The following is a 144179-nucleotide window of genomic DNA, read 5'->3' as shown; positions in this document are numbered from 1 at the left end:
AATACATAACTCCAAGTGTTATCTTAATCAAGTTGACACAGGGCTGTTTGCAGCAGAGGTAGCGCCAGAATTCCATAACAGACCAAATTTCAATCATCTGAGTTTTTAATATTTGCAGAGTGAAGCTTCTAATCTTGGTTGGAGTCCAAGCTGGGGAGGTGTTGAGGGTATCTGAAGCTGTGATATTACTCCAGAGAAAATTGTCACAGTAAGATGCTCTCGTGTGTGTGTGTGTGTGTGTGTGTGTGTGTATGAGAGAGACAGAGACAGAGACACAGAGAGAGAAAGACAGAGAGGAGGAGAGTGTAGTAGTTCATTTGATATTAAAAATCACTAACCAAGAAAAATACACATATACGATTTTTGATTCAGAAAAGGAAAGACACCACCACTAAAACTGATGACTCCAAGAGAATGAAACTATTCCAGGAGCAGAGTCACCTTCCAGAACCTTCAACAACCAACACGTGCCCAACTGAGGGCTGTGTCCAGATTCCTCAGGTGCCACCACCAACCCCATCCAGCAGTTCCTTAATCAAGGTACCAACTTCCTATTTCCAATATCTCCCCTCCCTAAAACATAATGACAGTGATCACTACAACCATGAAGGAGATTCTCACTAATCCCCTACTATATACAATTCTTTCTTTAATTAAATCACATATTTTTTATCAATTGTATATTTTGAGATGAGATTGTACCCAAAATGTGAACTCTAACTCATTATGCATTCTCCTTTGCATAAGGATAATCTATGAGCCAATGAATACCTAATCATCCCTATTCTCTATTGGGTATAATTAGTCATTTGTTCATTTAACTTTATTTTCATATTTCCCTTAAAACCTAGTGAAAGACACAGCTTAGGGCAGAATAGGGTGGAGAAATACAGAGCCAAACAAAGCACTATCGCCAATTCTTTCTCTTTTTCTTTCTTTTTCTTTTTTTTTTTCTGATATTTGGCCTGAGCTAACATCTGTACCAATCTTCCTCCATTTTGTGTGTGGGTCTCCAACACAGCATGGCCACTGATGAGTGGTGTAGGTCTGCACCCAGGAACTGAACTCTGACTCCTGAAGCAGAGTGTGCCGATCTTAACCAATAGGCCATGGGGTCGTCCCCTCTCTTTCATTTTTCGTTTCATAAATAATATCATCTTAGAAAATTTAGGAAATGTAGATACATAGACAAAAATAATTAAATTTTAACTCTGATATCTCTCCTCTATCAAATGCTACAGTTTGGTAAATAGTCTTTCTGAGTTTACCTTTTGTTACGTATAAACAGGTGCCATTTTGACCCAGGTTGGATCACATTACACAGATTTTTGTGTAACCCAATTTTTTCTTCTTCACTTGCTGTGTTTCAAACTGTTATTTCAATCAACCAATACAGATTTAAATTATTAGTTTAATGTACAAGATTAATTGCATGGTTACTTAATAAATTAAAAAATTAATGTTGTATTATTTAACTTTAGGTTATTTCCAATATTCCCTACACGCACAATGAACTTAATAAGAACATGTGTCCATCAGGTCTTCTTTCCTTTCTCTGAAAGTAATTGCATAATTTCTTCTTTAAGTCCTGTACACTTCAAGTCAGAGTGCTGCTGTTGTTACTATGAATAGATTTCTTGTTATTGACTACCCTGTGCTGGGAATGAGCTTCCTGAACCTAAGGTGAATTGGCCACATTGATGAGAAGTCAATTAAAGTTAAGCCTCATGACCCACAGGTTGTGGATGGTATAATTTTCCAGGTTAGAACTTCTATTATGTTTATAGAGCCTCTCCTGTATCTGAAGTTTTTCAAAATAATCTTAAGCCAGAGAGACATATTTTGGGGTGGCTGATTCTGCTACTCTTCACGAGCCTCTATCAAGGACATTTCCAGATAAAGGAAGGACATGGGCTTTATTTAGTGATTGCATTGCTAACCTATTTTCAACACAGCACTTGCTTTTTGGAAAGGGGCTTTATGATTTTGGTCTTTAAATTGCCACATCTACCGGGATTAGTTCTGGATGAAATCAATTGTTTCTCACTGGAACCATTCTCCCCTCTCAGTGATATTAAGAATAACTTACTTTCTTCCCCTTTTATATCTTACTTTGTTCACTAGAATGAATTTATGGGATAAATTAAGATTACTTTTTCTTCTTCATCTCTATTAGGAATCACTACACAACAGCATCGCTATGCCACTGCTCCTACACTCTCCATAGCTCTTCCTAGGAGAAATACTATTTTTCTTTGGTTAATTCTTTTGAAATAAAACTATTCTTCCTTCCAAACTTATGAAAAATGAAGAAAAGAAATAATGTTGTTTTCAAATCTTCTCTACTTCTTCGATTAGCTAAATTATACCATATAAGCCATAGTTGTTTAGTTTTTTTCCAAGTTCACCCAATTATGGTGTTTGTTGAGGCTCAAAAACCAGCCTGAGAAGGTCCTTTGCTAGAGAGTAACTCTGTATTTCCTTTCTAAATTGTGCCTGGTTTGGGTGTATACTTCTAAGAAGAAACCAAGATTGAAGGCTGTACCTAAAGAAGCTTCCAGAGAAGAAGGTTTCCAGAGGGGCCCCAAAGAAGTGATGGTACTGAAAGCAACAGAACCATTTGCATATGCCTTTCTTGAAGGGGAGAAAAAGATGTTCCATGCCACAGTAGCTACTGAGAGCCAGTTCTTCCAAGTGAAGGTTTTTGATGTCAGTCTGAAGCAGAAGTTCATCCCAAAGAAAGTCATTGCCATATCAGATTATGTTGGCCGCAATGGGTTCCTGGAGGTGTACAATGCCTCATCTGTGTCTGATGTTAATGCTGACCGAAAGATGGAGGTCTCAAAAAGACTGATTGCAAATGCAAATGCAACTCCTAAAATCAATCATCTGTGCTCACAAGCTCCAGGAACATTTGTGAATGGGGTGTATGAGGTGCATAAGGTAAGCCCACGCCCTTGTTTTGTAATATTTCTTCTGTAGCCCCAGAATTTAAATGTCTTAACTTGCCATTTGGAGTTTGGTTAATTTCCTAAACACAGAGACTCAAGGTCTCCCTAACCAGGGATAGTTAAGTAGAGTCTATCCCTTTCAGGATATGGGAGTGATAATCTCTGGACATTCCTCCTCCCAAGGTAACAGCATGCAAGTTCTTTAGAAAGAGATTCCCCAGAAACCTTGGCATTTTATCAGCTGTGATGACCTATTGACAGCCACCCTGGTCCAGGACAGTGCAGAGTTTATATCAATATACATATTCTTTTGATTTGGTTTTTTTGAGTTCTGCCTCATCTGTTTCAGTGAAAGCTTAAATTAATTGTATATAAAGAATTGCCCTCTCAAGCTTGGATTCCAGTTGTGACAGCCAGACTAAGAAATCAAGACTACTCTTCCATAGAATCCAGCTGTTTCCAACACATAGCTAAATTTTTCTCACCTCTTTGCATTCATTCATCAAAAATTTGTTGAGCAATTGACTTTGGCATTAACTAATAAGAAAGATGGATGTTGAAAAGAATAACCACGTAATTTAATACTTTATTTCATAAATACAGACAATAAATTCAGAATTTTGGTGAATTCTTATAATTACAGTAGATATTTCCGTCTAAGACAACATAGAAAAACTAAGCTTAGTTGAAGCAATTTTTTATATGAAGCATTGTTTCATACTCCATTATATATGTCTCCTAGGGTGGTTCTTTACTTTTACCACTGCTGTTTTCTGCACACTCTGTTTAAGTGACTGGGCACACATTTGCATTTGTAGAATTAATGAATAAAGTAAGTGAGATAGAAACTAGAATAATGGGATTAGATATTCTAGGTTCAAGATTTGGGCAGATTGGAAAAGAATGAATAAATAGAGAAGATAGAAAAAAGAATTACATATTGATATAGCTTTCTACTTAATGAAGACTTGCAACAATCTTTCTCAGACTCATTATGAAGTGTGAGTGGCCTTCCTTCTCTGTTCTCAGGTAGGTGCCAAAGAAACCTGTGAAGATTATCAGGTCTGACTGTATTCAAGTTCCTTAAGAACTGTCAGCTGTTCTGAGATGGAAGCAGGAAAAATTAGGAAGTAATCCATCTTTTTAGAAGAACCTGGGAAATAAAGACCTAAAAAAAGGAAAAGTAGAAACAGGATTCAAAAGCAGGAATTTTCTGAACAAGATATGTTAAGCTATTTGGTACCTGTAATTCTGGACCTACAGCTCATATTAGCCTGTCAGAGACAAAAGATTCCACCAACACCCTGTATTTCTGACAGATGCGGAAACCTTATCCACTTCTTAAAAGATAGATGCTAATTTTATTTTGCAGAAAATAGTGTGGAATGATTTCATATATTATGAAATACAAGATGATACAGGGAAGATGGAAGTCATGGTATATGGACGACTGACCAAAATCAACTGCGAGGAAAGAGATAAACTTCAACTCATCTGCTTTGAATTGGCATCAGGTCAGACTGGGAGCCAGCTGAGATCTGTAATTCACAGTTTCATCAAGGTGAGAACTTCAGGGGAACATCATTCCTCTAAAGCAGGATGAAAAAACTAGACTGACCCTATTATACAGAGAATCCATCAGGCGAAAAAGAAACAACCATTGCCCTTTAGTGAGTGTAAACTTTCTTTCCATTATTCTTTCTATAAATGAGGATATTTTTAATCATATTGAAGAGAGAAACTTCAGAGAAGCATTCAAAACATATGATAGCTAGGCTAAATATTATAGAACTGGTTGGATTTATCAAAGCAAGGAGATCATTTAGTAAATTTGGGCCTCATTAGGCAGATTTGTTTCAAATGGTGGCCCTGTGATTTGCTAGTTGACTAATGAACTTAAACACTAGGAACCTTAGGTTCATCATCTATTAAATGAGGGACATATCTTCTATCTCAGAAGATGGTTAGCAGAGTTCATACCACATTAAATGATCAAGGATGCCCCTGAGCATCTTGGAGCACAAATTCAGCTGCTGTTAGTGAAATACTTGCTGTTAGTGTTGGTTGCTGTTGGTCGACAACAAACAGTGGTTATTGGTTCTACAATACAAAGTTCATACTCCTTGTCACACTCACACACACACACACACACACACATACACACATCCATGTGGGATTCTTGGAATACTAACGAAGGCTACTACTTGAATGCAAACAGATCAAATACAGCGGCTGACACATCCAGGCACTCAGAAATGCACACGCTCTTGAATTTCTCCAGCTCTCAGGACCATCAGTCAAACATTCCAACCCTTCCCTCACAGCATTGCACCAGAAATACCTTTTGCACCCTCCTCCAACCTTTCTTCTCAGTGAGAACTCTCCCCTCAATTCTTGGCATGAGTACCTGCTCCTTCCTCTCTCTTGTTGTTCTCCATACCTCCTGCCTGTCTACATGTACTCAAGCTGGGTGTGAATGAATATCTCATTTCAGGGTCCCAATCAAGTGGAAGGGGTGGTGACTCAATAAACAGGACATCATGAAAGGAAATAGGTGAGAGTGAAAGAAGAGCCTTTTAGAAAGGAAGAGAGAAAAGGATGCAGCCCATCCCAAGGAGACACAGTGTGAGCAAAGGGAGAAATGTATCAACAGCCAAATCTCAACTGTTTTCTTTATCTTTTTCTTCTTCAAGGTCATCAAGGCCAGGTAAAGCAAGAAACAACCACTCAATCCTGATACATATATGAAAAGCTCAAAAGAATTCTTCTAAAAATCTGGATGCCATTAATAGTGACGTGAATGGAGATAAGATTTAAGTATTAAATATATATATATATAGTTGAAATACAGCATTTTATACACCAGGTATTAATTCTTAGAAAACAGGTATTACAGGCATTTCTCATTTTCTTTTTTATGTTTTTCTGTGCCATCTCAATGCCATATTTTACATCTGTAACTTTTATAATTTGGAAATAATTATAAACATCATGTTTTTCTCTAAAGGAGTGTTTCCCCAGGAGTCTAATTCATTCGTGAATTGTTTAAAAGCAAATAGTCTGTGACCTGCACATCAAGGTGGGACACACAGGCCCTAAGGAATGTTTGGATTTATACTTTGGGTGTGATCTTTACAGAGTAAGACTTTGGTCAAAAATGGACAGGTTGAAACAAGCTATGTTCTGTTCAAAAGGAACCCAGTGACGTGGCAGACAGTGGCTGAAATCCAGTCTGGGCTTCAATTGCCAAATTCTGTGTCCTAGGGAGAGGTTGCTTTAGTCCAGAAGGATGAATATCTTTTCAGAATTGGTCTCTTAGAGGGGGCATAATTAGGTAATTTGTCTGCCAAATGAGGCAGCTTCTGGTGATTTGCATGATGACATTAGTCAATTTGGAAGCAATTCTAGCCCTGTCTGATGTGAAATAACAGGTTCCACTCACTCAAGTACCAAGAGCTCAGTAGCTCTCCAACCACATTTCCTGGTTCTCGCATTTCTCATATGTGGATTCCGTCAGGAAGTTGCCCCAGGCAAAGACCTGCATTAGGCAAACACTGAAGAACAATTAATTCACTTTAGCGTACAATGGCAGAAAGTAGATATCTATAACTGAAATTTACCATATATTTAATAATCACATATTTGACACCTGGTGCTTTGCATTTGTCTTGTGTCACTTTATCTTCATGCCAAGTCTGGAGGGTTGATGGTGTTCTTTTTATTCTCCTAATGAGAAAAATAAGGAGCAGAGAGGCAAAAATACTTTCCTAATGATGTAGAACCGCTCCATCGTAACAAGACTTTCCTTCATGCGTCTTGTCCACTCTTCCTCCAGTTCCAAGCTCCTGGCAGCCACAGATATAGTTTCTCAATTTACACTTTGCCTTTTCCAGAGTTTCATAAAATGAAATAAAAAATGTATATAGAATTTTGAATCTGGCGTCTTTGACTTAGTGTAGTGCATTTAAGATTCACCTAGGTAGTCAAGTGTATCAGTTTATTCCTTTCTAATGCTGTGTAAAATTTAATTGTGTGGATCCACCAAAGTTTGTTTATCCCTTCCCCAGATGAGGAACAATTGGGCTGTTTGCAGTTTTGGAGAATTGCATTAAAACTGCTATAAATATTTGCATGCAGATTTTTGTGTGGTCACACGTTCCGTCTTCAGTGGGTTGAAAACTTTTAGTGAGATTGACGGTTCATATAGTATGTGTATGTTTAAATGTATAAGAAATTGCTAAATTGTTTTCTAAAGTGATTGTAACATTTTTCATTCCCGCCAGCAAGGTGTGAGAGTTTCAGTTGCTGTGCATCCTCCTCAGAGTTTAGCATTGTAGGTGTGTGTTAAAAGCAAAACCAAAAACAAACAAAACTGCCAAACTCTTTTGCAAAGTAGTTACCATTTGACATTTCTGCCAGCATTTTATCATAGTTCTACATTCTATTCTTCCTCATCAGCACGTGGTATGGTCAATCTTTTTAAATTTTAGCCATTCTAATTAGTATGTAGTGGTATCTCATTGTAGTCTTAATTTGCGTTTCCTCAGAGATGAATTATGTTCTGTCTTTTTATGTGCTTATTTGCCGCCCATGTATCTCTTTCTGCCTATTTTTGAAATTCAGTTGTTTGTTCTCATATTATTGAGTTTTGAGAGTTCTTTGTAAATGCTGGGTACTAGATCTTTAGCAGCTATGTGACTAGCAAGTGTTAAGTCCCAATCTATAGCTTGCCTTTTCATGCTTTCAGGGAATCTTTTGAAGAGAAATTTTCATTTTGACGAAGTTTAAATTATCAAAAAATTTATCCTGTGTAGATTGTGCTTTATGTGTCATATCTAAGAAATCTTTGCCTAAACCAACATCATAGAGATTTTCTCTTGTGTTTTCTTCTAGAAGTTTTATAGTTTTAGGTTTTAGATTTAAGTCAATGATCCATTCTGAGATATTTTTTGTACAGAGAGTGAGGTATGGATCAAGTTCATTATTTTATTAATATGAATATCCAATTGTTCCAATACTATTTGTTAAAAAATTATCCTTTCTTTATTGAATTGTTTGTACTTTTGCAGAAAATCAATAAATTGCATAAATGTTCCCTATTCTTGGACTCTCTGTTGTCTTCCATTGGCTCTTTTTGATGCAAATAATCAATAATTAATGTATAAATAAAAATTGAGGTGAATTTATTATATGAGCCTATCTGAGGACCATATAGCCTGGGAGAATTCTTTCACCAAGGGAAGAAGCACTCTGATGACGTGAGGTGTACAGTGTGGTTGTATACCATCTTGGAACAAAGATCATACATCGGATATGACAGGAATATCTCTTTTTGCTACAGTCACAAGGTGTTTTGGTAGCACAGCAAGTCAATGGCCACAAGATGAGCACAGAGGTGACAAGATGTACACAGTAGGTCAGTTTGACCCTTAGTTTCTGCAAAGGAATGCTTATCTTGAAGCTGATATGGGAGGACGCATACACCCCCATCTTTAAAGACACCATTCTTTGCTTTAAAAATGTTTAAAGCAGATGTACAAAGCATGATTGACAGGCCACGTCAGGCCTTTCTGGAAAAGCAAGATCAGGCCAAATTAGTTTTAAACCAAATGGCTTTCTCATATATCTCAATACATATACTTTTCTTATTGCTTTTCATTTATTCATAAGTCTATATGCTTTCCCTTTCTCTAATATCACAAAATTGTCTTATTATTTATATCCCTTTTAAAAATATTTCATATTATTACCTTAGAGTTTTGAATATATATGTTTAATTAATCAAAATCTACCTTCAAATACTATCATGCTGCTGGACATGTTGTGTAAGGATTTCCCAACAGTATAATCCTAATTTCTCTTTCTCACATTTTGTGCTATTATTGTTAAATATTTTACTTTTATTTATTCTATAAACATAAAAGAAAAAAAAATTGCTAATATTTTTGCTTCAGACTAGGGATTGACAAACTATGGCCCATGGTGCTAGTCTAGCCCATTGCCTGTTTTTGTATAGCCCACAAGCTAAGAATGGTTTTTACGTCTTTTTAATATTTGGGGAAAAAAATCAAAAGACGAATATTGTGTGACACATAAAAAAATATATAAAATTCAAATTTCAGCACTCATAACACAGTTTTATTGGAATGCAAACATGTTCATTCATTTATGGATTGTCTATGGCTGCTTTTGTACTCAGTGCAAAGGTCAGCATCTGTAACATGTGGCCCACACAGCTTAAAATATATACTATTTTGTCCTTTAGAGAACAGTTTTGCCTACCCCTCTTTTTGAAGATCAGTTGTCTTGTAGAGCACTTAAAAATAAGAAAAAATAAATGTTATATTACCTTCATTTTACTGTACTTCTTTTCTTTGTATAGATTGAAATTTCTGTATGGTATTATATTCCTTTGCCTAAAACACTTCCTTTAACATTTATTTTAATTCAGTTCCACTATGAATAAATTATTTGAGTTTTGTTGGCTTGAAAATATCTATTTCTCTTCCATATTTGAATAATTTTACTGGGTTTGGAATTCAGGATTGAAAATTGTCTTTTTTCTCTCAGAACTTTAAAGATGTTAATCCATAGTCTTCTGGCTTAAGTAGGTTCTGACAAGAAGTCTGCTGTAATTCCTATGTCTGTATATGTGTCTTTTTTTCTCTCTGGTTGCCTTCAAGATTCTCACTTTATCTTTTACCTTGTAGAATTTTGAATATGATATACTTAAGTGTTTATCAGCTATTACTATTATTTCATTATTATTATTTATTCTGCTTGGTGTTCTCTGAGATTCTTGGATCTGTGGTAATTCAGAGTCTATTAGCTTTTAGAAATTCATTGCCTTCATCTCTTTTCAAATATTCCCAATGTCTCATTCTCTCCCTGTTCTCTTTCTGGGATTTCAATTACAGTTATTTTAAACTGCTTGATACTGTCCCATGTCTCTTAGATATGCTAATATGTTTTATTTTTTCTCTTTGGGTTTCCATTTGAGTAATTTTTATTAATCTATCTGTAATATCTGTAGTTCATTCATTCTTTTGTGTGCTGTGTCAAGTCTATCAATGATCTGGTTAAAGGCATTCTTCATCTCCATAACCATGGTTTTCATTTCTAGCATTTCCATTTCATTCTTTCTCTTAGTTTCCTTTTTCTACTGAAATTGTCCATCTGAGGATGCATGTTGCCATCTATTTTAAGTACTCTACCTGAGAGTTCCAACACCTATATCATATCTGACTTTGGTTCTTTTGATTGATTTGTCTCTTGACAGATTTTTTTCTTCTTTTTTATGTGCCTTGTAATTTTTATTGCAAGCCATCTGTGACAGTAGAGATTGAGGTAAACAGTATTTATGCCTGGAAATGAACATGGATTGTTTTTTGCTATGCCTTTACTCTGGTGGTTGAATTCATTTGGTCAGGAGTAGAGCTGGATTTGACATTTGTTGTTTCTACATGCTTAAAATTCCTCTAGTGCTGTACCATCAGCTTTGTATCCCTTTCACATCTGAATCTACCAAATGTTTTTTACATGCTCTTGACCATCTGCCAGCAGTTAAATGTTGAGACTTGCTATTTGGTGTTTGTTTAGCCTGGTGGTAAGAAGCAGGTTGCTGGAAGAGTAATTGTCTCTTGTCCTGGTTCAGCCTCTGTCACTGGCTTGCACTGTGTCCCTGAGTCTTAGGGGTGAGACTTTGACCCCTGATCCTGTGCCTCCCCCCAGTATAAGAGAACCATTTATATTCTACACCCAGAACCATTTTCTTCCCTTTCTCTACAAGTAGAATAACTTTTACTTCCCTCTGCTTCACTTCAATGAGTCTTCATCTGCACCTAAAGATAGCAGAATTTCTTCTCTTCCCCCAGAAATGTTTGTCTTCTGTAGGGAAGGATTCAAGAAGGGCTTCATGTCTTTCCCACTAGCTAATCTTTCCCTCCCCCAGGCCTGTCCCTAATCTTTCTCATGATAATCCAACGATATCCACTGAGAAGTCCCTACAAATAGTTGCAAATTCTCCTTGCAGCTGAGGCTTCGTGGTTCTATATTTTCATGCTAGCCCTAGAACAACCCTGAGAAATTCAGTACAAAATTTAGCTGAATTCTTCTATCTTGTTGGGTACCTAGTGTCTATCATCTGCCCCCAAATGAACAAGTGCTTGCCCCTTTTCTCTCTTTGGAGGTCTCCCTCCTTAGAATTTTTGATTGGATGCTCACTCTGCAGCCTCAGCTCTCTGACAGGTTCAGAAAAAGTTGTGATTTTGCAGATCATCTGGCTTTCTTTTGTTGTTGCAAGCATGGGAGCAAGACTCTTTCTGGCTTTCTACATTCTAAGTGGAAGCAGAGTGTTATTCACTGTTTAACTGTTTCAGATTGTTAGTGAGGTTGACAACCTTTTCATGTTACAAGCTTTTCATATTTTTTCTCCTGTGAATTTGGTTATTTATATCCTTAGGGTCTATTGACTTGGGTAACTACATGTAATACATATTTTCCATTAATCATTTTATTCATTCAACAGAGTTTGCACAACTATAATATCTTTGAGCATCTGCATGAGGCAGAGCCCTATCCTTACATCAAGCAAAAACTAACTGCAATGAATGAGGAGAAATAAACCTTTATTGTGATAATATCTTGAAACTTTGGGATTGTTTACCCAGCAATCATCCCATCTTGGCTAATTTGGGGGCTGAGAGTACAGAGCTGCTGTACTGCTGTTCTCAGGTAGTTCACAATTTGGTTGAAAAGACTGTATCAGATATTCTTCAAATAAATGTTGTTAGACCAGTTGATCTCAATCGATCTTTTTAATTTCAATTTATTTTGTCTTAATAACCTGGATGGATAAAAAAGATATATAGCCTGAGATGCAGCTAATCAGTTACTCCTCCTCTGCTCACAGCGACTCTGTCCTTATAAAGTGCGCCATTCTTTTCTTCTCATAAAATTATCTCTTTCTCTCGTGGCACACTTTCTACTCTTGGATCATCCTCCTGAAGATAATATCTGGCCTGAGATACACACTCCTACTTAACAAGGGCACACAGTCTCCACCCCCATTCTTATAAACGGAGACAGCAGTCAGTGCAAACAATGCTGAGACATGGGAGGAGGACCAAGTAGTGGCAGTAGGATGGGACAGGAGTAGGTGTTTGCACCTGTTAGGTGCAAAGTTGGCTGGATTGACTCTGTGAAATGTGTCCTCAAGATGTACATGGTCTGTGTCTATTGTTTATACATCTATATGTCAGGATAATTTCCCTGACTTTGGCCAAATTGTCTTCATTAGACTTACAGCATTACTAATGAACTCTTTGTGGGACTGTGTGGATACCAGAGTGTGTGTCTCTGTCTTGTGAAGCCCATGTCCTCTTAATTGTGTATATAGGATGTGTATTTCCTAAAAGTGATGTTACTAAGATTTGTGAGATGCAAGTGTACTACATATCAGGGTCTTCCACATCATATCCTGTTCAATAGCACCTTTCCAGCTTTCTGAAAGCAAACATGAAATATCATCCCCTTGCAGACCTGACTTTCCTCCACGTAGTTCTCACCTTAATGAAACTGTGCACTCCAGATTGCAGCTGTAGTTTTCCTCTAGTTTTTGATAGCTCAAAGAATGTAAGTTGAAGTTTATCCCCTTCCTCACATTTCATGTTGTTCTGTTTTCCAAGCACCAATACTTCCATTACCCTTATATTGTCATTAGGTCAAATAATTGATGATTCCTCGGTTTCATTTTCTGCAAAATGAAATCAACATCTAACCTTGATGATTTGATTAAGGAATGCCACAATCCATCAGACATCAGAAGTGCCAGTAACAACCTCCAGACAGAAATATAAGAAAAAAAATTCCAGCTTTGAAACTGGCAGGTATATATCTAATAGATGTAGCAAATTCAGGTAGAGGAGAGAGTTATATTTTACTTAAAAGATATTTCCTTCTGTGTCCATCTTTCCAGTACAAATCTCCCTTCTTTCCAGGGGCCAGGATAACCCTGAGAGCCAGTAACTGGTAGATGGAGAAGATGGGGCTTCTCCAGGGCAAGTAGCCAGAAAAGGCCGGCAGAAGAAGATCATGGAGTTAGCAGTGTTGGGGTTCAGAGTGGACCACATCAAGAGGTGCCACATGGCATATTGATTATTTTGAATGAAAGATGCTCAAGCCAGTACAAAAAGGACACTTTGAGCCTCCTGTCTCTGCTCCCCTCTGAAAGCAGGAAACAAATCTCCCATGTGAAAGGTATCCTCCCCACATCAGGACTAGCAGCCTGTATAAATAAATGTTGTTACATTTTCACTAATTTACTACCCCAAATCCAAACTCTGCTTAGATTCTTTTCTAATTAAGCATCCAAACCCAAATTTCTTTCTCCTGTCAAATCCTCACAAGCTTTTTGTTTCTTTGTGTAAAAAAGATGTAAAGGTGCCTGTATTTTGGTTACTCTCCAAACATCATTTTTTTAATGCTATCCCTTGTCTACAAAATTAAATTGGTTTTTCTCCTGTTAGTCTTTCTTGTGTTAAATTTTATTATTAGTCCAGCCCCAGGAACTCGAGTGGTATGGGGGGAATTTCCTCCTCCCTGACAGAGCAGAGTCACTTAAAGCAACCAATCAGGAGAGACATGAGTAAATTATGCAAAACCTAGTAAAGAGTTAGGAATGGGTGTGAGGGGGGAGTGGGAGAATAAGTCACCTCAAAATTAGCCATTTAGACATCTGGAGATTCCTACTGGGCCACTATCTGTTTCTGCTTAGGCTGAAGACAACAGAAGAAAGACAAGAGTTTGAGTAAGGAAGGTACTACTGAGGGAAGCTCACTTCGCCTCTTCACAATGCTAAACCTCAGTAAGCCTGCCAGAGATACTGGAATCAAAGGAAAAGATTTGGGGAGTTAGAAAGAGATTTGAGATGTAAAATTATCTAGATAGGAAGAGAATTCAGGGGGAAGATTTCAAGTCCTGTGTTCAGATGAGACAGTATAACATGTTTTGGAGGCAGACTCCCTGATCTGAATCTTTACTTTTCTTGTCTATGTGAAGAGCCCATCAGATCTCTGAAGCATTGCTAACTAAGCCAAACAGGTGAATCTGATTCTGTCTTCTTCTATTGATTCCACTAGGGAACAAGATGTCCTTGTTCCTCCATCTAATACTGTCTTGAATACTCATTTTACCCTGGTATAAAAGTAAGGGAGCTCAATGGCTTGCACAGAGCTCCCCAAATTCCCAGAGATGGTCCTGTGCATAATAAAATTACAGGTTAAATTAAATGTGAGTAAAGGGAGTGCCCTAGGTCAGAGATCCTGTAAAGGGAGAATTAAAAAGGAGAATCAATTCTATGTTTATGAGTTTACCCTTAGAAATAACAAACTATGCACTAAGGTTCATGCAAAATAATTATATATTGTTATTTGTAGTCATAAAAATTTTAAATATCCAAAAATAGGAATTTGGTTAAATAAAATATGGTATAGTCAGATAATGTAATACTATACTATAAAATTAAAACTACTTTAGAGGAATAATATGATAAACTATTATAATTGACTCAAAAAAGGGAAAGCTTCCAAACAGAATATATGATGTGTTTCTTATTGGATAAATAAACAATTAAATCATACACACAAGCTGACTGGAGAGATATTTACGAATATCAAACATGGCTTTCTCTAGGGGATAGGATTATAGGTAATTCTTTTCTCTGTGCTTTTCCAAAGTAACAGAGATAAGAGATTTGGGGGGGTGTCTGTTTTAGAAGTAAATGTTACTTTTAGAAAGCAACTTGCTGTCCAGATTCAAAGGAGAATACAGAAAAAACAGAGGCATATAAGGCTAAGTGTAAGAATTTTGGAGTGGGATCTCTAATGGGACCTGGAGCGCAGGAAAGTGTCTATCCACAAGGAGGTCTTAGATGGACAACGCCAACAGTCTCTATTTGAACCAATTCAGGAAAACGTCAGCTTCACTTAGGTCCACTCCAAGATTTCTTTTCTTTGGTACCATGTATCCATAGATGGATAATGCACATTTGCACTACTGATCACTAGAAGGCACCACTTATACCTGAATCTGGTCTCCCTGACAACTCCAGAAGGTTCTAGAACAAGCCCAGAGAAAGTGGCTGTTCTAGACAAAGAGAAGGCAGGACATATAATCAGTTTTCATAGCTCATACATCTATAAAATGGTATGATATCTGCCTCAAAGGAAATGAAATTGCATGCGTGTGGTGAATCCCGTGGTGAGTCTCCAGATGTTTCCTGCTTCTCTGCTTTAGGAACAAAGTAATCATTCTTCAGAGGCTGGGACCCTCTCCAAGCGTTACTTTTGTCCGAGGAGGGCTGCCTCATCTTGTCAACACAGGTGTATAAAGGTCTTTCCCCTTGACCCAAATCATGACAACACTGAAAGCCATTCCCAGCTCCTGAGCTCCTTGTGGGATCGGCTGAGGTCTTTGCCGCAACTACACTGGAGTTCAAATTCTCCCTGTTCTCCTACTTCACTCCACCATAGGTATTAATCTTGAGAGCAGTCTAAAATATACTTCCTGAAAACAACTCTCTAACCCAAGGTTTCTTCTTATAGAATCCAACCTGCAACAATGTGTTAAAGTGACCAGAGCCTGCCAGAGATTGGGAGCTATCAATAGGTGTTTAATCTGATGAATCTGAAGCAATTTCTCTTTTTGTTACCTAGACATACTTTTCATATTATAGCCCCACTTTCTTTACTTGCACTCTATGAAATAAAGAACAGAGAGCTCCAATGTGGAAAATGGCAAGAATAGTGACTAGAGGATTCTCTTACGAATACCAAGTCACTGTACTTGCCCCATTGTACTTTAACATGAGGAGAGACTTCTGGTGCAATGTGTTGCTCCACGACATTATTTCTGGGAGCTGCAGAGGTGCCAGGACTCATTTCAGTTTGACTTCTCTTTTTCATTCGCTTTGTTCTTTTATTTCCCTTTGTATTTCTTATCAATTTCTTAAAAATAAATAGATACACGTTAACCCAGAAGAGATGAACATAGGCAACTGAGAACATTTAACTATCATTTTCTCTCAGGAATGAAATGGAATGATCTTGAGTCAAAATTTCTTTTGGAGCTTTACTTACACACACACACACACACACACACACACACACACACACAGGTGCACTAGCCTATCATGGCAGCAAAGTAAATACCTTCAGAGATATAGGTACAGATATACAATGATACATGAAGACATTCTGCTTCTGACAATTGTGGGCTTGCTTATTAGGAACAAACCCTTACATTAAAAACAAGTACAAAATGTGGGAAAAGTTTGTTTATAAGAATAGTCTTCAAATGCAGCAGGAAGACAACAGGAAAGGAGAAAAGCCAATGAACTTAGCTCCTAAAGAGAAGAGAAGTGATAAAAAAAAATGTAGGCAATGTAAGCAAACCAATATATGGCAAAATTATGGAATTAGTGGACACGATTTTAAAATAACTATGATTGTCATGCCAAAGAAAGTAAAGGAAATCATGCCCGAAATAGTGAGAAAAATGAATCACTTCAACATAGAATTGCCATCTGTAAAAGAAGAACCAACCATATGTTATAGAAATGAAAATGCAATATCTCATATTAACAATGCATTGCATGAATTGAAGAGAAGAGTGAATATAGCAGATGACGGGATTATTTAATTAGAATATAGGTCAATAGAAATTATATAAACAGAATCATAAAGAAAAAAGAACAGAATAGAAAAATAGAAGAGAGCATAAGAAATATGTAGGACATGTCCAACATGTCTTGTTTGTGATTGGAATTCCCCAAAGAGAAGAGAGGGAGAATGGTGCAGAAACAATATTTGAGGAGGTAATGATTGAGAGTTTGCCACACTGACAAAAGGCATCAACACACAGATTTCAGAAGCTCAGTAAACCACAAGTAGAAAATTTACAAAGAAAACAACTCAGTATATCACACTGACTCAAACGGCTTTAAAACAACAGTCAAATTGCTGTAAAACAGTAACAAGGAGAAAATCTTAAAAGCAGTGAGGGAAAAAGACACATTACATTAAAAGGAAACACAATAAAACCAATAGCTGACTTTTCAAAAGAAATTATGAAAATCAAAGATATTATAAGGACATATTTAAAGCAAGAAAGAAATGCTATACAGAATCAAGACGTGTATAAAATAATGAGGAACATTAAAGAAAGGCAAATAAGGGTAAATATAAAAGAATATTGACAGTTTAATATCACAATAATGATGATGGCAATGATGACAATGATGTTTTATGTAGTTTATAACATATCAAAGTAAAATATATAATAATAATAATAGCACAAAGGCTGGAGGGCAGTGGACCAGTTAACTTTTGCAGGATAATAAATCACTCAAAAACTTAGTGGCTTAAAGCAACAAAAATTTATTATTTCTTATAATTCTGTGAATTGAGAAGTTCTTCTGATCCTTGCTGGCTCAGGTGAAGCTGGGTGATCTGATGGCTTCATAAACACGTCTGGGACTTTGGCTGGGATGCCTGGGAAGACTGTGATGACTGGGGCCTCACTCCTTGTGGTGCCTCTTGCTCTAAAGGCTAAGCAAGGTTGGTTCACATGAGGGCAGAAGGGTTCCCAGCAACAAGAGAAGGCAAACTGCAATGTATAAGCACTTTTCAAGCCTCTTCTTTCACCATGTTTACTAGTGTCCCATTGGCTAAAGCAAGTCACATGCTTATGCCCAGATTCAGGGGGCTAAGAAATCTACCTTCTGATAAAAAGCTGCACCATCACAATGCAAGGGTGTGATAGCCATTTTTACAGCATATCACAACATTAATTCACAAAAAGATACCATTGAGAGTGTGAAAAGCAAGCAGCAGAGTGAGAGAATACAAAAATTTCCATTTATTGACTGGGATAGCAGTATATGCTGGTGGGTCCAGTTTTAGATATCTTATGTAAAATATAAAACAAAGTGCTGATATCCAGAATATAAATAACTCCCATAAATACATTTTTAAAAGGACAGCAAACCACCAGAGAAGTGAGCAAAAAGTTGAATGGTCACTTTATAAAATAAGCTACCCAAATGGCCCATAACATATAAACACATGAACAGTGTTTATTCTCAAAATTCATCAGAAAAATGCATATTAAAATGATATTGAGGCAGCTGGCCCCGTGGCCGAGTGGTTGAGTCTGTGCGTTCCGCTGCAGGCGGCCCAGTGTTTCGTTGGTTCGAATCCTGGGCACGGACATGGCACTGCTCATCAAACCACGCTGAGGCAGCGTCCCACATGCTACAACTAGAAGGACCCATAACGAAGAATATACAACTATGTTCTGGGGGGCTTTGGGGAGAAAAAGGAAAAAATAAAATCTTTAAAAAAAATAAATAAATAAAATGATATTGAAATACTCTCACAATTGCAAATATTTATTAAAAATGAATCAGATTTTTTAAAAAACTGTGTATTAAATAGAATTCTCAAATTGGTACACTACTTTGGAAAATAGTTTGTAACTATTTACTAAAATTAAATATATATTTATCTTACCATCCAGTAATTCCATTCATAGGTGTACAGCTATGAGAAAGATTCACACACATAATAATATATATAGATAATGTATATCTATGTATATGTCTATATATATGCATATATAGTATACGGATATGAGTATATATAGTATATGTATATGCATATGTATGGTATATATATAGTATACTATATATAGTATATGTATATAAAAAGACATACATATAATGTACAGAATATTTATAATGGATATAAATGTTCACAGTGGCACTATTCATAATGGCCCCAAATAGCAATCAACAGTTATGTATGATTGATATATACATATGAGCTAAATATTTATATTGCTTATAATATAAGCTAAAAAATAAAATATTATACAGCTATTAAAATGAATAAGCTATTGCTACAAATTACAACATGGATAGAATTTTACCAACATCATTTGAAAAAAAGAAGACAGACATGAAATAGTTTGTATTGTATAATTCCTTTTATATTTAAAAATAGGCAAAACTAGGGGCCAGCCCTATGGCATAGTGGTTAAGTTCAAATGCTTTGACAGCCTGGGTTCATGGGTTTGGATCCCAGGAGCACACCTACACCACTCGTCAACACCACTGTGGTGGTGACCCAAATATAGAGGAAGATTGGCCACAGATGTTAGCTCAGGGCTAAACTTCCTCAGCAAAAACAAAACAAAACCAGGCAAAACTAACCTGTGATGTTAGAATTCAGGATAACGGCTCTCAGCAAGCATGAGTCTTGGAGGGGACACAAGAGGGACTTCAGAGATGCTAATAAAATTCGATTTATTGGGGCTGGCCCGGTGGCTGAGTGGTTAAGTTTGTGTGCTCCACTTCAATGGCCAGGGGTTCGCTGGTTTGGATCCTGGGCACGGACCTACACACTGCTGATCAAACCATGCTGTGGCAGTGTCCCACATAGAAGAACAAGAATGACTTACAATTAGGATACACAACTATGCACTGGGTCTTTGCAGACGGAAAAAAAAAAGAGGAAGATTGACAAGAGATGTTAGCTCAGGGCCAATCTTCTTCAACAAAAACAGCATACCTAAAAAAAGAAAAACAAACAAAAAAATTCCATTTATTGATCAGGATGGTGGTATATTATCTTCCATTTACTTTTTGATAATTTATCTATCTGTGTTACTAAGATTTGTGTACTTTCTGTACTAGTGATATACTACAGTAAAAAGTAATATATACCTATAGGTAAAGATACATTTATCTGGATAATGTGTGTATATATATTTATATATGTATATTTCACCCTCCTAACCTTAATCATTCGAATGAAACCAAAATATCTTCCCCGACGATGCCCACTCATTAACCTTTCACTTGCAGTTTATCACCGACTCAATACATCTCAAATCTCTCTAAATTCAATATATAACCTTTTATTTCCATTTGACAAACTAATCAAAACTACTATTACCTCTCCCTGACCTATGGCAATAGTTGTTCTCCCCAAAATCAAACTAGCCCTAAAATTTGTTTTTCCGCAGAAATCCACAGAGAGCACATCAAAATGCAAATCTGATACCATGCCCCTGCTTAAAACCTTTTGATCACTTCTGATTTCCCTTGAAACAAAGACAGAATTCTAATCATGTTCTACAGGCTTTGCATTGTCTTTCTCAAAGGGCATCTCATACCACCCTCTGGCGATTCTTTGTAGTCCAGCCAGGCTGGGTTTCTTTCAAATCCTTAAGTAAGTCAACACCTTCCACCACAAGGCTTTTTTCACATGGAGTTTCCTCTAACTGAAGACAACTTTCACTCCTATTCAATTCTCAGAGTTTAGCTCAAGGGTCGCTTCTGGAGAGAAGCTTCATCTGACCAGCTCCAACTCCAACTCCTGGCTTTTTTTTTTTTTTTTAAGATTTTTTTTCCTTTTTCTCCACAAAGCCCCCCGGTACATAGTTGTGTATTCTTCGTTGTGGGTTCTTCTAGTTGTGGCATGTGGGACGCTGCCTCAGCGTGGTCTGATGAGCAGTGCCATGTCCGCGCCTAGGACTCGAACCAACGAAACACTGGGCCGCCTGCAGCGGAGCGCACGAACTTAACCACTCGGCCACAGGGCCAGCCCCTCCAGCTCCTGGCTTTTGTTAGGTTCCCGTGACCCTCACTCTTGAAAGACGATCTTCCTTTCTGTCAGAGCACTTAGCTCAGTTCACTACGTTGATTAATTTGCTTTTAAGAAAAATATCTACCTCCTGAATTAGAACATAAGCCCTATAAAATTTGGACTTGTTGTTAACTACCTATTTTATCATGAAAACCTGCAAGAGTTCCTGTTACCAATTAGGAACTCAATGGACATTTACTGAATGGATAAATTGATGGATGGGTGGATGGCATGCCAGCTCCTCACCAATGCCACCATAAAGCAGCTGTATAATCTGGCTTGAGTCCCCCAGGCTAATGGCAAAGTTATATTTCATCACAAAAAGCTAACTTCCAGTCCTCATTTTAGAAGGACCGTGTATCAAGATTAAATTATTTGAGGCACTCGCAGGCAGAAGAGTGGGTGAGAAATTATCGGGTGATATTTCTAATAGAAATGAGAAGTTCTGGGCTAAAGTAACATGGCAATCATTTTGAGTTTACTAGAATGAAGAATGATTTAATGATTAAAGCTGTTTAAGAGTAGAATGAACTATCTTACGAGGTAATGGGTTCTCCGTCACTATCTTTCAAAGAACACAAACAAAATGATTTACTCAATCAGGGATATTAGAGAGATTTCTACTTTAGGAAGAAGTAAAACTAACCTTCCAATGGTCAGTTAGTTCCATGAAACAGGTGTTTCAGTGAGGTATGTGGATAAAGTCTTCCCTCTGATGACAGTGTAGAGAGGAAACAGACTCAAGGGAGGCCAAGGGAATCACATATCATTCTACCATGTCATATCAGGCATTTTTCATCTTACGCTTAGCAGTACCAAGGAAATACTCGTGGAAGAGCAGACCTGCCCACCAATAGCTCTCATTTTCCTTAATATGCACATGCAGATTTTTAAGTCATTATTTCATTTATCATTTTCAGTCTTCTATTTTAATGTTACAGGACTTTTATACACATTGGGCACCTTCTCTCTCAGCTTCATTTTTCAAGTTTTAAGTGTGCTCATACTTTTTCTCTCTCTTTCTGTAAAAGCCTATCCCATCTACTGATTATTGACTCTGTCTAAATTCAAGATTTCTCCAGATCTCTACCATACAGGAGGTGAGGTTGTGAGAACCTCAGAAAAGCACTCTGTGTGCAGTCAAGCACTTGTTATGCAGAAGAACTTTCAGCGTGCAATTTTCAACAAAGAAAGAAAGAGAAAACCTACAGGAAACAAAGCAAGAACTAGCTTCCTACCATAATAGTTTAGGGCAGCATGAAGCATAGATAAATTTGTCCATCCAAAGTAAGCCTAAGAATGACCTAGGATGGAATTTTAGAGCTACTATAAAGGAACTTGACTGACTTGTACAGGGCTGAGTTACTTCTTGCAATTACATGTAATTACTGCCACCTTGAGGCCAACTCTAAGAGCTTTCTAACTTCAGAGATGAGAAAAATAAAATGCAAGACACAATCAGTCCCTTCTCTAAAGCACCTTAGATACTACATAACGGTTTATATCTGGACAGCATTATGTGCTTATGTCATCATTAACATTGTCTCATTTAGCTCATGGAAATCATGTGGGATAAACCATGTTATTCTTATCATAAACACAGACACACACACGATAATATACAAAAGCTGCCATAATTTTTGGTCTAATTTAGAGTTGAACTCAGACTTTTAAAATTGTTGCATTTATCATTGACTAGAGAAAAAAGGAGAGACCACGATAGTGTGTATCTATTCCACTAACTTTTTGCTGTGTTGCGTCAATAATTCCTTTTTTTTCTTTATCTTCTAACTCTCATAAGGTGATATGATAAACACTTTAAGAATACAGGAACACTTATTTGGGTGCATAGAAGCTTCTTCTCTTAGGCCAAAGATTCTTTACCAAACCTAAAACTAAAAGGAAACGGAATTCTTGATTCAAACACCACCTCTCGTCACTTTTAAATTATTTCACTCTTTTCAATATGTCAACATCCAAAACCAAAACAAAAATAGTAAAAAATCAAAGTTCCAGTCCATTTTCTTCTTAGTACTTAGAAGATATAGGTAAATTATAGATTTCAGTAATTTATGGTAAGAATCCCCAAAATTAGATATTTAGGATGGTTTGGAAGTTCACTATTTGCAATGGTAGAGAATCTCATCTCCAATTTTAGTATAAAGTAATATCAGACAAAGTCTTGAGAGCAAAAAGAGGAAGCCCTGGAATGAAGCAGAGTAAAGACATTCTTGTTCTCACAAGGATCATCAGAGAAGGCTTTCTGGAGAATGGTCTATCTTAGATGAAACGATCCAATAGAGGATGGAAATAGCAGAGATAGAGGCATAGAAGTGGGAAAGTATGTCTTGTCCATTACAGAGAAAGTCAGAGAACAGTAGCTTGGATGAACCAGAAATTTCACTTGTTCATACACTTTTCCTGTGCTGTGCTATGAAGATGAGATTAATGGCGCCAGTTCCAGGCATGAACATAGGACAGAGCTGATCTACATCACCTCTGATGTTTTGGCAGCGATTCACTCCCTTCTCCTGCCCCAACAGTGAGTCTCATCTTTATCACACTCAGAGTGGAGAGACCATCCATAGAGCTACAGATGCCTTTTCCACCACCAGAATTGTTTGGATTTTATGGTATTATTTGGGGACAAAACAAAAAGTAAAAGAAGAGAAAGCTGACACACAGACTGCAAATGCCAGAGAGAACTAGGTGGGAGAAGCATTCAAGTTTGAGAAGAAAGAATGCCGCTATATAATTTAACTGAATTCTTCCTTGGTGCTAGTGCCCCAACTTCTCCTCATCCCAACATGTCTATAGAAACCAATTTCCCTATAACCCTATTATATAGCAACGTAATCACCTTCTATAGATGAATAAGAAGAACAGTCTCTGTGAAATACAGAATAATGTAGAAAAGATACTGGGAGAGGGGAAGGAATTTGGTACAATATCCAGGAAGTAACAAGCACTGACTCTTCTGTTTTCAGCTAGAAATAACAGACCAGAGGTCGAAGACTACATCTGATATTCAGTTTCATAGAGGTGGGAGTTGGACAAAATTATTTTTCCAAAGAGGAAAAAATTTCTGTTCAGGCTTTGGGAAAACTATGTTCCTGTGGTTTTACATAAAGTCCAGCTAAAGCATGAGGGATGAGAATGCAAACAATGTACTACTATTTGAAATGGGGAACTTTGTTAAGAGATAGGAAATGATAGTCATATAGGCTTCAAAAGAATATGAAACTTCTGCTAAATCATGAAAGATTTGTAGAAATGAGCAGCGAAGGGAAGTCCTTTTGCTTAGTGGTCAAGAGCAAGGACTTTGGAGTGAGAGCTGGTTTGAATCTGGCTCCATGATTCACCAGTTGCACATCGTTGGGGAAATAGCTTAAATAGTCTTCTTTAAAATGGAGAAAATCTCTACTTGATAGGTTGATTTGAAAGTTAGGTGAGATGGTACATACACATCACTTGTCACAGTCCTGGTAGGTCAGGAGAAATCAATATGCAGTAGATAATATTGTTCTTAGCAAGGTAAAGAAATTTGGAATACTTATAGGTAGAAGAAATGTCACATGCAAATACTCAAAAGTGTAAGATGACATAAATAGTTCTGTACAACTGAAAGTTTGGTTTACGTGAAAGGTATGGGGAAATTGGCTGGAGAGGTAACAAGAGATTTGGGAGTAAGCTGCCTTTATAAGAAACAGAGAAATCGAATCTTCAATGTAAAAGCTAAGTTAATAATTGAGAGATCTTATGTAGAAGAATGCTTGAATGTTTTTACATTTTAGTAAAAGAATATTCTGGCAATTATCCTGAGGAATGCATCAGAGTGAGGCCATGTTTGGAGGTAGGGAGATGAACTGGAAGCAGCAGTGTGCTGGAGCCTACTCATCCTACGGTAATAAATAAGTAGTGTTAAATATTCAAGAATATTGCACACTGGTGGTTAAACATTGGGAATCATAAAATCAACCTAGGTAGTCATATTTATACCATGAAAGTTGGCAAATGCTCCTAAAATTAAAGAGTTAGTCTACTAGCACAGCAGGAAATTTCAGAGATCTAGATAAGAAGAAGAAAGAGAAGACTTGGAACGATATTAAAAAAAAAAGATTTTTAAAAGTAGATCTTCAAATGTTTCTGACAAATTAAATAATAGTGGTGAGAAAGATGAGAAATTGAAAGAATATTCCCAGATTGCCAACATAGGCAACTAGATAGATGTTGTTAGCATCCACTAAGACTGAGAATGCAGGAAGATAACATGTTTCAGGAACTAAAAATGTGTGAACCAAAGTTGCGATAATACAATGAGAATGAGTTGAGTTGAACAGAGAATCAAAGGAAAACTAGAAATGATATATAACAAGCATCAAAAAGAAAGTGTTTAATGATGAGGAGACATATCAGAGTTCATACCCAACTCAAATGAAGAAGGGGGTACCTGAGTCTGGAAGAACTGCATCTTAGAACAAAAGACAACTGTCTTTATTAAAATACACATCCTTGCACCTGTGATAAAGATGTGGTAGATCTTCATGGCGTCACACTCTCATTCTCATGCACATAGGAACACACACATGCACACACACACACACACAAAGGTCCTCCATGGGATTCTGGATAACTCTAATCAAAGGTAAGATTTCAATGCAAATAATTCACATAGAAATATTTAAATAAGTCAGGCAGATTGGTCACTTCAACTGATGGAAGGAGAGGACGGAAATCCAGACCATGCTAAAATCACCAAGCTCTGTGCCCTGGGGAAAGGGTACATTTGTTCAGAGTCTATCGATTTATAGCATATTATTGATGTATTGGAAAAGAAAAAAGATCTAAAATTAATAATCTAAGCTTTTACCTTAGGTAACTACAGAAAAGAAAATAAAAATAAATCCAGAAGAAAGGAAATAAAAATTAGAGTGGAAATCAATAAAATTGAAAACATGAAATCAAAGAATCAAAAGCTGGTTCTTTGAAAAAATCAAACAAACTGACAAATCCCTAGCCAGGTTAACCAAGAAAAAAAGGAGAGAAGACGCAAACTATTAAAACCATAAATGATAAAGGGGCCAAAGTTCTGATCTCAGCAACATTAAAAAGATAACAGAATATTATGAAAAACTCAATGTCCACAAATTTGACAACCTAGGTGAAAAGGACCAATCGATTAAGACATAATCTACCGAAATGCACACAAGAAGAAATAGGTGATCTGAATAGACTTATTTTGCTTAAAAAGATGAATAATTAATAACCTTCCAAAACAGAAAGCACCAAGTCTATATTGTTTCAATGGAGAATTCTACCATACACTTAAGGAAGAAATTATACCAATTCTTTACAGTCTCTTTGAGAAAACTGAAGCAGAAGGAATACTTTCTAACTCAATATGCTAAACATTACCTTAATATCAAAAGCAGACAGAGATTACAAGAAAGGAAAACTGAAGACCAATGTCTCTCGCATACGTACATGCAAAAGTCCTCAACAAAATTTAACAGATCAATGTAACAATGTATGAAAATAATTATAGACCATGACCAAGTAGGATTTATTCTAGGTATGCAAAGCTGGTTCAACATTCACAAATCAACTAATGTATAAGTTTGCGTGCTCAGCTTCAGTGGTTGGGGGTTCGTGGGTTCTGATCCCAGGAGTGGACCTACACACCGCTCATCAAGCCATACTGAGGCGGTGTTCCACATACAAAATAGAGACAGATTGACAGAGATGTTAGCTCAGAGGCAACCACTGTTAGCTCAGGGCCAATCTTCCTCATGAAGAAAAAAAATCAACTAACGCAATCCATCACACCAACAGGCTAAAGAAGAAAAATCATGTTATAATATCAATAGAGGCAGAGGCATTTGAAAAATACAACAGCCATTCATGATAAAAACTCTCAGCAAGCTAGGAATAGAGGAGACCTTCTTCGACTTGATAAACAACATCTACAAACAACTTACCGTTAATGTCGTAATTAATGGTGAGAAACCAGATGATTTCTTGCTAAGATTAGGAACAAGGCAGAATATCCCCTTTCATCATTCCTATTCAACATCACACTGGCAAGGATGTGGAGCAACAAGAACTCTCGTTCATTGCTGGTGGGAATGTAAAAGGGTACAGCCACTTTAGAAGACAGTTTGGCAGGTTCTTACGAAACGTACTCCTACTATATGATCTAGAAATTACAGTTCGTGGCATTTACCCAAATGAGTTGAAAACTTATGTCTGCACAAAAACTTGCACACAAATGTTTATAGTAGATTTATAAATAATTGCCCAAACTTGGAAGCAATCAAGATGTCCTTCAATAAGTGAGGGATAAACAAACTGGTGCATCCAGACGATAGAATAGTATTCAGCATTAAAAATAAATAAGGTATGAAGTCATGAAAATGCATGAAGGAAACTCAAATACAAATTGCTAAGAGAGAGAAGCCAATCTGAAAAGGTAACATAATGTATAATTCCAACTACATGACACTCTGGAAAAAGCAAAACTATTGGAGACAGAAAAAGGTCAGTAGTTGCAAATCAGGGGAAAGGAGACGGGGAGGATGAGTGGAGCATGGGGGATTTTTAGGGCAGTGAAAATATTCTATATGGTACTGTAATGATGACTCCAAGTGTAAATATATATACATATATACGTACATGTGTATATAGTCATGTGCTGCATAACAATGTTTTGGTTAACAATGGACCACATATATGATGATGGTCCCATAAGATTGATACCATCTACCCTAGGTGTGTAGTAGACTATACCACCTAGGTTTGCATGAGTACCCTAAATGATGTTTAGACAATGCTAAATTGCCTAACGACACATATCTTCAAAGTAATCTCCATTATTAAGCAACGCATGACTGTACAGATACACACACACAAACACACACATATCAGCTTCTGCCTCGTGTATTTTGATGTTCTGTTAGGTGCACACACATTAGGATTGTTATGTCTTCATGAAGAATTGACCCCTTTATCACTTTCCTTAACCTTGATAATTTTCCTCGTTCTGAAGTCCACTTCATTTGAAAATAATAGCTACTCCAGTTTTTTTTTGTTTTTATTAGTGTTAGCAGTGTATATCGATCTTTATTCCTTTACTTTTAACCTATCTGAGCCTTTATATTTAAAGTGGATTCCTTGTAGAAAATATAGAATTGGGTGTTGCTGTTTTTACCCAACTCATTTAATTGATATGTTTACACCATTCACATTTAAAGTAATTATAGCTAATGTTAGATTGATAACCACCATGTTTTTAACTCTTTTCTATTTGTTGCATTTGTTCTTTGTCCCACTTTTTGCTGCCTTCTCTGATTTTAACTGACTAGTCTATGACTTCATTTTTTCTCCTTTCTTAGCATATCAATTATTCTTCTTTTAAAATTTTTAGTAGTTTTTTGAGAGTTTCTAAAATACATTTTTAAATAGTCTGAATTTACCTTCAAATAACACTATATTGTTTTATGAATAATGCAGATACCTTGTAACAGACGATTTCCAATTCCTCTATCTCATCCTTTATATTTGTGTCACTCATTGACTTATTTATATGCTATAATCACCAAATATGCTGTTACTTCTATTATTACAAGCAGTTATCTCTTAGATCAATTAAGAATAAGGAGAGCAAAATATTTTATTTTATCTTCACTTATTCCTCTCTCATGATGTTCCTTTCTTCAAGTAGATCTGAATTGCTGAACCATACCATCTTTGTTCTCTCTGGAAAACTTTTAACATTTTTTCTGGGCAGGTCTGGTCAAAATGAATTCCCTCAGTTTTTGTTTGGCTAAGAATGTCTTTACTTCTTCTTCACTTTTGAAAGATAATGTTGCTGAATGCAGAATTCTAGACTGAGTGTTCTTTTCTTCCACATTTTAAATGTTTTACTCCAAACTCTTCTTGCTCTCAACATTTCTAACAGGTCCACAGTATTCTTATCTTTGTTCCTCTATAGGTACAGTGTTTTATTTTCCTCTGGCTTCTTTTGAAATTTTTCTTTGCCTTTTGTTTTCTAGAATTTGAATATGATATGCCTAGATATAAATATTTTTAGTATTTATCATGCTTGATGTTATTTGAGCCTCATGTATCTGTGATTTTGTGTCTGTCATTAATTTTGGAAAATTCTTGCCTATTATTCATTCAAATATTTTTTTCTGCTCCAGTATCTCTTTCGTTACCTTCTGGCCTTGCAATTATGCATATGCTACATCTTATGATATCATGGTACAGATATAGGATATTTTGGTTTTTAGTTCGTTTTTCACTTTGCATTTCAATTTAGGAAGTTCCAATTGACCCAACTTCAAGCTGTCTGATTCCTTCATTAGTCGTATCCTGCCTACTGAATACTCATCTTTTCTTTTCAGCATTTTTGATTTGTTGAATTTCCCTTTGATTCTTTCTTAGAGTTTCCATCTCTATGCTTATCCATTTCTGCTCGATGCTGTTTACTTTTTCTGTTCAAGTACTGCTGTGGACTGGATTATGTCCTCTCAAAATTCATATGTTGAAGCCCTAACAGGAAGTCTTTAGAATGTGCCTGTATTTGCTGACAGAGACTTTAAGAGATGATTAAGATTAAATGAGGTCACATAGGTAGGCCCTAATCCAATCTGACTGATTTCCTTATAGGTAGAGGAAATTTGGACACACAGAGAAAGACATCAGGAGTTATTGTGCACAGAGGAATGACTGTGTGAAGAGGTAGCAAGAAGGTGGCCATATGCAAGCCAAGGAGAGAGGCTCAGTAGAATGCACACTGGCCGACACCTTGATCTTGAACATCAAGCCTTCAGAAGTGGGAGAAAATAAGTGTCTGTTATTTAAATCACCCAGTGTGTGGAATTTTGTAATGGCTTCCCTAGCAAGCTGATACCAGCCCTTAGCATATTAATCATAGTTATTTTAGATATCCTGTCTGATAATTTCCATATCTGTGTCATATATGAGTCTGGTTATGATGTTTATTTTATCTCTTTAGATTCTGTTTTTCCTCATCTTTTGACATACTTTGTACTTTTTTGTTAAAAGCTGGACTTGCTTTATGAGGCAATAGGAACTGAAGTAAATATACCTTATTAGGAGATTGTGTGCTAATGTGGCTCAGTGTTGGACTGTGTTTAATATTCACTCTAGCTATTGATGCCAGAGGCTCCAATCCCTGTGGTTTCCGCTCTGTCTCTCCTCTTGTCTTTGGGCTTCCCTGAATGCTGTTATTCAGAGACAATTTGTCCAGCAAGACTAATAGAGAAGAATAGAGACAATACAAATGATCAATATTAGGAATGTAAAAGTGTGACACCACAGACCCTACAGATAGTTAAATGATAATAAAAGAATATTATGAACAACTTTATGCCAGTAAGTTTGGTTACTTAGACCCAATAGATAAAATTCCTATAATCACAACTTACCAAAACTGTCTCATAAAGAAATACAATATCTGAATATACCTATATCTGTGAAAGAAATTAATTTATAACCAAAAATCTTTCTACAATAAAAGCTCTGGGAATAGATACTTGATGAATTCTTTCAAACATCTAAGGAGGAAATATTAACACTCAAGCACACTCTTTTAGAAATGCTAATATTATTCTCATACTAAAGTCATATAAAGATCACACAAAAACCAAAATAAAAGTCAGTGTGTCTCATGAAAATAAATGTAAAAGCACTTTTAAAATATTTAAAAATTAAACTTATTAATATATTATAAGTGAAAATAGATCATGAAACATGGTGTTTTATCCCAGGGTACAAGATTGGTTCCACATTTAAAACTTAATCACCTTTTCCATTTCCTTTGAAAGAGAAATTAGTTTCCCCAAGAAAGCATATTATTCAAGTGGCTGATGATTCCATGAACTCATAAGTCAGTTTGGCCAGCCAGTTGCTGGTAGCTTTTATTCTGGCCATTAGGAATACGTAGTTAGACAAGGATTTTACCACTCTCCCTGTATTAGTCTGCTCAGGCTGCCATAACAAAATACCACAAACTGAATGGCTTAATCACAGAAATTTATTTTCTCACAGTTTTGGAGGCTGCAAGTTGAAGATCAAAGAGTCAGAAGGTTTGCTTTTTCCTGAGGTCTCTATACTTGGCTTGTAGACGACCATCTTCTTGCTGTGCCCTCATGTGGTCTTCATCTGTGTGTGCACATCCTTAGTATCTCTTTGTGTACCAAAATTTCCTCTTTTTAAAAGGACACCAGTCACATCGGTTTAATGCCCCACCATGACCTCATTTTAACTTAATTACCTCCTTAAAGACCCTATCTCTGAATATATACCCTATACCTCTGAATATTGAGGGTTAGGGCTTCAATATATGAATTTTGAGGAACACAATTCCCTTTCCATTTCTTCCTCTGAGACCACAAACTTCATCATTAAGACTTTATGCATAGATCTATTAGGGACTTGAATAGGCCTGACTGTTTTCTTGGTGTGATTGTTCTTTTACTTACTCTTGCTTTTCTCCTTAGATGCTCTCTGCTATCGCCAAGAGTGTTGGTTTAGCATACAGCTGACTAAATATTTTTCTGCAAAGAGCCATATAGTAAAATCTTTAGACTCTTCAGCCAGATGGACTCTCCTGAAGCTAGTCAGCTCTACCGTTGCACCATGAAGGCAGATGTAGACAATGCATAAATGAATAAGTATACTTGTGTTCCAATAAAACTTTTTACAAAAACAGATGGTGTGTTAGTTTTGGCCCACAGGCTATGATTTGCCAACATCTTGGTTAGGACATCTATTTAGTGGGGATTTTCTTGAGGATTTTGAACAACCATGTGAATTAATACTTCAGATGGTAAATGGTCACCCAACTTTATCCAGACATTTTCTCCTGTATCCAGAGTTCTTGTGTGTTCTACTAGTGAGTTTTCTGTCTGATGGCAAAAATCACCAAGTGTTTGGCCACTGCCAATATGTCGAGAAAAATGCACAATTCTTAGCATTCCTGTGCCTCGTTTATTAAAATCTCAACTGTACCGTATGAATTATGGAGCATGGTTCTGAATTGTCTTTTTTGATGACAGGAATCTGTGTTGCATGTTGGAGACCCAATTGAGGACATTGATCCACATGAACTGACTACAAGAAAGGGGACAGAAAAATGTCCTGAATTATGGTCATTTCTCTCATGTGTCCTCTACCCTGTGATCTCTAGAATGGGGCTCTCTCTGACTTTCCTAATTATCCTCTTTATCCATTACCTTAAGACCAGCTCCAAGCATCCACATAAACAACAACCTAGAGCCTGTAAAAGAAAAGAATGGGCACTCAAAGGTGTTTGTGGTCATCACTCCAGATGCTCCTTGCTTTTTCCTGACTTATTCCTGCTTTGGCGGAATTTTTCAAACAGCTGCAAATCCAGACTGCAGTTATGCCCTCTATGAGTCTAGTTTGGTGGAAATATTTAGCTCTCTTCTCTTTAGATGACCTCAGATAACCTACAGAAATTAACTATTTTGGGGGAACCCTTTTCCATTCATGGCTTCACCCTACTTGCAGATCAGTTGACAGGTTACCACTATATTTTCTGCTGGCAGATATCATTTATTTGACATTTCAGGGCTTATGGTACTCTGGAGTGCCAACACTGTCCTTCACAGAAAAAAGACTGCAGAAGAAAAGGTTTGTCAGGCCCTTCTCATTCCAGAGGTTCAGTGTTCTTTCAGAATTTGCAAGCCTTCAATGCTGTTATGATATGCAAAAACTACTCACATGTGTTTATCCATGATTAATGCAAGATGTTGAGTAACAATGAATTTAATCAGTGAGAAAAAGTAGCCTAGTTATAGTCAAGAGGACAACTAAAGCCAAATTCCCTTTTATCTATTTGAGGAAGGATTTACTAACTTCTAATGGCTTTGTACTTCTGTCAAGCTCCAGGTGTGTCAATAATTAACAGGAGATTGCTTCAGATACTATTTTTTTTTTGTAAAGATTGGCACCTGAGCCAGCAACTGTTGCCGATCTTGTTTTTTTTTCTGCTTTTTCTCCCCAAATCCCCACAGTACATAGTTGTATATTTTAGTTTTGGGTCCTTCTTAGTTGTGGCATGTGGGACGCCACTCAACATGGCCTGATGAGTGGTGCCATGTCTGCGCCCAGGATTGAACCAGCGAAACCCTGGGCCACCAAAGCATAGTGCGTGAACTTAACCACTTGGCCACAAGGCCAGGACCCTCAGATACTACTTAAACCAATATCAATTTTATAGTAGACTCACCTCCATCCAAGAGGTTCATTCAGTCAAGTACTAGTAGAGATAGATGCCTCTTCTAAGATCTCCTCCTGCCACTTCCACTCTAAGAAAAGGAAAGGACTCACTTTAATTCTCCTTTATTTGAGCATCATATAAGGGATATAAGTCCAATGTCCCACATGTAAGTCTACTGGATAAGAAAGTTCTAATGTTGGAACTCCTTTCTTCTTTTTTTTTTTTTTGAGGAAGATTAGCCCTGAGCTAACAGATGTCAATCCTCCTCTTTTTACTGAGGAAGACTGGCCCTGAGATAACATCCATGCCCATCTTCCTATACTTTATATGTGGGACACCTACTAAAGCACGGTGTGCCAAGCGGTGCCATGTCCGCACTCGGGATCCAAATGGGCGAACCTTGGGCTGCCAAAGCGGAACGTGTGCACTTAACCACTGTGCCACCAGGCTGGCCCTGGAACTCCTTTCTTCTAACAACAACAACAAAAATTTAAGTATAACTTTGCTATAATTTTTCATTTTGATTAAGATATTGTCAGGACAGGGGAAAATCCCCTTTCCACCTTTCTTGTGTTCTTATAGCTGGACTAATAATAAAATTGACATGAGACCAGATTAACAGGAGGAAAAAACCCACTTTAATACGTACATATTGGAGATCATAGAGAAATGATGATTGGAGAGTAAACAAAGCAGGCAGTATAGATCTTTTAGACAAGAAACAAGAAATTTGTGAAGAAAATGAGAAGAGGAAGAAACGTATGTATAGTGAGAAATTTGGGCAGAGTTTAGGCTTGAGGTAGTACATTTGCAAGGTTCGTTTCTGCAGGCTTCTCAGCCCTGACTTCCCCAGCTCTAGTGATACAGATGCAGGGAGAGTACCTTTCACAGACAAGATTTATTTCCTGCTTTCAGGGAAGACAGAGACAGGAGGGTCAGAATGTCCTTTTTGCTTCTCAAGTAACTTTAATTCAAAATAATCAACATGTTATTGTGGGATATTTGGAGGTGGCTTGTCTTGGGCCCCAACAATGTTTACAGGAAGGAAACTGGTCATTTTCTCTGACTAACGAAATCGAAAGCTAAGAATATTGGTGGGAGGAGTCTCAAAATTATTTTAAACCTTTTGTCTCTCAGGGATAGCACAGTATGAGGTAGCCAGCACTAGTCAACTTTTCAGGTGACTTTAACCACTGCCGTTTTTTCTTGTTACCTTTCAAAATACTTCTTTTTCTTCTGCCCTTCAGGAGATTGTAACAACCTGCAGTTCAGTCTCTGAGAGTTTACTGATTTATCTTCCTACTCAAACAAAATAAGAAGTGATTTCTGTATCTCTGAAGAAGACCTCAAGATCTGGACTACTCTGGAAGAAACTCCCAGTGAGGTGAGACCTGTGGGGATTTCTGTAGAGAGCTATGGGTACCTGGCTGGTAACCAAAAATGACAAAGTGAGCTTAAGTTATATAGAATTTGGGGGTCAAGGGCTGGTTTCAATTATCTTTATAAAAGTGAAAACAGCAGTAGCTTGATTCTAATTTTACTAACTAGGCAAGTAATAGACATTTTTTATTCCACCACAACTGAGGGATGTGCATTTTGACTATAGAAGATGTTAAAATGTATTCCCCAGGTGTCTATTGGCATGAGTTATATTTAGAGAAAGAGTTTATGTTTTTACCCCTGGAAGGTACACAGGAAACTTGGTGGCTGTGGTGGGAACTTGGGTAAAATTTAAGATAAGGGCATGACAAAAATATCAGAAAAATACTATTAAGTAAAAAATACATCTGGATAAAGTTGTATTGTATGGTGTTATCTTAATTTTATACACACACTATACAGAGCAGAAAAAATTTCAGTTCCACAAACAGAGTTAAACAAAAACATGGCTTCTTTTCCTCTCTCTAAGATAGTTTCATTTTTATTTTATACTCCATTCTATACCAGCTGTCAGAGTTGTTATTTAAGTTTCTTTTAGGATTATTTTCTGCCTTCCTGAAAATTACTCATTTTTTTTTTTCTGGTGGCAAGGTGTAAGGGAGAGGAAGGGAGCGTCAATTACAAATAAATTTCTGTTGTACCTACTTTTGGAATTGTTTAAACACTTTCTGTGTGGCCTGGTACAATCATATTTCATATGTGCTTGACTAGAACGTGAAATGTTTAATGTATGTTAGATAAACCTTGTGAATTAAGCTTATTAATTGTGTTGGTTAAATTTCCTAAATCTTTCCTGATTTTTTTTTTACCTTGTTCATTTAGTAATTGAGAGATATACTGAAATCTCCTACCATAAATTGTGGGGTTTTCCTTGTAGCTCAAATTTATATATATATAAGGAGACTATAGCAGTGTCATAAATTGAAATGAAGATAGCAGAAACAAGACGAAACATGTTAATTATCAGTTAATAATGTGCCCATATACTTATCTATATACACACATACATAATTTCTATTTTACATATGTGTTTATATATAGTTGCATATATATATATACCTGTGTGTATGAAGAGAAATATACTACATACTGCTACAAGTATAATTTTGTATTATAAGATATAAGTTATGCTATAAAATTTATAGCATCATGAAGGAATATCAAGTAATAAAAATAATATATATTTACTATTAGTAGGTAAATACACATTTGAAATGGTTTTATGTCCCTAAGAGTTAAACCTATTGTGTTGTGCTCTATACTTTTTGTCTTCACGTCTGTTTAAAGCTGCCCTAATATAAATAAAATGGTTTCCTTTTACTTACTCTTTGCATGATAAAATATTTTTCTTCTGTATTTCCACCTTTAAGTGATCTTTTGTTAACAATATATTGGCAGATTTCTTCAATCCAATTTGGCTAAATTTGTTGCTTGACTGATTAGGTCTTTTAGGTATATGCTGATGATTAATGTGTTTTGTCTTGTTTCTGCGATCTTCATTTCAATTTATGACACTTCTATATTCTTTCCTGTATTTATTTTTACTTATATCTCTATCTTACCCTTTAAGACAAACACATTCATAAACTATCAGCTTCCTTTTCCTCCCTCCCTCCACCATGTTGATGTACTTCCTGGTTCTCTTCTCTTCCATCAGGGCTGTATTTATTTTTAAGACATATTCTCACCTAATCAAGTTAGGTTTTCACTCTTACCTTTGGCTTGCAGTATTTCTTGACTTTGTGTTATTTTCTTGTTAAATATTACTTCCAATAGGTGTTTCTGTGTGGGTGTTTGTCTTGTAGAACTACCGAGGTCTTGAATATCAGAGAATGTTTTTTGAGGCCCTCATATTTAAATAGCATTTTGGCTAGGATAAAAATTCTATTTTCAAAATTATTTTTTTTCCTTCAACATACATTGACAGTACCTCTTCTGATACCCCTTCAGTTAGATATGTTTGGAAATTCAGAATCTGGGGGCTTCAGAGAGGCTATTTAATATGCCTACTTAAAATACTATATTACTAGAAGCCTTGGTAAGATCTGGATCATTACTCTAAAATCAAATGTACTATTATTTCAGCAACAAAACATATGAATGTTCACATTTAAGTGGAATGAATAAAGATTATGCATAGCTCCTTGTCACCTCACACCTGGTTTTATTTAGCAAGTAAATTGTGTAGCCATACAAAAAAAATCACAAAAATTTTATTTAAAAAATTTTGAAATAGATGTGGAATTTTGGAGTAGAACTATATAAAAATTGTTTTTTATATATATTACAATTGTTTTATTTTATAAAAATCTTTTGTCCTGCTTAGGCAGTTTTGCTGTTGAGAATTAGTTTCAATTTGATCCTTGAATCTTTATAAGTGATCTGCCCTTTATTTCTGGAAGCTTTCAGAGTTTTCACTTCGTATTTAATATTCTTCAGTCTCAGTATAATGTGTCCTTGTGTGGATTCATCCTTCACTGTATGGGCCTGACCAACCTTAGGACACTCACGTTCTCTCAAGAAGGAACAATTCACAGCCCCAGGAATTTGAACATCCCAATTATACGAAAAGTAATCAAACTCATGGTCCCTAAACTAAAAGAATTCATGAATTTAAACAGAAAATTTGGACCCATAATATGCACTGAGTGCCATGAAGGAAGTGTGGAAAGTGCTAAAAGGCCCAGAGGAGTGAGACTCAGTCCAAAATGGGGACTGAGCTTTCAGAAGACAAAGCCTCAGCTGAGCATTGAAGGCTGAAAGGAGGTAGTCAGAGGAAGAAAGCTGGGAAGGGCTTTCTAGGCAGCAAGAAGGGAATTAGCGAAGTCATGAAACATGAAAAGGCAGGTGTGCTGTATATTTCTTGGGCATAAGAGATAAGAAATACAAAAGTAGCAGAAGTGAAAAAGGTGCCAGGTTACTCAAGGCCTCCCAAGCCAGGCTAAGGAGCCAGACATTTTTCAAAAGGAAAATGGGGAATTATTGAAGGATTTTAAGTGAGAGAGAATTGTGGCCCTATAGAGAGATATCTGGCTCTATGAAAAGAATTGATTAAAAAAAAATTAAGCCTGGAGGGAGAAAATCAAGCAATTATAGAAATTTTCCAGTCAATAAACACTATGATCCTGCATTAGGGAGCAGGTAGAAGTCCAAGAAAGGGACAGTGGTGTGGACACTTAGGACACAGAGAACATTGTTCAAGCCCCAGAGAGAGATGACGCTAATTAGAGCTGACTAGGGAAGCACCAAGTGGACTAGGGAAGGTGCCCAGCATAGAACTATAGTGCTGTGGCAGACGGATATTCACATAAGGTGAGAGGCTGCAGCCCATTTTGCACACAGGTCACTTCAGGCATCCTGGGTGTGGAAGGTGTCAGGAACCAACAGGCAGACATTCAGGGATAGACTGTAGCCTCAAAAAGGATGGGAGGAGGGACCAGGGACTTTGACTCTACACAGTCCATAATCTACACACTGTAACAATTGCCTACTTCCAGAACTTATTCTACCACACCACCCCCAACCCAACTCAACTATGATCATTAAAAGAGAAGAATTTCTTAGAAGTCCTCATTTAGGAGTTCTCAACCCTTTTCCACGATGATATCTGGTAATTAAGTCCCTCTTTGTCACACACACCCATGGACAACAATTTCGTATGGACCACTCCCTCACATAGACATTGATAGTCTTTTAAATTGTCTGTATAAATGTGTAACACTGTGTGTTATTTTTCTCTCATAGGTTATCCATAACTTCAGAGATGGAGAGTGAATACAAGAGAATTGTTCTGCTGAAAGGATTAGAGCCCATCAGTGAATATCATTTTAGCATTGTTAAGTCTTTATTGGCCCGTGATTTAAAACTAAGTAGAAAAGCTCAAAATGAATATAATAGAATTCAGATTGCTGATTTGATGGAAGTAAAGTTCCGAGGAGCCGCCTGTGTTGACGCTCTAATAAAACTTTACAAAGACATAGCAGAACTTAAGGAACTTGCTAAAACTCTTAAAAATGAAAAGTTAAAAGGTAATGAGTTAGAACTCCTCACTCTCACTGTCTCTGAACCATCCTCAACCTTGACTAGAAAACCCTGACTTGTCATAGTTGACACATCCCTTTCCCAATTTAAGACTCAGTAGCCATGACAATGTTAGTACTGCAGAGGCCAAGTGGACAACTTAGGGCGTCCCCTTTCCTACAAACAGGTCCGATGTATTTTAGAGGGTATATTTTAGAGATGAAGGTAAAGAAAAAAAGCAGAAAGAGTTTATAAGAAAGGCTGAGGCTTTCAGTACATTAGAAAAGTTAGAAAATGCCAAAATTTAAAATATGTGAGTTTTGAAGATATTTATATCAATTAATATGCATGCTCTGTTACAATATTTACTACACCATTATTATATTCTCTACTAACAAATATGAGGCAGTACTTAAATAATAACCTCAGAGATCTAAAGAACTTGTCTCTTATAAAATCACTGGATTATAAAAACGTATTTTAAAAAGTCCAAGTTCAGTATCATCTATTTGTCACAACACTAATTAGATCATTTTTACTTTGTCTGGTTTCAGTAATTCAAACAGATCTTTAACAGAAGATGACTGAGCACCAGCAGCATGCAAACTTTAGATTTTAAAAGAGAAAGCATAGGATAAGTGGTTGGAAAAGGGTTTGACTGAGGTGCGTAGGAGTCCAGAGCACAGGAAGTTTGTGCTCCTTGCACGTGGGACGAGAAAGGAAATCACTGAGGAAGCATGAGACCGTGCTTGTGCCTGTGTTGCTTCTGCTGGCCACTTGTTGCCCGCCTGGCTAATGCAGTAGAGGCAGACACAAACATACCTAGACCCACAAGCAGGAGCTGAGAAGAAATAGTATTGAAAGGGCTTGAGCTGTGTTAGACCAGTTTCTTTGGATTTATCATTTTCTCTTTTACTGCATTAGTTGCAAAGGGATGCAAAACAAAAGGAATAACTATAGTGAAAAAAATCAAGCAGGATAAATCCAGTACTGAGAAGTCTACATCCACCCCAAATAAAACTTTGGAACCTGAATCAATCAACGATACACCTGTGTTGAAGGTAGGATGGCTAAGATTCCACTGAAGAAGCTTCTTCTATGACTCTTCCATTTATTACCTTCCTATGAACATTTACTTTTTAGTCATTTCTCAGCATGCAAATAGAAGAATCAGATGAAATGGGATTCTAGGGGCAGAGTGAAAATGAAGTTCAGAGTCAGCAAATCAATAGATACTGATCACCCATTAAGTTTCAGAACTACTGTGCAATTTAATTTGTGTAATATGATTCCCTATGATGGGAATATGAAATAGTTACCTCTCTTTGAGATATGAACTAAAATGGCAATCAGATTAGCGGAAGAGCTTGCCAAAGGCTACTCAAAGAGGCTAACTTTAAATGTTTATTTTCTAAATCCAAGTTCCCTGCTCCTGCCATCACCACAGAGGTGAGTAAAGGAACGACATGTATAAAATTTTCCCCACTACTTGTATGAAGCAATCATAAATTTGCACTGCTTACCTTCTGGCCATCTCTCCAGAAGATGCACTGTATGAAGCTCCCTGAAGTTCTCAAAGACATAAATTTTAGTATATTAGAACCTAGTAATAAAAAGTTGATGTGTTCAGCGGTAAAGATAAGTTTCAACTAATATTGAAAACTATTGATCAGGAAAAAACAACTACTTTCAGAAAAAGAAAAACAAAAGCATAAAAACTGAAGAATCTAAGATGCAGCTAACCCAGGAACAGAGTCAGCTTCCAGAACCTTCAAGAACAAGCACACTGTCAACTGAGAGCCATCCCCAGACTTCTCAGATGCCTCCACCAACCCCACCCAGCATTTCCTCAACCAAGGTACCATCTTCTGTTCCCAAATTTGTGCCTCCCTACAACATATAACAGAGATCATCATGACCTTGAAAGAGCTTCTCAATAATCCCCTACTATATACAATTTCTTTATATAGTAAAATCACTCCTTAATTTATCAATATCGATATTGAGATCACAATGTATTGTAAGCCCTTTGCCTCCGCAAGGTATGCATTTATGAAATAATTCTTGATCTCAAGAGGGTTACTGTCTTGTGTTGGTCCAGAAATAGGGGATGAGTGGTGACCAGACAATTATAGATGAATCATAGAGTATATTTATCCCCTACATTCTAGTTTTCTTTCACACTTTCTACTTACCCATACTTCTGGATTAATTATCAGCATTCTATGCTCCTTCCCAAATCAAGTGTCTTGGCACATGCTATTTCCTTATTTGGAATTCATTATTCCTATCTCTTCACTGGCCTAATTATATTCAACCTTCAGGTGCTGGCCTGAATCCCTTCCTCAGGGAAGTCCTCAGTGATACTCTCGCTCCAAAAAAAGGACCAGATATTTCATTTTTTTCCTTCACAGGACACTTTACTACTCTTTTATAGCAGTTATCACAACTGTAATAAATCTACATCTTTCTTCTCTGCTAGACAATAAGCTCAGATTATAGGTACCTTTTCCCAGGGGAAGTCAAGACAGGGGTGGGAAAGTGAGTACATATCGGTATGCATCAACTCCTATCCCAACCGGCCTTTTGTTTCATCCTGTGGCTACATGCAACACGGGACAATGAAGCCTGTATCTGAGGTGAATGGCCAAGGAAAGATTGCCCCAAGACAGCATAAAGGGTAGGCAAGAGCGGAATTTAAATCGCTATTCTGTAATATAGTTTCTTACCCAAGATCCAAGCTACCTCCTCACTCAGGCTAGATCCCTACCACCATCCCAGAGATACCACTTGAAGACAGACTTCCTGTAATAAGGGACTCTCAATTTTCGTTTTTGCTTTCTTGTTGCTGTTATTAGTTCCAAGAATCTGTATTTCTACCAATAATCTCTCCCAAAAGATCAGAGAGATGGGTTTCTAGGAACCTGAAGAGCATATATCAGGAATCCTATTTGTGTATTTGTGGATGGGAAAGTGATAGTTAATAACCATCCATAATAAGCAGCCAACGTTGTGCTGGGATTTGCTTCCCTTATAACCTGTGAAGGTTATCTACCATAAGATAACCCTAAGAGTTGTGCATGACCAAGTAGGCCAGGTACAGCAGATGTCGAATCTGGATTCCATCCCAGACAAATGAAATTTCATCTGAGCTTTTAATATTTGCAGAGTAAAATCTATAATCCTGGTTGAGGAGGAAGAGAGTAGGTAGTACAGGTATCTGAATATGTGCTATCATCCCAGAGAAAATTGAAAAGTTGAGATCCAATATAAAAAGGAAAGAATAAGACATTGTGTTCTGTGTGATTTTGAAAATTATTATCCAGAAATAAGGAAAAAAATCTATTTCTCTAGAAAAGGAATGCCGTAACCACAAAAACTACTAACTTGAAAAAGGAAATGCTATACCCAGAACAGACTTAGCTTCTAGAAACTTCAGCAACAAGTTCATGCCCAACTGACAGCTGTCCCCGAGGTCCTCAGATGCCTCCACCAGCCCCATCGATCAGTTCCAAAACCAAGGTACCTATCCCCCTTCCTTGTACCTCCATACAACCTAAGTATAGGATCACCATAATCTTGGAAGAGCTTCCCGTTGAATCTCCCACAATATACAGTTTAATCATTTAATATAATCACTCATTCATTTGTCAGTGTAGGTTTTGAGATCCTACTGGATTCTAACTCTGCTGCTAGTTATGAGGTATATGTTTATGAGATAATCTCCAATAGTCAGAAGATTACTTTCTTGGGTAGAGTAGGGAGAGTGGGGGGAAGTGACCAGACAAGTAGAGATGAATGGGAGTGTGTTCATCCCCTACATTCCAGTTTCCTTCCACCCTCTTCCCCTTTGCTCACTGGCCATACTACATGGTTTATTTTCAAAATGTCATGCTCCCTCCCATGTCAGATGTTTTGACACATGCTCCTTTTTTAGCTTAGAATCATTTGTCCTGGTTCACCACTGCTGCAAGTGTCTTCAATCTGCAGCTGCAAACCTGAATCCTTTCCTCAGGCAAGTCTTCATTACTACCCTCCTTCCAGAATACAGCAGATATTCCCACTGTTTGCTTTCACTGGTCCCTTTATTTTTACTGTTTAGCATTATCACAACTGTAATAAAGATACGTTTTTCTTCCTTAGTAGAAAACAACCTCAGATTATAGGTACTTTTTCCTTGGGAAAGACAACACCAAGGTGGAAAAGTGAGTACATACATGTAGGCATCAACTGCTATCCTAGCCTGCCTTCTGTTCTACCTGATATGAGCCCTGTGGTTACCTGCCTACAGGGGTACAATAACTATTTCTGCGATGAATAGGCAGGCAACTTGAGGAATAGGCAAGAGCAGCAATTAAATCACTATTCTCTAACATAGTTTGTCACTCAAGCCCCAAGCTGCCCTCTGATCCAGACTGAAGCCCCCAACACCATCCCACACATAGCAGTGGAAGACAGACTTCCTACAGGCAGGAGTTCTCAAGTTTTATTTTGTTATTTTTAGCCTCATAATTCATAATACCCTCTATAATCTCTCGGGTTTTTATTTGTGGGATGGAGCCAGCAATCTCTGACTGTTTGCCTCTAGGCCTATGTGGCCATTGTCTGGTCACTGAAACCTCAGGCCCACTGTCTCTCTGCTATGACAATGACATATGTGGATATCTCAAGACAACTCTATTTTTTCTATGCATACAGGCTTGGAAGTGACATTTTCTAAGGCCCCTCTGTCTAACTACGCGACACAGTCATTTCTATTCCCACGGGAATTATTGCACTTCTTTAAAATTTCCTTCAAGCACAGGAATCTCAGGAAGGGTCATCTACATCCTTGGCCTCATACACCTAAACACACCATACAGTCATTTTGTCTTTGGGGTTCAGTCATCTCCACAGGAGTCCTGTAGAAAGAATGTTTGGCCATTCTATGATTCATTAAATGGGCAGGAAAGCTTTGCTCTTATTCATCATGGAGTATCCCAGCTATTTTCTCTATAATATGGGCTCTGTTTGCTTTTGGAATTCAAAACCAGAAGCAGACCAATATAATCTTTGCTTCCTGCTGCTATGTCTCCCACAAAGCAAATAGCACAGAATGGCATGATTTGAGGACAGAGTGGGGTGGTGAAGGAAATAAACTAAGGGAAAAAATCAATTACTATTTTTAAATATTATCCAACCAACAGGCATCTAAATCCTACTCTTATGATGGAAGCTTTTGGCTTAACTGATTTTGAAAGTTGCTCAAGATGCACTTGTCAATGAGATTAAATTACTACGTGGCAGAAGTGAATAGAGAAACTTGTCTAATAAAGTGCTTTCCATATCAACTCTAACTAATGTTTCCATTAAGAGGGTCAACATAATGCACAAAAGATCTGTAGGGGAAGAAGAAATACTCCTCTACCCTCCTAGGTTCTTCTGGCTGGTCTAAGAATGAAGTTGACATGAGACAGAATAACATGAGAAAATCAAACAAGTTTAATAATATGTATACATGGGAGAAACCCAGAAAAACTGAGTAACTCACCAAAATGGCCAAAGCCACCACCTTAAATACCATCTTCAACTAAAGACAAAAGAGGATGTTGGGGGTGGTAGTTTGGGACTTTAAAGGGGAGGAAGGCAATTCACATGAAGATGGAAGCAAATACTTGGTAAACAAATGTTTGTAATGCCTTGCAAAGGCAATGAAACAGGGCGAAGACATTGATCAAATGGGCCTTTCTAGGTTCCTCTCTGTCCACCACATCTAGTTTATATTATATTGCAGCTATCTATTGTATTAGCTCCTTCTGAAACAGGCCTTCTATCATAAATTCTTCTAGGCAGTTGGGGCAAAATCAGAGTTTCTTCCTGAGTCTTTTGTTCTCGAAAATAATCAAGTCAAAGAGACACACATTAGGATAGCAAACTCTGGTCCCCTATACATCTTCGGATCAGAGCAGAAATACAAACCCCTGTCTTGAACATGAAATAATAATAACAATATTGATATTTCTATGTATTGAGCATTTAGTGGTGCTGAACTCTAAATCCTGTGATCTTTGTGTATGTGATCTCATTCATTCTTTATAATACCACATGCCAATGCTATTGTTAGTCCCATTACACATATGAGAAAACTGAAGTTCATAGATGTTAAAAATCTTCTCCAAGATCACACAGATAGTGAATGTTAAGCCAGGATTCGAATCCAACCTTACTGAACTCTACAGCTTTAGCATTTAATGGCATATATTGATTCCAGAGTCAGAGTATAGATGTTACAGTATCTGTAATTTATTTTTAAAAATTTATAATTACACAGTATTATGTCTCAGATTCATTTCCATAGGCCAGGCTCTGTAAGACTTCTAATGAGGAATGAGGTTCTGGGGTGGTCAGAGGGTGTCCTGATCAGGAAGCTGCATGCCAGAGGAAGGTATTTCAAGCAACTCCCTTATCCACAGCTTTCTCAACAAGTGACACTTAATGAATTAGATACATGAATGCTAGAAGAGGTAAGAACTGTGGCAAATTTACATTGGATGTAGAACGTTAGGAATGGTCTTTCTTAAGTAAATCAAAGTTAGTCAAGATAAATGATTTAACAGACACTCCTGACCTTGCTTAAACAATTATAAAAATCCAGGTACTGGGAATGCCCTGGGTGAAATCTTAATGGGTCTGTCTACTGTTGAGAACTCTGAAGGATTTTGTTACCTGATGCAGAATACATAGAGAGCAGAATCTTGCCTCTAGAATTATGAATGTGAGGAAATTTCTCCAGTATGGTGATAAAGCATTCAAATAGGTGGAGACTTGATTTCCTGGGCCTGAAGAGCAGATGATAAAAACCAATTTGCTTATTTGGTAAATACACAAGGTGGTAAAAGACTTAGTTAATAAAACGTCCCTCAGTGCAGGAAATATTGTTTGGAGACTTGCTTCCATTACAGCCTGGTATTATTTTCTACCAATAAATAACTCCAAGTGTTGTCTTGAGGAAGTTGACATAGGGCTGTTTGCATCAGAAGGAAAGCCAGAATTCCATAACAGACCAGTGAAAATTCACTCCTGAGTTTTTGACATATGCAGAGCGAAGTTTGTAATCCTCGTTGGGGTCCAATCTGGGGAGGTATTGTGGGTATCTGAAGATGTGCTATTATTCCAGAGAAAGTTATCAGAGTGACAATCCTCTCGTGTGTGTGTGTGTGTGGCTGGGTGGGTACGTGTAGGTGTGTGGAGTGGGATGGGGGTGTGGGTATTGGTGTGTGTGAGAGACAGAGAGAGAGAGACAGAGGGAGAGACAGAGAGTGGGAGAGAAATGCTGTGGTTCATTTGCTAATGAAAATCATTAATCATAAAAGAAAAATATATATATATATTTTTTATTTTGCTTCAGAAAAGGAAAGACATAACCATTAAAACTGAGGAGTCCAAGAGGATGAAACTCTTCCAACAGCTGAGTCACCTTCCAGAACCTTCAACAACCAGCACATGCCCAACTGAGGGCTGTCCTCAGGTTCCTCAGATGCCGCCACCAACCCCATCCAGCAGTTCCTTAACCAAGGTACCAGCTTCCTGTTTCCAATATCTCCCCTCCCTAAGATATAATGACGGGGATCAGTAGAACCATGAAGGAGCTTCTCACTAATCCTCTACTATATACAATTCTTTCTTTAACTAAGTCACACATTTTTTATCAAATGTATATTTTGAGATGAGCTGCTACCTAAATGTGAACTCCAAATCTTATTATGTACCCCACTCTGCATTAGGATAATCTGTGACACAGTGGGTACCTAATCATCCCTATTCTCTACTGGGTACAGTCATTTGTTCACTTAATTTTATTTTGATATTTCCCTCAATACGTGGTGAAAGATACAGTTTAGGGTGGAGAAATACAGAGCCAAACAAAGCACTATCACCAATTCTTTCTCTTTCATTTTTTATTATGTAAGTAATATCTCTTAGATAATTGAGGAAATGTAGATTTCATAGACAAAAATAATTAAATTTTAACTATTTGAAATCTCTCCTCTATCAAATGTTATATTTTGGCAAATGGTCTTTCTGGTTTTACCTTTTGTTATGTATACACAAAGGACATCATTTTGGCCCAGGTTGGATCACATTACACATATTTTTCTATAACTCGGGGGTTTTTTTCACTTACTATATCTGGAAATTATTATTTCAATTAACCAAAACAGATTTAAATTATTTTTTTAAATTTTTTTTTTTTTGGAGAAGAAGATTGGCCCTGAGCTAACATCTGTTGCCAATCTTCATCTTTTTGCTTGAAGAAGATTGTCCCTGAGCTAACATCTGTGCCAATCTTCCTCCTTTTTATACGTGGGACGCTGCCTCAGCATGGCTTCATGTGTGGTATGTAGGTCTGTGCCCTGGATCTGAACCCATGAACCCTGGGCCGCCAAAGTGGAGCATGCAAAATTAACCTCTACATCACCAGACCAGCCCCTAAATTTTTACTTTAATGTACAAGGTTAATTGCATGGTTATTTAATAAATTAGGAAAATAATCCTGTATTATTTTACCAAGTTATTTCCAGTATTCCCTCTGCCCACATTGAACACAATAACAGCATTAACCCATCAGATCTACTTTCATGCCTCTCAAAATAAATACATAATTTCCTCCTTAAGTCCTGCGCATTTCTTGTCTGGGTGCTGCTGTTGTTACTATTATGAGATTTCTTGTTATCGACTAACTTGCACTGGGAATGAGCTTCCTGATGTTAGGATGACTTGGCCACATTCAATCAGAGTTAATCGTCATGACCGACAGGTTGTGGACTGTATAATTTTCCAGGTTAGACCACAAGAAGCACCACTGGTCTGTGGAGGTAGCTGGTCTGTCTCCATATACGGGTCCCTAGGACCTCCATGGCCACTGTTGCCTTCATACTTCCTCTTACTGATGAGCAGTCTCCCCTCCAATTCAAAGTGCTCTCTTGAAACTCAGAAATGGTGCAGGCCACCGAGGAGACAGGAGACCTGGCTTCTCCGTTGGCATACTTCTCCTAATGATCCTACCATTATCCTAACAAGAGAAGGTAGAGGAGGAAAAATAATTGCCCCTCTACCCTTCTGAGTTCTTGGATGAGAGCCCTGTAATAAAAGACAGATTGACAAAGAAAAATAAACTGTAGTTTATTAACATTTATACCATGTATACATGGAAGATACCCAGGATAAATGAGTAACTCCCTGAGGTGGCCTAAACCATCAGCTCAAATATCATCTTCAGCTAAAGACAAAAAAAAGAAAGATGGAGGGAAGCCAGTTATGGGGAGCGTACTAAGAAAATCAGACTAAACAAATGTAATGTTTGCTGTGCAGATGTAAGTCAGTTCCTCCTCCCATTGATAAGATTCTCTTGTGATTTAGAATCATCTTTGTTTTCCTGATACAGAGAAGGAGATACCCTTAAAAATGGAGAGTTCCTTTATAAACGCAAATTTTTCTTACAAAGGGGCAACTACTATTCTGTATTTAGAGCCTCTCCAGTATCTGCTGTTTTTCGAAACAATCTTATGTCAAAAAGGCAAATTTTGAGGTGGCCGATTCTGTTGATCTTCAAAAGTCTCTATCCAGGACATTTCCAAATTAGGGAAGGTCATAGGATTCTTCCAGTGACTATCTTACTAACCTATTTTCAACACAGTACTGCTTTCTTGGAAATGGGCTTTGTGGTCTTGGTCTTTAAATTGCCACAGCTACTGGGATTAATTCCACATGAAAGCAATGGTTTCTGACTGGAGCCATTCCCCACTCTCAGTGATATTAAGGATAACTTATTTTCTCCCCCGTTTATATCTTACTTTGCTCCCTAAAATGAGTTGATGGGATAAATTAGGATTATCTTTCATCTTCATCTCTATTAAGAATCACTACACAACAGCATTGCTATTGCCACTGTCGCTACACTCTACATAGCTCTTCCTAGGAGAAATACTTTTTTTCTTGGGTTAATTCTTTTTAAAGAAAAATATTCTCCTTTCCAAACTTATAAAAAGTGAAGAAAATAAATAATATTGCTATTTAAACCTTCTCCATTTCTTCCATTAGCTAAATTATACCACGTCAGCCATATTTGTTTAGTTTTTTTCCCAAGTTCACTCCATTATGGTGTTCGTTGAGGCTCAACAACCAGCCTGAGAAGGTTATCACTAGAGAGTGACTCTGTATTTCCTTTCTTAATTGTGCCTGGTTTTTGTGTGTACTTCTAAGTAGAAACCAAGACTGAAGTCTGTACCTAAAGAAGCTTCCAAAGAAGAGGGTCTACAGACGGGCCCCAAAGAAGTGATGGTACTGAAAGCAACAGAACCATTTGCATATGCCTTTAGTGAAGGGGAGAAAAAGATGTTTCATGCCACAGTGGCTACTGAGAGCCAGTTCTTCCAAGTGAAGGTTTTTGATGTCAGCCTGAAGCAGAAGTTCATCCCAAAGAAAGTCATTGCCATATCAGATTATGTTGGCCGCAATGGGTTCCTGGAGGTGTACAATGCCTCATCTGTGTCTGATGTTAATGCTGACCGAAAGATGGAGGTCTCAAAAAGTCTGATTGCAAATGCAAATGCAACTCCTAAAATCAGTCATCTGTGCTCACAAGTTGCTCCAGGAACATTTGTGAATGGGGTATATCAGGTGCATAAGGTAAGCCCACACCCTTGTTTTGTAATGTTTCTCCTGCAACCTCAGAATTTAAATGTCTTAACTTGCCATTTGGAGTTTGGCTAATGTCCTATGGGAACTCAGTGACCCCCTGACCACTTCAGGATATGGGAGAGAGAATCTAGGAACAGTCCTCCTCTCAAGGTAACAACATGCAAGTTCTTTTGAAAGAGATTCCCCAGAAACCTTGGCATTTTATCAGCTATGATGACCAATTGACAGCTACCCTGGTCCAGGACAGTGCAGAGTTTATATCAATAAACATATCCTTTTGATTTGATTTCTTTGAGTTCTGCCTCATCTGTTTCAGTGACAGTTTAACTTAATTGTGTATAAAGAATTACCCTCTCAAGCTTGTATTCCAGTTGAGACAACCAGACTAAGAAATCAACAGACTGCTCTGCCCTAGAATGCATCTCTTTCCAACAGATAGCTAAGATTCTGAGCATCTGAACTCTAAGGTGCTCTTATCTCTTCATATTATTCATCAAAAAATTGTTGAGCAACTGACAGTGTCATTAAGTAATAAGAAATATGGATGTTTAAAAGAATAATCATGTAGTTTAATACTTCAATTTACAAATATGGGCAATAAAATCAAAATTTTGGTGAATTCTTAGATTAGTGTAAAACAACATAGGAATACAAAGCTTAGCTGACGTAACTTTTTTTTTAATGAAGTATTGCTTCACAATCCATTATATATGTCCTCTAGGGTTGCTGTCTACTTTTACCCCTATTGTTTTATGCAAACTCTGTTTAAATGACTGTGCACATATATGCATTTGTAGAATTGATGAGCAAAGTAAGTGAGATAGAAACTAGAACAATGGGACTAGATAATTTAGATTCAAGATTTGGGCAGATTGGAAAAGAATGAATAATAGAGAAGATAGAAGAAAGAATTACATATTGATATAGCAGTCTACTTAATGAAGACTTGCAACCATCTTCCTCAGACTCACAATGAAGCAGGAATGGCCTTCCTTCTCTGTTCCCAGGTAGGTGCCAAAGAAATCTGTAAAGATTATCAGATCTGATTGTATTTAAGTTCTCTAAGAAATATCAGCTATGGGAGCCGGGCCGTGGCACAGCGGTTAAGATCACACCTTCCGCTTCTCGGTGGCCTGGAGTTCGCCGGTTTGGATCCTGGGTGCAGACATGGCGCTGCTTGGCAAAAGCCATGCTGTGGTAGGCATCCCATGTATAAAGTAGAGGAAAATGGGCATGGATGTTAGCTCAGGGCCAGACTTCCTCAGCAAAAAGAGGAGGATTGGCAGTGGTTAGCTCAGGGCTAATCTTCCTCAAAAAAAAAAAAAAAAAGAGATGTCAGCTATTATGAGATGGAAGCAGGAAAAATTAGGAAGTAATCAATACTTTTAGAAGAACCTGGCAAATAAAGACCTAAAAGAAGGAAAAGTTGAAACAGGATGCAAAAGGGAATTTTCTCAACTAGATATATTAAGCTATTTAGTACCTGTAATTCTGGGCCTACAGCTTAAATTAACCTGTCAGAGACAAAAGATTCCACCAACACCTTGTATTTCTACCAGATGCGGAAGTCTGATGCAGTTCTCAAAAGATGGATGCTAATTTTCTTTTGCAGAAAGAAGTGCGGAATGAAGTCATATCTTATGGAATACAAGATAGTACAGGGCAGATGGAAGTTATAGTGTACGGACGACTGACCAAAATCAACTGCGAGGAAGGAGATAAACTTCAACTCATCTGCTTTGAATTGGCATTAGGTCAGGAAAAGCAGCTGAGATCCGTAATTCACAGTTTCATCAAGGTGAGAGCTTCTGAGGAACATCATTCTTCTAAAGAAGAATTTTAAAAAACTAGACTGCTGCTATTATACAGAGTCCAATAGAGGGAAAAATAACTAATCCTCCTGCTTTAGTGGGTATAATCATTCTTTCTTTCCATCAGTTTTTATTTTTAATGATGTTGAAGAGAGAAACTTCAGAGAGGCATTCAAAAGATATGATACCTAAGCTAATTATCATAGAATTGGTTGAATTTATTAAAGCAGGGAGATTATTTAGTAAATTTGGGCTTCATTAAGCCAGATTTGTTTCAAATCCTGGCTCTGTAATTTGCTAGTTGACTAAGATCTTAAAAACTAGTAACTTCAGGTTCATCATCTATAAAATGGATGGAATATCATCTATCTCAGAGGATGGTTAGCACAGCTCATACCAGATTAAATGATCAAGGATGCCGCTGAGCATCTCAGAACACAAAGTCACCTGCTGTTAGTGAGATACCTGCCTTTACTGTTTGTTGCTGTTGGTCAATAACAAATAGAAGTGTTTGGTACTACAATACAAAGTCCATACTCCTTGTCACACTCACACACACACACGCATCCATGTGGGATTCTTGGAACACTAACAAAGGCTAATACTGAATGCAAACAGATCAAATACAAAGGCTGACACATCCAGGTGCTCAGAAATGCACATACTCTTGAATCTTTCCAGTTCTCAGGACCATCAATCAAATGTTCCAAAGCTTCCCTCAGAGCATTGCACTAGGAATACCTTTGACACCCTCTTCCCACGTTTCTTCACAGTAAGAAAATTCTCTTCAACTTTTAGCATGAGTACCTGCTCCTTCCTCTCTCCTGTTGTTCCCAATACCTTCTGCCTGTCCACATGTATTCATGCTGGGTGTGAGTGAATATCTCATTTCAGGGTCTCAACCAAGAGTAAGGGGTGGGTGGGTAACTCAATAAACAGGATCTCATGAAAGGAGATAGGTGAGACTGAGAAAAGAACCTTTTAGAAAGGAAGACAGAAAGGGATGCAGCCCATGGCAAGGGGACATGTGAGCGAAGAGAGAAATGTATAATGGGCTGAATCTCAACTGGTCTATCTTAATCTCTTTCTTCTTCAAGGTCATCAAGGCCAGGAAAAGCAGGAAACAATCACTCAATCCTGATTCATCTATGCAAACCTCACTAGAGTTCTCCTGAAACCTGGATGCCATTAAAAATGATGTTCATGTAGATAAGATCTAAGTACGGAAAAAAATATATATATATAGTTGAAATACAGCAACATACATACCAGCTATCAATTCTTAGAAATGGGGTATTACAAGTGCTTTTCTCTTTCATTTTTATATGTCTCTGTACCATCTCAATGTCATATTTTACATCTGTAACATTTATAACTTGGAAATAACTATAAACATCATGTTTTTCTCTAAAGGAGTGATTCCCCAGGAGTCTAATTCATTGGTGAATTGTTTAAAAGAAAATAATCTGTAGCCTATAAATCAGGGTGGGGCACGCAGGCCCCAAGGAAAGTTTGGATTTATACTTTGGGGAGGATCCTTATATGATGAGTCTCTGGTCAAGAATGGACAGGTTGAAACAAGCTATGTTCTGTTCAAAAGGAACCCAGTGAGGTGGCAGACAGTGGCTGAAATCGTTTGGGCTTCAATTGCCAAACCCTGTGTCCTACGGAGAGGTTGCTTTGGTCCAGAAGGATGAATATCTTTTCAGAATTGGTCTCTTAGATGGGGCATAATTAGGTAATTTGTCTGCCAAATGAGGCAGCTTCTGGTGATTTGCACAAAGACATTAGTAAATTTGGAAGAAATTCTAGCCCTGTCTGATGTGAAATAACAGGTTCCACTCACTCAAGTACCAAGAGCTCAGTAGCTCTCCAACCACATTTCCTGGTTCTCACATTTCTCATATGTGGATTCCATCAGGAAGTTGCCCCAGGCAAAGACCTGCATTAGGCAAACACTGAAGAACAATTAATTCACTTTAGCGTACAATGGCAGAAAGTAAATATCTATAACTGAAATTTACCGTGTATTTAATAACCACATATTTGATATCCAGTGTTTTGCAATTATTTTGTGTCATTTAATCTTCACACTAACTCTTGAGGGTTGATAATATTCTCCTTTTTATTCTTCTAATGAGAAAAACTGGAATACAGAGGAAAAATCGCTTTCCTGATGATTTAGAACAGTTCCATCATAACAAGAATTTCCTTCATGATACTTGTCCACTCTTCCCCCAGTTCCAAGCTCCTGGCAACCACTGATAAAGCTTCTTAACCCATACTTTTTCCTTTTTCATAAAATAAAATTAAAAGTGTATATAGAATTTTGACTCTGGCTGATTTCAGTGTAGTGCATTTAAGATTCATCTATGCAATTGTGTATACCAGTTTATTCCTTTTTATTGCTGTGTAAAATTCAATTGTGTGGACCCAACAAAGTTTGTTTACCCATTCCCCAGGAGAGGAACAATGGGGTTCTTTACAGTTTTGCAGAATTACATTAAAACTGCTATAAAAATTCGCATGCAGATTTTTGTGTGACCACGTTATCGTCTCAGTGGATAAAAAATTTGGAGGGAGATTGATGGTTCGTATGGTAGGTATATGTTTAAACATATAAGACATTGCCAAATTGTTTTCTAAAGAGACTGTAACGTTTTTCATTCCCACCAGCAATGTGTGAGAGTTTCAGTTCCTCTGCATCCTCCTTAGAGTTTACCATTGTAGGTGTGTGTTAACCTGAAAAAAAAAAAAAAAAAAGAAAAACTGCCAAACTCTTTTGCAAAGTGGTGTACCATTTGACATTTCTGCCAGCATTTTGTGACAGTTCTGCTTCCTCTACCTCCTCATCAGCAATGGTTATGGTCAATCTTTTTAAATTTTAGCCATCTAATTGGTACATAGTGGTATTTCATTGTAGTTTTAATGTGCATTTCTCTAAAGATAAATTATGTTGAGCATCTTTTCATGTGCTTAGTTGCCACCCATGTATCGTTTTCTGACTATTTTTGAAATTCAGTTATTTGTTCTCATATTATTGAGTTTTGAGAGTTCTTTGTAAATTCTGGATATGAGGTCTTTAGCAGCTATGTGACTAGCAAGTATTAAGTCCCAATCTATGACTTGCCTTTTCATGACTTTAAGATATCTTTTGAAAAGACATTTTCATTTTGATGAAGTTTAAATTATCAAAAATTTATCCTATGTAAGGTTGTGCTTTTTGTGTCATATCTAAGAAATCTTTGCCTAAAACAACATCTCAGAGATTTTCTCTTGTTTTCTTTTTTTTTATTTTTTTGGTGAGGAAGACTCACTCTGAGCTAACATCTGTACCAATCTTCCTCTATTTTGTATGTGGGCTGCTGCCACAGCATGGCTTGACAAGTGGTGTAGGTCTGTGCCAAGGATCTGAACCCAGGCCACCAAAGTAGAGCGCATTGGATGTAACTACTATGCCATGGGACCAGCCACCTCTCTTGTGTTTTCTTCTAGAAGTTTTATAGTTTTTGGTTTCACATTTACTTAATGATCCATTTTGAATTAAGTTTGTAGAGACGGTGAGGTATGGACCAAGTTCATTATTTTATTAACACAAATATCCAATTGTTCCAATACTATTTGTTGAAAAATTATCCTTTCTTTATTGAATTGTGTTTGTACTTTTGTAGAAAATCAATAAATTGTATGTATGTGGCTTATTCTTGGACTCTCTGCTGTCTTCTGTTGCATTTTGTTGACACAAATAATCAATAATCAATCTATAAATAAAAATTGGGGTAAGTTCATTATATGAGCCTATCTGGGGACCATATAGCCCAGGAGAACACCTTCACCAAAGGAGGAAGCACTCCAAAGATGTGAGATGTACAGCGTGGTTATATACCATCTTGGAACAAGGAACATACATCAAATATGACAGGAATATCTCTTTTTGCTACAGTCAAAAGATGTTTTGCTAGCACAGCAGGTCATGGTCACAAGATGAGCACAGCAGGTCACAAGATGTAAACAGCAGGTAGGTTTGACCCTTTGTTTCTGGGGAGGAATGCTTGTCTTGAAACAAATGCTCATATGGGGGGAGGCATACATTCCTACCTTTAAAGGCATCATTCTTTGCTAGTAAATATTTAAAGCAGATGTACAATGCATGATTGACAGGCCACATCAGGCCTTTCTGGAAAAACAAGGTCAGGCCAAATTAGTTTTAAACCAAATGACTTTCTCATATACTTCAATATGTATACTTTTCTTATTGTTTTTTATTTATTTGTCAGTCTAGATGGCTGTCTTTTCTCCAATATCACAAAATTGTGTCATTATTTATATCCCTGTTAAAAGTATTTTGTAGTCATCGCCTTAGAGTTTAGAATATACATCTTTAATTAATCAGAATCTAGGGGCTGGCCCCGTGGCTGAGTGGTTAAGTTCTTGCACTCTGCTGCAGGTGGCCCAGTGTTTTGTTGGTTCGAATCCTGGGTGCTGACATGGCACTGCTCATCAAACCACGCTGAGGCAGCGTCCCATATGCCACAACTAGAAGGACCCACAACGAAGAATATACAACTACGTACTGGGGGGCTTTGGGGAGAAAAAGGAAAAAAAATTTTTAAAAATCTTCAAAAATCTTCAATCAGAATCTACCTTCAAATAGTATCATGCTGCTTGACACGTTGTATAAGGACTCTCCAAGAGTATAATCCTAATTCCGCCCTCCTGTATTTTGTGCTATTATTGTCAAATGCTTTACTTTTATTTACTCTATAAACATACAATACATTGCTAATATTTTTGCTTCAGACTAGGGATTGGAAACTACGGCCCATGGGGCAAGTCCAGCCCATTGCCTGTTTTTGTACAGCCCAGAAGCTAAGAATGATTTTTACATCTTTTTAATGTTTGAGAAAAAAAATCAGAAGAATATTGTGTGACATAAAAAAATATATATAAAATTCAAATTTAAGTGCCCATAATACAGTTTTATTGAAATGCAAACACACTCATTCATTGGTGGATTGTCTATGGCTGTTTTTCTAGCCAGTGCAAAGGTCAGCATCTGTAACGTGGCCCACACAGTTTAAAATACATACTATTTGGTCCTTTACAGAACAATTTTGCCTACCCCTCTTTTTGAAGATCAGTTGTCTTCTAGAACACTTAAAAATAAGAAAACATAAATGTTATATTACCTTTATTTTACTGTACTTCTTTTCTTTGTATAGTTTTAAATTTCTGTATGTTATTATATTGCTTTGCCTAAAACATTTCCTTTAACATTTATTTTAATTCAAGTTCCACTATGAACACATTATTTCAGTTTTTGTTGGTCTGAAAAATGTCTACTTCTCTTCCATGTTTGACTATTTTCTGGGTTTAGAATTCTGGTTTGAAAATTGTCTTCTTCTTTTGGAACTTTAAAGATGTTAATCCATAGTCTTCTGGCTTAAGTAGTTTCTGACAAGAAGTCTGCTGTAAATCTGCTGTCTGTACATGTGTATATGTGTCTTTTTTCTCTCTGGCTGTCTTCAAGTTTCCAACTTCATCTTTTGCCTTTTAGAAGTTTGAATATGACATACCTAAGTGTGTGTGTGGCTTATTATCATTATTTCATTATTATTATTCTCTTGTGTTCTCTGTGATTCTTGGATCTGTGGTAATTCAGACTCTGCTATTAGTTTTGAGAAATTCTTTGCCTTCATCTCTTTTCAAATATTCATAATGCCTCATTCTCTGTATCTTCTCTTTCTGGGATTCCAATTAGAGATACTTTAAACTGCTACATATTGTCCCATGTCTCTTAGATATGCTATGTTTTTTTTTCATTTTTTTGGTTTCCATTTGAATAATTTCTATTATTACTATCTGTAGTATCTGTAGTTCATTCACTCTTTCGTGTGCTGTGTCAAGTCTACCAATGATCTGGTTAAAGGCATTCTTCATCTGTGTAACCATGGTTTTCATTTCTAGCATTTCCATTTCATTCGTTCTCTTAGTTTCCTTTTCCTACTGAAATTGTCCATCTGAAGATGCATGTTGTCCATCTATTGTAAATATCCCATCTGAAAGTTCCATCACCTATACCATAACTGACTGGTTCTTTTGATTGATTTGTCTCTTGACAGAATTTCTCTGTATGTCTTGCAATTTTTATTGAAAGCCATCTGTGAAAGTAGAGATTGAGGTAAATAGTATTTATGCCTGGAAATGAACAGGGATTGTTTTTTGCTATGACTTTACTCTGGTGGTTGAATTCATTTCCACAGGAGTAGATCTGGGTTTGACATTTGTTGTTTTTATTTACTCTCAGTGCACCACATGCTTAAAGTTCCTCTAGTGCTACACCATCAACTTTGTATTCCTTTTACATCTGAACCTAATAAAATGCTTTTTTACATGCTCTTGACCATCTGCCAGCAGTTAAATGTTGGGACTTGCTATTTGGTGCTTGTTTAGTCTGGTGGTAAGAGCAGGTTGCAGGAAGAGTAATGGGCGAGTTCTCTGTTTTCCTGGTTCAGCCTCAGTCTTTGGCAGGCACTGTGTCCCTGAGTCTTAGGGATGAGATTTTTACCTCTGATCTTGTCCCTCTCTGCTGATGTAGGAAAATGGCAGAATTTGCTTCTCTTCCCCTAGAAATCTTTTTTTTTTCTGCAGGGAAGGATTCAGGAAGGGTTTCACGTCTTTCCTATAGTGGCTAATCTTTCCCTCTTCCATGCCTGTCCCTAATCTTTATCATGATCATCCAATGAGATCCAATGAGAAGTGCCTTCAAGCAGTTGCAAATTCTTCTTGTCGTTGAGGCTTCCTGTTGTTCTATACTTTCAAGGTCAACCTTGAGCAATTCATTAAAAATTTTAGCTGAATTCTTCTATCTTGTGGGGTATCTAGTATCTATCATCTGCCCCCAAATGAACAAGTGCTTTCATCTTTTCTCTCTTTGGAGGTTTCCCTTCTTAGATATTTTAATTAGATACTCACTGCAACCTCAGCCCTCAGATGGCTTCAGAAAAAGTTGTGATTTTTCAGATCATCTGGCTATCTTTTGTTGTTGTAAGCATGGGAACAAGACTCTTTCTCATTTTCTGCATTCTCGGTAGAAGTAGAGTCCTACTCATTGTTTAACTGTGTCTCATATTATTAGTGAAGTTGACAATCTTTTCATGTTACAAGCTTTTCATATTTTTTCTCCTGTGAATTTGGTTATTTATACCCTTAGTGTATTGACTTGTGTAACTACATATATTACATATTTTCCATTAACCATTTTATTCATTCAACAGAGATTGAACATCTATAACATCCTTGAACATCTACATGAAGCAGAACCCTATCCTTACCCCAAACTAAACATGACTGCAATGAATGAGAAACAAACCTATATGGCAACAATATGTTAACACCTTGGAATTGTTTATCCAGCAATCATCCCATCTTGACTAATTTAGGGGATGAGAGGACAGAGTCCGTATACTGCTGCTCTCAGGTTGCTTACAATCTGGTTGAAGATACTGTCTCAGATATTCTTCAATTAAATGTTCTTTAAACCGCTTGATCTCAATTGATCCTTTCATTTCAGTTTTTTTGCCTTAATAACCTGGATGGAGAAAAAAGATATATAGCCTGAGATGCAGCTAATCAGTTATTCCTCCTCTGCTCATAGTGACTCTGTCCTTCTAAAGTGCACCTTTCTTTTATTCTCATAGAATTATCTCCTTCCCTCACGGTATATTTTTTACTCTTGATCATTGTCCTGAAGATAATGTCTGCCTTGAGATATACAATCCTACTTAAAAAGGGCACATAGTCTTTACCTCCATTCTTACAAAGGGAGCAGCAGTCAGTGCAAACAATGCTGAGACATAGGAAGGGGGACCAAGTAGTGGTAGTAGGATGGGTATGAAGCAGTGATGAAAGGGAAGGAGTAGGGTTTTCCCCTGGGCTATGGTGGGTGCTAGGATGGCTGGATTGACTCTGTGAAATGTGTCTTCAAGGTGTACATGGTCTATGTCTACTTTTATATACGTCTGTCAGAATAATTTGCCCAACTTTGGCCAAACTGTCTGCATTAGACTTACAGTGTTACCAATGATCTCTTTGAGGGGTCGTGTGGATAACACAGTGTGTTTCTCTGTCTTGTGAAGCCCATGTCCTCTTAATTGTGTATCTAGGATCTGTATTTCCTAAAAGTGATGTTCCTAAGTTTTGTGAGATGCAGGTGTACTACATATTAGGGTTTTTCACACCATATCCTGTTCAAAGGCCCCTGTCCAGCTTTCTGAAAGCAAACACAAAATATCATCCCCTTGGAGACTTCAATTTCATCCTTGTAGTTCCCACCTTAACTAAACTGTGAATTCCAGATTTCAGCTGTAGTTTTTCTCCAGTTCTTGATAGCTCAAAGAACGTAAGTCGAAGTTTATCCCCTTCTTCGCATTCGATTTTGTTCTGTTTTCCAGGCACCAATACTTCCATCCTCCCTGTACTGTCACTTAGGTCAAATAATTGACAATTCCTCCGTTCTGTTTTCTGCAAAACAAAACCAACATCTAACCTTTGATAATTTGACTGAGGAACACCACTACCCATCAGACATCAGAAGTGCCAGCAACAGCCTCAAGAAAGAAATATAAAGGGAAAAAACCCAGCTTTGAAACTGGCAGGTATATATCTAATAGATGTTAGAAAATTCAAGTAGAGGAGACAGCTATGTTTTATTTAGAATATATTGCTTCCTGTGTCCATCTTTCCAGTCCCAATCTCTCTTCCCTCAGGAAGACAGGATAATGGTGAGAGCCAACAACTGGTAGATGGAGAAGATGGGGCTTCTTCAGGGCCAGTAGCCCTAAGAGGCAGGGGAAAGAAGACTCGGGAGTTGGAAGTGTTGGGGATCAGAGCAGGCCACTCCAAGATGTGCCACAGTGGAATATTGATTATTTTGAATTAAAGTTACTTGAGCAAGTACAAAAAGGGCACTCTGACTCTCCTGTCTCTGTCCCCCCCCAAAAGAGGAAATAAATCTCCCATACGAAAGGCATCCTCTTCATACTAGGACGAGGAGCCTGCATAAATAAATCTTGTTACTCTTTTACTAATTTACTACCCTAAACCCAAACTCTGCTTAAATTCCTTTCTAAGTAAGCATCCAAACCTAAGTTTCTTTCTCCTGTAAAATCCTCACAAACTTATTGTTTCTTTGTGTAAAAATATATAAAGGTGCCTGCCTTTTGGTCACTCTCTTAGCATCATTTTTATGGTCTCCTGTGTGCACAAAATTAAATAGGTTTTTCTCTTGTTAATCTGTCTTATGTTAAATTTTGTCATTAGTCCAGCACAAGAACTCAAGAGATTTAAGGGGGAAATTTCCTCTTCCCTGACAGAGGAGAGTCACTTAAAGCAACAAATCCAGGAGAGATATGAGCAAATGATTCGAAACCTAGAAAAGAGTCTAAATAAGAGTTAGGAATGAGGGGGAGCAGAATAAGCCACCACAAATTGTGCCACTTAGATATGTGTATTGTTTTCAGCTGAAAGCAATTAAGACCCAGCCGAGTCACGAAAAGCTTTTTACCTCTCTGTTAAGGGCCTAAAAGAATTTAGATAGGGTGCCTGTACCAGGAAGAAAGATATTCCCAGAGACACGTTTTTATATAAGAAAAACTTTGTCTGCATGGTAGGGTAAATATCTATTTACCAAATGTGTTCTCCTCATTTTTCTGTGAATTGTTTTCCTCCCCTTTGAAGCCCCAGACTCCCTCCCCTTTCTTCATAGCTCAGGATTCTATATAAGCCTTAATTGCCTGGCTCTTTTTGAGTCTAATATTTTTTATGGGACTCTCATACATACAAAATTAAATTTGTTTTTCTCCTGCTAATCTGTCTTATGTCAATTTAATTATTAGACCAGCCAAAGAACCTAGAGGGGAAGAAGGGAAAAGTTTTTCTCCCCTACAAGAATTGAGGACAACAAATAACTCACACTCAAGTCCAAGTCAAAAGAGAGTGGGGTATTGATCAGTTATCTAGAAGGTTGATAGTATTTTAGGTTTAATGTAATGGGCTAAATGAATATATATTTGTGCATCCACAATTGGATGGCCAGATTAAAGGTTCATGACTAGGGTAAAGAATATGACTTTCTTACACAAGGTCATTTTTGGCTTGAAATTTCGAGAAGGATAGATTCTCCTTATCAGTGCCCCTCCAACTAATTCCAAGATAGTAGAGCTTATGGTAAGGCACCTGGAGGAAATGTCAGCAAGTTCCCTCTTTGTGGTTCCCCAGGTCCCATCCTAGACAAGAAGAAGTAGTCACCAAGGCTAGTTCCCCTGAGGCTCAGAGTCAAAATACTTTATCATTTCTCATTTCTTTTTTGTTTGTTCTAGAAAATAATGTTTAATATTTCAAACTGAAAGAAGTGCATTTTAGAAAAACTGAATACATTTTGCATGATTTTCAAGATTAATTTCTCTTAAAGTTTTAAAAACACGATTGTCTATCAATTTGACTTTAAACAAAAATTAAGCTCTCTATCTCACTTCTAATAAGTTTCCTCAAACTAACTCTTTCCTCTGTTTTCTTCTTTTAATCACAATTCTTTAATCCTTCTCTATTTATTGGTCTTCCAGGGAAATTAATCTGATTTACCACTCAATTATAGCAATTTTGTATTCACAAAAATAGTCACTTAAATATCATATATATAAAGTACAAAAATAACCCAGAGGACAAACATCAGTTGTGTATGAAGTAATCTCTTTTTCAGAAGCTACAAGGATAAAATGAAATTGAAATAGGAATGTGACAGCTTCTTGAGAATGAAAATACTTTCAATGTATTTCAGTTTTGGCACATTCTGTGGCTCTTTAGTTATTTGGAGTTTGTTTCAGTTTTTTTCTATATAAACAGACTTTGAAATGGATAATTTTGAAAGTTTCTTCAAGCTGATAGTGGAGAATAAGCTATTTTTGCTAATAACTATAAAATTATATATAGAAACTTACCTTCTGGATTACAAACACCCCATTCACAATTGTTCCACGGGGCTGAGTTTGAAGCTTATTGATCTTTGGGGTTTCACCAGCTTTTCTGATAATGTGCTTTGGGACACTGATTTGTTGGTCAGATTTGGCATCAGACACATGTGAGACACTATTCACTTCTAGGAAATGACTGTACCAATAATATTTGGATATTATAATTATATTCTTTGGAGTGAATTTATCCTTTAGCTTTTTGTTGAAAACTTTTACAAAAAAGAATTCACTCTCAGTAGCCACTGTAGCGTGAAACATCTCTTGCTTCCCTTCTTTGGTCTCAAATTCGAATGGCTTCGTTGCTTTCAGCACCATGACTGTCATAGAGCCTTTCTGCAACCCTTCTTTCCTGATAGGTTCCTGCTTGGCCACCATCTGTTTCTGCTTAGGCTGAAGACAACAGAAGAAAGACAAGAGCTTGAGTAAAGTAGGTACTATTGAGGGAACTTCACTTCACTTACAACGTTAAACCTCAGAAAGTCAGCCAAAGATAGTGGAATCAAAGGAAAAGATATAGAGGAGTTAGGAAGATTTTGAGATGTAGAATTATCTAGATAGAAAGAGAATGCATGGGGAAGAATTTAAGTCCTGTGTTCAGATGAGACAGCAAAATGGGTTTTGGAGGCAGACTCCCTGATCTGAACCTTTGCTTTTATCCTCTATGTGAAGAGCCCATCAGATCTCCAAAGCATTGCTAACTAAGCCAAACAGGTGACTTTGATTCTGTCTTCTTCTATCCACTACATTAGGGCATAAGATGTCCTTGTTCCTCCATCTAATACTGTCTTGAATACTCACTTTATTCTGGTATAAAAGTAAGGGATCTCAATAGCCTGCACAGAGCTCCCCAAATTCCCAGAGATGGACACGTGCATAATAAAATTACAGATTAAGTTAAACGTGAGAAAAAGGAGTGACCTATGTCAGAGATCCTACAAGTGAGTTAAAGGGAGAATTAAAAAGGAGAATCAATTCTATGTTTATGAATTTACCCTTAGAAATAATGAACTATGCACTAAGGTTTATACAAAACAATTGCATCTTGTTATTTGTAATTATAAAAAATTGAAATAATTTAACATCCAAAAATAGGAATTTGGTTAAATAAAATATGGTATAGTCAGATAAATAATACTATAAATATTAAAACCGCTTTAGAGAAATAATATGATAAACTGTTATAATTGACTCAAAAAAGGGAAACGTCCTCAATGGAATATATAATGTGTTTCTTATTGGATAAATAAACAATTAAATCACACACACAAGCTGACTGGAGAGATATTTACCAAGATCAAACATGGCTTTCTCTAGGGGATAGGATTATAGGTAATTCTTTTCTCTGTGCTTTTCCAAAGTAACAGAGATAAGAGATTTTGGGTGGTCCATTTTAGAAGCAAATGCTACTTTTAGAAAGCAACTTGCCATCCAGATTCAAAGGGGAATACAGAAAAAACAGAGGCATATAAGGCTAAGTGTAAGAATTTTGGAGTGGGATCTCTAATGGGACCTGGAGTGCAGGAAAGTGTCTATTCACAAGGAGGTCTTGGATGGACAACGCCAACAGTCTCTATTTGAACCCATTCAGGAAAACGTCAGCTTCACTTAGGTCCACTCCAAGATTTCTTTTCTTGGTACCATGTATCCATAGATGGATAATACACATTTGCATTACTGATCACTGGAAGGCACCACTTATACCTGAATCTGGTCTCCCTGACAACTCCACAAGGTTCTAGAACAAGCCAGAGAAAGTGATTGTTCTAGACAAAGAGAAGGTAGGACATATAATCAGTTTTCATAGCTCATACATCTATAAAATGGTACAATATCTGCTTCATAGGAAATGAAATTGCATGTGTGTGGTGAATCCTCTGGTGAGCCTCCAGATGTTTCCTGCTTCTCTGCTTTAGGAACAAAGTAATCATTCTTCAGAGGCTAGGACCCTCTCCAGGAATTGCTTTTGTCCGAGGAGGGCTGCCTCATCTCAGTCAACACAGGTGTATACAGATCCTCCCCCTCAATCCAAATCATAACAACACTGAAAGCCCTTCCAGCTCCTGAGCTCCTTTTGGGATCTTTGCTGCAACCCCTAAGCTGAAGTCTTTGCCGCAACTACACTGGAGTTAAAATTCTCCCTCTTCTCCTACTTCACTCCCCCACAGGTATTAATCTTGAGAGCACCCTAAAATATACTTCCTGAAAACAACTCTCTATCCCAGAGTTTTCCTCTTATAGAATCCAACCTGCAACAATGTGTTAAAGTGACCAGGGCCTGGCAGAGACTGGGAGCTATCAATTAGCATTTAATCTGATGAATCTGAAGCAATTGCTCTTTTTGTTACCTAGACATACTTTTCATATTATAGCCTCACTTTCTTTACTTGCACTCTATGAGATAAACAGAGAGCTCCAATGTGGAAAATGGCAAGAATAGTGACTAGAGGATGCTCTTACAAAGACCAAGCCACTGTACTTGCCCCATTGTACCTTAACATGAGGAGAGACTTCTGGTGCAATGTGTTGCTCCACGACACTATTTCTGGGAGCTGCAGAGGCACCAGGACTCATTTCAGTTTGACTTCTCTTTTTCACTTGCTGTGTTCCTTTTTTCCCTTTGTATTTCTTATCAACTGATTAAAAATAAATAAATACATGTTAACCCAGAAGAGATGAACATAAGTGGCTCAGAACATTTAACTAGCATTTTCTCTCAGGAATTAAATGAAATGATCTCGAATCAAAACCTCTTTTGGAGCTTTACTTACATACACACGCACACACACATATGCAGGTGCACTAGACTATCATGGCAGTAGAGTAAATACCTTCAGAGATATAGGTACAGGAATACAATGGTACATGAAGACATTCTGCTTCTGACAATTGTGGGCTTGCTTTTTAGGAACAAATCCTGCCATGAAAAACAATTACAAAAAGTGGAAAAACTATTCACAAGCAGTGGGAAAACACCAGGAAAGGAGAAAAATCAATGAGCTTAGCTCCTAAAGAGAAGAGAAATGATCAAAAACAAAAGTAGGTAATATAAGCAAACTCACAAATGACAAGATTATGGAATTAGTGAACACAGATTTTAAAATAGCTGTGACTGTCATGCTAAAGAAAGTAAAGGAAATGATGCTCAAAACAGTGAGAAAAATGAACCATTTCAACATAGCTTTGCCATCTGTGAAAGAAGAACCAACCATATGTTATAGAGATGAAAATGAAATAGTTCATATTAATAATACATTGCATGGCTTGAAGAGAAGAGTGAATATAGCAGAAGACAGGATTAGTTAATGGGAAAATAGGTCAATGGAAATTTTATAAAGAGAAGCACAAAGGAAAAAGAAAACAGAAGAGAGGATAAGAAATATGTAGGACATATACAATATGTCTTGTTTGTGAGTGGAATTCCCTAAGGAGAAGAGAGGGAGAATGGTGCAGAAACAATATTTGAGGAGATAGAGACTGAGAGTTTGCCACACTGACGAAAGGCATCAACACACAGATGTCAGAAGTTTAAAAGACCACAAGCAGAAAATTCACCAAGAAAACAACTCAGTACATCACAGTCAAATTGCTGTAAAACAAAAAGAAAGAGAAAATCTTAAAAGTAGTAAGGGAAAAAGACACATTACATTAAAAGTAAATGCAATAAGACCAATAACTGATTTTTCAATAGAAACTATGAAAGCCAGAAGATACTATAAGGACATCTTTAAAACACTGAAAGAACAATACTGCAAATCTCAAATTTTATACCAAATGAAAATATCTTCAAACTGAAAGACAAATGTCGATATTTTCAGACAAGCTCTAGGAGAGTACATGATAATCAGAAATCTACTGCAAGAAATAATAAAGTGAATTCTTCAGGCTGGAAGCAAGAAATGATATACAGAAGCAAGAACTTCAAGAAAGAATGAAGAACGTTAAAGAAAGGCAAATATATAGGTAAATATAAAAGAATATTGACAGTTTAATACCACAATAATGATGATGATATGTCTTATGTAGTTTATAACATATCGAAGTAAAATATATAATACTAATAATAGCGTAAAGGCTGGAGGGAGGTGTACCAGTTAACCTTTGCTGCATAATTATTCACTCAAAAACTTAGTGGCTTAAAACAACAAAAATTTATTATTTCTAATAGTTCTGTAGCTTGAGAAGTTTGTCTGATCCTGGCTGGCTCAGGTGAAACTGGGTGATCTGATGGCTTCACACATACGTCTGGGACCTTGGCTGGGATGTCTGGGAAGACTGTCACGACTGCGGCCTCACTCCTTGTGGTGTCGCGTCCTCTAAAGGCTAAGCAAGGTTGGTTCACATGAGGACAGAAGGGTTCCCAGCAATAAGAGAAGGCAAACTGCAATGTATAAGCACTTTTCAAGCCTCTTCTTTCACCATGTTTACTAGTGTCCCATTGGCTAAAGCAAGTCACATGCTTATGCCCAGATTCAGGGGGTTAAGAAATTTACCTCCCTGTATTTACTTTTTTTTCTTCTTCTTCTCCCCAAAGCCCCCAGTACATAGTTGTGTATTCTATTTGTAGGTCCTTCTACTTGAGCTGTATTTACTTTTTGATAATTTATTGATCTGTGTTATTAAGATTTGTGTACTTTCTGTACAGGTGATATACTACAATAAAAAGTAATATATACATGTACAAAAAGATACACTTATTTGTGTAATGTGTGTATATATGTTTATATATGTATATTTCACCCTCCTAACCTTAATTATTTGAATGAAACCAAAGCTTCTTCCCTGATGATCCCCACTCATTAACCTTTCACTTCCAGTCTATCATCAACCCTTAATACTTCTCAAATCTCTCTCAATTCAATATATTTCCCTCTATTTTCATTTGAGGAACTAATCAAAACTACTATTCCCTCTTCCTGACCTATAGCAATATTTGTTCTCCCCAAAGTCAAACTGGCCCCTAAATTTTTTTTCCACACAAATCCATAGTGAGCACATCAAACTGCAAATCTGGTCTCACGCCCCTGCTTAAAACCTTTTGATCACTTCTGATTTCTCTTGAAACTAAGACAGAATTCTAATCACATTCTACAAGACTCTGCATTGTCTCTCTCAAAGGGCATCTCATACCACCCTTTGGCGATTCTTTGTACTCCAGCCATGCTGGCTTTCTTTCAAGTCCTTAAGTAAGTCAACACCTTCTGCCACAAGGCCTTTTTCACATGGAGTTCCCTCAGACTGAAGACACCTTTCACTTCTACTCATTTCTCAGAGCTTAGCTCAAGGATCATTTCTCCAGAGAAGCCTCATCTGACCAGCACTAACTCCAATTCCTGGCTTTTGTTAGGATTTCTTGACATGCACTGTTGATGGATCATCTTCCTTTCTGTCAGAGCACTTACCTCAGTTTATTATATCCATTAATTTGCTTTTAAGAAAAATATCTACCTCCTGAATTAGAGTATAAGCTCTATATTTTATAAATTTTATAAATATATATATATTTTATTATATTTATATTATATAATATATTTTATAAATTTGGATTTGTTTTAACTCCCTGTTGTATTACCAGAACATAAACCTATTAGGAACTCAAAGGATATTTACTGAATGGATGAATGGATGGATGGGTAGATGGCATGCTGGCCCTTCACCAATGCCACCATAATGCAGCTGTATAATCTGGCTTGAGTCCCCCAGGTCAAAGGTAAAATTACTTTTCATCACAAAAAGCTAACTTCCAGTCCTGATTTTTAAAAAGACCATGTATCAAGATGGCCACCTTCAATTATTTAAGGCACTCTCAGGTAGAAGAGAGGCTGAGAAATTATTGGATGTTGTTTCTGATGGAACTTCAGCAGTTCTGGGTGAAAGTAACACAACAATCACTTTGAATTTACTAGAAATAAGAATGATTTAATGATTAAAGCCATTTAAGTGCAGAATGAGCTGTCTTATGGGGTAGTGAGTTATCTATCACTATCATTCAAAGAACACAAAGTGACTGACTGTCAGTCAGGGATATTACAGAGAGCTCTGCTTTAGGAATAAGTGAAACTTAACCTTCCAAAAGTCAGTTAGTTCCACGAAATAGATGTTTCAGAGAGGTACGCAGATTAAGTCTCCTTTCTATGTTGACAGTCAAGGAGAGGAAACAGATTCAAGAATGGCCAAGGGAATCACATACCATTCTACCACGTCACATCAGCCATTTCTCATCTCCTACAGAGTGGTACTAAGGAAATACTTGTGAAAGAGCATATCTGCCCACTGTATAGCTCTCATTTTCCTTAATACTCATGTGCAAATTTTAATTTATTATTTCATTTATCTTTTCAGCCTTCTATTTTAATCTTACAGGACTTTTATAGGCATTGAGCACATTCTCTCTCAGCTGCCTTTTTTCAGCCTTAAGTGTCCTCATATTTTTTCTCTCTCCTTCTATAAAATCCTGTCCCATCTACTGATTATTGGCTGCCTCCATTTAAGATTTTGCCAGATCTCTTCTACCTCCCATGAGATGCAGTCACGAGTAGATAGAGCATGTTGTGTGCTGATAAACAATGGTTATACAGAAAGAACATTCAATAAGAGTGAAAGATGAAACCTAGAGAAAAGAAAACAAAAACTGGTTTAAAGACAGGAATTTAATTGACTTCCTGCACAGGGTACAGAGCCACCAGTTATTCTTAAGTTTCCAACCTGGTCCCAAACTGGATTATTTTTACTTAGTGGGGATAATAAAATCCTAGGATCATTACAACAACAAAATAGAGGAAAGATTGCAGTAGGGGAAATTTGGTGCTCTCCTGGACAGAAAGAAGAATGAATTCTTGATTTGGGGGCAAAAATAAAAGATATTCCTAAATATCTTCAGCCTATGTTCGTCAACACTTTTAGACTCCTGCCTCTTGTCCCGAATCAGAAAAACACAGGCTGTTGGTTACTTGGAGCAATTACGTGTAGTCACTGCCACCTTGAGGTCATCTCTAAGAGATACATTCTAACTTCAGCAGAGGAAGATGAAATGCATAACCTAATCAGTCCCTTCTGTAAAGTGCCTTAAATACTACTTATATCTGTGTAGCACTATGTGCTTATGTCAGCACTTACATGTCATCATTTATCCATCATAGAAATCACGTGTGAGAAGCCATGTTATCCATGCTGCACACACACAGATACTATATAAAAGCTGCTGTAATTTTTGCTGTTAGCGTGGTTCATAGAATCCTAAAATTGTCGTATTTGGAGACACTCATGTGGAAAAGTCTTCCGGTGAGATACTCCTTTGTTGGCTCTTATTAGTCATTTAGCCAGAAAGCCAGGCTATATCAATTGCTCTTAGGGAACAAAATCAGGAATATAAACCAAATGCAGATATTTCAGATGGAGATGTTCAGTGATTTATTGAATAATATTTAGAAAACAGTCTTTGTTGTGGGAAATTTATATTGTCATCAGTGGTAGGAGCTAGAGAGAAGAGAGGATCCCTCACTTAAAAGAGAGGATCTGTGAATAGAAGATTCCGCCTGAAGAAAAGAGGAATAACTCAGACCCTAACAGGCTGGGGACAAGGAGAGGAATGGACAGACTACATGGAGGAGGAAATATGTCTAATGTCCCAGTTTATGATTTTCCAGTGCTATAATTTCTTTATGTTGCCTTCAAGCCTTCGGAAAAATTGGAGAACATTACATACTTGGGTAAACGGTACTTTAAAAACTTAACATTGAAGTCCTATGTCCATGTCCATTGCAAAGTAAATGGCAGGCAAAGACAGGCAAAGTGAAAAGATTATGAAATGGTAAATTGGACAAGGGATGACAAACAAATACATGAATAATTTGTGGGATTTGCAACAAACACTTCCTAGCAATTCTCAGTAAAAGGGAGCAAAGGAGCAGTGTACTAAGTTAGCAAAAACATTCCAACAACGTGCACTAGGGGCCTTATACCACTGACATCATGAAAGGAAAGGCCCAGACTAGACGGAGACAGGGACCAGGAAGGCGAGCATACTCCCACATTACCTTTCTCCTTCTCTTCCTGAAGACTTTTTGCCACATGCATGTAATTCAGCTTCTGGAAAACATGTATGGTCTTCGTCACTGCAGACACTGCACCAACATTTTGAATCATCAAGTTTGCTACCTCTGTCCTATTTGCATTTTCTAGTTTTGCTGTGGAGACTTTTAACTCATCTGGAAGGAAGAATTTAAATCGATCCAGTTCCTCATCAGTGATGTTATCCAGGCCAGTTAATAAGAGGATTTCCTTATATTTACTCTCCATCTCACAACTTTGGGATCAGCCTATAAGACATTCAAAACATTTAACATTACATCACCAAAAGTGAATTCTGCATTCAAAATAAAGCATGATGAGTTATTAACATATTTTTAAAGGGAAAATAACCAAAATATTTACTGTATAGCAAAGGAGATTTAGCTGAAATATGAGTAAGAACTTCTTAAGCAAGAAGGTCACCCCGTCACGAAAGAAAATCTTCCAAGGTTATGCAGTGCGTCTGGGATTCTTAGAGAATGGGACACATTCCACTTTTATTTCTTAAACAGATTTATTGAAGCATAACTGACATACAACAAAGTGTGTATATTTGAAGTACACAATTTGGTGAAATTTGGTACACTTCATCAAATCCAATTTATCAGTTTGTCATTTCATGGATGGTGCTTTTGGTATCATATCAAAGAAATCTTTGCCTAACTAACAGTCAGAAGATTTTCACCTATGTTTTCCCATAGTAATTTTATAGTTCAGGGTTTTTACACTTAGGTCTATTAACTATTTTGAGTTATTTTATATACGGTGCGAAGTATGATTCAAGGGTAGTTGTTTTGCACATGGATATGAGTTTTCTCAGAATCATGTGTAGAAAAGACTATCCTTTCCCTACTGACTTGCTTTTGCACTTTTGTTGAGAATCAGTTGTGCACATATAAGTGGGTTAACTTCTGGATTCTTTATTCTGTTCTATCAATTTCTCTACCTGGTTGCCAACACCACATTGTAGTAATTTTACTGTCTATGTGCAATAGCCAAAATTACACACAAAATTTTAGAAACAATAAGTCTGCAACGTTTCTAGATATAAGATTAATATAGAAAAACTGCATTCTTTTATTTCAGCAACACTTCAATAGAAAAAATCTTGAATAAAAAAGCACAATTTCTAATAACAACAAAATGAAAAAGGACTTAAGAACATCTAACAAAAGATATGTAAGACTGTTAAAGAGAAAATTAAAAAATTGTATTGAAAGATTTATAAAAAGATCTAAATAAATGAAGATATATGCAATATTCTGAATGGGAAGATTCAATAAAATGAAAACGACAACTCTTGCCAAATTAACCTATAAACTTCATGCAAAATCTCACAGGCCTTGCTGTAAAGCTTGTCAGGATGATCCTAAAGCCTGTATGAAACAGTAAAGACAAAAATACCCCAAACAAGTTTAAGATGTTTATTAGGAAGCAATACCCCTACTAGATATCAACATTTACTATAAATATGTAATAATTAAAGCAATATGATAGTGGAACAGAGAAAAATCAACTAAGAAGTAGAGAATTTGGAAATAGAATCACACATACACAAAAACGTGGTATATAATCAAAGTGACATTATAAATCACAAGGAAAGGATGAGTGACTATAAAAAGTACTGGGACAGAGATCTCATCAAGATGGCGGTGTGAGCAGATGTTGAATTCACCTCCTCCCGTGAACACAACCAGGTTACAACAACTTTTGGAAGAATTATCCCAGATTGAAAACCGAAAACTGGATGAAAAGAACCCTCACAACAAGGGACAGTCCTGATGAAGGCAGAAGAGGCAGTAATTACTGCTGGAAAGGAAAAAAGCCACCTTTGGGAGCAGCAGAGCTTCTCAGCTGGCCATGCAGGAGACACCCTAAGGTACGCAGCCATCCTTGGAGGAGTGAGGTCCGGAGCGGGGCCGATACTGCTACAAGCATCCTTCAGATTCAGCCCAACTGAGACAGGGGTCTTACTGTCTGGCTTTGCTGGCTATTAACTGCAGCAAGGATAGCCCCAGAAAAGCTATTGGCTGAAAGCTAAAAAGACCCAGGTCTTAAAGGGCCCACACACAAACTCACTCATTGCAGCAACCTACAATCACCAGAGAGAAGGCTGACAATCCTTTGGTGAAACAAGACTCACCTGGTGGGCTCTGGGGGCATCTTGGTAAGAGGAGGGACCTCTCTGGAGACTGAGACATTGGTGGGGGCCGTTGTTCTGAGCTGGTCCTGGCGTGCTGATACGGACCCCAGTGGGGGCCATTGAGGTTCATCCCTTGGCCTGTTAGCCAAGGGATCTGCCACGCCCACTAGAGCACAGATGTAATACAATTCAGCCAGGGCAGGCAACCCGCCCTAAGGTCCCGCCCCACCTAACAGCATGCCCTCAGGCTACTTTTCAGCCTGCATTGACTGGGTGCCTTGATCCTCTACAGGCAGGCAAGGGTGTCTGCCTCTGTGAGGCAGGGCTTGTGTGAGGACCAGGTGAACTGTGGGGGGCATTGGGGCAGAGGTGGGGCCTCTGCAGTGTGGCGGTGGGGTATGCTCCAGGGGGTTGAGAAGTGTGCACGGACCAGGACTGTGTTGACAGTGTATGTGGTCCAGAGGGAGATGAGGCTTATCAGAGGCAGAAGACTTGTGCTTCACAAATAGCCATAAAAGGGATCAACCCCACCTTCCAAAGCCTGAAACAACTGAGTGCCTCCATGCCAAGGGCTAGCCCTCCTCAGCTGCACTCCCAGGAGAACTGACATCAGCCTTGTTGGCCTCAGGTCTATGACAACTGTATACCCCTGAGCCTAGCAACCAGCGACACTGGGTACCAACCCAATTAAGAGGACACTTGCAATAAGAGTGTGCTAATAGACTTTGTAGCCAACAGTGCTGAGGCCCCTCCAAACCGGATTTACAAACAGCTGGCCAGGGAAGGAAAGATCAGACTCCCTGGGTACCTGCAGTGGGAGCAACCCTGCCACAGCAGAAGAACACAAGTAGCCTACAAAGGGGTCACTCCTGGTTCTTATGGTCTGGTGATGAGAGGGAAGCACACTGTTGGGCCTCATAAGGTATCTCATACATAAGGCCACTTCTCCAAGATCAGGACTTACCTAGTACAAGAAAATAGCACAGAGAAAGAGGCATAATGAGGAGGCAAAGGAATACTTTCCAAGCAAGGGAACACTACAAAACACCAGAAAAAGAACTAAGTGAAACAGAAACTAGCGACCTCCTTGACAAGAAATTCAAACAAAATATGATGAGGATGCTCACAGATATGCAGAGAAGAATGGATGAACACAGTGAGCACATCAGCAAAGAATTGGAAGATATAAAAAAGAACCAATCAGAAATGAAGAATACAACACTTGAAATGAGAAATTCACTAGAGAACTCAATAGCAGAGTAGAGGAAGCAGAAGAACGGATCAGCGAGCTAGACGAAAGATTAGAGGAAATCACCCAAGCAGAACAGAAAAGAGAAAAAAGAATTAGACAGAATGAGAACAGTGTAAGGGAACTCTGGGACAATATCAAGCGTGCTAACATTCAGATTATAGGGGTCCCAGAAGGAGAAGAGAGAGACAAAGGGGCAGAAAATTTATTTGTCTATTATTTTATAGAGGAAAATTTTCCTCACCTGTGGAAGGAAACAGACATCCAAGTTCAGGAAGCACAGAGAGCTCCAAACAAGAGAAGCCCAAAGAGGCCCACACCAAGACATATTATAATCAAAATGTCTAAAATTAAAGACAAAGAGAGAATCCTAAAAGCAGCAAGAGAAAGGCTACAAGTGACATATAAAGGGAAGCCCATCAGGCTGTCAGCAGACTTCTCAGCCAAGACCCTACAGGCAAGAAGAGAACGGCACAACATATTTGAAGTGCTAAAAGGAAAAAAACCTACAGCCAAGAATACTCTATCCATCATGGCTGTCATTCAGAATGGAAGGAGAGATAAAGAGCTTCCCAGACAAGCAAAAATTAAAGGAGTTTATCACTAAGAAACCAGTTCTACAAGAAATGCTGAAGGTACTTATTTAAGTGGGAAAGTAATGACCACAAATAGAGATAAAAGAAAAAAAATTATCAAAAAAACCCAAAACAACAAGAAGAAAAAACAAGCAATAAAATCACTTGTAAGGTAAAAGCATAGTAAAGCCAGCAGATCAACTACCTGTGAAGGTAATATGAAGGTTAAAAGACAAATGTACTAAAATTACCTATTTCAATGATAAGAGGGTAATGGATATACACACACTAAACAAAAGACTATATATGATGTGAAAAACATATAATGTGGGAGGAGGAAAGTGAAAAAGTAGAGCTTTTAGAAAGAGGTCAAGCTAAAGAGTCTATCTACTCAATATAGCCTGTTATATGCATAGTATATTAAATAGGATCCTCATGGTAACCACAAACCAGAAACCTATAACAAGCAGGAAAAAAGTAAGACAGAAGAAATCAAACATATTACTAAAGATAGCCATCAAACCACAAGGGAAGAGAGCAAGAGAAAAAGAAAGGAACTGAGAAGAACTACTAAAACACCCAAAAAAAAGAAAAAGTGACAAAATGGCAATACATATTTATCAATAGTTACTTTAAATGTCAATGGATTAAATGCTCCAACCAAATGCCATAGGGTGGCCAACTGGATAAATAAACAAGATCCATGTATATGCTGCATACAGGAGACACACTTCAGACCTACAGACTCTCACAAACTGAAAGTGAAAGGATGGACAAAGATATTCCACGCAAATGGCAAAGAAAAGAAAGCAGGGGTAGCAATACTTATATCAGACAAAATAGACTTTAAATCAAAAACTGTAATAAGAGACAAAGACGGGCACTACATAATGATAAAGGGAACAATCCAACAAGAAAATATAACACTTGTAAATATCTATGCACCCAACATAGGAGCACCTAAATATATAAAGGAATTATTAACAGACATAAGAGGAGAAATAGACAGTAACACAATAATAGTAGGGGACTTTAACTCTCCACTTACACCAATGGATAGATCATCCAAACAGAAGATCAATAAGGAAACGCTCACCTTAAAGGACACATTAGACCAGATGGACTTAGTAGATATATACAGAACATTCCATCCAAAAACCACAGAATATACATTCTTTTCAAATGCCCATGGAACATTCTCCAGGATTGATTACATATTAGGCCACAAAACAAGTCTCAATAAATTTAAGAAGATCAAAATAATACCATGCATCTTTTCTGGCCACACAGGTATGAAACTGGAAATCAACTACAGAAAGAAAACCAGAAAAGCCACAAAAACGTGGAGATTGAACAAAATGCTACTGAACAATGATTGGGTCAATGAATAAATCAAAGAAGAAATAAAAAAGTTCCTAGAGACCAGTGAAAATGAAAACACAACATGCCAAAATCTGTGGGATACAGCAAAAGCAGTTCTACGAGGGAAGTTTATAGCAATTCAGGCCTACCTCAACAAAGAAGAAAAATCCCACATAGACAATCTAATAGTGCACCTAAAGGTACTGGAAAAAGAACAACAAACAAAGCCCAAAATCAACAGAAGGAAGGAAATAATAAAAATCAGAGCAGAAATAAATGAAATAGAGACTAAAACAACAATAGAAAAAAATTAATGAAACCTAGATCTGTTTCTTCGAAAAGATAAACAAATTGACAAACCCTTAGCTAGACTCACCAAGAAAAAAAGAGAGAAGGCTCAAATAAATAAAATCAGAAATGAAAGAGGAGAGATTACAACGGACACCTCAGAAATACAAAAGATAATAAGAGAATACTATGAAAAGCTATACGCCAACAAATTGGATAATCTAGAAGAAATGGATAAATTCTTAGAAACATACAATCTTCCAAAACTGGACCAAGAAGATGTAGAAAATTTGAATAGACCAATCACCAGTAAGGAGATAGAAACAGCAATTAAAAATCTCCCAAAAAAATAAAAGTCCAGGACTAGATGGCTTCCCTGGTGAATTCTACCAAACATTCAAAGAAGACTTAATACCTATCCTTCTCAAACTCTTCCAAACAATTGAAGAGGAGGGGAGGCTTCCTAACTCTTTCTACGAAGCAAACATTATCCTGATACCAAAACCAGACAAGGACAACACAAAAAAAGAAAATAACAGGCCAATATCACTGATGAACATTGATGCAAAAATCCTCAACCAAATACTAGCAAATCAAATACAACAATACATTAAAAAGATCATACATCATGATCAAGTGGGCTCCATTCCAGGGATGAGCTGAATAACTGATTGTGTCTTTTAGAGGCATTTGAATACTCTCATCAGTAGAGTCAATGTTAATACACTCTAAATTCTTACTGTCAGTATGCCCTTATTATTTTTCTCCTATAGGCTGATAATGACTGGAAAAACTCTGCTTACACATGTAGAGTTCATAAGTGAAAACTAAAACTATTACCAAAATAAGGAATACCTTTCAAACACTTGGAATGATAAAGCTACCCAAATGTCCCAGGCCTACTGATGAAAGGAAGAAAGGAAATTGACATGTGTTGAGTATCTATGATACATTAACGAATCAATTCAGCATGTTTCCTACTTCTCCATAAGAATTTCATCTTTTTATAACTTTCTTGTATAAGAAGATCATCACACTTTAATGCATTTCACATGTGAGAAAATTAAGGCTCAGCTATTTCTCTGAAGTTTTGTTTTTATCTTATGAATGTAAAATTTGCATTTTATTCCATAATATCTGCTAACTTAAAAAATGTTTTTAAGTATTTGTCATAGGGTAAAATTTTTACCAAAGAAAATGAATTCAGATCTACTTGGTAGCCTCATGACCCCAAGAGTCCATACACACTGTCGTATGAGAAGTGTGATACTGGACCATGCATAATAGCTCATCACTGGACAGCATCTTACAAACAAACTCTTTCACATAGAGCCTGGAAGACGGAAAGGAAAGGAAACATCCAGAGAGCACCCGCTTACCTCTGAAATGAGGATGTTAATTCCTACCTTTCACAATCGCTTGGAGAACAGAGGGTGTAAATACTCAGCAGGTGTGCCTGACACGCATCAGTTTTCATTTATGATGACCTCCCAATTATTACAGATTAAATCAGGTATCTGAAGTGAAATAACTTACCTGAGGCCACACAGATAATGAAAGCACATAAAAAGGCCTGAACTCAAGTCTTCTGAATCCAGGCTCTCTGCTCTTTCTATTGCCAACTGCCTTCTTATTGTGCAGAGTGTGAAATGATTCCGTTTTTTTTTTTTAAAAAAAAAAAGGCTGGTGTTATTGGCTATGATTTGGAAGGTACCTGTCTCCCATATATCTAGCTCTCTTATAATTCCAATATTAGCAATTATTTTCTTTGTCTAAATCATTTACCTCTCTTCACCTAAAATACCTTCACAGTTTGCTCCCTCACTCTATTTAGATTTCTGCTCGATTGTCCTCTTCTAAGCTCAACCTTCCCTGGGCACATTTTGTAACCCATGACTCTTACTCTCTATTACCTGACACTGGGTTTTGTTTTGTTCATAGCACTTATCTACTTGACGTTATAGTTTATACTCTGTCACTGTTTGTTTAATTCTTAGTCATCAGTCTCCACTGGGATGGAGCTGCTGTGTGGGCAGGGGCTTCTGCTGTTCATGGCTGCACTCCTACCTCCTAGAATAGTATCTGGTACACAATTATATATTCAATAGCTATTTATTGAAGAATATTTATTGAATTAACTCTCTAGAAATTCCCTGTCTAAAAATTCAGCTTATCACTTTCTGTCTACTATTTATTCTATATATTTTACTCATTTTCTTTATTTGTCTCCACTCACTAGATTGTAAGCTCTGTAAGGGTAAAGATCTTTGTCTATTTTGTTTCCTATTGTATTCCCAGCATCTAGAACATGACTGACACATAGCATGTGATTAGTGATTACTTTAGTATAAATTAATTAACTAATCTACTCAATAATGCCTTGATGCAGATATTATTATCCCCATTTTCAAACCAGGAAATTGCAAATCAGAGAAACTACATAACTTGTCCAAGAATACATAGACAGTAAGCAGCAAAGGATCTACTAACACCCAGAAAACAATTAATTAAGTGACAATGGTAAGCCCTTCTCTATCAGTAATCACATTAAATGTAAATGAATTAAATCCTCTAATCAAAAAAAAACTTAGAGTGTCTGAATGTATAAAACAAGAAAATAATCAACTACCTCCAACAGACTCACTTCAGTTTAAGCACACATAAAGCCTGAAAGCAAAGAGATGAAAAAAGATATTCCATGCAAATAGAAATCAAACACAAGAGTTGCTATATTTTTACTAGAAAAAATGTACTTTAAGTGAAAAATGGTAAAAAGAGACAAATAAGTTCATATGTAATGTTAAAGGACTCAAGTTATCAACAGTATATAACAATTGTAAATATTTATATACTCAACATCAGAGCATCTAAATATATAAAGCAAATATTAACAGATCTGAAGGGGGAAATGGATGGTGAAACAGTAATAGTAGGGGACTTCAATACTCCACTTTAACAACAGATAGATGATCCAGGCAGAAATTCAATAAGGAAACATTGTACTTGAACAACACATTTGACCAAATGGACCTAACAGACATATACAGAACATTTCCATCCAATGGCAGCAGAATACACACTTTTCTCAAATGCATATGGAACATTTTTCAGGAAAGTTTATATGTTAGGCCACAAAACAAGTCTTAACAAATTTAAGAAGACTGAAGTTATATCAAACATCTTTTCCAACCACAATGGTATAAAACTAGAAATCAGTAACAGGAAAAAACTGGAAAATTCACAAATATGTGGAGATTAAACAACATGCTTCCATACTACTAATGGGTCAAAGATGAAATCAAAAGGGGAAATCAAAAAAGATCCTGAAACAAATGAAAATAGAAACACAACATGCCAAAACCTACGGGATGCAGCAAAAGCAGTTCTAAGAGGGAAATTTATAGTGGTAAACATCTACATTAAGAAAAAAGAAAGATCTCAAATAAACAATCTAAATTTATACATCAAGGAAGAAGAAAAACAGAATAAACTAAGCCCAAAGTTAGTAGAAGGAAGAAAATAGCAAAGATCAGAGCAAAAATAACTGAAATAGAGACTAGAAAGACAATAGAAAAGATCATTGAACTGAGTTGGTTTTTTGAAAAATAAACAAAATTGACATACCATTAGCTATACTAACTGAGAAAACAAGAGAGAAGACTCAAATAAATAAAATTATAAGTGGAAAAGGAGATGTTATAACTAATACCATGGAAATACAAAGGATCCAAAGAGACTACTATGAGTGATTATATGCCAACAAAACGGATCACCTAGAAGAAATGCATAAATCACTAGAAACATAAAATCTACCAAGACTAAGTCATGAAGAAATAGAAAATCTGAACAGACCAAAAATGGATAAGGAGATTGAATCACTAACCAAAAATCTCTCAACAAAGAAAAGCCCAGGACCAGATGGCTTCACTGGTGAATTTTACCAAATATTTAAAGGATTAATTCGAGTCCTTCTCAAAAATTCCCAAAAAACTGAAGAGGAGGGAACACTTCCAAACCTTTTATGAGGCCAGCATAACCCTGATACCAAAGCCAGATAAAGATGCTACTAGAAAAGAAAATTACAGGCCAATATCCCTGATAAACATAGATGCAAAAAGCCTTAAGAAAATATTAGCAAACTGAATTCAACAGTACATTAACAGGATCATACACCATGACCAGGTGGGATTTATCCTTGAGATGCAAGGATGGTTTAAGATACATAAATCAATAAATATGATACAACACATTAATAAAATTAAGGATAAAAATCATACAAACATCTCCACAGATAGTCAAAAGGCATTTGACAATTCTTAGTAAAGTGAGTCTACAAAGAACTTAACTCAACATAATAAAGGCCATATATGACAAGCTCACAATTAACATCATACTCAACGTGAAAAGCTAAAAGTCTTCCCTCTAAGATCAGGAACAAAATAAGAGTATCCACTCTCTCCACTCCTATTCAACATAGTGCTGGAAGTCCTAACCAGAGTAATTAGGCAAGAAGGAAATTTAAAAGGCACCCAAATCATAAAGGAAGAAGTAAAACTGTCTCTGTCTGCAGAAGACATAATCTTCTAGATAGAACCCCCTAAAGATTCTACAAAAAAAAACTATTAGAACTAATAAACAAATTCAGTAAAATTTCAGGATACTAAATCAACACACAAATATCAGTTGATTTCTACACAATGACAATGAATTCTCCAAAAAAATAATAAGAAAACAATCCCATTTACAATGGCATCAAAAAGTGTAAGATACTTAGGAATTAAATTTAACCAAGGAGGTTAGAGATCTGTACACTTAAAAACTATTACTTTGATGAAAGAAACTGAAGAAGACACAAATAAATGAAAAGATATTCTGTGTTCATGGGTTGGGAGAATTAATATTGCTAAAACGTCCATACTACCCAAAGCAATCTACAGATTCAAATGCAATCCTTTTCAAAATTCCAATGGCATTTTTCTAAGAAATAGAACAAAAAACCCTAAAACTTATATGGAATTACAAAAGACTTTGAATAGCTAAAGCAATCTTGAGCAAGAAGAGTAAAGCTGGAGGCATCACAGTTCCTGATTTCAAACTATATTACAAAACTATGGCAATAAAAACAGTATGGTACTGGCCCAAAAACAGACACATAGATCAATGGAACAGAACAGAAAGCCCAGAAATAAGCCTATGCATACTTAGTCAACTAATTTTTGACAAAGGTGCCAAGAATACACAATGGAGAAAGGATAGTCTCTTTAATAAATGGTATTGGGAAAACTGGATGTCCATATGCAAAAGAATGAAATTGGATCCTTATGTTACACCATACACAGAAAACAACGCAAAATGTATTAAAGACTTAAACATAAAACCTGAAAAATAAAACTCCCAGAAGAAAACATAGAGAAAGCTCCTTGACATTGGTCTTGGCAATGAACTTTCGGATCTAATGCCAAAAGTACAGGCAACAAAAGCAAAAAATAAGTGGGACTACATCAAACTAGAAAGCTTCTGCAAAGCAAAAGAAAAAAAAGTCAACAAAATTAAAAGACAACCTGCAGAATGGGAGAAAATATTTGCAAACTGTATATCCAATAAAGAGTTGACATTCAAAAGTATATAAAGAGCTCTTATAATTCAATAGCAAAAACAAAACAAAACAAACCCAAATAATCCAATTTAAAAACTGGATAAAGGGGGTCAGCCCAGTGACATAGCAGTTAAGTTTGCATGCTCTGCTTTGGCATCTCAGGGTTCACCGGTTTGGATTCCAGGCATGGACCTGTGCACAGCTCATGCCATGCTCTGGCACATGTCCCACATATAAAATAGAGGAAAATGGGCACAGATGTTAGTTCAGGGTCAATCTCCTCAGCAACAAGAGGAGGATTGAATGCAGATGTTAGCTCAGGGCTAATCTTCCTCAAAAAAAAATGGGTAAAGGACCTGAATAAACATCTTTCAAAAAAACACATATGAATGGCCAATAAGTATATGAAAAGATGCTCACCATCACTAATCTCAGGGAAATGCAAATCAAAGTCACAATGACATATCACTTCACATCTGTTAGGATATCTACAGTCAAAAAAACAAGCAATAACAAAGGTTGGCAAGGATTTGGAGAAAACAGAACGCTTGTAAACTGTTGGTGGGAATGTAAACTGCTATAGCCATTATGGAGAACAGTATGGAGGTTCCTCAAAAAGTCAAAAAAAGAATCACCGTGTGATCCAGCAATGCCACTTCTGGATATTTAACCAAAGGAAATGAAATCATTATCTCAACAAGATATCTTTTTGATATCTTTCATTCCTAGGAGCATTATTCACGACAGCCAAGACATGGAAACAACCTAAATGCCTGTCAACAGGTGATTGGATAAAGAAGCTGTGGTATACAGACATATCATGGAATATTATTCAGACATAAAAAAGGGAAATCTTGCCATTTGCAACAGCATAGATAAACCTGGAGGGCACTATGCTAAGTGAAATAAGCCAGACAGAGAAAGACAAATACTGTATGGTGTCACTTATATGTGGAATCTAAAAAAAATTATTAAAAGTCAAACTCTTAGAAATACAGAGTAGAATGGTGGTTGCCAGGGGCAAGGGGGTGCGGGAAATGGGGCGACGGTGCTCAAAGGGTACAAATTTTCATTTTTAAAATGAATAAGTTCTGAGGATCTAATGTACATCACAGTGACTATAGCTAATATTGTACAGACATGTATCACTTAACAACAGGGATATATTCTGAGGAATGCATTGTTAGGTGATTTCATTGTTGTGCAAACATTATAGAATATATGTACATAAACATAGACAGAATAGCCGGCTGCACACCTAGGCTATATGGTACTAATTTTATGGTACCACCTTCATATCTATGGTCCGTTTTTTATCAAGACATCATTACGAGGTGCATGACTATATTGTATACTCGAAATTTGCTAAGAGAATATAGTTGAAGCATTCTCACACACACAAAAAAACACAACCTCGTAAGCTGATAGATGTGTCAGTTAACTTCATTGTAGTAATCATTTCACAATGTATATGTACATCAAATCATCATGTTGTATACTTTAAATATATTGCAATTTTCTTTGTCAATTATACCTCAATACAGCTGGAAGAAAGCATTTACTGAATAGCTAATAGGATGTATTAGACTCTGGGAATACAAAAATTAATAAGACAAAGTCCCAGATGTTGAGTGGCTCTGCCAAGTCCTAGAAACAGACATGTAATTTAATAGTTACAACACTGCATGATGATAAGTGCTATAATTAAAGTATGCTCAAGGTGCTATGGGAGCATCTATGGAGGAAGAGCACTAACCAATCTTGGGTAATCAGCCAAGAGCTGCAGAACCTCCTTCATCTTCTGCTGCACAGCTCATTCTCACACTCCCTCCAGATGTCGGCTCAAATAACACCTTATCAGTGAGACTTTCTCTTATCAGCAAGACTTTCTCTTATCAGCATGTTCTCTATCCTTTCCTTATGTAGTATTTTTCCTCACATATAGTACTGACCATCATCTGACACACTATACATTTCACTTGTTTGTTTATTCTCTGACTTCCACTCCTAAAGTGTAATCCCTGTGAGGGCAGGGATTTCTGTCTATCTGCTGCTTTATCCACTGCACATGAAACAGTGCCAGTCATATAGAAACTACTCAAAAAATGTCTGTCCATTGAATGAATGAGCGAAACCCACAAAGGCTAAAGAGTACCAAAGAGAAGACAATAACATACCAGAATTCATATCACATTTTTCGAAAGTGGAAAGTGGATGGAGGAGGGATAACTGAAAATGGGAGAAAGCTCTCTATTGAGAGAGACCCCAGTAAGAACCAATTATGTTCACTCCACACAACCCCACAGAAGTTTAGTGATTTGAGCCTTCAGGTTCTACGAAAAGTGGGTTAAGGGGCGAAGGTGGGAACAAGTGCTTTTCTGGAAGGTCACATGTGGAACAGGCACACTCCTGCACCCTAGGCAGCCAGATGAGTACTCATCCTCCAGCTTTATTTTCCAAAGAAATGTAATTAGAGCATTATCAGACTGCAGAACACCAGGCAGAGAGGGTGGAGTGGAGGCAACGTGCTGAAAAAGAAAGTTTAAGTAGAAGTCTACAAAGATGGAAGCGGGATCTCCAAGCCCTTTCCTCCTTGATTCTTGGAGTACTCACAGACACATTTATGTGACAAGCAGAAGACTGGAGTATCCTACCAAGCTCACTGGTCCAAGAAGAGAAAAATCACTATAGTTACTGACATTTGGGGTCTCACAGTACAAAGATCTAGACCCTTTCCTGTTAATCCTATAATGAAACCAATCTATAAATAAACCTGGTCCACACACAAAGAATTCCAATCAGTTTGTGTGTGTGCGTGTGTGCTCTTTTCACTCTTAAATATGAGTAAATAGACCTGAATCACATCCAGAAAAACTTCTGACCTAAAAGAAAACAACACACAGAAAAAGGAACTTAAAAGAAACAGAGACAAAGCAGGAGGCAGAAGAAAAAAATACATATACATAGTCATCAGGGAGATGAAACAATAAAACAAAAACATAATGGTAATAAATATGAAAAATGAACAAATTAATGGAAGACATTTTAGAGATGTATTTCCTAAATGTGATAGCAGAAAAAATTTAAAGTTAATAGAGTGGTGGAGGATAAAGTTGAAGAGTCCTTTTTATAAGTGTACCTAAAAAATAATGAGATGGAAAAAAAGGAGAGAAAAGATAAGAAATTTAGAGGTTTATGCCAGGATGAATAATAACCAGCTGGTAGGTGCTCAAGCAAGAGTGAACCAAGAAAATAGAGGAAAGAAGGTTATCAGAGAAATAATATCTAGTTTGATGAACGGGGGAAAACATATACAAAAGCACACAGCATTTTTAAATTACAAAATACCAAGGAAAGAGGAGATCTTAAATGCTGCCAGAGAAAAAATAGATCACATCCAAAGATTAGGAGTAAGACTGGCACTGGCCTTCTTGACAGCAGCACTGGAAGCTAGAAGGCGGGGGAGCAATTCCTTTAACATTTAAAGGAAAACGAGTTTCAGCCTGATGTTCTATACCCAGCTGGTAATTAATTACATGTACATGTAAGGAAGGAAGAATATTAAGCAGGGAATCCCCAGGATGAGGGTGAAGAGAAGTCCCTGAACCTTGACCTGTACAGGACCAGAGAGCAGTTTGTCCAGACTGAAGCCAGAGGACAGAAAATTCAGGGAGGATTAGTCCCAAACGAAAGAGTGTGTGTGGTATGTGTGTGTGTACTGCAGGTGGTGAATGGTTCTTGATAAAGCATATAATTTATTTTGAGAGGTATTTTATAATTTGGGCAGTTTAGAAAGGACTAGTGAAAAGGACATAAATATTGAACAAATTATTGAAGTATCATTGACTCAAGAAAAAAAAAATTTAAAGATGCATCAGGAAGTCAATGAACAAATAATACACTACATGGCTTACCTGTGAGTTTTATTTAGATAGTTACAGTAATATCAAACACCAAACTTTGATTTAGCCAAAAATTGTGAAATGACTGTATTGGGAAAATGGGGAAAGGGAATCACATGTATTTGTGAGATGCGGGGCTCTCATGATGTATGAAAAGAGTGTGAGAAAACTAAATTTTCATCTTCTATCACAGAAAATCAATAGATAATGGAATGGCTAAAACTGAAAACTAGGAATAAAACAAATTATTAGAAGAGGCTAACAGTAGTTGCCTCTGGTAAGGGAGATGGGAGTGTGCAGGTGTGGCTCAGGGAGCTGCTCTTTATCATCCTTGCAATACCATTTGAATCTTGACCTATAGTAATATATTAATTTGATAACAATAAAGATTCAATATAAACATATGGGGCTGTATTAGATGTTCATTAAAGTACCTTCCCACTGGTTCATCCAAGGATCTACATTTTATACAAAATTCCAAATATGACCTGCAATAAAATATAATCGTATTTCAGAAGTAGAATTAATTACTTCCAGCTAAGAGAATTGAGGAAGGATCCATTAGGGAAGAAAAGCACTTGGGCTGGTCCTCTCAGAAAGAATCAGATTTCAATAAGTGGGAATCCAAAAGTGGAATCCCAGGTCAACAGAATGGAATAGTCAATACTTCATGGACCACCCACTTACAGTCAATACTCCATACATTCACTCGGGTTCCCAACTGCCCCTGGTGCAGAGGACTAACCTTTACCACTCGGCCACTAGGTGGTAGATCCTTTTCACAGATTATCCCATGTAACCTCATAACAAACTCTGTGTGGTAAATATTTTAGCCACACCTCATAAATAAGGGAACTGAAATTAAGAGAGTTAAGCTACTTGCTCAAGGATACCCAGCTAGTAAGTAGTGGAGACAGAATTTAAACTCAGTTGTTTTCTGCTAAAATATCTATTCTCTTTCCATCATTCTGCTCTGCCTTCTTGAAATATTTGGACATAATTTATATATTTGATATACCAATACAAAGAAACCCTTTTTAAGAGTCCTGACAGATCAAATAAACAAACCCTAGAAGGGTAGGCCTTGCACACCCCAAACTCCACCCATTTCTAGTTCTTTCTCACCACATCCTTCCCTATACCTCTTACATAGATCAACACACAGCTAAATTTTCTACCAGAGAAGAAACAACAGTATCGAATTCTCAAACAGTCTCAAGATTCTTACTATAAACCACAGAATTGACTGGCTATTCTTTTATTCTACTTTTTTAAAAAAAATTTATACAATGTGATTTTTTTAAGTATGATTTAATTTTAAGTATGATTTAACAACATGATTTAGCAAATATATACAAAGGGGCTTTAAAAAATATCAACCCCTCTGATTATTGTGAAGGCTGAAGGAGTAAAGTCGAGTCTAGTCTCACAGAAAAGAACACCACCATGCTTCTGACACCTCCTCCCCCCACCCACATGCACACACTCCAAATCAGGCAGCAAAACTGTTCCAAATAAGTAAGTTCAGTGCTTCTGCCATGGCACACAGGATGTTGAGACCTTACTTCACTTTAATCACAAAATCTATAGTACTAATGCCACTTCCGTATCAGGAATTCAACCTTGTAATTACTGCTGTCACCTAAAACCCACACACCTCTGAAGCTGGCATTATCAGCAAGTTGGAAGCCCCATGTAGAGCTTGGTTCTCGTATTGCTGATTTCCAAATCAAGCCTCACTCAGAAGCATGTGGCAGGTAAGCCTACGCCACACGTATCTATGTGGACTGCAAGAGAAACTGAGAGTTTGACATCTGATTTGCGGAGGTGGGCATCATTACATGTGAATTATTTAAAAGACGTTGGGCAGCCATGAATATGACATATGTCTACCATAAACCCATTCAAAAGAGATAAGTCAAGAATTACTCCAAGATTCTGGCTTAGGAAAGTAGGTAAATGATGAGGTCATTAAAGAGAAAGGGAGCACTGGAGAAGGAGTAGGTGAGCGTAGGTGAAGGGAGGGTGGCTTTAGGGCATAAAGTAATGAGTTTGAGGTGCCTGCAAGGTATGTAAATGAAAATGTTCAGTTCAATATGTGAGCCTGAAGCACAGATGAAAGGCCAAAAATCCAGATAATAATGTGGACCACATCAGAACCGATGCTGTGGAACAGGATGAGATTGTCAGGATAGGGCATATTGAGTGAGAAGAGGGAAGGTCTTGAAGCCACATGGAGTTCAGACAGTAAGTGGTCGGGCAGAAGAGGAAGAGTCAGCGAAGGAGACTCGCCAAGAAAGCCGAGCAGAAGGGAAAAGCAGCAACAGCTGTGGGGGCCTGGAAGGCAAGACAGAGAGTTTCAAGAAGGATGGAGTCAGACCTAGCAAATCCTGCTAGGTAATTATTCATTTCCATTAGGTAATTACTCATTTCCTCCAAATTTTACCCCTCCTTCCATGATTGTTAGGCTAGTTTACTCTGCTTATGTTGAGTCACAATGTATGAAACAGAGAATAGGTAAAAAGGCAACACGGACAAGGCAATAACAAAAGCCTAAGAGTATATTCTAAAGCTTTCACAGCTTCTGAATCATATACGGTTGCCTCATTCTCAGAGTCTCTTCCTCTTTCCACCACATGAACATGGGCCCTTTGTTTGTGGTGTGTGGCTGTCTTTCTGTTCTCCTTCTGGCCATCTTATCTAGAGTGCCCTGTAGTCAGGCCTTTCCTCACATTCTTCTGACTCTGTCCCGGCATCCTTCTGACCCTATACACTCAGTTCCAGGCTATGCTGACCATCCCTGGCCCTCCGATTCATCATCCTCCCTTTATTTGGTTAATTCCTATTCACCTCCAGGTCTCTCTTTTTCTTTCACTTTTTCCAAAATTATCTCCCCAACCCAAGTCCTGGTTACATGCTCGTACTGCTCATTCCCATCGTACCCAGGACTTCCCACTCAGCAATATTGTGCAAAGAAGTGCATGGGCTCTCATGCCACACACAAGTTAAAATCCTGGCTCCACCAACTTGTGTGACTTTGGGCGAGTCTCTTAACCTCCTGAAGGCCGACAGTACCTAATCCATGTGGGTGGTATGAAAATAAAGAGTTTATGCATTTAAAGTACTAAGCAAAGTAACTGAAAGATCGACTGCACTCAACCAACATGCATGGTCCATTTTTACTGATATCACCTGCATTATTACTATAATATTGTTTTATGAGGCCTAATGCCTTATCTGCCTTATTCACTGAAATGTAAACTGTAGGGGCAGACAGATCTAACTTGTTTAAAAGCAAAAGAAAAAAACTCACTGCAGGGAGTGGAATGTAGTAAGACTTCAATGCACATTTGTTAAATATGTGATTCTCACGTACCACATGTAAAAAATAATTCCAAACCCAAATCACCACAACCCCACCACCACTCTGCCACCCTAAAAATCTGATGTGCATACATGCAAACATTTCTATATAGATGTATAATCAAAAATTCAAACTCAACATATCCTAAATCAGTGATTATCTTAGGCCTTTAAGTACCTTTTCATCCTGACTTCACTTTTACTGTTAATTGAACCACAATTCTCGCAAGGACCTAGGCTCCAAACCTCCTAGTCTTCTCCAGTTCTTCCCTCTTCCTTGACCTCTACATCTAGTCGATGTCAGTCATATTGACAATACAAGTGACAAAGCTGAGTCAGGGGTGATGGCAGGGATGATGGTAGTCAGGTGAGTTTGTGATAAAAAAATTAAAATGATTACCAAAAGAACAAAAAGATCAGCGTACACGACACTAAATTAACCTTTAAACATCAAGGAGAAGCCTGTCTGAAGGAATCGTCCTTGTGAGAAATTGCAGAAGGGTATCTGAAGACAAGAACAGAGGGATCAGAATGGTGATTTTGCTATTTATATTAATCATTTATTAATTAATTTTTAACGATAATAATCTATCATACCATTTGTCGGTTATGAAAAGCAACCCCAGGCTTTTCCTTCATTCTGGAGAGTCTATTTTTGAGTTTAATAGGAACAAGTAGCACAGTTGGGTAGATTTCTGCAGTGCCAAATGGTCCTTTGATCCCTCAGGTTTTCTGCATAATCAGAAACATTCCAATTTACTCTTGTTCCTTTCCTATTTCTCATTTACCAATGTATATGAAGGAAAATTACAAAATGACGGAAAGAGTTACGGCAACTAGTAGTAAGCTGGGAGAGTGGCCCGGCTTGGGACATCAGGTGGGCAAGAAGAGGGGGAGGATGGATAGAAAAGGCATAGATCACTTTGACATTATCAGGCTTAGCTGAGGTTTGGTGGTGATTGAACTGGCTCTGGAAAATGGAGTGATGTGTGTGTATGTGAGACATAAGAGTTGTGTCTCTGACACCTGGATCCTATGCCGTTCTTACCATGTGGCCAGGATGTTTTTTCAGTAAAGGAACATGCTCTCTAACCATGGGATGAAGGTGCTCCAAGCACCAGGAGCCTCATGAGTCAGCTGGGTCTGTTGGTTCATAACGTCAAGGGAATGACCTACAGCTTTGCCCTGGTTTTCCCAATTAAATCCCAAAACATATGCTTCCAGGGAGGCAAATGATGTCCCCCCACCAAGCCTCAGCTTCAATGAAACTGTACTATCCAAATATCAGCTGCAGCTTTTTTTCCTATGTATTGATGGCTAAGAACAGCTGTATTTAAGTTTTATCTCCATTCTCACACTTGATTTTAGTCCATCATCACACCTACTACATTTATCTTCCTTCCTTTGTCCTTTATTCAAAGAAAACACAGCATCCTTCTTAAGAAAACCTGGCTAAGGATTGTCATACATATGAGATAGACAAGGTTTTCACAGCAGCTTCTGGCCTGGGTGACCAGCTATCTCTGAGCCACTGACTTAGGCACTTACAAGTATTATTTCAATTAATAGTCCTGACAACCAGGGAAAGTAATTACTATTATTATCCTCATTTCATGGATGAGGAAATACAGGCTTAGAGGTATTATGTGAATGGCCCAAAATCACACAGCTTGTGAATGGTAGAAATAGGGTTTGAACTCAGCTTCGTGAAATCAGAGCACAAGCTCTTAAAGATTACAAAACACTGCTCCCTGGTGGCAAAGTGAAGAAGTACAACCCAGTACTCAAGAGGATAAAAACCAAGATGGATCAGAAAGGAGAAGCACCGCAGATAAACATAGAGCTGGGGTCATGTTAAAGAGGGCCCTATTTGGGGTTGTTTATCCAACTCTGCTACATCCAGGCTCCCATACTCAGTCTCGCTATCTGGCTCTCCTTTAAGAAGTTCTTTCCCTAGCTTCCTTCTTTTATTTTGAGAATAGCTGAATGCAAAACAAAACACAGGGCCACTCTGCTTAGTTCATTAAACTATGTGCCAACCCAAGCAAAAATGGCCCCTAAGGACATTTCCCCTGAGCCCCATGATCACAAGGTCACAACTGTAACTGGACTAGAGGTTGTAGAGCACCAGCCATATCCCCCGACCCCACAACCAAAGCCCTCATTCCCCCAGCTCATTCCTCCCGAATCCCAGTTTGTCTCCTGGGATTGCTCAATGCTGAAGGATGCTGCCTCACCTTGGGAGAGGTTGAAGTACCAGTCCCCTCACCTCAGTTAGGGACATTTAGAGCCCACCCCAAGTCTAGAGTACTCAGGGAGACTGGCTGTGGCCCCATTACAATTGCACTGCAGGTCAATTTCTCCCTCTGCCCAACCTGCTTCCCTCTCTCCTCTCAACTGCTCCCAAGAGTGCTCTCCAGCAAAACTCCCAGGCAAAGCACAGAGTCTGTTTCTTGGGGAACCAACCTAAGACAATACTCATCTCTTCATTTCAGTCCTATTCATAAACATTGCCTCTTTAAATAAAGAGCTGGAGCACAATGTAAAGACATATACCAGAAAAGCACATGGATATTAAGTTCAGAAACATCCCAGAAGGTAAAAATAACACGTGAATTGTAAGTCTAAGAAGCAGTCCTCGTTATATACTGCTAGAAGTATGTGATTGCCTCACATTTCATAACTTTGTAATTGCCGTCATGCCACTTAAACTCTCTGCCCTCCACTTTTTTCAATCTCTAAATAAAAAAGTTTAATTAGATATTTTCTGTGGCCACTTTAGACCGAGTCCAAAACTTCACCTTAAATACTCAGTGAAAATTCTTACTATCTTTCCTACAAGATTGTTTTTGAAGGTTATTTGTTTGTTTTTACTTTGAGCTGTTCATCAAGTGCTCTGATATGGTGATTAGGGACACAGGTTTTTTTGTCAGTGTCGGCATCAGACGTGTGTGTAAGGCACAGTTCAACTCTAAGAAACCACTAGGACAATAATCTTTGATCCTTCTTTGGGGTAAAATTCTCTTGTAAATTGATGCTTTAAAAACTCCCTCTAATTAACCACATTAGCTTGAAGTGTCTTGGTCTCAAAGACTAAACTCAAATCGCTCCCAGGATCCCTCTTCTTGAGTAACTTCCTAGTGACTTTTCCCTTTTAGTTTCTTCTTCTAATAGAAACATGAGAATAAAGACACAGGCTGGAAGCTGGAAAGAGAAATCCTTGTTAAATGAGAAACCTCAATCCCAGAACTTGGCTTTGTGCTCCTAAGGAGAGGCTAAACTTAGGAAGATGGCAAGAAATAATCAGTAACTTATACAATACAGCTAGCAAAAAGAATGATGGGATAAAAATTAAATTTTCTATATTTAGCCATTCTTGATCTCATAAGTATGGAGGGCAGAAAAGCTTTTCTTCTGTCAAAATAATACTGTGTGTGCCTTTAGGACCCCTGAAAGAAGCAGGGCAGAGTCAGTCCACAGTGATACACTGGTCATGGTATACCTTGGTGGGCTCTGTCTTTCCTTTTTTGTATTATAGGCTAGGTCCCTTTCCACTACTCCCATAGGGGAAGGTGAGGAGGAACGCCTGTGATCACTAAAGATTCACAAGTTATCAGACCATCCTATATGCTTGAGGGTAGACAGCATGTCACTGATGATGATGATTCAATTATACTCAAAAAATGCAATCATTACATGTATCCTTTGTATTTTGAGCAATCTGTAAGATAGCATGAATCAAGGAAACCAGCTGGTTATTTGGTTATTTGGAAAGTAACTTAGGGGGCTGAAGTGTAAAGGAGGTGCTAGCAAATGGTGTGTGTGTGTGTGTGTGTGTGTGTGTTTGTGTGTGTTCATCAAAATGCCAGTGATTGCCAAAGCAAAAGATGTGACTTTGTCTCCCTCCATTGTAAAGGTCCTTTTTAGGAGGTAGACATTTTCACTGATGTCACCTATATAAAAATGCTCTATCATTAAGGGGCTTCGAGGGCACATGGGATATATGGAATAGAAAGAGAATAGTGTCCCTGAAGTTATGTAACATAACAGAGGCAGAGAAAGCAAAAGACACACATACACCCTCAAGATAGCCCTATTTCTAGTGTTCAAATTAAGGAAGGAAATGATTAAAGTGAAATTCTTTGGTCAGTCTGGATGTCATAGTGAATTAAAGATTCTTGAAAAAGGAGAGCAAATAATTATAACCCAGCAATTCACTTCCTGACACTTACCTTAGGAAATAAAGATGTGAACTCAGATTTAAATGGATGGCTATTCATCCTAACACAATTTTAACAGTAAAATGTGAAAATATTATCTGAACAAACAAAACTAAGAGACTAGCCACCAAAGTGGTATTCAAGAAGAATATGACATAAGAAATGGTTCACCATGTTGCATTATCTGAAAACACTAAGTTCCCACATAATATACACAAGAAGCCCTAAATTTCATAAATATTTACGCAGCAAGAGTTTGTAACAGCAGATTAGTTTTAGCCCTAACTAGGCATAGGTTAAACCCCAGAAAACATGCCTCACAATTACACAGATTAGAGACTCGCTCCCATTCTCTGCCCAGCTCATATTATCAGACTGAAGCAGGCTGAAGTTCCAATCTTCTAGAGAAGGGGGAGAACATGGTGAAAGATGAGGAGGGATGGGGAACACTCATCAGGAAGCTGAGAGGAAGAGGATGAATCCTCATATCCCAGTATTCTCCAGGCCCAACCACAATCCTACAGATAGGAACAATTATGGAATCCATGTTCAGACTGAGAAACTAAGGTGTGAAGAGGATAGGTAACTTGCCCGAGGTTACAAAAATATAGCGAAGAGTCAGAATTTGATCCCAGGTAATTTTCCCCCAGAGCAACTACCAATCTGCTTCTGCATAAATAAAATACTAGAAAGGCATTCACACAGACCCCCCCCACACACACACACACACACTCCTCCATGACATTTACAAATAGAAAAAGATATCAGTGATGGCATATATAATCCCACAAAGTCCAGCATGTTATTTCAATTCCTCTGCCTCACTATATAATAGCAAAAGGCATCTTAAATCCCTGAGCAACAGTGGGATGGCACACCCAGACACATTAGATTCTGGGGGAAAAAACTGAATTTAATAGTTGCTGCAGATTACTTTGAAAAATATAAGTTGATAATATTGATGAGTAGATTTGTAACTGCTTTAAAAGGTATACCTCTGAGCTTTGATTTGTCAATAGAATTCATCTTGGAAGAACAGTCTGGAGAGGTGTGCCACAGGCTTCTGTTCTTATCCAGCTTTTTATCATTCACTCAGACAGAGGCATAGATAACACCAGATTGGTTGAAAATACAAAGATGGAAGAGAAAGCTTACATATATTGATTAACACAGTAGACATCTCAAAACTCAAAGGACCAGAAATAATATGCACAAAAAAATCACAAAGTTAATTTTCATAAATTTATAGGACATAGAAAGAAAACATCAAATGTGTAAGTGCATGTTTGAGAGGCAACAATTATATTAACAGTAATTCTCCTACTTCCATATGAAATAAAAAAGAAACAGTAAATCCATTTTAAGTAGACTGAAAACTTAAACCAGAAAGACAAAACGATAAAGCTTTTAGAAGAAAACATAGATTTTCCAAATCCAAATATTGGTTTCATGATGGTGGAGTCATGAAGGACACAGAATGAAAACCGTGAAAGAAAAGATTGATAAAATATATTATATTAAAGTTGAGAGCTTCTGTTGATTAAAAGCTATCAGAGAAAGTAGAAAGAACAAGCCAAAAATTGGGAGAAGATATGTGCAGGCCCATACAACTGACAAAGGATTAGTATCCACAATATTCAGAGAAGTCCTATAAATCTATAAGAAAAAGACAAATGACCCAATAGATAAATGAGCAAAAGACTTGAGCAGTACTTTACAGATGAAGAAATACAAACGGCAACTAATATATGAAAAGTTGCTTAAATTCATCAGTGGTAACCAAGGAATGAAATTTTAAACCACAGTTAGATATCATTTCACAACCACTAGAGAAACAAATATTAAAGTATGACAAATCCAAATATTTGTGAGGATGTGGATAAATAGAAAATCTTATTCACTGCTGGTAGAAGTATAAGGGGGTACAACTTGTTTGGAACATAATGTGGCATTATCTATTAATTTTGAAAATACACATACCCCATGACACAGTATTCCCCATCCCAGAGAAACTTTTTAGCAGTATTGTTTGTTCAAGAAAAAAAAGTGATCAATTGTATAATGGACAAATAAATTGTGGTATATTCATGCAGTGGAATATTATACAACTGTGAAAATGAACTGCAGTTATAACAATAACATGAACAAATCTCAGCAAGTTGTAGAATAATATACATAAACTGATTCCATTTATTTAAAGTATAAAATGTACAAATTAAATAATATGTTATTTGTTGATACAAAACTTAAAAAGAAGGCAGAGGGATAAAAACCCACAAAATTCAAGACAGTAGTTACTATAGTGGAGTGGTAATTGGATGGGACTAGATGGGCATATAGGGAGCTTCAGAAATAATGATAATATTCTATTTCATAACTTTCGCGTTATACATACAGGTATTTGTTGTGCTATTACACCTCTGCATCTTGAATATTTGCTTATAAATATTATTTTGTGTATCTATCCAGTATTTAACAATTTTAAGAAATCAAATATTCTCAGTGAGTTGTTTTTATGTATGGGTAACATGGCATACTATGAAGTTTTTTGCAACTATTTAAGATTTACAATTTTAAAATAATTTTTCCAAAATTGAAGATTATGTTCTACCTTTTTGTTTCGTGTGTCTAATTTATTTTCAGCCAGTTATTCTTGTTCTAGGCTCCTTATGCTAGCAAAAGAGGTAAAGCAACCTGAATATCAAAAATATATATTTTTTATTATTTCTTTCATTAAGCTCAGTTCTTTTTCTTTTGGTGGTTGTTGTTACAAAAGCAATTTAAATCACTACTGAAAAATCAGAAAATTTAGACAAACAAAAGTAGAAAAGAAGCAACACTCATAACCCCACCATCCAGACAATTATTCTGACACTTTCAGATCATTTTCTTTGTTGGCTCCGCAGTAATATAATTATGGAAAAAGTGATATCTTGTTATATGTTTTATAATGTACCATAATTTATTTAGTCAATCTAAATCAAAGAGCAGAAAACTCTGAATCTGCCCTCTTTCTCTTTTCCTCTGGGTCTGAAGGGATTGGTAAAATAATTCAATAGTTTCTCCAAGGCAGGAAAAAAAAGTAGAGCTTGGGTGGAGAAGAGTTTTATTATGTCAACTTCAGGCACTTGGCGGTGGTTGCATGAGCTCTGTGTTGAGACACTTTATGAGGATTCAGCTGAGCTATAAATTCTGCCTGTGCCCAAGCTCAGGATTAGGGAGGCAGAGGAAGAGCCCTCGTGTCCAGTGTCTGCCCCTCCAACCTACGGGGTCTCTGCTCACATGAGAATGCCCTCTGTTGTCTTTATTTTCCCAGCCAAGTGCCCTAGAACGGTCTCTATTATAATCTGCACCTGTTTTTGGCTTCCTCCTTTATGGCCTATGTTGAAAGCAACCTCGTTTACTCCGTCTATCAAAAGTGTATGTAACTCGAGATCATTAAGCTACCACACTTGCCTTGAAGTGGAAAGACCCACCCTGAACATAGCATAACAGATCTCTGGAAATCTGTAATGGCTAGAACCATTTAAAATTTTAATAACTTAATTGGCAATATCGTACATCATATACCATCAAGAAGTCCCTAAGAAGGAGGTAAGAACGTTGAAAAGAAAAACATCGCAGCTTCGATTCATGTCTTATGATGACTATACATGTTCATTTTCAAATCAGGGCTGTAATGGTGATAGGAGGGGACCAAATTTAGAAGAAATTGCAGAGAGTATAGAATTGCACCAAGGTCTTATATATTAAATTTCAATAACATTTCAGACATCACAGCTGTCTGTTTTTATAAAATCTCCCATTACCATAACTCAGATTGTAATTTGTCTCGGCAGAGTAGGTCTGGACTCTAAGAATGCTCTACTACCAAAGGGAACAGTGCTGGTTCCTGATACAACATAAGCTTTCTTTTGATTCAAATGTATAACTCTGATGCTATTCATCCACACTGTTACTCCACGCTGAGAAGATCCTCCCTTATCCAGTTGCCCACACTTTCTCATCTGAGCTTCAAGAGAGGAAACCCCATGTACTGGAAAGGGCAAAGACTAAAATTTTTACACATCTTCAAATCCTGGTTCTTCCATTCACAAGCTATTGGCCTTGGGCATGTTACTTGCTTCTCTGAGTCTCATCTGTAAAATAAAGATACAATGTCTACCTTGCAGGAATGCTGTGAAGAGAAATACGATAATACGTGAATATCGCCTAGCACAACGGCTAGCTCACGGTATGAGCTTGATAAATGCCGGTTGTCCTACGTATACCAGGGGAATAATAATCCAGGATTTAATAAATTAATTGTCATTTATTTTCACTTCAAAATTTTTTATGGATTTTGATGCTGCTTATCTACATTCTCCTTTTCCAGCATTAGGAGACATTTGAAAATTATTGCTTCATAATGCAGCGATAACTTCATAAGGCTCCAAACTTTCCATAATTCCTGTGGCCTACTAGGTCTGCCATGAAGTATGATCACAGCCAGAACAGCAAGTGGTACTCTCAGGCAGACCCAGCACGGTGAGAGAGTGCTGCTAGCTAGAGTCAGAGCTGGAACGAGCCAGGAAGACAGGTGTCACTATTTGCAGGTATTAGCAGCTGTCAGAGCAGAGATATACGTAAACGGGCTGCTTCAAGGTTTACAAGTGACTTTCATCTCCTGGATGGGCTATGAGGGACTGCATGTGCCTTTAGTGACCAAAAAAATGTACTCCCTTCATCCTTAAATCTCTTTTCTGCTTGTAATCTGGGTGATTTCCCAGACATTGGGTTGCTCTGGGATTGAGGCAACTCCAAGACACAGAAAATCTGAAATTGCAGGAAAGTCCTTATGCATCTCTCTCACCCTAGAAGAGAATGAATCTTTGAACTGCAGGACATAGAAAAGTCAGAATTCTCCCCAAATCTTAGGCCAACCCTAAGTCCTATAACTATGTAATCTCTGAGACCTGGAATTTCTTAATGGCCACTGTGACAACATTTTAGATTCTCAGGCACCCATCCTAAGGAAGCCCCTTTATACTTTATAAACCTTTTCACATACATATTTTATGTAATTTTAATAATCAACTGAGGTAAGTGATATTTCCCACAACTCCATAAGTGAGAAAAGAGGCTTCTAATTCCAAGGTGAATTCTTTTCCACTGGACCGTAGTTGCATCATCTCACTCTTTATTCATTCCAGTCCCCTCACCTTCCAGGCTGCAACACAGAACCACCATTGTAAGGAAACTCTCACCACACGTACGCATACACAACGTTAGAGCCACAGCAAACCTGTTTAGAGTTATGGTAAGTAAAGAGAGATAGCTCAAGTGATTACACAAGAGGCAATACAAAGGAGAGTGCACTTTGGAACCAGAATGCCTGGGTTCAAATCCTCGTTTCCCCACTTAGCTGAGTAACATCGGGCAAGTCACTTATCTGTAAAATTGGGATGATAACAGTACTAAAGGATCACAGAAATTAATGCATATAAAACACTTAGATTAGTGTTTGTTATACGGCGTGAACTCTAAGTCTTAGCTCACATCACTAAATTGGAAAATCAATTTTCTAACTCAAGAATTGCAGGCACTACAAACACTCTGCCACAAAAGAAAAATAAAAGAGATGCTTGCTCCATTCTGAGGTAATGTTTCATTCCCAGGAAGAACCTCCTTCGTTTTTCTTATTTTGTAGATCTTCCGACAACTTATGAAAATACACTTAAAAAATTTTCTATGGTATAATTCAGAGCTGAGGCATTTTCTAGCACAACATCAGCTACCTTAAGCCTAGCAGCTATTGTTGGCTCACATTTGAAGATCTTTCACATACACAGTACTAATTTAAATCTCTTAAACTCATCGGCACAGATAGCCATGTCCTTTTGCAATAGAATTTTCTCACATTCAACCTCCATCTCACTATAGAAGGGATCAACCCCTATGAGACACCCAATCTACAGATTACAAGCCCAACTTTCTTTTTACTGGATGCCTACTGTATGCCAGGCACTGTGCTGGCCCTGAGAAATACAACAGAAAACTAAACAGACAGCCCCTTACCTCACAGAGCTTAAAATCTAGAGTTATGTGTGCCCTCCAGTACGGTTGCCACTAACTATATGTGGCCATTTAAATTTAAACTTAAATTAAAGTAAAAACATCTTTCCACAGTCACACTAGCCACATTTCAAGTGTTTGGCAGTCACATGTGCCTGGTGGCTACTGTATTGGACAGCACAGATATAGAATATTTCCCAGCTTTGTGAAAAGTTATGACAATGCTGGTCTAGAAAAAGGCAATAGTAAGTAAATATGTCATGAGAATATGGTGTGAAAAATGCTATGATGGGGGGCCAGCCTGGTGGCGCAGTGGTTAAGTTCACACGTTCCACTTCTCAGCGGCCCGGAGTTCGCTGGTTCGGATCCCGGGTGTGGACATGGCACCACTTGGCAAAAGTCATGCTGTGGTAGGCGTCCCACATATAAAGTAGAGGAAGATGAGCACAGACGTTAGCTCAGGGCCAGGCTTCCTCAGCAAAAAGAGGAGGACTGGCAGTAGTTAGCTCAGGGCTAATCGTCCTCAAAAGAAAAAAAGAAAAAAGAAAAATGCTATGATGGATAAACCCAGGATGCTAAGAAAAATATCCCTAACTCAGACTTGATAAGAGAAAGGGATTCCAGCACACTTCCTAGAGATAGTGACATCTAACTGAGACTTGTTTATTTGATTAACAAACATCTACTATGTACCATGTGCTGGTGATGGAGGAGAGAGTACCATAAACAAAGGCCCTTCCTCACAGAACCTCAATGGAGGAAGGTGATCAATCAACAAACAAACTCCCAGGATCATTTCTGTTTGTGACGAATGTTATGCACGGGGAAAAAAAGGGGATGATAAGGAGAGGCTACTTTAGTTTGCTGAGACGTGAGGACTCAGCTGAGTTTGAGAATCGTAAATATATAGTGACACGAGCTTCATGGTTCTGTGATTTTTTCCATCAGTGCTCAGTAACCCCAGAGAAAGTTCAAACAAGGCAGACAGTTGGGGTCTTGCAACAGAAGGATGGTTGAAAAATAAAATTAAGGATATGAGGAAGAGTTATTGAAGTTCTGGACCGTGGAATCCAACTTTAATAGAAAAAGCAGTGAAGACAGGTGGGGCTAACGTGCACTGAGAAAACAGGTCAAAAACCGCAGATCTGGATGAGGCAGAAGGAGACAAAGGGCAGAATAGGAAGGATAGTCAGAGAGACAGATAAGATATGGTAACAGAGGAAAATGTTCAAATTTTATTGTCCTGAGAAAAAAGTTCCTGAGAGTGGCCATAGGACCAGGCGGACACCGTGGAACAGAGGTGAAAGGAGATGTACGTGAAATACCTAGGATCTGAGAGTCTGACCCATCTCTATAATGTGCAACTCAGAACCACATTCCACAAGGTTGTCCTAGACCTGCTGTATTTCTTTTCCTCTCAAAGGCCACGAGACCTATCATGTCACTCTCTGTGTGATTCTGTGAATCGCTTATCTTATTTCAAATCACCTACGTGATTCGAGAGCAGGAGCACAACCATGCCTGCCTTGTGTGCTGCTGCCTGCTCAGATGAGCAACCAAACACCCACATTTCCATGCTGAAAGGTGCTACATTGACTTTCCTTGGCAAAGGACTTCCTACAGCTCTGGGCTCCTCCCACATTCCCCACAAAAGCCAGAGGATCACTTAATCTTAGCCTTCAGGCCTCACTACGCCTAAAGAAGAATTCTAATCCAGCAGTAGGGAAGCCAGATCCTAGCAACAAGATCAGGCTGGACCAAGGGAGACTGATTGAAGGAGTGGCAAGGAAGTACCATGGCCTCAAAAATTATCTCCCCATCAGTGTTTACATTTGCACATTGGCCTTAATAATGCCTTCTTTGGGCTTAAAAAAAAATGAAAGTAGAAGGTAATTCTTACTGCTAGTCCTGACCTTTCATTTTGGCTTCTACCATGGAAATTGCTTATGCTTCAGCTAGGGCCCCATGGTCTGCAATCAAGTTAGGAACCCTTAGAGCGAATTCGTAGGTAAAACCTAGCAAAAGTCAGCAAGCATCATTATAAGTAGAATCTTTGCAGAACAATGGACTGTCCTTTCTCTATCTCACAACGCCTAAGATACTCCTACTCACCACTCTAGACCCCACTCATTTGACTCTCCATGTTACTGAAGCCTTCCCCAAGCTCCCTCTACCTTCTCCCATAAAACACTCTCTCCTCTGTGCCACCACATCTCTCTCTACTGCAACCTGCTTTTTAATCTATCTCCCTTGTAAGCCATGCATTTCTTAAAATGAAGACAATATTTTATTCATCTTTGTTTTCCTGATGTTCATGGCAAAGCCTAACACATAGAATACATTTAATTAATGTTTGAGGAAGGAAAAAAGAAAAAGGAAAGAGAGAGGAAGGAAAGAAGGAATATATGAATTAGGAAGGAGAGTGACAACAGATCAGGCTGGAGAGAACTGGATGAAGTCCTAGATTTTCCTATTACAAAAGGTAGAAGCAGGGATAAGTAGAAATGTGACTATAAAACCGTTCCTGAAATTTCCTCTTTGTGTTTATCTCTAAGCCCTAGGGAGTATAAACTGTTTCTCAACAACAATGAGTCAGGATACACACATGCTTTGTCATACATTTTACCTATAGAGCCTGCAGTGGGGCTTTAGTGGAGAAGAGGCTGAAGTCGAAGACCTGGTTCTTGGCTTTGTGCCCTTGAATGTGCTCCCTAACCCCTCTAATCTCAGAGTCCTCATCTGTAACACCAGCTAATAATAATATCTGCTCTATGACGTTTTGGGGAGGCTCAAGGGAGAGAACTGAAGTGAAAATCTTTGTAAAATCTAAAGGATGCCTCATGAGGATGAGATTATTGACAGTGGATCTATCTCCACTTGGTTTCCAGATCTACCTTCCCCCAGGCTGAGGTGTAATCTAGCTGTGGTAGACTCTCCCGCCTACAGGCAGAACAGGTAATACATTTGCTTTCATCCCACATTAGTTGGATGATATTGCATATACTCAGAGTTTTCACAATTACCATGTTCTATTTTCCTAGTCTACTATGTCGGCCTGGGCTTACAACAGTCCTCAGCTTAGTGTCCATCTCAGGGAGACCATGAGTCACAGCAGCCAAGCTTGCCCTGGGTGAGTCTGCAGAGAGAGTCATCTCCTCTGTCCACCTCAGCAAGGGAGCAGTTGGAGAGGAGAAGATGGAGGCAGCTTTTCTTAGTCCTCAATTCATTACTTTGTGGTTCTGGACCTAGCATGTATGCATAAGGTGACTGAACTAATCATTTTCTAGGATTTTAAATTACTGCTTACCACTGACTGAAACACAAGTGAAGCTGAACTCGCTCCTAAACCCTGCCCCCTTCAGCTGCCTCACAGATCTCTCCTTTCTTCTTGTTTTCACTTCAATGTCCTCTTCGCTGCAGAGGGGCAAGAACTTCCTCCCTGAAGATAGAATCTGAAACATGAAAGGAAATTCTAGAGGTAGCTTTCTTTCACTTTTCACTTTCTTACAAACCATCTCCCTCTCCCAAATTTGCCCACATTTACACAAAGAGGATGTGAGGGTGGTTTCCACCATAATTTAAGGAGTTATTTTGGAACCTCTTTAAGCAATGGATCTGACATGAAATCTATTCTGGCTATTATTTTCCCCCAGGATTGGTACTCTATAGCCCTGCCTCATCCTGGATTTTCTTATATATTAAAGAGAACTAACAGGGAAAACCTACATGCTCTTTTTGTTGTATAGTTTTTCACCTTCCCCAAGTAGAATGTCAGATCTATGTAATTCAGGGCATTTGAACATTAGTGCTGAATATGAAGATGAAGATTATGGGTTGAATGTCAGAAGATCTAAAATGCTCATGAGAAGAAGATGGAAAGAGGTTACTCAGGGATGGGGCAATTGGGGCAGAGCGACAATTAAGTGACAGGAGGCTTCTCCCCTGGCAATGTGATGTTGTTATGGATGTGGACTCTAGAGTCACTCTGCCCAAAACAGCAGCCACAAGCCACAGGTGGCTATGGAGCACTCAAAATGTGCAACAGAGGAACTGAATTGTACATTGTATTTAATTTTCATTTAAAGATTCATATTCAAGTCAGTTATTGGAAAACTTAAGTATGATTGAAATAACTTGGATATGTAAATCTACTTTTTCAACTACAAATTTTATGAAATCTAAACACAGATTAAGTATTTCTGATGAAAATTTAGCACCCAAGTTGAGATGTGCTATAAGAGTAAATTACACATCATATTTAGAAGACTTAGCACCAAAAATGTAAAATATCATCTTAATAATTTTTACAGTGAAAGTATGCTGAAGTATTACTATTTTTAATATATTAGGTTAAACCAAGTACATTATTAAAATTGACTTCATTTGTCTCTTTTTACGTTTTTTATGTAACTGCTACAAAATTTAAACTCATACATGTGGCTCATATTTCTACTGCAAAGCCCTTTTCTGCAACATGGACTACTTGGGTTCAAATTCCATTTCTATGCCGTGAAATGTGCTCATATGTGCTTTCTGGACCTTTTATGAAAAATGGGCTAATAATAGATCAACTACACAAAGTCAATGTGAGATATAAATGAACACATGTAATGCAATTAAAATAGTTCATGACACACAGTGTGCTTCATATATGGTTATTATTATTATTATTATGCTTATAGTTGTCATGGTTGTGAGAGCAGAAAGAAACTGGGAGCAGACTGTGAATGTCTTAAAGAAAGACTTTTTTTCTTTCTTATCAAAACCTTGTATAAAATGTCCATTTGGATCTGAATTAAAAATGTGCGTGGCCTTGCTCCCATGGTGTCCAGTTGCATATTAGACCCTGATGACATCCTCTTGCATGCTGCGGGTCAGAACATTCTCTGTCTCTTATATGCTATCCCACAAGACCCCAAAAGGCACAGCTAATGAAAGAGTACTGTGATATAATTTAGAAAGGAATATTAGAAAAACTGTGTCGCTGACCCAGGAGTGGGAAGGCACCATGGCACTTAACCATTCTGCCACTTAACTAAACATACATCCTTCAGAAAGTCATTAGTTTCTCTGGGCTCTGTTTCCTCATAAATTAAATAGGGATAACAGAAGGTGTTGTCGTGAAGACTAAATAAGACAGTGGAATTGAAAGAGCTCTATAACCTACATAGTATTGTGCCAATGTCAATACCTTTTTATTTTTAGAACCATTACTGCAGGATTGGCCTTTCTCTTAGATTAAACAGACAGTTGCTCCTGTGGGATTATTCCTAGAGATCCTGAAGACCTACCTGTCTTCCAAATTTCCCCTAAACTAGTCTGTTATAAAACGGTCAAATCCTATGCTATAAAAAATGTTCCAATACTCCTATGGGAAATAAAAATGCAAAAAATATCCAATTTATGGATAAACTAGTAAGTCACTGATGGCTGTTAACACCGTGGCTCTTTATAGCCAGCTAGTCATTGGGCAAGTGTTTGAGGAAATGGGCCACAGATCACATAAGTTTTCACTCATTCTTCCATTCATTCATTCAACAAATATATACTGAGTGCCTGCTTTGCGTGAAGCATCTGAGCTCTTCCACTATATTGAGGAAAAAAAAGACAAGGTCCCTGCCCTCAAGAAGCTTATATTCTAGCTGAGGGAGAGGAACAATAAACATGACATATATGTAAGTAATATAGTATATTACTGAAATACGAAACACTGGAAGAGGATAATGCAGATCAGCAATGTGGAGAGTTTGAGTGATGCCATTTTAAATCGGTTGGTCTGTCTGCATCTCATTAGGAAGGTAAAATTTAAGCGAAGACTTGACAGAGTTGATTATGCAGATATCTGGGGAAGAGCATTCTAGAAAGAGAAAGCAATTCATGTGAAGGCAGTAGGGCAGGAGTACACCCATGTGTTCAAGGAACAGTGGGGAGCCCAGTGTAGTCACAGCAGAGCAAGGAGAGGGAACTGATAGGAGACGAGGTCAGAGAAGTACATTGGGAGCGGGGTGGACAGATCATGTAGGGCCTTAGAGGTAGAAGAGCCATATAATTTATTCCAAACTGGAACCCATTTAAGAGTAAAAGAAGTGTTACTAATAATTACACTGGGGCAATAGTCATAAACCAAGCAAACCAGGATGTTTCCTGCGCCTACTGATAAGCCATTGTCCGACCTCTGGCTTTACTTTGAAGCAAATGGGAAGTCATATCTAGAGCAATTTCAACCTGTATTTAGAAACTGTACCAAGTGGTCAGACAAAACAAGTCCTCAAGAAAGTGGTATATGCAAGAAAGCAGTGTGCCCTACAGTTGAAACTGGGTAGAATTTAGACTTTTCCTTAAAGTCTTTAAAAACTTAATGCTTCAGCCAATCTCAACTCCAACAGCCTCTACTCTTCCTACCAACACAAGTCGTGTGTCAGAGTTCCTCAAGACGTGAGGGGGAAGACTCTGCATGATACATTTAGCAAGATGGATCATCAGGGCAGGAGGGGTGAGCCCACAGGCAACGGTCAGCATCTAAGAAGACACTCTTCAATCTTTTGGAAGAGGAACAGGAGGGGAACCACGGATGGACATGGGGAATCTTTGTTTACTCTCCCTCAAAGGGTTTTATCACTGCTGCCACAGTTAATCTACCTCAAAGAACCATCATATTACGTTTTTGGTCCTCCACTTCTGTTCTATCCAGAGAAGTTTAGAACTCTCCCCCAAACTAATGCTCATCACTTCTGTTGCTTTCTTTTTTATTGTGGCAAAATATATGTAACATAATATTTATCATTTTAATTATTTCTAAGTCTACAATTCAGCAGCATTAAATACATTCACAACGAAATCTACTTAAAACTTCTTAATCATCCTGAACTCTTGTTGCTTTTTAATGTTCATTTTTTTTCTCTTCTTCTCCCCAAAGCCTCCCAGCACATAGTTGTATATTCTAGCTGTAGGTCCTTCTGGTTGTGTTACGTGGGACGCCTCCTCAGCATGGCTTGATGAGCAGTGCCATGTCTGAATCCAGGATCCAAACCAGCAAAACCCTGGGCCACCAAAGCAGAGTGTGTGAACTTAACCACTGGCCACCAGGCCAGCCCTTACTGTTTATTCTAAACCTTGCCTTACCTCATGGTGATGGAGGCCACGTGACTGACAAACTCACTCTTCTGTGGCAGCTCAATGTTACTGAATACTACTCAGTGTTAAATCTTCACTCCTTCTTTCTAAAAGCATCCTATATGGTCTCAGTGTCCCCAGTTTACAAGCAAGGAAAGAGAGAAAAACCCAAAAAAACAGCTCCTACCTTCCCCAGCCTGCTTGATATATAGGGAGAGCCATGTGATACGGTGCTAACCAAGCAAAAGCTGTGGGAGAGCCTTGCAGAGGAGCTCGTGAAGCGGTGGGAGTGGAGACACAGACAAGCCTTGTGCCCTTTGCCCTTTACCCTTTGCCCACCTACTTCTACTGCCTCGAATAGGACACTAAGATGGAACTGGGAGCATCATGTTCTGGCCATGAGGTGACAAGCACACCCTAAGTATGACTGAGTGGAAAGAAGTCTCCTGGGTCCCAGGTGGCTTTCAAAGCTCCTATACCAGCCCTGAGTGGTTTATATCAGATATAACAAAAATAAAACATTTCATTAAATGTCTGTTTAAGCCAATGTTTTTTGTTTTTGTTCATTCGAGTCTCTGTTACTTTAAGTTGAATACAAATCATAACTGCCACAGGTTCCCTTCAGCCTAGCTTCTCTCAGCCTCCCTCACCTTCACTCTTACACACATACACACACAGCAAGCATAAGTGCTTTACCTCTGAACCTCCAGTCCTCCGTCAGGTGCCTCTATCTTCTCTGGAAAGCTCCCTAGCCCTTTTCTTTCTGGAAAAATTTAAGTCTGCTAGTACCAGTTAGGAACCTAAAGAGAGGCACAATTTTTATGGCAAAAGGAAAAATCAGCAAAATTTTCTTCACACTCAGACATGAGTGGTGATCTCACTCAGGCTTCAGAAAAAAGATGATATACATGTAAGATAACAGAGAAAAATGAGAAGTGGCATAAATTAGTTCCCATTTTATTTTTTCCCATTAACCAGATGCCCTTAAATAGTTCTTCTTTAACAGCCAAATATCTTCTAGATATAAAGGCTTATAATACTTAATGCTTCTTAAGTAATTAAGTCTAGAGAAATGGAAGTAATGCTATTCCTCCTCTTCTAGGATGGATTAAGGGTATACAGAGGAAGTGTAAAAATATCTAAGAAGAAATTGAAATTGAATTACTGCTATCACTTTATGCCTATTAAATTAGCAAAGTTAAAAACTACAAATATATTTATGGAGACTCAAAACTCGCAGGACATCCTGGAAAGCAATTTGCTAACACATATCAGCAGTCAAAAAATACTTACACCTTTGACTTAACAATTGCACTCAAGTGATGTATCTTATGAAATAATTCAAAAGATGTCCACATCAGAGTTATGTATAGCGAAAATGTGAAGATGTTCACTTCAGTGTTACTTAGAATAACAAAGGAAAAAATAAAAAGGAAACAAACCTAATACAATAAATACTAATGACAACACGACAGGAGACATACTAGGCAATGGATATACAGTTCAAAAAGGCAAAAGTGGCTGGCCCTGTGGCTTAGTGGTTGAGTTCATGTGCTCCACTTTGGTGGCCTGGGTTTGCAAGTTTGGGTCCTGGGTGCAGACCTGCGCCACTCATCAGCCGTGCTGTGGCAGTGACCCACATATAAAGTAGAGGAAGACTGGCACAGATGTTAGCTCAGGGCCAGTCCTCCTCAGGTAAAAGAAAGAGGCAAATAAATCTCACGCTTAAATTGGGCTTATATTCAAGTGGGAGAAACAAATAAAAATATGTGTTAGGTGGTGATCAGATCAATGAAAAAATAAATGAGGTAAAGTAAGATGATTGGGCTTCTGAATGATAGAGACAAAAATTCAACTCAGGGTATGTGACACAATGCTTTTCTCAATATTTACTGACTTGCCTCAAGTAGACCTCCAAAGATGCAGGAAATTCACTGAGATCTGATGCTCTAACTTCCCTCATGGAGAAAGAGGAAAGAAATCGCATTGCAAAAGCTGTGAAGAAGAGAAAATTTCAGGACTCCAAGTCGTTTGTACCTCCAAAGAGGCCAAGTCACTTTGCTAAGACATGGGAGAGAGCTGTTCAGTGACTAGACCACAGGACAGAGGCTGTGGCAGCAAGTGGGGTTCTCCCTTCAGCCTCTTCCCTGACCTCTGGGCAGGTGGCTGAGACCAAGACCATGGCCCTCCTTCCATATAAGACCTGCCTCAGGAGTCATCCTACCAGATCTTATTCGATGGAAGCTCTGAGAACAAGAATCTAAGCTATTACCAAATTTTGGGGTACCACTTATGCACTAAGGGCCTAAATTCTATGCTCCTTCAGATCCTCTTGCTGTGTGCATGGTGTACCAGGGTCTATGGACCTCAAAATCTCATTTAAAGAAAAATATGCAGATTTCAAAGATTTGCAAAAAAAAAAAAACATCTGACACCATCAGTCAATCTATTGCCAGAGTGTGAGAAGCCGATGGAAATGACTTGAAAAGAGCAATCATTAGCCTTAATATACTTTGCTACCCAAAATCTGTCCACCTAAAATCAAAAAGTTTGGAAGACATTTTGTCCCTCCCCAATTCCCACCCCTCCAGATTAGAGAAATGTGGTCTGTGCCAAGCAGAAAACTGAGATCAAACCCTTCACCACATGCATAAGGCCTAATAAAATACATTACAGAACAAAGGAAAAGAGGTCTTGTTACAGTTTGGAACTAGAGAGAGGTGGTACTCGCACAACATTATGAATGTACTAAACACCACAGAATTGTTCACTTTAAAATGATTAATTTTATGTTATGTGAATGTCGCATCAGTTAAAAAAAGAGATAGAGAACTTGCTGCTAAATATTTAGACAAAAAGCAACATCTGGAAGCAATTTACTTGGACTTTAAGAAAATGACTTGTCCCACAGAATTCATGACACAGGACTAATGAAACAAGGATCAAGGGAGAGATATAAATACTGATCCTAGACAAAGATTTTTAAAAAGGAGAAAGCAAACATAGAAAAAGAAGTACAATATGAAAATAAGATAATAACACTAATCCAAATCTATCAGTTATCTCAATACATATAAATTAAATCTGCCAGTTAAAAGAGAATGTCAGGGGCCAGCCGGGTGACTTAGTGGTTAAGTTGACGTAGTCCTCTTCAGTGGCCTGGGGTTCACAGGTTTGGATCCTGGGTGCATACCTACACACCACTCATCACGCCACGCTGTGGAGGCATCCCACACACAAAATAGAGGAGGACTGTCATGGATGTTAGCTCAGGGACAGTCTTCCTCAAGCAAAAAGAAGAAGATTGGCAACAGATGTTAGCTCAAGGCCAATCTTCCTGATCAAAAAAAAAAAAAGGAGAGCAAGAGAGAGAATGTCAGATTGGATTACAACACGATCCAGCTCACATGCTATTTACAACATGCCTACCTAACGCATGAAAATACTAGAAGGTTCAAAAGGGAAGAAAGGGAAGAGAGATATCAGGCAAATACTAACTAAAATACAGCCAGTATAGCTATATTAACATCACTAAAAGAAGACTTTAAGATAAATAGCACCATTAAGAACAGAGTTTCTATACAATGACTAAAGGTTAAAGTCACCAAAGCAATATAACAATTCTAAACATGTATGCACATTTTTAATAGACTCAACAGATATAAAAAAATGATAGACCTGCAGGAATAAGTTGGCAAATTACCACGATAGTGGGAGATTACAGCACACTCCTTTCAATACGTTATATTTTAAGCAGCCAAAAAAACTCAGCAAAAATACAGAAGAATTGAAAAACACAATTAGCAGCTTTCATTTGATAGAACATTTAGAAATATTTATTATATATTTAATAGGGCTATAAAAGCTATCTCAACAAATTTTAAAGAATAGTTATTACACAAATCTAACTGGTTCCTCAAACTCTAGAATTTAGCTGTGACTGTGGGAAAAATAGCGTCCAATCTTAGAGGAACTGAAATAAATTTTCTACCATCTAATAGACTATAAGAAATAGAAATTAAAATGTGTAACAGAAAAATTTTAAAAAGCCATACTTCTTGCCTGACTTTGTGGAGTGAGAGTTTATGCGCTAAGTACTTTTTAAATTATAAGAATAATGTATAACACAGTTTTAGACTGCAATGTTTTTAACCTAATATTACTTCACAGACATTTTACATGCCATTGTTCTCATCTTTTTCTTAGGAACTGCTGCCCAGCCCTTAAATTTCTCCCTCCTTCAGCCAGAAATCAAAAGCCTCTAAATATAAACTCGTGTCAATAAGACACCTGCAGACTATTACACCCAGAAAATCAGAATTCCTTTTAGACTCAGTCTAGGTCAACCCCCAGCACAATCTATTCGAATTCCTGCCTCAGCCAAATGCATTTCCTTTTGTTAAGGTCTCAGCTGTGGTGAAATAAAAAGTGAGTTCTACTCCCTCAGTCAACTGAACGTTTAGAATCAGATAATCTATGGCTTTTCCTTTTCCGGAATCTAGTCAATACTAGCCCTTTTTCTCACCACAGAAGCCCATAACTAATTTTCTGATTAGCAACTGGTGCCCCAGAGCTATTTCTATAAAACTTCCCATAGGCCTTACCTCAGTGCAATCTTTCCACAACAGACCAGTCCTTGAGTCAAAGCTTCAGAGACGGCTATTTGTCTTGTTATGGTAGAAAGATCTATCAGGTAAAACTCTTCATTTATTAACAACGGGACATGATAAGAAGAGGTTTTGAAAGATAACAAAAAAGTGTCACTCGCTGGTTTCACTTGGATACTTGACTAGCTCTTGCTGTTTAAGTGGGTGCTAAGCGCTGGGAAAGAAGGGACATGAGTAATACAGGATTTTAAGGCTCCTCCCATCAAAGTTCTTAGCTTTCTATTTCCTTTTTCAGTCAAGCCTGAAGCGTTTTGCTCCTTTTAACTTCAGATTTAAGCCAAAGATATTTTAGATATAGGGAAATGAAAGCAAAGAACTCCTCCTTTATTCTGCTTGTCAAAGGTTAAGGGACTCAACACATAGAGCAGTGGTTTCAAAATGTGGCTCCCAGACCAGCAACATCAACATCGCTGGGGAACTTGTTGGAAATGCAAATTCTCAGACCCCACCTTAGACCAAATATAGCTGAAACTGGCAGGGGTGGGGGTGGGGTACAGGACCAGCAAGCTGTGTTTTAATAAGTTCTCCAGGATCATTCCGATGTACAGTGAGGTTTGAAAACTACGGTTCAGAGCATTTCTGTTTAACTGTCTGCCATGTGGGTCAATAAATTCTTGTAGCCTTGAGTGAGGTTTAGATGAGTGAGCTGGTAAATCTTGCTATGAAAACAAGGCAGTGGAAGTGCCTGGAAGAGATACTGGTAAAAAGCATGATCACTTTAGGACCACAAGGAGGTCCTTAGAGGAGGCATGGGCAGGCCTACTAGGAAATCTAAATAATCTCCCAGCTCCAGGGCTGGGAGCAAATAAAATAATACCTTGGTTCTCCTAGGACCTCCCCCTACACCAACGGTGGGACCCAGAATAGGCTAAGATCTGGTCAAGAGAAAACTTCCTGAAAAACAAAAAGTTGATGCTGTAGCTAAGTTTCAGGTAAAGTTGATCTTTCTTAAGGAAATTAGTCAATGGACAGTGAGGTGGTTAATTGGGGATGATCTTCCAATAATGCCCTCGAACCCAAAAATGGGTTATTTTTTTTGAGTCTTGGGGCTTACCATCAAATACAGAGGATATCATGTCTTATATCATGGAGATAACCCTGTTCGGAGAATATATCATGCAGAAATTAGACCTGTGGGATCTCACACATGTAGTCACCAGGATTTGTGTTGACTTCAGACAGACCAAGGACTGTGTGAAGTGAGGTGCAGGGTGATGAGTTTTTGATAGATCTTCTGGATAGCAGTCACTCCCAGCCCACCGGACTATGAAGAATCACATCTATTAACTGCTGACATACTAAAGTTATATTCTGAAAAGAAATGCATTACTTAATATTTCAGTTCTCCTAAGAGTGTCTGGAAGACTTTGCTTGTTCACTACACTCCTGCTTTTTATTGGTTGTTTTTCCGTACAAGGTTGAGTTTCATGAATACTCCAGCCTCACAGCTGTATAAAATTTAATGAAGAGTGAGAATGGATATTAGGCACATGTTGTCATAACGTAAGGCTCTATAAATACCATCACAGTTTAAATTTCCATCCTTCTTCATGAGGAGACCAAAGATCCAAACAGGATAGTGTGAGGCACACAAACTTTTATTAAGATGGAAAATTTTATCCATATAGTCCTAGAGGAGCTATTCTTCTGTTTCCAAGAGTAAGCAGTGTACATAATGAAAGGACAGCCACATTCCACAGTGAGGGCAACTCTACATCCTGTCGTGAGAAGACCTTTCCCTAATGAACTATCTGATTTGTTAACACCCAGATACAAGTGAAACAAGTAGGTGGTGCTGGTGAGAGTATAATTAGGTGAAGTGCAGGATCATGGTATGCTAGGGGATTACTGCAGCATATAATTCGAGCCAGAATGTCTCAGTGCAGTAGGAATCCATATGGGAGGCAAAAGACCAGCCCCACAGTGTTATGGGTGAGATCTCACAGACGTGATCCCTGTAGTGTGTGCATGGGCTCAGTAGATGTCCGGGTCCACTGGACAGGCCAGATATACGAAGTGGTTCCAATGGTTTGAAATCCAACTTTACATGGATCTATAGTCAAGAACCAGTATCCAAAACCCATAGTCTTAGGAAGGTTGGGAAGGAGGGGTAGGTAGGCCTGAATTTGACCATTATCTCATTACTTCTCAAGGGAATTTCTTACTTGGGATGTGTTTTATGGAACCACCAGGCTCTTCAGAGGCACAGACTCTAGGACTGAGGCTACCAATGTCCAAGGGAAATTCCTTCTCCACTTTTCCACAACTGGCATTGATTCCGTAATCCCTTCCTCTAGAGTTGCCCCTGGTAGGGGCCCAGGCGAAGCTGTCTGGGACACGAAAGGTGTGGTCTTGAGGATTATCATGAACCCAGGTTGTTGGGACAAAGACGATCTTCATCAGTTTACAATATTAGCCCATTGGATCTTCATGGATCCTGAGATTATTTTTTCAGATTTCTTTGCAGAGGAAATATAATTTCATGTCAAATCTTAGAACAGACAAATCAATGTTATAGTAGATGCCTGATCATTCTCTTCCAGTGGTCCCTGAGAAGGGTCGTGCTCACCATGTCTGACTGGGAAAGTGGTTTCATAAAGTTCACATGAGGCAGCCAGGATTCTGCATAGTTTGACCTTTCTATCCAGCTTCTCGTGCAGGAGTATAATATACTTTTTAGTCTCCTCTTTCAGGCAGGACAAAAGAAATGCCATCTTTAAACTTCTCCTCAAAATGTCAGTGCCTGTACCTTCACTGACATTCAAAGATGACTTAGGAGTCATACCCTCTCCCTAGAATTGCAGAAGTGGGTCTGCAGGCACAAGATAAGCAATTCTAGGCTTGACCTCTGTATTGGCCATGGAGGCCACCGGCGAGGCACCAGAAGCCATAAGAACTACATTTATGAGGTAAAACCACAGTTGGGTATGATTCCCTTTTATCAGAAAGGTGGGTGTCCACTACACTTGGCCCTGTCTAAAGTGCAGTGTTCCAGGAACCTGAATACAACACAAGGGTGAAACACCAATGGACCTCAGGATGTTACACATGAATCTGAGATAGAGAGACCCAAGAGACAGTACGATGGGAGGAACTCCAGTCAAAGCTAAGAGAACATCCCAAACAGAGAGTCAGAATGAAAGACCATGCTGAGAAAGAGTCCAGGTATAAGACAAGAGAATGAGGAAAAGAGAAAAACACACAGGAGCACAAAGGGTTTAAAGTGGAGAGAGGGAAATTGAGGCTGGAAGAAGACAGCAGTCTGATTTAAGAGAATCCCTGTGGCCTTGGGTTTGCTAGGAAAGAGTCCAATAAAGTTATCGGTCCTGCTCAGAAAAGGTCTGTGCACCTCAGGTCTTCTACAGTCACCTGGCATTAACTGCTCTTCTGAAACTGTAGTAAGGTCCCCTGGACACTACAGAAAAAAATTTAACATAGAAGAGGTGCTGAATACTTTTTTAGAAAGTTGCAGAAAGAGAAATATAGATGACTACAGAAATAGAAAATTGGATTTGAATATCAAGTTGCTTTTTTTGTGACTTTAGCAAGAGTTGCTTCAGAAATAAATAAGAATAATGTATAAGTGCCTAGAAAATGGTAATGGCTTACACAGACTGTCGTTAGAAATTTTGCAGTCAAAGAAGAACAGAGATAGGTCAATACATCTTGAGAGGCTTCATAGGTGGCAGAAAAATGAATTATTTTAAAAATGGAGGTGACAGACATATGCATGTGTGAGGGTGTATATGTGTATGTGTTAGGCTGAAGGCCAAGGGTCAAAAGAAATTATGTGAAAAGTGAGGGTAACAGAAGGTCATATTGGGATCTTGAAGGCATCATGAAAGGATGTGCTCTGGAGCAAAGATGAAACTTACCTTAAGGAAGAATAGAAATGCCTCATCCTATGAGGCAGGAGTGGTGGCAATATAGGAAAAATAAGAACACAGCAAGGCCAAGCACATGCATTTTGTATCTACAATGTTTCTTCTAAAACTGAGAAACATCAGGCTCGCCAGTAAGATATGGTTTCTCCAGGTTGGCTGTAAGTCAAGTAAAGTGTAATTATTGATCTCCTTCCCTAAATCAATGGATGATTCTTTGTAAAAGGAAAAAAGAAGGAGAATGCAGAAGGTCAAGAGCAACCTGGTCTGAGCAACCAGGCTCAGAATCCTCGAAATAAAATGGCTCGGAAGCAAGGAAAAGAAAAGAAATTGAAGCCACATTTACCTTGCTCGACCTCTGGATCAGGATGACAGAAGTAGAAATTTTGAGTACAAATCTGAATTTCACCCAGAATGTCTTGCTTTGTTTTGTTTCCAGCTTTTCTATTATGAAAAAATTCAAATGTAAATTTGAATTAATAAGATAATGAACACATGTATAACCATCGCTTAGATTCAAAAAATATTAACATTTGCCTGAATTACAAATATGATATGGGTTTGTGTTTATCTGTACAATTTATTGCTGACCCATTTGAAAGTACATTAAATATCATGATATTTAGCCACTAAATATTTCAGCATACGTCTCCTATAATAAGAAAAAAATCTCCAAATAGCTGTGATACCATTATCACACCTAGGAATATTATCAAAAATACCGTTATCCACTATCCAAGCCACAGTCAAATTTCCCAAACTGAGCAACAGATGCTTTCACAGTTAAGTTAGTTTTTTCAAACTAGAATCCAATCAAGGCTTATGCACTACCTTCATTTTATATCTTGTGCTGCTTTTAAACCAGAACAGGCACACACACACACACACAATGCTTTTTTATCCCCATGACGTGCATTTTTGAAGAGTCTCGAACAATCGTCTTAGAAAATTACCAACTCCTGATGAGTTGTTTCTCACAGTGGTGTTTAACATGTTTCTATGTGTCCTCTGTTCCCTATATACTGGGAGTCTAGAGTAAAGTCTTGATTGAATACAGATGAAATGTTTTAGACAAGGGTATTTCAAAGGCAGTGCAGTTACCGCATATTGCATTACACCAGGAGGCACACAATAGCAAGTTGTCCACTATCAGTGAGGCAGAGTTTGATAAGAACAGCTCTGTTTTAAAGGTACATTTAACTTTTTGAAAGAACAAGAAATCCGTAGGGTGATACTTAGACCTCATCCAAATATTCTATTTCCTAACAAACTTTCATCTAATGGCTCCAAAATTCATTGATAATTTTTACGTGAATCAATTATTTCAGGATAACAAAATGAGATTTCTAGCGGTATCATTCCTTCTATATTTATTAGCTGGTAGTCTTCTGCAATACTCACAACACTTCCTTCTTTAAAAGGCAAGACTAGTCACCAATATTCTGGTCTTTTCTTCCTTCTGAGTACATGATGGAGTGTATTAGCTTTTGCTTCAGTTACAAACAATCTGAAATCTTAGTGGCTTATAACAACAAGCACTTCTTACTCAGAGGTCTGTGATTTGTCTTGGCTCAGCAGGGGCTCCACTGAATTTTGCTCCAGGCTCTAGATCAGTATCACATGTCTCTCAAACACAGAGTCTGAATGAAGAAGTAATGGATGCTGAGGGCCTGCTCTTCAATTGCTGGATGGTATGAGGGCAAAAGAGAGAGTGAAAGCAGGAGATTCCCCTTAAAGCCTCTGCCTTGGACCAGGATGCTGTCACTTCCACCCACATTGCATCAGCTTAAGCAAGTCACAAAATCAGGGGTGGGAGAGGTTTACTCTGTTCCTGGGGTAGAGGACAGGAGCAAATTATTTCCTAAAATAATAATACAATCTGCCATAGCCAGATTGAACTTTCCACTCTCCTAAATTTGGACATGGTCACATCACTTGCTTGGGCCAGTGAAATATAAACAGACACGTGATGTACATTCCAGCACCTCCTTTCCACTGCCACAGAGACCAGCGATATTCTAAATTATCCAGTCTCTATCACTTTGCATCCCTAGGTGAGGATGATGAGGATCAGAACACCTGCTAACCCACGACAGACATATAGTGAAAGTGAAAAAGAAACTCTCTTGTTTTAAGCCACTAAGATTTTGAAGTTGTTACTATAGTATAACCTACCCATCCAGACTAACACAAACAAGGTAAGTTTAATTATTTCCTTTTAACTATTAATTTTCAGAATAAGGAATTGTGTACTAAGAATCTTCATTGTAGCAAATATGCTTTTATTTTCAGTTTCTCCTTTTTTTGTTTTTGTTTTTCGTTTTTTTTTTTTAGTATCGTTATGGACTCAGATATTACTATTGATATGATCATTCACAAACATCATTCTTTTTGATGCTCATATTGTCCCAAACTTAGCCAGTGAGAGCCCCTTCATCTGGATCCTTTTAACAAGACCTCAATTAGTCTTCAGCATTTCCTTGCATTCTGCTACAATAAGAGATCTTAAGCTCACTTTAAATTTTCCCTGCCTCAAACCTAGAACTTGCCATTTCTCTAAGGAGCCTAGTTACTTTTAGTGAGAATGGTATTTTAGAAAACCATACCTGAATGTCAGGTGTGCTCACTGCTACCAGAGCATAATGGTTTCTAAGCTCTTCCATTGGACAGAGCATATTCTTGCATTTTCTCTCTCTCTCTCTGCCTCTCTCTACACACACACATATATGTAAATGTATATATGTATTGTGTGTATATATAATATAGATTTATATTACATAAAATTATACTACATAAAATATTATATAAATACATTTATAATCTGCATAGATTATATGCACATATAGATTAAATAGATCATACTGTATATAACACGTGATATTTTATATATATTATGTGTAGATTATATTATATATAACCTGATGCTCATATTGATATTTCCAACTCGTATTTGATATTATAGGGTTGCCCCCAAGTAACTTTGTTTCTCTATTTTTTCTCTTTTCTCATACACTGAAAACCTTGGATCCTCATATCATCAACAATTTTGCTTATTTGCTTTATTCTACAATACACATACAATAATTTCAAAATTACATCAACAATAAAACTGCTGAGTGAAGTTTAAGATTTCCTTGAGTTATTTTTTGTCCTTAGAAAACATGCTACCAAAAGATGTACAGAGTTCTGTGTGCAAAAGATACTTAAAATAATTCCTTTTACTGTGTACTTATAAGTTCTCTATTAGATATGCAATTCAGTTAGTTTGTTACAGTTTCTGTTGGGAAGACAAGATATATGCATTTTCTCTTACACAAGGATCCTAGAGCCTCTTGCTCTGTCACCTCTCCTCCCCTCTCTAACTGCCTGTGTTGTTGTCAGAGATATTATTCTGTCTTTTGATCCTAAACCAAACTGTCCTCTCCTGCCACGTTGCTGGCTGTGAAAAGTGTTAGGTATTTAATATCCCTACACCAATTTAAAAAAAATCTTCATCATTATAACTCTTTTTTTTTTCATGAGCCAATATTTATACATATTGCAAAAGGCACAATGCAATGCATCTAGTTAACATCCATCACCACACATAATTACAAATCATTTTTTTTCCTGTGATGAGAACTTCTAAGATCTAGTCTCTTAGCAACTTTCAAATATACAATATAGCATTAACTAGTCACCATGCTATACATTACTGCACATGCCATACATCACTGTAACTCTTGAGCCAGATCTAGAAGATCAGACTAATGTGCAAAATTGCCAGTGAGATGAGGGCATGATTGCAGGGAAGAAAAGAAAGAATCAATGGACAGAAGGTGAAGGGAAAGAGCTCCAGCTTAAGAGAAAAGGCTGGAATGTAGCTGTGACTGTTGGAAGGGAAAGGCTAGTTATGGACACTAGTGCTGTGAATAAATAAAGCGGCAGGAACGTGAGTCAAGACCTTAAAATGTCTGAGAACATGAACAACTGTGTTCTAGTCCAACAAAAGCTCAAACAGGAGGAACTGCACAACAGAAAAACAACGACGGCAACAACTGATTCTTATTTAGCAGTACTGTTCTAATGATTTACTTCTATTCACTCATTTAATCCTTCTAGCAACTCCATGCAGCAGGTCCTATGATTATCCCCATTGTACTGATGAGGAAACTGAGGCAGAGAGACGTTTTGTAACCTACCCAAAGTCACAGAGATAGTAAGGGGCAGAGTCAGGATTCAAACCAGAGAGTCTCATCCAGAATCCAGCACATCATAAGAACCTCTTCCTCCAAGAGCCACATACTCGGTGGAAAGTTAAAGGATTATTCAAGATAAGTGAGATTCTCTACTGCCTGTATAAAGTGATATAAACTCTTGAGGGAGGCCTCAAGCCATGTTGTCAATTCCAGTTAAGTCACTTAATCCCCAAGTGACTGAGGAGTAATTTTCTTGTTTAGAAACCACAGTCTTACCCAACTCTACTACTCAACAGGCTGTGACAAGCACAAACTCTACTCAATCATATTGTGAGTGCCCTGTGAGCACAGTCTGTATAAGTGGGAAAATTATGAGATCTCAGAGACCAGGCTGTGTGCTTTTGTAAGCGCCTATTTTTGGTTTGTCTTTATTTTCTACATTTTCAGTTACTTTGTATGTGTAACTTTACCCTCCTTCAACACTTGGGCTCTCAGTTTCTCTCCTATCCAAGTATTGAAACCTGGGCTCCAGGCACACAGTGTGGTTTTAGGTAGAAACTCTCTGATCTTCCTGTGGCAATTTTACAAAGCAGGTAATGACCACAGGGTGCTCCACCAACAAATCTTACATTTCAAGGGCACTCTGCCAAATGGAAAGTAAGAAATGAAAAAGAAACAAATTCCATGCTGTAAAGTGGTAAGAAAGCACTCTTCCTCTTGGCTCTCAATTTAAAATCACGTCATTGAGACATATGGCCTTTACTGTTTATACCTTTCTTACATCCAGCACAGGAGTTTGAGTCCACTGCCTACAAATATCTGTCCTTGGCTCCCATCCAGCTCCTGGGCTACCATCATGAAGTCAAATCATTAGAAGTCACAAGTCTAGAAAGGACCAGACTAAAGACTAAAGCCACAATAATTTGACTCCTGGTTCAGTGCTCTTTCATAATTCTGGGGAAATTGGTTCTTTCTTGTGATGTCCAATATTTCTAGCGCTTTTAGAAGTCTCTGTCTTTCAAAGTATCTTTTAGCAATAAGTAGCCTGTTTGTTTTCCAAACTGGTCTTACATTTAAGATTCATTACCTTATTGTCTCTTTGACAGATGTATTACCTCTCAGTTCACATTCTGATTTTCTTCTTTCTCTATCTTGAATATTTTCAGATGGTCAATTATCTGGGGGAAAAAAGGTTCATCTTTTGATTAAAGTTACATGGCTGACATTACTGCATTTAAGGTACTGATTACTTCTCAATCTGCAGAAAGCTTTCCACAATTACTGCCGTGCTTCCCGTTCACGCCTGCCAACCTACACTCCAGAGCAATGATTCACTCTTACCCTCATTTTTTTTTTTAATCATGAAAGCTTACTAAACAAGCACTAAACCAACAGGATTGCAACATGGCAGGAAAGCAAGTGAGGGCCTATGATCTGATACATATGACTCAAAGGGGTCTGTAGTTATAAGCCATAGAGAGGAATTCCTTCTCAAATTCCCATGCTTATCTGGTCTGTTACACAGCAGGGCTTGTGTGTATTTGCCAGTAACTATGCTTAGGAGAAAATCTACCTCATTTACTCCATTTTCCCAGATTCTCTACTTTGTTCAAGATTCTCCATTCAATCCTCATCCCATATCCCTGCCTCTTTCCCACATCCCTAATTCTTTAAATAAGTTTCTCACCATCTCTGTCCTTCCTTTCCTTTTCTTTGCTCATTTTGTTTCCAGAAATTCTTTCCTAGTTATTCAAGCTTGATCGTGATATTCCTGCTCGTTGCTTCCTCTCAGCATTTACCATATTATATCTCTAGAAGTTTTTTCTATGATATTTTGTTGCTCTAAAATTGAGGATGAATTTATAGAACTGGAGTTGGCAAACGACAGGCCAAGACCCACCTGTGGTCTATCCTTGTAAGGATCCCAAACTAAGAACAGATTTTACATTTCTAAAGGATTGTAAATCAAAATAAAGATTCCACAGAGACAGAAGGCCCACAAAGCCTAAAATACTTACACTCTGTCCCTTTACAGAAAAAAATTTGCCAGCCCCTGTTCCAGACTACAAAATATTTCTGGTCTCTTGTCTATTGCCATCTTCAGTCATCTTTGTTATTCTTTGAGATTCTCTCCCCAGCTTTAAAGTAGAAGACACAGGATTACAGGGCAACCAGCCACAAAAGAACTGGAACCTAAGGTCCTAATATTTTTCTTCATGTGGCATGACCATTATGAGAAGAGTTTAGGATTTCTTTTTATTTCAATTTGTTGTTTTGGATTAGAGTATTTTTGGTCATAGAGAACAACGCCTTAGGTCACAGCCTTTACATTCCCAATGTATCAGGAGTCCACTGGAAAGCCAACACCCCCTTCTCTCCAGCCCAGGAGAGTAAGCAAGAAACAGGTGAGGTGGCACTGGCATGCGAGGCAGCAGGAAGTTTGTGCAGGAGAAAGGTTTGAATAATTCATGATCCCAGTGTATCCTAGGTGGTAGCAACTGAATCTCCCTAAGCCATTCCAAGATAGAGACAGATTTCAATATTTGAACGACACATTTGAATGAGGCCTCCTTGCTCTGCTCCTGACTCCTCTGCTGGCAAGGTGAGGTGTAACTGGAGAAGTAAAGAGCCTGGGAGGCCATGATTGCAGTGTCCCCAGGGACTGAGGGAATGGCATGCTGGTGTGCTGCCATGCCTCACCGCTTCTCTGAGACAAATATCAGAGCCAGAGTGTGTGTGAGTCTGTAGCAGTACATTCTGACAAAGCCTTCAGTAAAAACCCTGACCATCATGAGGGAAAATATGCTCTCTGCCAGCAAAATAGGATGAAAGCAGAATAACAGACAACCAACAATACACCGGAGCAAGCTTTATAGTCAAGACCTACCTAACTGTAGGCAACTACTAGCTGTAGAACAAGCTAAACTTGCAAGTTTAGCCAGAGGCTGTGAGGGTAGATTTAAGAAACAAATATAAAAACAATAACAACAATAATAATATCAAGAGAGAAAAACTCTTTACCAGCCCAGAATGTCATTCTTACTCGAACATAAGAAATCCATATAGTGATTTTCAATTTTCAATAAATGTTTATTAAACCTATGTGAGCTGTTACTTTGTAATCTAAACCTCAGACAGGAGGAGACACTTGTTCAGGGCCACATGGTTATAAAGGACAAGACAAAGAGCAGAAGAACAAGGAGAGATACAAGGAGATGAAATTACACAGTTGTGACTCCGACTCTCATAATCTGCCTGCTGGAAACCATCTAGTTTTGGGCAAGGTACCTCTCTGAGCCTCAGTTTTCTCATCTCTAAAGTTGGGACAATACCTACTTTTCAAGGATCTTGTGAGGATTAGACGTTCTTTTTCTAATGTGATTGGCTCATGGCTGACCTTCTAGAGGGAAAGAGGACAGAGAGCGGAAGGTGTGTAGGTATCAGGCACTCCTACGCCAGGAAGCATGGGGCGTGGTGTGCCAGGACACCAGAATTTCAGGCAGTTAAATCTGCATTTCATTTCTTTTTGGGGATAAAAGATCACAAAACATAGTTCTTACAATCTATCCTACAGCGACTATAGAATTCCTAGCCACAGAAAGCATTTCAACTCTGGGGCCAGGAATTCTCAGCAAAACATTTGCAAGTCAACTCTCTCCTCTCTAGTGCTCGATGGGCATTCCAGACCCTCGAAAATGTGTGCCAGGCAATGTACCCTTCCTTTTCTGCCTCTAACTTTGAATCTCTTCTTTTCTGACATTCTCACTTCCTAGACACCTTCTGAATACATCACATGGTAAGAGATATTCCTGTCTCAAAATGGGGGCTAGGGAAGGAATAAATGAACCAAAGAGTGAAATACACAACCAAAATTGCACTGGCCTGGAAATTTCCACCCATTTCCTGCACTGTAGCTATCTCTATAACAGTGACCAAGTAATATCTCTACCTCCAAGTTCGCAAAGTCTCTGGTATTATTAGTAATTAAAACATAACCTAAAACTGGTAGAATCACTTTAGAGAGTAATATCGTATACCCTGAAGTTGAACAGGAATATAATCTATGACTTAGCAATTTTATTTCCAAATATATAATCTAAAAACTTTTGCACCATGAGATACAAAAATATTCTATTGGCATTGTTTATAATAGAAAAAATTACTATAAACAAACCACATGTCCATCAAAGGCAGGATGTATTAATAAATTGTGGCATATCCACACCATGGAGCACTATACATCGATGAATGTAAATAAACTGTTGTACATCTAAAAACATGGATAAATATCAAAAAATATAATGAAGAGGAAACAAAAATAACATAAAATATGTTTCCATTTATATAAAGTTTAAAAATAAGCAAAACTGGGAACATATTATTTAAGGATAGTTGTATGTGAGATAAAACTATAAAAACAAGCTAAGGGGATGACTGATTACCTCTGGGGGCTGGGAGGAGGATGCAATTGAGGAGGCTCACCCAAGAGTCTGCAAAGGAACTGGAAGTATTCTCATTTTAATCTGGCTGCTTGGAACTTGAGTGTTTATTTTATGAGTGCAATTATGCTTTTTAAACTATTCATATATATCACGTACACCCTTGAGTATGAATAATTTATTTCACAATAAAAAAACTAATGTAACCCAAATATGCATGGGGCCCTTTGGGTAGCCTCTGCATCACTCCACACTATCTGGAACCCAGTAAGAGCACCAGTGTCAGCCTTGACTAGGAAAATAAATTTTATTAAAAGTTGTGCTGAAGACAGAAACGAGTGTTATATATTGTTCAGCATATGGTAAAACTAAAAATTTCCCTTTAATCATCTCCATCGTTCCTTTTTTCCTACATTGCTTTACACATGCTCTCTCTTTCTCATATATCTGTCTCCCCCAAAGTCTTTAAGAAGCTGCTCTATAAACCACAATGATTAATTCTTCCCACCTCACACAGTCAACCACTCTGGCCAGCTCTTGTCCCCAAAGCATGATTTGAAGGTTATTCATATAGAATTTTGAATATCATCAAAAAACTACTGACTACCATAACAAACTACTTTCAGAAAAGAAAAAACACAGATGGATAGGAATCCGTCCATGCCAAAAAGGAGTAAAAATGCAAGGAGCACTAACAAATAAGAGAGGTGTTGATTATCTCAGTAATGAGCAAAATTAGTTTCACTGTCATTAGGAGCAGAACAGGTGGAACGACTTTTTCACTCATTCATAGTTAATGGCTTCATTTCACACTTCAGTGAGAAAATAGAAGCTCCTGGATGTGAAGCCCCACATCTTCTTACCTACAAACCCCCCTTCTTGTGTTCACTCATCATATCCTTCTTCCTTCTGTGACAACAGGGAAGAGAAAACTCCTTCCATCAAAGCTCATCCTTTCCCTGGGTTCTGGACTCCATGTTTTCTTAAATTCTAGAGAACTTCAAGACTTACTTTATCCCTTTCCTTTTCTGAATCTCCTACTTCTCCCTTTTTCTGGAAGAGTGATGTCATCATCACGGCAGTGTGAGAGGCTCACTTGGTCACTCTCTTTCAATCTACAACAAGTAAAACATCCATAACTCAGCCAAGGCTACATTGCCCAACATGCCAGGATGCTGGAGAGACCTACACATTGGTACATATGAAGGTGGGTGGACTGGAGCACACAGAAGAGGTGAACCAGGCAACAGCAGACATGGTGCCCACAATCCTGGCCCCCAGCTGTGGTGGCTATGCCAGCTGCCCTTAGCCCCAGAAAAGCCAGTTGCATCAGCAGAGGCAGGCACACAACTCTGGCCTCCCAGCCATAATGGCATCTGCAGCCACAGGGAATAGAGCAACAAGGAGTAGAGTCCCATGATCCCAACCCCTAGCTGTGGCTCAGAGGCTGGTAGAAGCAGTGGAGGTGTACACAGAACACCAACTTCCTGACCACAGTGGCGCCTATGGCCACAGGGACCCAAGAAATGGCAGAGGTGGAGCCCTGTGATATCAACCCCAAGGTCAAGACTCAGAACCTGGTAGCAGCAGTGAAGGCATCCACACAACTATGGCTTTCCTACTGCAGCCATGCCTGTAGCCACAAGGAATCAGGCAACAGAGGAGGTAGTGTCTTGTGAACCTGGCTCCCTCCCCATTTTCCTCCTCTCCCTCTTCTGCCTGGCAGCAATGCTTGCTACCAAGGTGATTCTTGGATGCAGCGGAGGCATCTATCATCCCTGTGCCCCCAGTGGTAAAGCCAGTGACCACAGCAACACTAGCAACAGCAAGACATCAGTGACCCCCAGAGGCACAGGTGGTGATGACAAGAGTCCCAGTGACTCCCAAGATAGAGGCAGTAGAGGGTAGAAAGTGTCTATCCTCAGATAAAGCCAGAGGCAGCACAAGTGAGAGAAACCAAAAACTGGTGCTATTGGACCACCTACTGCAAAAAGAAAAGCCTCTAAAAATGAACCAGTTCAACAGTCAGAATCAAAACAAACAAAGCTATGCCCAAATAAGAAAAGCATTTGCTATGACAAATGCTCCAGCAGAGGAATGACTCATCAAGCACCACAAAAAGCTACAGTAACATTGCATCACAAAAAGAAAACAGCAATCCTCAAGAAACCAAACATAAAGTCATGGAAGATTGTGATTTAACTGCTAAAAAATTCAAAACAGCTGTCATGGAAAGACTCAATGAGCTACAAGAAAACTCAGAGAGGCAGTTCAGTCAGCTTAGGAGTACAATTAATGAACAGTAGGAATATTTTACCAAAGAGATTAAAACTCTAAAAAAGAACCAAGCAGAAATTCTGGAGCTGAAGGACTCAATAAATGAGATGAAGAATGCATTAGAAAGCATTGGAAATAGAGCAGACCATATAAAAGAGAGAATCAACAAGCTCAAAGATAGAAACCTAGAAATGATGCAGGTAGAAGAGGAGAGAGAACTAAGATTCAAAACAATGTAGAAATTCTATGAGAATTATCCAACTCCATTAGAAAGAACAACATAAGGATAATGGGTATCCCACAAGAAGAGAGAGGGAAGTGAGCAGAGAGCTTATTTAAAGAAATAAGAACTGAGAACTTCCCAATTCTGTGGAAGGAACTGGTATACAAATTCATGAAGCTAGAATATCCAATTATCTTAACACAAAAAGAAGTTCTCTAAGACATATGATAATAAAACTGTTAAAAGTCAATGACAAAGGAAGAATATTAAAGGCAACCAGGGAAAAAGAACAATAATCTACAAGGGAACCCCCATCAGGCTATCAGCAGAAACTCTACAGGCCAGGAGAGAGTGGAATGATATGTTCAAAATATGGAAAGATAAAAACTGCCAGCCAAGACTACTCTATCCAGTAAAGATATTCTTCAAATATGAAGGAGAAATAATGGCTTTCCCAGACAAACAAAAGCTGAGAAAGTTCATCATCACTAGACTTGCCTTACAAAAAACATTGAAAGGAGCTCTCCTACCTGAAACAAAAAGGCAAAGGTATACAAAACATTGAGCAACGTGATAAATAGACAGAATCACAAAACTTCAGCTCTGTATTAGAATAGGTTGGTAAACAATTATAACATCAATGTTAAAGGGAAAGGAAGCGTTAAAAAAACAATAACAACCTCAATTTAGTAATGAACTCAACATGAAAAGGATAATTTACAATAACCAAAAAAATAGAAGAGGAAGAGGAAAAGGATGGAATCTGTACAGGCAAATCTGGATAGATATAAGATGCTATCAACAGAAAAAGGACTATTTTATCTATGAGAACTTTTATGCAAACCTCACAGTAACCATAAAGCAAAAATTCAGAAAGAATTCTAAAACTTAAATGGAACAACAAAAGACCCTAAATAGCCAAAGCAATCTTGAGAAAAATAAGGCTGGGGGTATCACACTCCCTAACATCAAAACTTACTACAAAGCTATAGTAATCAAAACAGCATGGTACTGGCACAAAAAGAGAGACACAGTTCAATGGAACAGAATTGAAAGCCCAGAAGTAAACCCACACATACACGGACAGTCAGTCTTCAACAAAGGAGACAAGAACATACAATGGAGAAGGGAAAGTCTCTTCAGTAAACAGTGTTGGGAAAACTGGACAGCCACATGCAAAAGAATGAAAGTAGACCGTTATCTTACACCATACACAAAAATTAACTCAGAATGGATTAAAGACTTGAATGTAAGACCTGAAACCATAAAACTCCGAGAAGAAAACAAAGGCAGTTCACTCTTTGACACTGATCTTAGCAATATCTTTTTGAATATGTCTCCTTAGGCAAGGGAAACAAAAGCAAAAATACACAAATGGGACTACATGAAACTACAGAGCTTCTGCACAGTAAGGGAAACAATCAACAAAACGAAAAGACAATCGAATGACTGGGAGAATGTATTTGCAAATCATACATCTGACGAGGGGTTAATATCCAAAATATGTAGAGAACCCATATACCTCAACAACAAAAAACAAACAACGTGATTAAAAAATGGGCAGAAGATCTGAACAGATATTTGTTCAAAGAAGATACACAGATGGCCCATAGGCACATGAAAAGATGTTCAACATCACTAATTATTAGGGAAATGCCAATCAAAACCACAATGAGATATATCACTTCACGTCCATCAGAATGGCTATTATTAAGAACACAAGAAACAATAAATGTTAGAGAAGATGTGGAGAAAAGGGAACCCTCACACACTGCTGGTGGGAATGTAAATTGGTGCAGCCACTATGGAAAACAGTATGGAGATTTCTCAAAAAATTAAGAGTAGAACTACCATATGATCCAGCTATTCCACTTCTGTGTATTCATCCAAAAAATATGAAAACATTAATTCAAAAAGACATACGCACCCTTATTCACTGCAGCATTATTTACAATAGACAAGACATGGAAATAACCTAAGTGCCCATCAATGGACCAATGGATAAAGAAGATGTGGCATATATATACACAATGGAATACTATTCAGCCATAAAAAAGATGAAATCTTGCCATTTGCAACAACAGGGATGGACCCTGAGGGTATTATGCTAAGTGACATAAGTCATATGGAAAAGACAAATATCATACGACTTCATTCATACGTGGAAGATAAAAATAATAATAAACAACAAACAAACATAGATACAGAGAATAGGCTGGTGTTTACTGGTTAGAGGGAAGGGGGTGGGTAGAAGGAGGGAGAAGTGGGTAAAGGGAGTCATTTGTACGGTGAGGGATAAAAGCTAGAATTTTGATGGTGAACATGAAGTAGTATATACAGAAGTCGAATTATAATGATGTACACTTGAAATCTATATAATGTTATAAATCAATGTTACCTCAATAAAAAAATAATAAAATTTGAAAATTAAAAATTTTTAAAAAACGTCTGCTGTCATTAAGAATATGACAACAGTAATTCTTCATTGACCCACACCTCTCCACAACTACTGCTACACTTCTCTGCTCTCTCTTATAACCCAACTTCTTGAAAGGGCTCTTTACACATACTGTCTCCACTTCCTGAACTCTCATTCACTCTTATCCTACGGTAATCTAGCTTCTAACCTCACCACTCACTGAAACCATTCTTGCCAAAGCAACCATTGACCTCCGTTTATCCAAAGTTCAGTGGACACTTCTCAGTCCTCATCTTACTAAACTCAGCAACAGCACTCACTCTTCTTTGAAACTCTCCTCTTTTTTTCTTCCCCGAACCACCCTCTTACTGGCTGTTTCTCCTCATTTCTCTTCAGGGTTCCTCTTCATTTACCTAAATTCCAAACCTTAGAGATCCAAAGAGCTTGTCCTGAGCCCTCTTTGATCTTCTCTCTACATTTCTTCCCTAAATGGCATCATCAACTCTATGTGTAATCTTTATGTGGAGGCCTCTTAAAGTTATATGTAAAGCCTCTGAGCTCCTCTGGGCTTAAAACGCATATCCAACTTCCCACCTGGAACCTACTCTTGGAAAACTCTCACAAATGCCAAATGGAAACAAAGCTTTTAACTTTCTCTTGTGCCTGTTTCTTTCTCCTGCTTCCAAATCTCCCAAAGTCAGTCCATGGCAATCCATTACTCAAGTCAAAGACATTCTTGATTCCTTTCTTTTCTTCATTATCCACATCCAGTCATCAACAAACATGACCAGTTTTCATCTTTAAAACATAATCTCAACCTGCACTCTTCTGTCTTTACCACCAGTACATTAGCCCTCTAAGACAATAATATCTCCTTCACTCATGATGTTTCTGCAATGCCTCCTTACTGGTCTCCCCAGCCCTCTCTTGTGAACTCTAACTACGGGTAACATCTCTGAATAATCTCACCCCTGTGTCTCTCCAGGCTGCCCAGCTCATTCTATTCCACCCATATTTAACTCAGGGCCTCTATGCTGCCATTTCCTCTGCCTAGAATATTCATCTCCCTAATTCTCTCCCACGTCACCAACTGAGAAAGACTTCTTATTCATCTTAACCAAAGTAGTTATGCTTATCAATCTCCATCTCAGTCTCTTATTTATTCCCTTCACAACAAACTAATTACAAATGGTAGCCACTTCATTTATTTTTTTCTGCTGCTTTCCTTTTTGTCAGTTTCTCCTACATGAATATATGCTTCTTGGGGGTCAGGACCTCATATGTCTTGTTTATCATTATTCTCCTAGTTACTAGCACAATGACTGGCATAAAATAGTTACTAGATATGGCAACAGAAGCAAGATAATGACAAATTCATTATAGACCACAGTAAAATGACTCCAGAGTAAATTAATTTATAGCCTCTTATGTGTCAGCCATTGTGTTGTGGAGACAGAAATAAAAGACAAGTAAATACAGCATGGTGAACTCAGGGACAGAGGTGTACACAGGATGTGACAGGTAGACAAAGTAGGGCACCTGATCTAGATGGGGTGGTGGGTGAGCCACAAAAGGCTACACAGGGAAATTTGATATTTCAGAGGATATTTTAAGTCATCAAGTGAAGATGGAGGAAGGGCATTCCAAGTGGAGCCAAGATAAGGGTACCAATCTGAGAAGAACTGAGTCTCCTGACTCTTCTCCATCTAACTCCTCCAGCCAGAAGGGTTTAAACCAAGGCCTCTACTTGCTGTTCTCGATACTCTCTCCTTTCCTTAACCCCAGACTAGGCACATGTGCCACACTTCAAAATGTCATCTCATCCCACTTCTCTGCCTCCAGGAAATACTTTTTATTTATCTCAGGCACATCTACTTAAAAAGACACATTCACCCACCTGTAAAACACACAGATTTCAAACAAAAGTGAAAACTTGGAATACATTCTGAGTGCAAGTTTGCTACATTAACCTGAATGGGAAGGTCACCTCAAAGATAATTGCTGCAGTGTCACAATATCATTTACTCCAGATTCAGGGAAGGCAGAGCTTCAACAACCCAGAACCAGGGCCTGTTGTCCAGGAACCTTTTGGAACAGAGAAGTTTCTGTGGCTGTGCTGTTAAAGCTGTTCTACCAAAACCTTTATGGTTAGGGGGGAAAAAGCAAGTTAAGTAGAGAGTAATAGCCAGAATCTGAGAATTAGCATCAGTTTCTAAGTGTTAGACCTGTGGATTCACAGGTATCATTTCTGAGTTATGCTTGGTTAAGAAGAACTTTAATATAATGTTTCTTTCCATCCTAAGGACTTAGAATTCTGCTTTAAAACACAAAAATTATACTTAGAACGACCTTAAGAAACAATCTTGTTCACCCTTCATTTTATAAGAGAGGAGACTGAAGACCAATATATTAAGACCATAGATATAATCAAGGTGTCTGTGATGGTTAATTTTATGTGTCACCTTCACTGGGCCATGAGGAGTCCAGATATTTAGTGAACATTATTCTAGGTGTGTCCTTGAGGGTTTTTCTGGATGAGATTAACATTTCAATGGGTAGAATGAGTAAAGCAGATTGCCCCTCCCAATGCAAGCAGGCCTCATTCAATCCATTGAAGGCCTGAGTAGAACAAAATGCTGTGTAAGAAAGATTCTTTCTCTCTGCCTGACTGTTTTTGAGCTGGGACATGGTCTTCTGCCTTTCAAATCTGGACTTGGACTGGAACTTCTGCTATTGACTCTCCTGATTCTCAGACCTTCAGACTCAAACTGGAACGATACCATCAGCTCTCCTGGGTCTGACCCTCTCAGTCTGCATAAGTGAGTGAGCTAACTCCCTATAATAAATATTTATCCTTCTCTCTTTCTCTTTCTCTTTACACACATACAGACACGCGCGCGCACACACACACACATTCTATTGGTCTGTTTCTCTGAAGAATCTTAATACATGTTGAATGTCATTCCAAGAGAGCCACCATGCCTTGCCTCCACAGCCTCCTCCAACCACTGATGGTCCTAGAGGTCCAAGTCAAACAGCACAGCATTAGCAGCATTCTCCACCCCGGTTCCGCCGTTTTCCTGCGTGACTCTGTCTCCATGCGGATGGCCTGTCCAGAATCCTGTCTTCTCTTTTCTTTGACTTCTCCATCTCCATTAATCTTCCCTTTGCCTCTACTGCAACAAGATACTTTTCTTTATGTGAAATAATATAATCCAATATTCCATACTCTGAGAAGAACCTTGTATCATTGCAGCTAGTTCACTAAATTACTCCCAGTGTTTTCCCTGCTTTTTGACCCATCTGTTAGTTCCCCTTCTGACTTCACTTCCATGCATATCTAGCATCACTTCTATGGCCTTCTATAGAAAATCACCACTGGCCAATATCCTAAACCTCCTGTCTCTGTGCTCCCTTTACATCCATGACCCCTCCCCCTCGCCGACTGCAACACAAGTTACTTCAACTGTCAGCTTTCTCCATGTTTGTACCCAGTCTGCTAATTGCTTCCAGAGGAAAGTCACACAACTATAAATTCATAACAGGCTTTCTCTGCGTTCTCCACACTGCTCCACAAACATACAACGCTTCCTACTCAGCTGACTCCAAATTCCAATAGTAATTACTTCAAGATTTCTTCACTCTCCTCAGATATTTGATCCCTCTACCTGAGTTCACTATCAGATAATTATTCATATTCCTCCTTCATGGAAGATAGGGAATACATTGGACAGGAACTCCTTCAACTTTCCAACTGTAGTGGGTTAAATAGTGGCCCCCAAAGATATGTCCAGATCTTAAAACCTGCCAAGGTGATCCTATTTGGAAAAAGGATCTTTGCAGATATAATTAAATTAAGAATCTCAAGATGAGATCAACCTGGATTTAGGGTGAGCCCTAAATCTAATTGCAGGTGTCGTAGAAAGGCAGAGAGAGCTCTGAGACACAGAGAAGCCAGCCATGTGAAGACAGGCAGAGATTGGCAGTATGCATCCCCAAGCCACAGAACCCCTTCAAAGGGAGTGAGACCTTGATGACACCTTAATTTTAAATTTCTGGTTTCCAAAACTACAAAAGAATAAGTTTCTGTTGTTTTTAAGCCACCTGGTCTAGAGTAATTTGTTAGGGCATTCCTAGGAAACTAACAATGCTAACAGAGCTGACACTTACCTGCATCCATACCTGCCTCCTCCTCCTCTTCAGTCATAGTAGCAAGGGCAGATACCACCTATCTGAGCCTCCTCCAGCTAGGCTGTGGATCTCCCAATAAGGCCTTGTGATTGATGGTGCAAGTCTCAAATCAGATGCCTGGGTATGAATCCCAGCTCCTCCATTTACCATGTGGCCTCAGTTACTCATAGTACCTATCTGTGCCTCAGTTTCTTCATTTCCAAAAATGGGATGATAATAATAGTACCTCTCTCAGAGAGGTTGTGCAAGAGTTAAATGAGATAATGCTCTTAGAACAGTTTCTGCACAAAGAAGGCACAATAAAGTATTATTTTTTATCTCAGCTGCCTTCTTAGGGACTAAACTATCTACTGACTACTCCCTCTCTTGATTCTTCAGCCTTCCTTTCTTTGTGGGATAATTTCCACGAGCATTTAATCATTCTCAACCATTCACTTTCCAAAAACCAAAACAACAACATCTCTCCCTTAATCATACCTCTCCTTCTAGCTCCCACTCCATTCCTAAACTCTATTTCATGACAAATATTTTAATTTTATGCACTGACTGCCTCCACTTCCTCACCCCTACTCACCTGTGAACTCACTGAAATCAACTCTGTCACACCACTGGAGCTGTACTTGACAAGGTCACATTTTTCTCTTCTTCTCTTTTCTTTGACTTCTCCATCTCCATTAATCTTCCCTTTAGAATTTAATATTCTAAAGAAAACATCACTCCTTATCAGCAACATTTGACACTACTGCACGTGAGCCCTTTTTGAAAAGCTTCTTTTCATTGGCTCTGGCATCAGCCCTCCTGGTTTTCTTCCTGCCTCTCTGACTGGTCTCATTTGCTGGCTTCTACCTCTTCTAACGATTCCTTAAATGATGGGTTCCTCAGGCTGCCTTCTTAGCCATTCTTCTTTCCTCACTCTACATTCTATGAGATAACGACCACTCTCCAAAACATCAATTTACTCTCAACAGACTCATCATTCCTGACTTGTATCTCTGGCCCAGATTTCTCTTCAGAGTTCCAGCCTCATATATCTAACTGCTCACTAGTCATATCTACCTATACATCTTAGACATCTCAAATTCAACATGTCTACAGGCGAAACACTTATCTTCCCTGCCCATTTTGAGAATCTACTTCTTGTCCAGTATTCCCTGTCTCACTAAATGGTACCTCCATTCATCGCTGTGCTCAAGACAGAAAGCTGGGACTTATCCTGGACTCATCTCTCTCCTTTACCTCTTCCAATCAATTTCCAACAAGTCTCATCCATTTAACATCTTAAATATCTCTCAGATTCATTCACTTCTCTCCTTCTCCACTGCCGTAATATAAGCCAAGGCCACATTGTACATACCTTTAAACTTATGTCTAATCTGGCTTCTCTCCAGCCCTTCTCCAAATTTCAGCTGGAATAATCTTTCCAAAATATAAATCTGAGTGTAGTCACCCCCTACACACACACAGACACACACACACACTCTTAAATTCTTTCATTGGCTGGTATTTGATCCTAGAATAAAATCCACAGGCGGGAGGTGGAAGGTAGGTGAAATGGGGAAAGATGGTCCAAAGGTACCAACATGCAGTTATAAATAAATAAGTCCTGGGGATGTACTGTACAGCATGGTGACAGTAGTTAATAATACTGTATTGTATATTTGAAAGTTGCTAAAAGAGTAGATCGTCAAAGTTCTCATCACAAGAAAATAAAAATTGCTGCTATGTGTGGTGACAGATATTAACTAGGTTTATCGTAAAGAAAAAATAATAACCCAAATGCCTTAAAAAGGTTTATCAGCCTCTCCACAATCTGGTTCTCAGTGCTAGGCTTCTGTTCCATAGGCTGCTTGGCATCTTTTTGTTCTCCTTTTCCTTTATGGGATAATACCACTTCTTCTGGGAGGACCTCTATGACTCTCTAGCTTCCAAATATTCCCTGACATTCCCTGTAATTCCCCTAGCAGAGAACTTACCAGAACTTGTTGAGATGACCTAATCAATGTCTGTTTTCCACACTACATAGCAAGCAATGTAAGGACCAGAGTCACGCCTGTCTTGCTCTCCATATATGCCCAGTGCTTCTCAAAGCTCCTGACACACAGTAGGCACTTAATGAAGACTGGTTGAGTAAAGGAACAAAGGCTGCTTTTCTTGGGAATGACTCAGCACTTTAAACTGGCATTTCTCTAAATTCCTATAAACCATGACTGAATTTGTATATATACAATGACCATAATTAGGAGCTATTAACTGAATTGAAGGAGAGGAAACAGAGTGATTTATCCTTGAACTCTCCCATAGGGTAAGTTAATGTGAAGGAAAGGAATTATTATTTAATTATTAAATTTCATGATTTAATGAACACCTAGAAACTGGGAACAGTTTACTGATGTCACTAAAGACCTTGGAGAAAAAGTTTTAATGGACATTGTACTCAGGTTAAGATAGACTATGTTTAAAAAATCATTTACAGTAGACTAGTTTCCTGAAGGGTCAGCTTGGAAACTATGAAGAAACAGATATTTTAGTTAAAGAACCTCGAGGAGAAGAATTTGGGGTAGGAAGCAGATGGACAACAAAATCAAAATTTGAGGGATTGCTAAATAACACATCTTTTAATGTAAACAAAATTGGTCTCTGCATCATCTATACTTTCTACACTTTTAACCAACAAACCATGTATTATTCATGCCATTCAGATAAGTTTGAAATTTTATTTATCTTCTTTTCTATACGGATCATGGATGAGGTTTATAGACAACAAATGCATTAAAACAAGATAGATGTGGTCTTTGACCAAAATCAAGTTAAGGAACACATTCTAATGTTCCCGATTTGATACACAAATAAAGAAAGTAAAAGAGAATCTAAAAAATGAAACTCACGTATCATGGGGGAAATGTTGTATGCAAGAACACTGACATTTCAGAGAATAAAGGTTTTTGATTTCGCTTTGGAAAAACCTGGTTGGAGATGTTGAGCAAGCTTTCCAGCAGGTGGCGCCCTGAACCAACTAATGAGAAACAGAAGCACCAGCGTACCGTTAGAATAGGTATATCTACATTTTACGAATTAAAATCACTTCCCTTTTGAGATATATGTATTCTAATCACACACTCAGGAGACTGTAAATCCACGCCTCTGTAAAATATACATATACATGCACGAAGACACATTCCTCCACTAGGGAACAGAGAGACAACACCACCATATTATGAAGGCGCACATTAACAAGCTGATGTACAAATATACATACATATGTATGTGAATTGAATCCGTTTCTCAGAGCCAATCCGTCTCCTCCAAATGGGTCTTTAACACCATCTAGTAAATATTCCACATTTCTCTGCTGTAGTATCATTCTTTCTCTCACTACAATAACGAACCCAACTTTCTATGCTCTTTTCAAACATCCAACATGCTCTTTTTCCCAGTTACTCTCTGAAGATAACACAACTACTTAATTGAAAATAAGGAGGAGGAAGAGGTGCTACCCCCCATCAGATGAAATTTTCTTTTCTTCCAGATGTCAAACATGCAAATCTCCATCTGTGTACATCCTACTTGTCTCATCCTTTTTTCCTCCTATATCAATAGAAGAATGGCCCTCCAGCTTCTCAAAGTTAATCCCTTCACCAGTACTCTATATGGCATTTCTTCCCCACCTTCTCAGAAACCTTGGCTATCATTTACGGGTTTTTTTCTCTCTCCCTTGAATATGCAAACTCTTCTCAATGATTTCCTTCCCAATGGGTTTCAAATAGCTCAAGTCTCTCCCACTAAAAAACAAATAAAATGGTGGAGGTATACATACAAGTTGGTCATGAGCTGATCATTGTTGAAACTGAGTGATGAATACATGAAGGTTCATAATACTATTCTAATTTATTTATGTTTGAAATTTTCCATCATTACAAGTTTTAAAATAAGAAAATCAACAAAGATTTTCTTGTTTGGCTCCCTCCTGCCTTTCAGCTTACCACCCTCTCCTCATCCCTTCTCAGTCAAACTTGTAAGAATTACCTATAGGTATTCCCCCAATGTCCTCACCTCCCATTCCCTCTGCAGGCCCCTCTAATCTGGTTTCTTGCCCTGATATGCCATAGAAACCAAAACAACTCCCAACACTGACTTCCATGTCACTTAATCTAATGGATAGTTTTCCTTATAATCATTCTTGATGTCTCAGTAGCATGTGGTGCTCCTTCAAGTCCCTTCTTGAACACTCCTTTCTCTCGGCTTCAGAAGCGATAACATTCTGATTTCCCTACTTCTTCTCTTGCTACTTCTCTCTCTATATATTTCGCACTATTAAATGTCAGAGTTCCTTTTAGCTCATTCTTAGCCCTTCTCACTGTACACTTTCTCCTGGGTGATCTCATTCATACTTTTGGCTTCAAATTCCACCAACGTGCAAATGACTCCCAAAATCAAACCATCAGTTCGGACCCTAAGCCAGCTCTCAACTTCACACATACTTGACGTCTCCTCTTAGATATCCCAAAAGCACCCCAAAATTAAAAACTCAAAGCTGAACTCCCCATTTTTTCCCTCATCTTCTTCCAGTGTTTCCTATCTTGGTCAATGGTATGAAAGCCAGAAATCCTGGAGCCATTCTTGACAACTCCTTCCTCTTCGTACCATTTCCAATATATCACCAAATCCTGCACATTTTAGCCATAAATATCTCTGAAACCCATCTTCTTCTATATCTAGCATTACCATCACCACCCCCCCGCCCCCCGCCACTTTATCATCATCCTAATCCAAGCGAACATCACTTCCAACAACAACTACTGTTGGTAACTGCTAATTCAGCTCCAGCCCCTATCCTGGCACCCTTCCACTCTGTCCTCTGAGCAGCAGCTGGAGTAATCGTTCTAAAATGCAAATCTAATCATGTTATTCTCTGGCTTAAAACCCTTCAGTGGTTTCCCCTTGTTTTTCACATAAGGACACAGCCCCCTACAGTTATTACAAGGCCCTATGGGGTCAGCCTCCTGGTTTCTCTCCAATTTCTTTCCATGCCACCTTTTTGCCTTGTTCTCTGGGGTCAAACCACAGTCGCTTTTCAGCCCTTTGTTCTCTCTCCCACAGACCTTTGTGCCCCCTATTTCTCTTTCTGAAAAGCTCTTTCCTTCATTCTCTGCCTCATTATTTCCTACTGATCTTTCAGAATCAAGTCAAGAGACTCTTCCTGGAAGCAGCTTTCCTTGGCCTCTGTGAAGAGGTCAGCTCCCCCTGCTACAAACTGTCTTTCCTCCATCGATCTCTCCTCCATTCGCAGTTGCAATTTCACATGTGTTTGGTGATAATCTCTGTCTATTTTTGTTCATCACTGTATCCCAGCACCTAGTTCAATGCTTAGCACACAATAGGTACTAAATAAATATTTGTTGAATGAGTAAATGAATTAATGCTTATTCCCTGTTAGGTTTATATCTACTTTGCCTCCCTCTAGACTCTCTCTCCCTTCATCTCTGAATGGATACTCAGCAGTCACAAACTCATTTTTAATACATTTCTGTGCTTTTACAACCAGGGTATGCCCAGAACCCATAAGTGGGGCATGCCAGGCACCATTTTTACTGTAAGATTTGGAGACTGATAATTATGTTTCTACTTAAAAAATGCAGATATAATGAAGTAGAACCCCAAATTTCTACTAGAATGTAGCATAAAGTATAAGACTTCAAAGAAATGCTGCACTTGCAGAGGCCACTTTAGCTCTGCCTTCTGACACCCGGGGGTAAGCAGTCACTCTCCTCTACTGTTAGGAGCACACTTAAGTACAATAATTAAAAAGTACTACCAGAAGTTTGTGCATAATTAGAAAATAATGAAAGTTTCATATTCCTTCAAAATAAATATAATTGATTCTAAATCGTCTGCTATTTTGGATGGTACCATTTCCCTCTTCAACATGGCCTATAGATGTAGCAAAAGGAAGAAAAGATTACTGGAGGTTATTGGTGATTCCAAGACGATGCTCCTCTGACACTCAGGACTGAGCTGGGTCCATGGCAGGGAATATTCCCAGAAAGAGCCCAGGCCAGGAACACAGAAGCCAAGCTCTGGTCTATTCTCTCCTCCCAGCTCCCCAGGAACTTGTCTTCAGTCTCATTCCACCTTCTCTAGATAGACACTTGCCCTCATCCTGGCTTTAAAGGCCTGCATCGCTCCTAGAAGAAAAGGCTTCACATGACCCTCTCCACAGGGCCTGTGAAACCTTGTTCCCAGCACTGGACTAAGGATTGCTGCAAGACTTCTGTGCTCATAGCCCCAGGGAAATTCAGGGCTCCCACAGTGACCACAGGGGAGAGAAATACCCTTGGAGATTAAGTACTATCGAAGATACATTACACATTTCTTACTTCCCCGAGCACTCCACTAGGCCGAAGCATTGTCAAGAGACAGAACGAGGTGACCCACGGCTAAGTCTCCCAATCCCCACACGATCTCCAAGAAACTAGCTTGATGCATGCAATCTGAAGAAGACCAGTTGGAAAAACTGTCCACAAACAAAGGAAGTTAGCATTCGTTGTTGCACCTACTATGTACGTAAGTATCCAGACACTTTTACATTTTACCTTACTTAACTCTGGATATTATTTGGCTCATTTTCTAGAGGAGGAAATCAAGGTTTGAGAGACCTGGTGCATGCACAACACCATACAACAAGTCAACAGTGGTCCTCCAATTCTGACACAGGATGACCTCCATGTCATGGGAAGGACCTCCGTGTCATTCTCATGCAGTTGCTTCCTCCACTATGCTCATATTTCCAACGTCTCTCCTCATAACACTCCATGTCTCACCATCCATTCTCTCAATGGAACCATCACAGAACAACATTACCATTACAGAAGCAAAAAGATGCAACTTCCAAGGAGGACCCAGAGAATTTTAAATATATTCTATCTCATTATAATTTATAGAAACTACTGAGGACATAAACACTGACATGATGTTTGGGGGAGTAAGTTCCATTTGCTATGGTTTTCAAACACAAACAAAATGAACATTTTCACTAGTAGGCAACAACCGCTGTAATGGAGGTTATTAATGTCCACTTGTAGGTGGACATTATTATAAAACCCACCACTCTGGTGGTACTAGCACTATCACTTGGGAACCACAGTGCCAAACTCTATTGCTTCTAAATGGCTTTGGGTCCAGCAGACATGCAAATGTGTCCCCCATCCCAACTCAGTCTATTCTCTACGATAGCCAAAATTAGCCTTTTAACATATAAATCAGATTCCTTCACTCCTCTGCTCAAACCCACCAATGGTTTTCATTAACACGAAGGAAAGAAAGCCTGACCTACAAGCCTCATGCCAGTGATTACCAGTGGGTCTAGAATTGCTCCTAGGAAGTGGTTTGAAAATTTGATGGAGGAGTTTTTGCTTCTATGATGATTGGGGACGACTACTAGCTGCAGAGAGGAAGGGTACCTGGGATTTGTGTGTCCTGTAGTGTACACGTATGCATCTCAAAGATGACTTGCCCCCTTTTGAATGACCTCCTGAAAACCTAGCTGTTGGTATCTGAGCCTAGAGTCTAACTTGTTTTTATATATAAATACAGAGAATTTTCTACATGGTTTACAACTTCCTAAAATTTTCATGAATACAAAACACTGCATACTTCACAAGAAGATTTAATGTATTTTGACCATAAATTATCAAGAAGTAGTTGCCAGTTTGGGAGATCGCAACACTGCTGGTGAATGACATCCCTCATGATATTTAAGTCAGCCATGCAGCACACTTGCATTGGTCCACATATACACTTGTTGTATTGAAGGTGGTTCTTCATATAATACTGCTAGTGTGGCATTTATATATTAAAATACATATTATTTGTTATAAATGTATTTCCCTTTTTTTAGTGAGGAAGATTGGCCTTGAGCTAGCAACTGTACCAATCCTCCTCTATTTTTTGTATGTGGGATGCTGCCACAGCATGGCTTAATGAGTGATGTGTAGGTCTGCACCCAGGATCTGAACCCACAAACCTCGGGCCACCGAAGTGGAGCATGCGAACTTAACCATGACGCCACCGGACCAGCCCCACAAATGTATTTCCTTTTATTTCTCTCTTATATTACAACTAGGATATTATATTGATTTTTTTAAATTATGTGTGTAGGAAGCTTATATTACCTATGAATTTCATTGCAGGATAGTAAAGAAGTGAGAAAATACTAAACTTATTATACCAGGCAGAGTTGAATGACAGCACTGAGAACACTGTCCTTTATGACATGCCCATATTAATCTCTGAACCCAATCGCCCCTCACTCCTTCCACTCCAGCCACTCTGAACTTTGTACTTTCCCTCAAAGCCATGAAACTCATGGCCACCCAAAGTCTCTGCTCTTGCTATTTCTCTGTTTAGAATGCCCATCTTCTAGATCTCACTGATCTCTCTTACTTCATTCACTCTTCTCACAAATGTCACCTCCTACAAAAGTCTTCCATGACCAGCATGCTTCATATCACTCTGCCTCTTATCATCACTTAAGTTTCTCCAGCACATATCTTTACCGACAATTCTGTGATAATATTATTTCCCTAACTATGCTTTATTTCTGCCATGGAAATATGCACTCCATGACAGAGGTGAGCCATGCTATTTTGGATCCCAGTGCCTGGAACATGGAAAATGGCACAAACTGGGCGCTTGATGAATATTTGTAAAGGGAATGAATTCATGCATGGAGATATCGCCTGTGTTCCTGATCCCCAGGAGCTACGTTTCTCTTTCGTATCTACATTATTTACAGCCAATCTAAGTCAGCATTAATTCTTTCAGATCTATCCATCAAATGCCTATCATATTTCAGGCACTGAGAATACAATAATAAATAAGACATATCCTGTCCCCATACTGTGTAATTAATGATCAGCTCTAGGAACTCTGAAGCATTTGAGTCCCACAGAGAAGTGACTTTATAAAAAACCACCCACTTCTATGTTATATTCTGAGTATCTCTAAAATACAGTAATTATGATATTCATAAATTAGGAGTTATCTCTCATGTATTAAGAAGAAAGCTATTAACAAATATAGAGGAATTTTTACTAATGTGGAAAATTTTGCCCCCAGTCCTGGTAATGTAACTTCTTCAAGTCCCCAAAACACCACCCCTCAGAGACTGAGGGAGCTGAAGGTTGGGTGATGTTTGCATAAGTGGAAGCTTCTGGTTCCCTTAAGTGTCACAGCCAGCAGGGACCTCTAGCTACCTGGCCAAGATGAAGCCCCCAGCTAAGACCCAGAGGGACCGTCTGCTCTCTGAAGGACTCCACCAGCTAGAAAAGTCCTATCCACCCTCTTTCTTAGGGTAGCACAAGTCAGCACCAGCCCCAGCTAAGCCCCAGCATACGGCCACCCTGGCTATTTCAGGCAGAGGCTGGTCATTCAAACCTTTCATTTTCCCACTTTGTAACTAGACACCTTTCCCGCATGCTGAGGAAAGAGACAAAAGCAACTTGAATACTCACATACCTATATATTTGTACAGAGTTGTACAACAGACTTCCTCATTCATTTTCACATGTGGACGCTAGATAATATAACTTGGTTTTTATAAAAAAGCAAAATAAAATTCAGCAAAGCTGCAACTTACACCAAGGTCTTCTGATTCCAAGTTATAAAATGGAAATGACTGGCTAAAATCAGGTCTAGGGGATTATCTGTGGGTTTTAGTTCTCGCTGGTATAGAACTTCACTTAAAGAAGCTGGCTACAGTGCACTCTGACCAAACATTTGAACCAATCTCAGTTCAATGCCTCTGGGCACACATTGCCCTCCCAGCTTCCACCTCTAACTCCCGGCCCCTACAATTCATGAAGGCTTTATTCCTAGAAAGCTTCCAGAATTGAACAAACCTTAGCATGGGCTGTAATGAACTTAAACCCTTGTTCCGACTTTTAAGTGACAGAGGGACAACCTCCTTACTTCTCAGAACTGTTACTATTGAGTGGCCCCATTGCAATAGAATGATGCAGGGGGAACTTGAAAGACGTAGTATTCTGGATATGGTTGGAAAATGTGACATGCCCCTTCTCTAAACTCACACTCCCCCCAACTCCATACCCCAACACACACTAATTTTTCCTTTCAGGCCAGAGCTTAAAGCAGAAATATCAATGATAAGCTGAGCTAACAATAAAAGAAAGACTCCAAGAGGGTCTGCACGGGAATTTCGGGTCCACACCAGTATTCCCCAAAGGGCATATCCATGGGGCTGCCAGGGAATAATTAATATCTAAACTGACATTCCACCAAGGTAATTCAGAAATTGAAGGCTATGTTGGCTCTTACTGCAAGAATATTAAGTCCCTTTAAAGTACTGTACTACTTCAAAGAATTTCAGGAGTTTAAGTTTGCTACAAATGTGCACATGTCCTAAAGTTAAAAAACATCAGTCTCCCCCCAGAGTCCTCCTGTCTGCCCTATCAATTCCCACCTCTTGGCATGGTTTGGTTAAACCCTCTGTGAATGCTCCCCTCTCACCCCACCCCAGCTTCCTGAGAACACAAGTGCATGGCTGCCTGTGTCCTCTGGTCGTCCCTCCAGAGCCCCACGTGGGAGAGACGCTGACTCCCCAGCTGTCAGAGGAGAGGTGTGTCTTCTTAGGTTTCCTGGGTTCACCTGAGGTGGAGGTCAGTTCCTGGCATGGACAGCTCCCTCGAGCTAACAGGCTAGAGGCTGCAATAGGCAAGGAAGAGAAAGAGCCAGACCAGCCCAAAATAGAAACCCAAGCTACCTCCCAATCTCACCAAGCTCCCAATCTTGCTGAACGTGGCCCATTAGATGAGACAGGGAAAGAGAACAGAAGTGAATGTTGGATGAGAGAGGTGGTGAGAAGAGAGCTTGTTGGAAACTGGGAATTATGAAAACAGCATTCAGATACAACCCTGAAAGCTTGTCTTGCAAGCAGGAAAGGCTACAAACTTTTCACAAGACAGAGCATTTAAGTATAAGACCTTTGAGTTTCTGGGGACAAGTTTGTCTGCCACTGGTAATTAGTGTGCTGCTGTGTGGTTTATTCCACTGAGACAAAGAGCAACCATTACATCTCTCCTTGTAGATAAGGAAGTGAGTGATGAGCTTTAGCACAAAAAACCCAGGCTTGGAAATGCAAAAGTATAGCTGACAAAGATAATGCAAGAAATTATCTTCTGTGTGACCCGTTCCATCTCTTGACGGGCCTCAGTCAAGGTGGGTGTTACCGTAGAGGACAACCGGACATTTCCTCATTGGTATATGGGACAATCTGCCTTTTTATGTCCTCAGAGGTAAAAGGAGGGAACCATAGAGGTCCCAGAACCTGTGGCTTGGCATCTCAATCACGGTGTGCCAGTGATTTCCCTGTGAAGCAAAGAATTCAAAGGCTGTGTCAGTCCAGCTGAGCAGAGAGATGCAGCAGACATCTGAGCCTTTGCTAGACAATGAAAATCAGTCAGGGAGGAACAGAGAAAGAATGAAGAGGGAGGGAAGGGAAAAGGAGAGGAGGGGTAGGATTCCCAAGGAAAGGGGTTTCCTTTCTCTTCCCCAGAGTCCCCAGGGAGGGATAAATATAATTACCAACCTAGCATGACAGCATACAAAATAAAAGAGGCACCTGCCAGGTGACCATCTCTGCCGGGACTCGAACCCGGAACCTCTGGATTAGAAGTCCAGCGCGCTCGTCCATTGCGCCACAGAGACCTCACCACACACACAGCATCAGCACCAGAACTGAAAAAGCACATACCTTCTGCATCACCGAGCCATCTCAGCATCCTGCTCTCTGAGCGGTGGGGGGACAGGGACAGCTGGAAAATCTGGAGTGGAGATCCACCAGCCGGCTCCATCAAAGCTTTTCTCAATACCGTGGGTCCTGGGGGTCTTCAGAGGATTGGAGGAATGTGACAGTAGTCATTTTCCCAGTCCCAGAATCTCTGATGGAGTAGGACAGAGGTAGAGCTTTTGCTCTTCTTTCCTCTCCATCCCTAAGGGAGGATACGGAGAAAGTCTCTCTATTCTCATGCTAATTAAGCAGAGTGCA

At 38.3% G+C, this 144179-nt stretch overlaps 3 protein-coding genes and 1 non-coding gene across 5 annotated transcripts in view; 2 read left to right on the top strand and 2 right to left on the bottom strand.

Annotated features, from left to right (window-relative positions):
* Nucleotides 1-8050, top strand: part of LOC124249702 (gamma-interferon-inducible protein 16-like) — a 19757-nt gene extending 11707 nt beyond the window's left edge. The window contains exons 6-9 of one of the 2 annotated variants that reach the window (XM_046680934.1): nucleotides 373-540; nucleotides 2524-2943; nucleotides 4324-4512; nucleotides 5645-8050. In XM_046680934.1, coding sequence (XP_046536890.1) covers nucleotides 373-540; nucleotides 2524-2943; nucleotides 4324-4512; nucleotides 5645-5662 — 795 coding nt within the window. In that variant the 3' untranslated portion in view covers nucleotides 5663-8050. Of the gene's footprint in view, nucleotides 1-372; nucleotides 541-2520; nucleotides 2944-4323; nucleotides 4513-5644 lie in introns of both variants that reach the window. The other variant, XM_046680933.1, reaches the window with a different exon arrangement.
* Nucleotides 8051-34093: 26043 nt separating this feature from the next.
* Nucleotides 34094-54136, top strand: LOC124249703 (interferon-activable protein 203-like). Its single transcript, XM_046680935.1, has 8 exons — nucleotides 34094-34314; nucleotides 38115-38398; nucleotides 39315-39451; nucleotides 40084-40248; nucleotides 45778-45945; nucleotides 48636-49058; nucleotides 50683-50868; nucleotides 51979-54136. The coding sequence occupies exons 2-8, from the start codon at nucleotides 38134-38136 to the stop codon at nucleotides 52054-52056; spliced, it is 1422 nt and encodes a 473-aa protein (XP_046536891.1). The 5' UTR covers nucleotides 34094-34314; nucleotides 38115-38133; the 3' UTR covers nucleotides 52057-54136.
* A 1749-nt stretch (nucleotides 54137-55885) lies between these two features.
* On the bottom strand, nucleotides 55886-110630 carry AIM2 (absent in melanoma 2). Its single transcript, XM_046683058.1, has 6 exons — nucleotides 110448-110630; nucleotides 69945-70226; nucleotides 64402-64544; nucleotides 61879-62301; nucleotides 59216-59404; nucleotides 55886-58472 (listed from the first exon to the last, which is right to left on the bottom strand). The coding sequence occupies exons 2-6, from the start codon at nucleotides 70204-70206 to the stop codon at nucleotides 58446-58448; spliced, it is 1044 nt and encodes a 347-aa protein (XP_046539014.1). The 5' UTR covers nucleotides 70207-70226; nucleotides 110448-110630; the 3' UTR covers nucleotides 55886-58445.
* A 33135-nt stretch (nucleotides 110631-143765) lies between these two features.
* TRNAR-UCU (transfer RNA arginine (anticodon UCU)) lies at nucleotides 143766-143839 on the bottom strand. The gene has a single exon. It is a non-coding gene; the product is annotated as a tRNA-Arg (tRNA).
* Nucleotides 143840-144179: the final 340 nt, after the last annotated feature.

This window comes from Equus quagga, chromosome 13, assembly GCF_021613505.1.
Source record: "Equus quagga isolate Etosha38 chromosome 13, UCLA_HA_Equagga_1.0, whole genome shotgun sequence".
Classification (NCBI taxonomy): Eukaryota; Metazoa; Chordata; class Mammalia; order Perissodactyla; family Equidae; genus Equus; species Equus quagga.
Note: the sequence above shows the minus strand (reverse complement) of the source record. Positions and strands in the feature narration are given on the sequence as shown.

What these genes read in the sequence shown, in the direction of transcription:
- AIM2 (XM_046683058.1), bottom strand. Translation starts at nt 70,206, where the DNA reads ATGGAGAGTAAATATAAGGAAATCCTCTTATTAACTGGCCTGGATAAC. An exon ending in TCAGGAAGAGAAGGAGAAAG is followed by an intron (nt 64,545 to 69,944) that starts GTAATGTGGGAG and finishes ATTTTTAATCAG; the next exon opens with TTGATAAGAAATACAAAGGG. An exon ending in GGGTGTTTGTAATCCAGAAG is followed by an intron (nt 59,405 to 61,878) that starts GTAAGTTTCTAT and finishes TTTGTTTTGCAG; the next exon opens with AAAACAGAACGGAGGAATTG.
- LOC124249703 (XM_046680935.1), top strand. Translation starts at nt 38,134, where the DNA reads ATGGAGAGTGAATACAAGAGAATTGTTCTGCTGAAAGGATTAGAGCCC. An exon ending in GGGTATATCAGGTGCATAAG is followed by an intron (nt 49,059 to 50,682) that starts GTAAGCCCACAC and finishes TTTCTTTTGCAG; the next exon opens with AAAGAAGTGCGGAATGAAGT. An exon ending in TAATTCACAGTTTCATCAAG is followed by an intron (nt 50,869 to 51,978) that starts GTGAGAGCTTCT and finishes TTCTTCTTCAAG; the next exon opens with GTCATCAAGGCCAGGAAAAG.